The 126,504-nt window shown below is 42.9% G+C and overlaps 1 protein-coding gene across 5 annotated transcripts; it reads right to left on the minus strand.

Annotated features, from left to right (window-relative positions):
- Positions 1-5,156: 5,156 nt before the first annotated feature.
- DENND5A (DENN domain containing 5A) lies at positions 5,157-110,869 on the minus strand. Of its 5 annotated transcripts, none has more exons than XM_055141909.1 (23): positions 110,439-110,869; positions 70,134-70,205; positions 69,277-69,386; positions 66,127-66,781; positions 58,981-59,168; positions 48,514-48,816; positions 43,776-43,991; positions 43,048-43,282; positions 37,325-37,475; positions 36,003-36,096; positions 32,999-33,130; positions 28,549-28,701; positions 22,444-22,528; positions 19,952-20,036; positions 19,036-19,164; positions 13,089-13,210; positions 11,411-11,556; positions 10,510-10,628; positions 9,967-10,148; positions 8,313-8,395; positions 7,719-7,842; positions 6,934-7,102; positions 5,157-5,509 (listed from the first exon to the last, which is right to left on the minus strand). In XM_055141909.1, the coding sequence occupies exons 1-23, from the start codon at positions 110,542-110,544 to the stop codon at positions 5,326-5,328; spliced, it is 3,843 nt and encodes a 1,280-aa protein (XP_054997884.1). In that variant the 5' UTR covers positions 110,545-110,869; the 3' UTR covers positions 5,157-5,325. The 5 variants fall into 5 exon arrangements, with proteins under 5 accessions (XP_054997884.1, XP_054997883.1, XP_054997887.1 ...); XM_055141908.1 differs by having other exon boundaries at positions 48,499-48,816; XM_055141912.1 differs by lacking the exon at positions 110,439-110,869 and adding an exon at positions 110,104-110,169 and having other exon boundaries at positions 48,499-48,816.
- Between the last annotated feature and the right edge of the window lie 15,635 nt (positions 110,870-126,504).

A 126,504-nucleotide genomic window follows, 5' to 3' on the forward strand; every position in this document is an offset into this window, starting at 1 on the left:
TCACCGCGTGGCTGCTGCCGCTGCCGCCATTTTCGCTCAGAAAAATGGGGTGGAGAGGGAAAAAAATCCCTCCCCGGGCTGCACGAGGTTGTAGTTCAGTTCACAGTCAAAATGCATAAGCCAAGGCACTTTAAATTATGAGATGTAAAAGATGTATCAAAGTTCAAAAATTTTTCTAAAAAATCTATAGTATAAAGGGATATCCTCTTGGGGTGACAAAAACAGGAATTCAAGGAAACAATTACTATAAAGGTCAAGAAGTTAAGACAGAGAAAGCTGGGACTGGAATGGGGAGCAGGGGAGCAGGGAGGAGCCTAGGGAGCTGAGAAAGTTCTATTTTTCACTTGGTTGGTGATTGTAAGGCACTTTGCTTTCAAATAATTCATTGAGACTGAGAGGGGCAGGTTGGGAAGGTGGAGAGGGCACTCTGGTAGACAGTGTGGTGTTGGAACACTGTATGCATGAAGCCCTACTATGAATAGCATTGGAAAGGGAAGCATCTTGAAGTTTAAAAAATAATTAAGTGCATAATTTATGGAGTTCTCTTGTTTTCTTCATTTAAAAGTCCCTGAAATCTCAGGGTCTGGAAAGCATTGAAGTAGAGCAAACACAGAAATCAAAGCAAGCGGTGCTGCTGCCCAGCCAACCAAATGCACGGCTCCCTCCAGAGCTGAGTGGTGTGGTGGGTTCTACACAGTAGGCAACTGATTCCGAGATCCGGGAAATACTGTTGTTGTTGTTGTTGTTTTTTAATTGGGCCATTTAATTAATGTATCTGTTCTCTTGTGTAGACTAGAATAATAGCACAGCAGGTAGAGCATTTCCCTTGTACATAGCCGACCCGGGTTCGATTCCTCTGCCCCTCTCAGAGAGCCCGGCAAGCTACTGAGAGTATCCCACCCATAAGGCAGAGCCTGGCAAGCTACCTGTGGTATATTCGATATGCCAGAAACAGTAACAAGTCTCACAATGGAGATGTTACTGGTGCCCGCTCAAGCAAATCGATGAATGGGACAACAGTGCTAACAGTGCTAACAATTCTCTTGTATAATACCATCCCCAAAAGGATTTAGAGATTATAAAACAAAATACAGAAGAAAGTGAGGTATTCAGGGCCAGAAATAGATGGCCCCAAAAGGCACATGAAAAAGTGCTCTGCATCACTAATCATCAGAGAGATGCAGATCAAAACAACTTTGAGATACCACCTCACACCACAGAGACTAGCACACATCCAAAAGAACAAAAGCAACCGCTGTTGGAGAGGATGTGGGGAGAAAGGGACCCTTCTTCACTGCTGGTGGGAATGCCGACTGGTTCAGCCCTTCTGGAAAACAATTTGGACGACTCTCAAAAAATTAGATATTGAATTCCCATTTGACCCAGCAATACCACTGCTGGGAATATATCCCAGAGAGGCAAAAAAGTACAATCGAAACAACATCTGCACATGTATGTTCATCGCAGCACTGTTTACAATAGCCAGAATCTGGAAAAAACCCGAATGCCCCAGAACGGATGACTGGTTGAGGAAACTTTGGTACATCTATACAATGGAATACTATGCAGCTGTTAGAAAAAAGGAGGTCAAGAATTTTGTAGTCAAGTGGATGGGCATGAAAAGTTTCATGCTGAGTGAAATGAGTCAGAAAGAGAGAGACAGACATAGAAAGATTGCACTCATCTATGGTATATAGAATAACAGAGTGGGAGACTAACACTCAAGAACTGTAGAAATAAGTACCAGGAGGTTGACTCCATGGCTTCGAGGCTGGCCTCACGTTCCAGGGAAAGGTCAACTCAGAGAAGCGATCACCAACTACATTGTAGTCGAAGGCCATGTGGGGGAAGGGAGTTGCGGGTTGAATGAGGGCTAGAGACTGAGCACAGCGGCCACTCAACACCTTTATTGCAAACCACAACAGCTAATTAGAGAGAGAAAACAGAAGGGAATGCCTTGCCACAGTGGCAGGGTGGGGTGGGGGGGAGATGGGATTGGGGAGGGTGGGAGGGACACTGGGTTTACGGGTGGTGGAGAATGGGCACTGGTGAAGGGATGGGTTCCAAACTTTGTATGAGGGAAGTATAAGCACAAAAGTGTATAAATCTGTAACTGTACCCTCACGGTGATTCTCTAATTAAAAATAAATAAATTAAAAAAAAAAAAAAGAAATAGATGGCCCCAGTTCAATCCCTGGCACTGCACATAGTCCACCAGCGCTGCCAAGAATGACCCTTGAGCACAAAGCCAGGAAGAGCCCTAAGCACTGCTAGGTGTGGCCTACCTGCCTCCAAAAGTCAAAAGAGGAAGTGAGAATTTCACAGCACAATCTGCTGTTAGGAGGAGCAGATAAGATAGATACATGGTGCCAGGACAACTTGATTTACGTAAAGCATGAATCCATCTCCTCAGCAGTATGTGCTTAGATAGTGTTGTTCCTCCATAATTTTGGCCAAGATCACCAGCATTATCACATAACCCAAGTGCGAGGTACTGCACACTTATCACACAGAACTCTGATCCACGCACAGCTGTGAGTTACAACTATAACCACACAAGAGTAGCCTGTGCCTCAGGCAATCAACTAAAAGCCAGAAGATAGATGGTAAAGGAGGACTGCCAGATTACCTAAAAGATTCCCCTTTGGTTAAAAACTAGCTACTGCCTAGTTGAAAGCCTTTAGAGTTGCCTTTAGAGCTGGCTAGTTTGCCTCCAAGGAACTATGTGTGAGAGATTTGGTAAGGCCACGGCCTGTACTTGATTGAAATATGCAGCTGTCACATTTCAGTCCAGCAATTGTGTTCTGACCACAGGTTTCCACTCTCTTATAGAAAAGGGTAGAGCCAGAACATTCTTCACAGTTGTAAATGTGCACCAGGAGTACCACATACTGCTGACAAGGCACTGATTTTGGGTGTGCAGCATTCTTCACTCAGCCCACATCTACTGTGTACCAGCAATGTGCAAGGCCCTGGGATATTATCAGCCTTTTCCATGTCTCCCACTTTGTGGATGTGACGCCCACAAATATGTTTTGTTGTTGTTGCTGTTTTTGGGTCACACCCAGTGGTGCCCAGAGACTTCTGTTGGCCCTGTGTTCCAGATGATATGAGCTTGAGTTATATGGCAGGTTTGGGAGACCATATGGGATGCTGGGGATCAAACCCGAGTTGGCCCATGCAAGGAAAGCGCCCTACCCAATGCTCCAGCCCTCTTCCCCATTTTAGATTCATTTTATCACTAAATTTACCCAAATTTCTCTACCTGGCAGGCAATTTCAAATACCCATGCTTTGCAGAATTGTAATGAAAAGGAATGTCTGTATAAATCACCTGCTTACAGTCATCTCTGTCCTATGTCCACTACAGATTTACAGCTCAATTCCATGTGTCCCTCTTGACTAGCCATGAATCCCACTTCCTGTTCCAGACATCCCAGTACCCCCCACTTGTAAAAAGTTGGAGAATGACTCTGAAGATCTTCAACTAAACAGTGGCAATGCAGCCCACTCACACCCCCTGCCGGCAGGATGTTGCACTGCATCTATCCTGAAGTCACTAGTGCTTTCTCATTTCTAAAAAGCACTTATACCACCTGCCAGACATCAAGAATAGAGATAAAGATACCCTCTCTGCCTACTCACAATCCAAGTTCAATTTGAAAATATCCAATGACAATTCAAACAGGAGGTGCCAGCATGAAAGAAACTACAGCGGCACAATCAGAGTAAATCACTGTATCCAGGAAGATTAGAAATTGCTTCACAGTGGGTAACTGACTCCTAGCAATGGTAACCTTGATCAATGAACAGGAAGTGGACAGGAATGGAGACACCCCAGGCAGGGCAACAACACAACAGTACATGCAAAACTAGGGACGCTTAAAGAAAACACTGATTCACGTGAGCTATATTTCTAGAGCTTCCTGAGAGAGCAGCTTGATTTAAGAATAAAACCAAAGGCATATGGTTCCCCAGGTTCTCATTCAGCTTTCAATCTGCCATCCTGAGAACAGCAAACCTTCTCTAAGTCCCCTCAACCCCCATCCCCCGAAAATGTAAGGGAACTTGATCATCTAATGTCCCCATACCTGGTCTTGTTTCCACTTAGAACAAGAAAGAAATGAATGGCCCATCCCAACTGTCAAGTGACAATCTTTGCAACCATGGTCAGATCTCTTGCTGTCTTCCCCCTTGTAGCATGGGGAAATCTCCCTTCTGCATTCTTCTTGAGTATCTTCTGAGTGAAGAGGATCTGGAGATACCAGGCCCTCAAGAGTATCCAGACAGTCCACAGCCACGAATCAGCTAGAGGACTGAGGCAATGCTACAGCCGGATCTATTCAACAGAACAAAAGGCACCCCCCTCATAGCCCCCCAGAAATCAGGGACCAGTACAGATTTGTTTCAGGTGTTTATTAAGTGGGCCATACCTTAGCTGGTATCTAGATTGCGGAACAACATAAATTTAACAATAAAAATACAGCCAGTTAAACTGTTGCAAGCTTTTCCTTTCCTTAGAAAAAAGAAAAAGACTAACACACACAATGGAGGGTTAAATAAATAATACATTAAAGGGGGGAAAAAAAGGAGACCTGTTAAAACATGCTTATGTTTACTTCTGTGCAACTGTGTGCCAAGAGAAAACGTGATTTTCTGCATGATGACACATCCTAGCATATCTCCTTTCCAAATAATACTGACAAAAAAAAGAAAGGAAAGAAAAGAAGAGAAAAAAAAGAAAAGAAGAGAAGAGAAAAAAGAAGAGAAAAGAAGAGAAGAGAAAAGAAAAAAGAAAAAAGAAAAGATGTGGGACTGACTCATTAGTGCTTGTGGAGGCACTACTAAAAATCCCTTTGATTGGAGCTTGGGACGTCCCACTCAGCACACCTGTGTGTGGCCCATGAAAGCCATAATAATGTTAATATAGAAAACATTAGTTTAAAAACGACGTGGAATGGCCTTATTAACAGGGCAGTGTGAGGAAGCAAAACTGCCCCGCACACAGCACCACAGGCTCAGTCCAGGGAGGCCGCAGGCTCCCCGCATGCGGTTACGGCGAGGGAGGGCACCAGCTTCAAAATAAGCGGTGCCAACCTCGTCTCCCTCTCCCTATCACTCTTTCACATGAAAGTTTTTAAAAAGCAAATCAGCAAATAAACTCTAAAATAGATTATTTATTCCAAAAATCCTCTCAGTTTCTTTATACAATGAGTTTACATCTCCACTCTGTTTCCTGCATAGCTCATGAAGTCCCTTTTGAGAAGGAAGGTGAGAGCTGCAGGCCGAGTCGCTCTAGGTCCTCCTGCAAGCTGGTGCTGGAAGGTCAGATGTCGATGCCCTTGACAAGGGATGTCTCCAGCGTGATATTAAACTCCTGCAACGTCTGCAGCACTCGGATCAAGGAATTGACAAGTGTGTGGTCTTTGATCAGGGCCACATCCTCGTACATGTGTGCTGTGATGGGACAGTCAGCCAGCAGAGCAATCCAGTGGTGCAGGAGGTGATCTCTGGCAGGGTAGAATTGGTCCACACAGGTTAGAAGAAGGCAGTTAGTGCAATGCCAACAGGGGAATTGGCTGTCTTCCTCTTTGAACAAAGTCTGAAGCTGTTAGCCACCCCCAGTTCCTTTTTCTCCATAACAGACCTTGGCAAGTTCCCATTGGGGCTAGCAACCCTTATACCACCAATCCACTTGATCCAAATTGATTTTATCATCTGTCACAGGCCTGATCCTCCTCCTGTCCCCTGACATTTCCTAGACAATTGTATCACTCACTTCGTCTCATCAGCCAATCTGTCCCCAAGCACTGCTTCTCCTTATAGTTACCACCTCAGGCATACTCAGAGCTAACTTCCACACAGCACTTAGCATGCATGTGTCGGGCATGTTGTAAGAGATAACTTTCCTGATAGCCCCAATGACACAAGAGAGATTATGAGTGTCATAATCAACCCCATCTTATAGATAAAGAAACTGAAGTACATGAATACCAAGAACTTTGTGCAAGAGAAGACAGCTACTAAAAAAGCTAATCTGCGATGTGAACCTAGGAAATCTGACTCTAGAACGTTTTTAGCCACTAGTCCAATTAACTCCCTTCCATTCCTGAACAAACTACTACCTTAAGTTTACTTGGGCATCATACTTTCAGTTCATCTACTGGAAAAGTCCTCAACACTCCTGTCCATTCCTATGTATATTGTCCATTTCAGTTATTATTATATTTCAGCACCCTCATTAAACTCCATCCTGATATAAGCTCTTTCTCTGTCCTAGTTTGTCAAAGCCTTTCTCCCTCCAACAGCTTTCTATTACAGCCCTTTCTACAATTCAACTACTATTTCTTAACTTTGTTCTCTTTAAGGTCATCTTTGCTAGTTCTACACGCATCAAACTCCCTCCTTACTTTTACTCTCCCATTAAGGCTCCCCTCAGGTACCACTCCTTAAACCCTCCTCTGTGCTCTCTTCTACATTCTCAAGAGTACCTTACAAACGTGCACTCCTGCTCTGGAGGTTCACAATACTCTGACCTGGACAGTATTTAACTAGAACAAGTTAACTGTTTTATTCTGGTGAGTTAAAAAAAAAAAATCAGCTCTAATGTTTTATTTAGTTCTATTTCCACCACCTTCCATAAGATCTAAACATCTAGATGTTAAGAGAATGACACTTGGTTTCAAATTTTACCATCGAAGTTGTTACTCCTTCCCATCAAAACATGGCCTTTATTCCCTAGTTACACAGACTCTACCTCCTCCAAAACCCCACACAAAAGGTCCTGATGATTTATGAAGGAAACAAAGGGCCTCTTAGGAAGTCCTCCAAAGTCTCACTGGTCATTAGCCATCCCCACCCTGCACCAATACAGGTCTCTGATAGCACCTCTGACACCGCTTGCTATGTACTCTAGTCTGTGAGGCCATAGTACCTGGCTCCCAAGCACACCAGCATCTGAAACTTGCCGTCCTTGCCAATGTTCCGAGGAGTATTGTTGATTGCAGTGACGAACCGGCAGAAGTTCCGGGCCCTTGTATGCCAATTCTCCTCAGAGACAACTTCATTCTGCTCCAAAGTCTCATAATAGGTTTGTGCTTTTTCTGTGAAGAGGAGAAATACTTTCCAGTAACAAAAACTCTCAAAACTAAGGCCTTAGGCCTACCATACCACAGTGACAGGTGAGAACATAAATGAATTTTCTGCCACTGTCATATTTTAATAATCCTTTCATTCCCTATTCTTGTGTTTTAAGTTCTTTTTGTGGGCCTTGATATAAGGATGGTCCTTTCTTTAGTCTGAGGGGAGGGTGGGGGGTGGGTGTCTAGTTTGAAGATGGCAGGGGTGAGGAATAAAGAGGGAGAGAGATGATGTTTCTTGTATGAAAATCTTCCAAGTAGGTACAACACAGGGCTTGGATTTCAAACTATAAGCTAGCTTTTAGGGTCTATAAGGAGAAAATGTGAAGACTCATGATTATAGTTCATGACAGGGTGCTTAGAAAAAAATCCCTCCTGTCCAAATTTTAGGAGCTAGGGGTAAAGATAAGGACAGGGTTTTATCATTCCCTTCCCCAAAAAGGGGGGGGGGGGTAAACAAACAACATATCTGATTTGAGTCCCGGATTTGAGTTCTACACCCCAGTGATCATCTGTATTATTCTGGTGAATTCCCATTTCTCTACATGCTTTGCCCACCCTCACGCTTCCCCCTACTCACCCAGGAAATCCCAAATGAAGACATTTTTGAAGAGCCGGGGTGATTTGAATCCATGCTGGAAAGCCTGCTCCAGGGCTGAGACAAGGCCACACTCTCCACAAAGCAACAACGTAAGACTGCCTCGCTATATATATATGAAAGCAGAAGAAAAATGCCAGATAAGATGCCCTCCCACCTGTGCATCCCCAAACCCAGAGCCCATGCAGGAAGGGAGGACAGCTATGGACAGTCAGAGACCTTATCTATTCCCCCCAGCACCTGGCACAATGTCTGTCTCACAACAGCTCTCAGTGAATAGCTACTGGGTGAATAAAAAAATAGATCTGGATCACAAACAAAATGCCTCCTGCTCCCTGGTGTACAAAGTCAGTGTGTCCACAGTTGAAGGAGATCCAGCAAATTCAGAAGATAAAAATACATACAGCTGTGAGGGGCCTAGTAACTCTATTGGGTCGTCTGTGTGTAAGAAAAACAAGGACACCCAATGCTGATGTCCAAAGAAAAGGAAATCTGCTCAAGTTCAGCCCTCCTAGGCGGCACATGGGATGAGCCTGGAATAAGATAAGGCCCTGAATGGAGGGTTGGAAGGCTCACCTCTTTCTCAGGCTTATGGAAATGCTTCACAATGCCATTGACTGCCTCCCCGATGGATTCCTGGATCTGCCCGGTGTTCAGTTCTGATAAAGATCAAGCAGACAATCCCTAGTAATCTCAGAGGTTAACAGTGCTTAATGACTGAACAGGACACTAAGGATACAGGGAAATACAGGGAATGCTCACAAGAGAAGCCGGGCATGGCTGCGAATGAGTTCTGGAGGTTTTCGGCTGCTGGGGCTGGGTTCCTTGGGGTGGGGATGGGTCTCACACGCCCCCCTCCGGGGCGCCCCAAGTGAAACAGCCTGGCGCATGGTCCAGTGGCATAGTTGTGTCGAGCATCATGTTATGCTCCCTTTCGGGAGAGAAGGACGTGCAATCTGGATGGTGGCCAGTGACAAGATTATCTGGCACCAGCCAGAAGCGGCTTATAGGTGTGACTGCTGAGTTGCAGGAGACAGGGGGGCACAGGCGAAGGGTCTCCATCCTCAGCCACAAAGCATTCCCAGCCGAGCGATACCTCAAACCACACACCCTACCCATAATCCAATATTACTGCACCACATCTGATAGGGTAGAAAGTAGGAGGCAACCAAACTCAGAAGGAAATATATATATATATATATATATATAGAAAGCACACAAGGCTCAACCTTTAACAGCATGTTAGTGATCTCTTATAGAAGAGCTTAATGGCCCCTGGGTAAAATACAATAATCTCCACACTTTTTCCTCGAAGGATACTTTTTGGTACCATTTTCAGTGATTTTTCATAACAAACAATACAAAATATATTATTTCAGTTCTGCTTTGGGGCAGATATTGGGGTTCGGATGGAAATAGCCAAAATATGGTGGTGGGAAGGTGTAATGGTGGTGGGATTGGTGTTTGAATATTAAATGTAATAAAATATTATGAACTACTTTATAAAATTTTTTTTAATTAAATAATTAAAAAAATAAAGAGAAGCAAGGCATTCTAGACCCTTGGAGGAGTGGCTCTCATTCAACCACTTTTGCCATGCTTATGTTTCCTAAACTCTTGGGAAGAAAGCAAAACCAGACAGCCAAGTGATACTACAGCAGGCAGGGCATTTGCCTTGCATGCAGCTGATTCCAGTTCAATTCTAGCACCCCATCTGGTCTCCTGATCCCCATCAGAGTGATCCCTCAGAAGAGAGTCAGGAGTAAGCCCTGAGCACCGCTGCAGGTGGCCCAAAAACAAAAACAAAAAAGAAAGCAAAATCAGTACCTTAGAGTTCTATCTTTAACAGATACTGATTTTAAAAAAAGAAGAAGAAAAGAAAACAAGTAAAAAAGTTTATTTTTTATATTATCAGGGTAGAACAAATGAGAGCCAAAATTTGCTATGATGCCCAGGAACCAAGAAGGAAAAGGTCACAAAGTAGAACCATCTATTCTTTAGGATCATTCACCGGTAGCACAAAGGACTCAGGCCAAGAGAGTTCTCCCCTTTCTTTCCAGGACACAGAGTATCAAATCCCTGCACTGAATCAATAGAAGTAACAACACATATCCAAGGCTGCTTAGTTAAAAGAAGGTGTCAGATAAAATTTTGCACAGGCAAGTCTGGGTTCCCAGAGGTCTATCCTCCAGTTTGGGTGGCATGAGGGTCAGTCCCTCCTTTCACTTACTAGGTTTATTGTTGGGTGAGATGGTAACAAGCCTCCGGATGACGCTGGGGGATTGCTGCAGGGGTGGGGTCCGGCATGGCCTCTCGTCCACTTCGGGCTGGGATGTAAGCAGCTCCCCAACTAGGACTCGCTCTAGGCTTCCGTCATCCATGCCTTTGCCCAACCACCGGCCACACGGGAACCTAAAGGGTCAGACATAGCCTGTCAGAGCTGCCAGCTCGTGTCCTTCCTATTGATGTTCAGCAAAACCTCCCAACAACACTGTCCCCAGGTACAACCAGATCTGTTTATTCCCCTATGTCAGAGGGAAGCTACAGTGATAGGTGGTCCAAAACCTAAGCAGAGCAAATCTATTTATCTTCACTTGGAAAATTCTATTCTGTTTCTTCCCAGTTTGTGAAGCAGAAACAAATAAGAAGCTGCCTCAGCCTATCTTGACCTAATAAGCATCCTAGAGAATGCCATCTCCCCAAGCATCAAAGAGTCTCTGGTGGTAAATCTTAACCTCTCACTATCTTAGGATGTCACTGGAGGAACACTTACTTGTAAGTATGTCCTGTGATCTCATTCCTGACCATCACATATTCCACCAGCCATTTGGCATACAGACCCGAGTTATCATGGCCTATCTGCACAGTGGTGAGCTTCCCCAAGTTCTGGTACTGTGAGGAAACAGCCAGAAGAGACAGGGTAGGTCAGGTAGGTCAAGAAAACTGGAGAAAAGAGCAATACTGTTTGTAGTGACAGATCTGAAAGGCTGCCTGCAACCGAGCCCCCTGGCATCTGCAAGGACTGAACCTATGGCTCCACCTACTTGCAGGATTAGTAATATGACACAGCAGTGTTTTAGCAGCTGCTGCTGCTACCTGAATGAAGAATAGGGCACAGGAGCAAAAAACTCTAAAAGGATGTAGTTAAGTTTCAGAGACTGTTTGGTCTTGGGAACTGAAAGAACTTTTACTGGCTGAAAGGGGAGTTGGGGAACTAAAGGAAGAAGGAAGAAGGAATCAAACTAAGGGCCTCATGTATGCAAGACAGAACTTTAGGGCTGGAGAGATAGTACAGTGGGTAGGGTGTCTGCCTTGCATGTGGCCGACCTGGGCTGATTCTCAGCATCCCATATCCCATATGGTCTCCCAAGTACTGCCAGGGGTAATTCCTGAGTGCAGAGCAAGGAGTAACCCCTGTGCATCACCCAAAGAGCAAACAAACAAAAAAAAAACTCAATTCACTATAGTCAAGATTATGCAAAGGGAGGTTATGCAAGTCCAGATCCAGACAGGGAAGTATACTCCTACTGGAAGAAGACTCTCCACTCTGAACATTTAGGACTAATAAAGCTACGCTGATACATATAGTAAGGCATTCATAAAAGCCCCCAAACAGCTGTTACAGACTCAGATCCCCATACAGTTGGGACTTTTGGCCCCTGAATTACACGTACCTCGAAGGTCATCTCTAACATGTTCCTGGGAATCTGCAGAATCTGTGTCTCACCCAGTTCTCCTGAGATGCAGATCCATGGGTTGGCAGTGAACATGGATCCCCCCAGCTTCTTGCTTGGTACAATCAGGATGTGGTATGGTATCACTATTTAGAGGAAGCCACAAAGGCATTGAGAGGAATTAGAAATTCTTTCCAAAACTGACTAGCCTAAATGGCCCAGATATGTTGGCATGATTATGATCTCTGTTGTACCAACTCCAGCAGAGTGCAAAGCAGCAGGTCCCCAGGTACCTAATCCCTGGCTGGTTTGGAATACTAGACTAAATCGCCACCTCATCCCCACTCCCATCTCCCTCATTCCAGAGTTACAACCTGGATAGCAAATATGCAAGCTGATCTGCAGGCTGAGAGATAAATAAACCTGTTTCTTATACAATGTCATCACTTCCTAACATTGCACTAAATTAGTTTTCAGAGTATTTCTCAATCTAATATCTCATATATTCCTAACTGTTTTAGGAAAAACCACACAGGTATAACAATTCCTTTCTGTGACTCTAAGGAGGAAATTGTTTACCCTAGCCTCCTAAATTCCAGTCTAGTACTACTTCTACGGAAACCTACAGACCTTACTTCTGAGAAAGAGGATCGGTGATTACATAAACAAGAGGCCTTACACTGAGGCTACTCAGTCACTGGCCCAAATCATCAGCCATGGAGAAAATTTAGATACCGGCCCCCACTGAAAGAACAGCCAGACATCAAATAAAAATGAGGCTCAAAGGGCTTCTTTAGAACTTTCTTCCTCACTCCATAAATAGGGGGACTGAAACCCATAGCAGAGATAAACTACGGTCATAGACACATAAGGAATTAGGGCAGAACAGAGCCTGGTTCCAACCCTCCCATGGAGTTTTCTTGGCTGCTTTAGGAAATGCTTTTTTCCCTATGGGAAAACCTAAAACTCTGTTGAGCTGAATGATCCTCATAAGCCCAGAACAAAAATTAAGATTCTCTACAGGTATGCAAGAGGATAGTACACTTTACCACCCTCTCTGCTCTACCTTCAGTGCTAAGGCTGACAGAACAGTGTCTAAGACAAGAGATAACACAATAGCTAAAACACTGAGCTCTCCAATTTTCTTATTGAAATTTCTTATTCAAGAAGTTTCAACAAAAACAACATTCAGGTGGGCAAGAGCACCTCTTTTCCAACAGGAACCAAAGCAAATAGGCAATACAAGTAAGCGATAATCTTCTTTCGTTAAAAAAATAGTGAGATACAACACCTAATTAGAGAGAGAGAACAAAAGGGAATGCCCTGCCACAGAGGCAGGGTGGGGTGGGGGGAGATGGGACTGGGGGGGTAGGAGGGATGCTGGGTTTATTGGTGGTGGAGAATGGGCACTGGTGAAGGGATAGGTTCTCGAACATTGTATGAGGGAAACATGAACAAGAAAATATATAAATCTGTAACTGTACCCTCACGGTGATTCACTAATTAAAAAATAAATAAATTAAAAGAAAAATACAGGATTCAATATGAAAAAATTAAAAAGAAAATAAAGTACAAGGTTAGTGTAATCAAAAAAAAAAAAAACAATAGTGACGTAACCTCGGGTAGGCTCATGAAGACTGGCAGTGACAAGAGTACAGGGGAATCCAGGGTTACTCACAGACAGTTGTGAAGACATTGGTGAAGCAAAAGTAATCAACGGCATTGAAAGAAAGGAGATGGTAGAGGAACTGTTCCTTCTCATCGTCACAGCGCAGGAAGGCATACCGCTTGTACAGCTTTCTGTAGGATAGGAGGCAACACATCAGCCAAAAGGAGGGAAAGCAACTAAAATTATTTTGTTTTGAAAAGACACATGTAATGGAAGGAAAGATGTCAGGCCTCAGTTCTTTAGGAAAAGCTAACATAAAAACAAAGCAAACTACTTTTAATGAGGATTAGAGGGAAAGCATAAGCTATAATGAGAAGAACAAAAACCAAACTCTACCTATGTCCAGGGGTTTATGTACTTCAATGTCAAATGTTACAGGTCATGGGATCTCTTTTCCAAATTAGAGAACTTGGAATAAAGTTCCATTAAGGCCGTTCAGTGTTCTAGCTAGGTCATTGTCTCAGTGTGTGGTACGGGAGAAGCAACGGTAAAGGGCCTGTGATCACCACTCATCCCCAGAACTATTTTCAGACCTGAGACCCAAATGTCAGAAGTCTGAATGTGAATGTAAGCCCTGGGCAGCTCCAAAGGCAATGAAGAAATCTAAGTCACAGGAAAGGAAGAGTTGTGCAAGTCAATTCCTCACCCTTTTCAGACGGTCTCTGCTTGACCTTTCATCCCAACTGCTTTATTCATCAAAGGCTAGCTTTTTTTTTTTTTAATTGGCTCTCCATGAATTACAAAGTTACAAAGATACTCATGATTGAGTTTCAAGTGTATAATGTCCAAACACCAATTCCTTTAGGAGCATCCATTACCTTCTACCAGTGTCCCCAGTTCCCCTCCCACCATCACCCCCACCCTCACCCCCTGCCCCACCTGCCTCTGTGGGAGTCACTTTTCCCTTCCATCACTGTTATAGAATTTCTTTCTCTTACTTATCCCCCAGATCCCACACCTCCCCCTGTGGCAAGCTTCCTACTGAAGACCAATACTCCTGCTCTTCATTTCTATTGCCTTTGAGCATTGATATCCCTTTACTAAGTTTCTTTATATCCCACATATGAGAGAGATCATTCTGAGTCTGTACCTCTCCCACTGACTGGCTTCACTCAACATGATACTCTCCAGATCCATCCATGACAACGAAAGCCCTATACAATGGGATAACAATAACAACTTCTCCAAGCAAAGGGAATGCAGAGGGTCAAACACACAGGTCCTCAGCAGAGGAAACATAAAAACGGAATTATGTTAGCTGTAAAGATTATGATCATAGTGGTCATAGAGATATGAGATTCAGAGATCTAAAAGGTTCTTCCTAGACAGGTTTATAAAGTAAACAGTTCACCAACTACATCCTACTAGTACAGGTAATTAGAAAGTGATGCACCCATTCTCACAATCAATCTAGGTAAATATATCAAGTAAAAACCACAGTGAAGAACTATTATAAAATGCTCTTAGTACAGTAAAGAAGACACTTGACTTGCATGTAGCCACCCTGGATGCAATCTCCAGTATCGGATATGGTCCTCATGGAGCACCAGGAGTGACTCCTGAGTACAGAGCCAAGAGTAAGCCCTGAGCACAATCAGGTATGCCCCCCCAAAACAAACAAACAAAACTCTCCCTAGGAATTTCAAGAATCAGAGGTTACAGTGATAATAGAAGGCTTTCCAGAATAAGAAGGGCCTAAACATAACAAAGTTAGATAGACAGACATCACAGAGGAAAAAGAAAAATAGGTTGTATAAATCAGTTTGACTACAGTTTGATTCAAACGAAGGTACTAAATATTGAAGTCAAAAAGTTTACAATCGGGCAGGAGTGATAGTACAGCGGGTAGGGTCTTTGCCTTGCATGTGGCAGACCTGGGTTCGATCCCCGGCATCCCATATGGTTCCCCCAGCACTGCCAGGGGTAATTCCTGAGTGCAAAGCCAGGAGGAACCCCTGAGCATCACTGGGTGTGACCCAAAAAGGAAAAAAAAAAAAAAGTTTACAATCTTCCCATATAGTCTTAAGTTTCTACCATAAAAGTAAAAAAAAGCCACAACACCCTCAGGAAATTTAAATGCAGTGCAGCTGAGGAGATCAATAGAGAATTAGGTAGAATAAAACTAAGGCAGTGACAGTAAGTAAGGAAATGTCAGAGAAAAAGCTTTAGATTTGGTAGTCACCTGCTGAGAGGTGAGAGAAGCCATAAAAATGGGTGAGACAACTAAGTGAGAAAGCAAGTGAGAAAGTGAGGAGAATACGTGTGGATGCAGATAACTGAAGACTGTGGAAGAAATAGAAGCGGACAGTTTAGGATCAAAACAGTCATACAAAGTCAATTCCAAGGCAGGGGCAGTTCTACAGAATCCTACATGCTGAGAGATCAAGGGGAAGTGTTCAGGCTCAATGTATAAGAGCCTACTTTTCCCCTTTAGGATCCCTAGTTCAACAGTCCCTTGCATATGTGACCTCCTTATGAAGCCACATCTTATCCTCATCTCCAAGTTGGAAACTATCTTGGGGGCACCTAGGAATCTGAGATTCAAAAACATTTTATCACAACATATTCACAAGGCTCTCTACCTTCTTCTGTTTGCAACCATGCATATTTAAATGTGCACAACTAAGTAAACTAGTTGTTAGGTAACAAGCTCAGTCTGGGAAAGGGCACATTGCTCATTCCTCAATTAAAGCAAATTTAAATGAGCAGCAAGAAAACAGATAATGATGAAACAGATTAATAATATTATAACAAATACAATGGATGCCTGGAGTAGAGACAGACCCAATCTCTGGGGACAGCTAGGCAAACTTTGGCAAAGAAATCTTCTAACTAGATTTGAAGAAATTAACTTGAAGAAATTTGATGAAGTGGAGACAAATCATACAGAAGTACAGAAAAAAAAAGTGTTAAAGATATTCTAGTATATAAGGAATGTGATGTGGCTGAAGCATACAGCAAAGAGAATAGAAAGAGACAGTATAGGCTGGAGGAACAAATAGGTTTTGATGAAGTGCCCCTTTCTTGCTATAGTTTATACAAAATTTGTTCTGTGGCAGCAAAACTCTCATTTTTTCACCCACTGTTAACAGCACCCACTGGAAACTGAGGTGAAGATTTTTGCTATATATTAAATAAATTCTGAGCATATATTCTCTAAAATAAGCTTACAATTAAAAAAAAAAAACTAAACAAGATCTGAGCCCAGTTACCATCACTTTTTTTTTTTGCGTCACACCCAGCAATGGCGGTGCTTGGGGGAACATATGGGATTTCTGGGGATCAAACCCAGGACTGCAGCATGCAAGGCAAACACCGTCCCTGCTGTACTATCGCTCCAGCCCCACCATCACTTCTTTAAGTGCTTTAAATCTAAATATAGTTTTGGACTTCCTAAATTACCACGCTTGACCTCTCTTGAATGCCTTTCTGCTTTCTCCTCTCCTGACAGAAGATGCCCACACACAGGAATCAATCCTGCCTTATCAGTTCCAGCTGCCCACACATTTAGCAAGTCAGATTTTTTCAGACACACAACTGTCCTCTAGAATCTGGTACGCAGTATTTCCCATCCAAATTCCAGGATTATATATTTATCTAGTCTCTTTTGGTTGGTTCCCCCAATATTCATATCTTATTCCTAGACCTTTCTGTCCCTAAAAGGCACTTTAAGAATTGCTCATTCTGGGGGCTGGAGAGATAGCACAGCGGGTAGGGCGTTTGTCTTGCACGCGGCCGACCCGGGTTCAAATCCCAGCATCCCATACGGTCCCCCGAGCACCGCCAGGAGTAATTCCTGAGTGCATGAGCCAGGAGTGACCCCTGTGCATCGCCGGGTGTGACCCAAAAACAAAACAAAACCAACAAAAAAAGAATTGCTCAATCAAGAGTCTAGTGTAACAGTGACAGACCATCTGCCTTGCATGCATGAGACCCTGGGTTCAATCCCCACCACTGTCACTGTGGTACCCACCCCAATGCCCACAAAAAAATTGCTATTTTATAACTCAAAAATGTTACAATATTTTTGTAAAAGTTTCCTAAACTATCAAGAAAGGTTATTTTGGGGGGTGCAGAGTGGGGTGAGGAGTAGGCAGCATGTGCACGTGCACGCGCACACACACACACACACACACACACACACACACACACACACTGTGCCTGATGATACAGTACTGCTCTGCCTGGGCAGGGCTGAGGGTGCAGGGTTTTCAAGCCTATCAAGCTTTTAAAACATGTGATTTATTGTATGTGATTTACACATACAATAACTGTCTGTTAGGGCCGGAGAGATAGTACAGCAGGTAGAGAGTCTGCCTGAATGCAGCCATCCCAGGTTTGATTACCAACATCCCATATGGTCCCCCAAGGATCACCAGGAGTAATTCCTAAGTGTAGAGTCAGCAGTAACCCCTGAGTTTCAAGGTATGGCCCCAAAGCAGAACAAACAAACAAAAATAACCTGCCTGTCAGGGGCAGAGGATATATCTTGTTTTGCATGTGTGAAGGCATTAGTACAAGTTTCAGCATAGAAAAAATATAAACAAAAACTATCTTTACTTTAAATTTTAAGAGATTCTGCAGGTTTCATCAACTGGCTTACATGAAATCTCTAAGCTCCATTACTCTGCTCTATCATCCTCAGCAAAGTCACCTAATGTTAGATACCATGAAAAGAATGCTGTTTTAAAATTTTCCAAAAGGTTTGCAAATGAAGGAAAGAGTCAAATAAATTGTATTCAGAAAAGTACAGAGAGTGGTAGTATAGGAGCAGAGAAAGATGGCATTTTTACCACCTTTTCTAAAAGTTAAGTCAGTAAAAATCAAGAAACGTGTGCAAACAACACAACCAAAGGAGTGCAATTCTTGGTGAGTTCTATGGTCCACATTTAAGCACCATAACCTCTAGTAAGCAACACACATTCACCACAGCCAGGCATGTGATGACCCCTGGTCATCACAACACCAATAATAATAATGATGGAGGGGGTTAAAATTAATGAGTAAAATCAAGAGGTGAAACTAGATTTAATGGTTCCTGAAACGTGTGAGAGCTTTGGAATCTTCCCTCTCTACTTAGGTGAAGAGGAGAGAGAGAAGGCCTAGAGTCAGTTGAAAGCCTTTTCAAGTCCATAGGAAACCCAGGCAAGGTCCAGAAGAGACAATAAAGAAATCAGCTATCCTAGAAGAATCCTTTTAATGCTCCAATTCTTTTCTCCCCTTGGCAATGCACCCTAAGTCACCAGATTGCAAAAACAAAATAAGGAACCCCTGAACTTTGAAGTTCCAATAAGAACCCGATTCTTTTTACTATCTCTTTAAGAAAGCTGCTTTACTGTCTCATTAGCTGGGTGAGAAGGCAGTTGGAATAGAGAAGGGATTGCTAAGACAATGATGGTTAGAGGAATCGTTCGGGATGGGAGATGTGTGCTGAAAGTAGATGAGGGACCAAATGTGATAACCTCTCAGTATCTGTATTCGCAAACCATACTGCCCAAAAGTTGAGAAAGAGTATCGGGGAAACTGTCTGCCATGGTGGCAGGAGAAGAGTCAGAAAGAGGTGGGGATACTGAGGACATTGGTGGTGGAGAATGTGCACTGGTAGAAGGATGGATGTTTGATCATTGTATGACTGAAACTCAAACATGAAGGCTTTGTAACTGTATCCCATGGTGATTCAATTAAAAAAAAAAGAAAAAGAAAGAAAGCTGCTTTGCTTTCCTTGAGAAGTTTGAGAAGTTAGAGAGAACAGGTAATAGCTGAATTACTCTTCTACTATAGGTGAAGAGGGAAAAAGAAAATACTTTAAAACCTTCATATAGAACTTAAAGTTATTAAATACATCTACAATGATATACTGCCTATATCCTCTCCCTCCCCTTCCTACACAAGCATTTCTAATCTTGCCCCAGCAATCCTATGAGCCAGTTCTGTACCAGGTGGAGTGGCCCCTTACTTGGTGAGCTCATGATCTGAGAGAAGCTGCTTCAGGTGTCTGGAAAGTAGCTTTTTTTCCATGGACAGCCGGACCCATGCTCTGGCTTTACCTACATCAGTCTTGATTTCCCCAATGTTCTGAATATGCCTGTGAAAAGAATAAGAAATGAGATGTAGAAGGTGAAGTAGGAGATGCACTACCAATACCTCTCTTATAAATCAAAGGAGAGGAGTCAGGTAGACATCTCAAAGGGTGAGAGCACATGATTTGTATGCAGGGGTTTTGGGTTTGATCCCCAACATTGCAGGTTCCACACACAGAGCTGGGAATGGTCCAAAAAACAGAAAAAGTAGGAATAATAATAAATAAGCCAGGGTCAGAGCAATAATAAAGCAGCTATGGTGTTTACCTTGCATGCAGCTGACCTAAGTTCTATCCTGGCACCCCATAAGGTCATCGGAGCTCACCAAGAGTGAACCCTGAGCCCAGAGCTAGGAGTAAACCCTGAGTACAGCCAGGTATCTCCCACCTACCCACCAAAAAATCATAAGTAAAAGGAGATATTGAGGCAGATCTAATCTGTCCTGAGAGTCCATCTCTCTTGTGCTCTGATTTCTGGATTTTCATGTAGTTTTGCTAAAGAGGGGAAAGGAAGGGAGGGGAGAGGGGAGAGCCAGGGAAGGAATGGGAAGGGAGGGGAGCTAATCTTAAGGGGTCCTTAGGCCTTAAGACCCTGTTTAATTCTTTTTAAATGTCAGGAAAATCAACTGCATGTATAACTACAAATGCATCATGAAGTATGAGGGTTTCCTATTTAACTGAAATGCTAGAAGCCCGAATCACTGAGCCCTTGCTCTTGAAACTGCTATTACACACCTATGCAATAACTGAAAAAAGGATTTTAATGATTTACTATATATGAGTTCAAACTGACCTCATATCCTGAATGAGAGAGATCCTCAGGGGAGACATGACTGAGCTGGCATCAGATTTCCTCCGTTCTGAATCAAGAAGTATTCCTAAAACAAAAAAAAATTGTTCATATCCAAAGAGATTTAAATGACCAAAATGTGACTATTCTTTATCACAAGTCACACATTTCCATAGGAAGAGTTGGTTACTCTGGTAATGCCTTTGTCAACCAACCTTTATAAGTATTTATTAAATATTTACCAGTAACAGATCTTTTACATTTTTTTTTAGATCTTTAACTTTTGCTGATATCATATCACTTTTCTCACAACTGGTAAGACAGTCAGGAAACTAGAGCAACAGAGGAAAGCCCTTGCCTTGCATACTGCCAATCTAGATTCAATGCCCGGTGCCCCATACAGCCTCTCAGGTCTGCCAGGAGTGATCTGGCCTGAGTGCAGAGCCAGAAGTAAGCCCTGAGCACTGCCAGGTGTGGCGCAAAAGCCAAAAACAAACAAACAAAAAAGATAGCCAAGGAAAGAGTGGCAATATACCCACTTAACAGAGAATGAAACTTAAAAGTTCAAAGAGCTTTTCAACTTTTTAGCTACTTCAACCTGGTCCCAAGTGACAGGAGTCAGAACTATAAAACTGATCTCGTGGCTCCTAATCTATCACATTTTTAACATAATCTAAGGAACCAGTTCTGCTCAGGACTTTTAACTGAGCTCCAAGAGAGCCAAGAAAATGTATAAAGTATATGTATTCCAGAATACTTAAAACTTCTAGATACAATACCTTTATATCCTTAATGTGTAGTCCAACATTTGAAACTTAGTATATGTAACCTCACCTTAGAACTTTCTAATATTTTAATCCTTATTACAATTTCCATAGCCTAAGAATATCCTTTGTTCGGGTCAGAGAGATGGTATAGCAGATAAGGTGCTTGCTTTGCACATGGCTGAACTGTGACCCCGGCATCCCATATGGTCTTCTGAGTACCACCAGGAGTGATTCCTGAGTGCAGAGCCAGAAGTAACCCCTGGCCACTGCCAGGTGTGGCAAAAGCAAAAGAATATTCTTTACTCTCATAGATTGAAAAAAAAAAAGGAGTCCCAAAACTCCTTATAACGCAATTTAGGAAGCTGGGTTTTCAACCAACTATACTCCCACCAAGGTCAGTGTCAGTTAAAGTAAACAGAAAATGACAACAATAATTTTTTTTTTACTTCACTTAAAACCATCCATTAGGATAAGAACATTAAAAAGAAAAACTGGTAAATAAACTGGAGAGATAGCTTGAAGGAATCAGTGCATGTTTTACATGCTGAAGAGTACATGGTCCCCTGAGCACTGATGAGAGCAATACCCAAATCAGCACTGAATCAGGAGCAGTCTCTCAGCACTGCTGGGCATGGCCCCAAAACAAAAACAAAACAAAAAGGTAAACGATCTCCCCAGCGAGGAGGAAAATAAAATATTTTATTAGGGAGGAGATACTGCCAACTAGAGAACTGTCAAGGAAGGGACACTGTAGAATGGAACAAACACTAGACCCACTAGGGATGACAATGTGGCTTGCATATATGAGGTGCTAGGTTCAATCACCAGCACCATGCCAACAAAAAAACTATACTGATTTAAAATGTTTTTTTTTTTTTAATTTTAAAATACAACCAACTGGGACTGGAGCAATAGCACAGCAGGGAGGGCGTTTGCCTTGCACACAGCCAACCCAGGTTTGATTCCCAGCATCCCATATGGTCCCTCCAGCACCGCCAGGAGTAATTCCTGAGTGCGTGAGTCAGGAGTAACCCCTGAGCATCGCTGGGTGTGACCTAAAAAGAAAAAAAAAAAAAAAGCACCAACCAGCTCCAGGAGACAAGAGGCTCCTTTTATTAATTCACTGTTCGGTCTTAAATAAATTCAGTTCCTCTCTGGATCCCAGTTTTATCCTCTTATAAAACAATCGTGCTAGACTAGATCTCTCAGGTCCCTGAAAACTCTGACAATTTTAGAAATGAACAACAACAAAAAAAGTGTAACATCATTTCACCAGGTCTTGAACTTTGACATGCTGGAAGGCAGAACATTGTCAGAATCTCTTAAGTGACAGAGTAGATACTCTCAATATTCAATTCAGAGAAGAAAACACTGAAACCAGGTTGCTCCAAACACAGGACATCAATACCACCCAAAGTAATTTAAAATTTAAATTCATTCTAAGACTGACTTCTGATATAAATCTTCTCTCACTGACCAAAATCTTGGCATAAACTATATAATGAAAATTGATATCATCCTTTTGACATTTTATATCAATTTGGAATAAATTATAAAATGAAAGCTAATATCAACATTGACATGTTGATCAGAGAGCCAGTGGCTTAACATTTAAAAACAGAACCATTCCAGAGAAAGTCCATGCCACAATCTGAAGCAAATGATTGCACAGGTGTGTCAATGGTAACATGTATACTGTTTTCTAGAATAGTGTAGAGGATATCTTACCTGATGAACCAAGGCTTCCTGATGTGAGATTTCTTTGACGGTTTTCTTGATAATGTAACAGGTGAGACCACAAGGCTGATTTCCCCTGAGACCGATGCAAAAGAGAAATAGCTATCAGTTTAGATTTCAGAGGTCAGGAAATCCTGTGAGTCAGAGGTGTTTGAACATATACAAACAGGTTTTGGCTAAAAGAGTATCTATACTATTTCTTATCTTGATGTACATCCAGATGCAATATATACACTTATATCCCCTTACTAAAATTCAGGAGAAATATAAAAATGGAAGGCAACATAAAGGGAAACAGCCCCAACAAATGACCCCAAAGAAGACCTGGGTGGAATCAGTGAATAAGAAAAAAATAAACTCCATGTCAACTTCTAACCAGCTGAATGTGGCTTGAGAAAGGCATAATGACATATGCAGAGAAATTAATGTTCACGCTACCAGTTTTATGAGAGCTCCTGAATTTCCTAAAACATTTCAAGGCATGAGCTGGAGCAATAGCACAGCGGGTAGGGCGTTTGCCTTGCACTCGGCTGACCTGGGTTCGATTCCCAGCATCCCATATGGTCCCCCGAGCACCGCCAGGGGTGATTCCTGAGTGCAGAGCCAGGAGTAACCCCTGTGCATTGCCGGGTGTGACCCAAAAAAGCAAAAAAAAAAAAAAAAAAAAAAAAAATTCAAAGCATTCCTGTCCCTAGTGAAGGCTTGGGAGTATAAGTCATCATTATAATGATCACTACTGAAGAAACCTGCAGAAATGTGGGCCAGTACTTAACTGTTTGGTATTTGAAAAAGCAAGCATTTTAATTAAGATATCTGAGATATGGAGTACTTTGTCATTCTGCCAAAGATAGAAATCCAAATAGCAATCAGCCAGTATAGCAAGCCCAATAGTCACCCAGCAACTGCTTAATCTCTCTATAGTCTTCTTTCAGTACAGTGCCCCTTGTGTGACAGAAACCTTATTTAAGAGCTGGAGCAGGTAGGGCATTTATTTGCCTTTCACACAGCTGACCCAGGTTCAATCTCCAGTATCCCGTATGGACCCCCAAGCACCACTAGGAGTAATTCCTGAGTGCAGAGCCAGGAGTAACCCTTGAGCATCGCTAGGTGTGAGCCAAAAAGAAAAAAACAAAAAACAAAAAACCTTATTTCAGATTCAATTTAAATATACTAAGAGCCTAGCAAGCTACCAAGAGTATCTTGCCTAAATGGCAGAGGCTGGCAAGCTACCCATGGCGTATTCGATATGCCAAAAACTAGTCTCACAATTGAGACATTACTGGTGCCCGCTCGAGCAAATCCATGAGCAATGGGATGACAGTGATACAGTGAAATAGTTGATAATTATAAATATAGCATAAGTTTGATTTAGTAACAGGACTTATTATAATTATTTAATAGTTATAGTTGTGTTTTATAAAGGTAATAATGATGATGGTAGAAGTTACTATGTCTTGAATCTTGCTATGAACAAAATGTGTTAAATGCTTAATGTGTTAATATATTAAATGCTTAAAATGCATTTTTTTTTTTTTTTTGCTTCTTGGGTCACACCCGGCAATGCACAGGCGTTATTTCCTGGCTCTGCGCTCAGGAATTACTCCTGGCAGTGCTCAGGGAACCATATGGGATGCTGGGATTCGAACCCGGGTCAGCCGCGTGCAAGGCAAACACCCTACCTGCTGTGCTATCACTCTAGCCCCCTAAAATGCATTTAAAAAAAAAATACTCCTAACAATCCTAAAGAGCAAACTATGGCGAAGGTACATAACTTTACACATCAAAGAATAAATGTTACTGTAAAAAAAGTTAATAAATACAAACTTTTATTTTATATATTTTTATTTTATTTATTTATTTATTTTTTACTTTTTGGGTCATACCCAGCAATGCTCAGGGGTTATTCCTGGCTCTGCACTCAGGAATTACCCCTGGCAGTGCTCAGGGGACCATATGGGATGCTGGGAATCGAACCCGGGTCAGCCGCATACAAGGCAAAGACCCTACCCACTGTGCTATTGCTACAGCTCCACAAACAATCTTTAATGGGGCCAGGAAGATGATCAAAGGAATGGAGTGCACACTTTGCATGCAGGAGGCCCAACACTAGATGGTTCCTCCAAACATTACCATTAAAACTCAAAAAACAAAATTAAAAAAAAAAAAAAGCAAACTAAGTATCAGAGAAGCCAAGTAACTTATAAAAGATCACACAATAAGTAAGCCAAGTGTTGGAATTCAAGTTTAAGTCTACCTAATATAAGAACCATCCTCTTAATCCTGCTTTTAGATAGTTTCTGGTAGAGTTTAGTTTGCAGTTATATTTTCTGGAGAAATTCCATGCACTGGGATGAATATGACAAGTCATTTGTGGACATGACAATACAACATATAACAGAAGATTCCTAAAAAATATCATATGCATGAAAGAATCCCTTTTCACCTATCTATCCTTAAAAGTTAGAAGCTAGAAGTTATGAGTAAGCAATATGTTAAACATTTAAAATACATTTTTTAAATGAAAAGCTAAACTTTATCTCTAATAGAAAAATATCCAAAAAAATACCCCACCTTCTTGAAAATGTCACCAAAAGACAAAAACAACCAACAAAAAGGTAAGAATTTCAGTGTCGGGGCTGGAGTGACAGCAGAACAGATAGGGTGTTTGCCTTGCATGCGGCCTACCCGAGTTCGATTCCCAGCATCCCATATGGTCCCCCGAGCACTGCCAGGAGTAATTAATGAGTGCAAAGCCAAGAGTAACCCCTGAGCATTGCCGGTTGTGACCCAGAAAGAAAAAAATAAAAGAATTTCGGTGTCTTTATGGGGGGCTTGCTATCAATCGTCTGACAAAACAAAATATGAGGCCAGCCAACCAAAAAACTTTTATTTGGGTTCTACATTCTAAGCAGATAACATGAATCAGTTAAGATGACAAAAACATCATTTTCTAATAGTGATTTTATTCATATTCTAAAAAGCATAACAGTGAATACCAGGTAATCAGGTTATGGCCTATGTTCTGCAACAAAGTTACAGAATATCTCAGGAGAAGAAAAGTGCCCTAAGAACAGGCTAGCAAAGTGAAGACCTAATGAGAACACACTCTGGGGAGGAGAAAGGTGGAAAACGACATAACACATGGGGACATTGGTGATGGATGGTGGGACATGTACACTTGTGAAGGGATGGATGTTGGGACTTTATATAACTTAAACCCAATCATGAACAACCTCATAATCACAGTAAGATACTATGACTTCATTAAAAATAAATACATGAGAACATGCTATAGGAATCCATTTAAACAGGAACAATCCTGAACCAAACATGTGTCTCTGAAAGCTTAACTACCATGTCATAAGACACAGATCTTCAATTTCCCTTTGTGACTTTCAATGCTTTACTTAGAAGCACCAAAAGCAGAACTGAGAACAAAATGGAACCTCAATGAAAAAGTCTTAATTATTTTGCACTGGTTTCTCACTAAACAAAATACCCTATCCAAAGAGAGAGATCAAATTGACTCTGAAATTCCCCAGGCTGGGGCTAGAAGATAGTACAGTGGTTAGGGCACTTGCTGTGCATACTGCTGACCAGTATTAATTCCCCAGAATTCTATATGGTTCCCTGAGCATTGCCAGGAATAACCACTGAGCTTCACTGGGTGTGGCCCAAAGACAAAAATTCTTTTTAAAAGAAAAAAATAAACCCATTTTTCTGATTTTATCTATTTTGGGTTTTATAGCCATACCAGCATGTGTTCAGGACTTACTCCTGGTTCTGTAAACAGAGATCATTCCTGAGGGCCTAGGGTATCATAAAGGGTGCCAGGAATCAAATCCATTATTAAGGCAAGGTAGGTGTCTTACCAGCTTAGATATCTCTTCGACCTAAGTCTCTGGTTAGGAATTAGTCCTGACAATGCTCGGGCGACCTTATGGGATGCTGAAGATCAAACCTGTGTCGGCAGTAAGCAAGGCAAGCGCCCTCCCCATTGTATGACTGCTCTGCCCCGGTTTCTTGGATTTTTCTAAATGCTGTTATATGTATGATGATTTTCCTATATCTGTAGAGGCCTTATAAGGATTTGATAAGATAATTTATGAAATCAAAATACCACCAGAGAGTCTCTTGCCCGCACACCTGGCTGTCTTCCCCAGGGCCCCTCCAGCTTCCCTCCCCACCCCGAGCAAAGCTCCCAGCGGCCGAAGACCACCGGAACCTAGCTACAGCCATGCTCAAGGCCCCTCTCCACACATTCGGACGGGCCTCACGCATGAAGGTACCAGCAGAGGAACCCAGGTGTGTGTAATCCCGTCAATGGCCAACATCCAGAGACAAAAGCAAGCTCCCAGAAGCGGTATCTTGTAGCCTACTTCTCCCTCTAGGAGAAAGTGGCAAGCTTCTGAGAGTTTCCTGCCCACACAGAATAGCCTTGCAAGCTTCCCATGGTGTATTCATATGCTAAATCCAGTAACAAGGTGGATCCCATTCCCCTGACCCTGAAAGAGCCTCCAGTGCAACATCATTGGGAGGGCCTAGTCGAGAGAGACTTCTAAGATCTCAGGGAAAGAAAGGACGAATGGAGAGGTTACTGAGCCCGCTCGAGAAATCGATGATTAATGGGATTTCGTGATCGTTCGTGAATTTACGAAATACACTTGTTGGATTACAGTTCCAAGCATTTTAGGCTTAACACTGGGTTATCTTTTCTCCTCCAGCAGGGGGCTTTGGTTAATTGAATTATACTCACCACAGTGCTCCTTAGCACACCCAATTCCTTGATCTGCTTTGCTGCTTGTGGGGGAGAGAGGGGTTTGGTGGGAGGCTTGAGTTTTCTTGTTTTGGATTTCGTGGTGTGAGAAACAGAAGGCAGCGTTTCACACAGGGAAGGCTTGCACACTGCCACTGAACCGCAGCCTAGCCTGTACTAGACTGCTTTCTTCACTAAGGGAGCTCAGGTGCCTAGTGAACAGCACCTGCCCGGAATACTGGAGGCATTCAGTGTGCTGGATACTTACACATATTTCCCAATTTTTCCATAACTGCCTTTGAAAACATCTTAAGTTCTCCTCAAATTAAAAAAGGCATAATAACAGAAACTATCCATTTTTTCAAAGTAGTCCATCTGTTCCATTCAAAGCCCCATTCAATTTTATCACTTTGAAATAAGAAAATTCTATGAATAGAATAGTAGTAAAAATCAAACTGACTAAAATTTCTAAAGTCTTTTCTCAAAAAAAGAACTAACTAAACTCTGCATATAAGTGAAATGTGATAAAAGACCTCTTCACTGGAATGCAAAATTATTGAATGACCCTTAAAGTACCTGTTACAGCCTGAATACAAGCTCTCTTTTTTCTTCTATCTCTAAACTGGGCCAGCTGCCAACCAGGATATAGCAGGCTGCCTACGGTTCTATTTACATGAAGGAAGATTCTATTTTTAAAATATCTGATAAATTGATTTATCAAAGTATAGTGGGAAGGGCACTTGCCTTGCATGTTAAATCCCCAACACCTCATATAGTACCCCATGCAGGGGGTATCACTGTCATCAGGAGTGATCCTTGAGCCCAGCCAGGTGTGGCCCAAAAGCAAGCATAAAAGAAATTTATCAAGCTTATTTTCAAAAGTTTGTGATCCAAATCAGAGAAATGACTCAAAGAAATAACACTAGAGGATGTGTGAGACCTAAGTACAATAATCCCTGGGAAAACATAGGCCCTAAGCACCATCAGGTATGGCCCCCCTCCAAAAAAGGAGGGCTAGAGAGACAGTACAGGTATTAAGGTGTAATCTCCCCTTGCAGATGGCCAACCCAGATGGTTCAATCACCAGCACTGCATACGGTCCCCCAAGTACCTCCAATAGTGATCACTGAGCACAGAGTCAGAAATAAGCCCTGAACACAACCAGATGTGGCTCTCAAAGACGAATACAAGCTTGAACCATTTTTTTTTTGTTAAGCTGTTTCAAGTTTCAAATCCACAAGCGTCAAACATATTTTTCAAGTCAATAGCTGGAAGAGTATGAGAAAAGTTTTAATGAAAACACAGAGTTTGCTGCTGAAGAGAGGTTAAACATTCATTACCTGCTTCACCTGGAGCCCATGACTCCAAATCCTTTCCAGGAGATCACAAAGGCTGGCAATCAAAGTGTTTTCTTCCACACCTGTAATGTTCACTTCCCCATGCCCGAGCTCCACGGCTTCTCGACCCATCTTCTCCACCAGCATCCTCTTGGTCTGTAAGGAATCAGTAGGACTGCATGACCACAGGGCGTAGGATCACATGCACGTGGATGACCTGGGTTAAATCCCCTGCACCCCCATATGGTCCTCCGAGTCCTGCCAGGAGTGAGCCCTGAGCTCAGAGCCTGGAGTAAGCCCCAGGCACTACCAGTGTGGCCAAAAAAAAAAAATGATGACAAAGAAAGAAATATGATTTTCTTTTCCACTTAACTTTCTGAAATTCATTCATTTTGAAGGATATAACTACTGCTCATCTCCACAGTATTATTTCAACATATGAATAACAACTAATTCTACTGATTAGCATTTTGGAACTGTACCAAAGAATATTGCTGTGAACTCATTCTATACATCTTCTGGGTCATGCTACAAAGGTTTCACTATTTATCCAGAAGAATACTAGATATGATGTATTATTTTCCTTAGTGGACATACAATCTATATTTCCAAGAGATTGAGAGTTCCTTTTACTCCACATGATAGCCAAAACTTGGCAGTGTTCAAATTATTATTATATTTAATTATAAGATATGTACTTCCCCACATATTTATTATATCTCTAAAATCAGAATACATTTCATAGACATTGTCGACTATAAAAAAACTTGTCATTTTTTGGGGGGGTATATATATTTTGCTTGGGTATATATGTCAATACATGAGGATAGAATTTTCTTGGGGACAAAGTAGAAAACAAACTTTTCTTGGGATACAAAGTGGTTTTAAAAGTTCCCAAACATAATAGAAGATTCCTCTTTTAAGAAAGACACCATTAGGCCCAGGGAACAATTCAGAGGATTACAACACCCGCAGAGCAAACTTAAGATGTTGAGTTCAAATACTGGTGCTACCACATGAACCAAACATGATCCTGACAGCTCGGGTGTTTAAGCCTGGAGCTCTGCTATCTGAGATTCCCAGAATAACAAACACAAGCTCTGGTCAAATCACAGCCAGAATTTATGAGCAGTCTATGAGCACACTAAGGGGGTGTGACATCTAGCAAGCACCACAACTTAAAATATGTGTGAGCACTATGGTCAGGATGCATAAACTTTGGTGAGCATCACAACTAAATGAATGCCACCCTCAGAAAACATACTTAAAGGAGCATGACCTTCAAAGAATGCTGTGACTCACTGTGGAAGTACTGCAATCTAATGTGTGACCTCCTGCAAGTACCACAGTCAGGTATAACATGTGATCACTGGCCATTAAAAAAAATTTTTTTAATTAAAGGAAGGGACAGGAAGGAGGGAGAAAAGGAAAGACAGCATCATTAATGTGCAGGGAAAAAAATGCAGATATCAATGACTCAGAATGAGCTGACAAGTTTGTTATCTTTAAAAAACAGGGGTCATCCAGGGTGATCTCTGGAGGAGAGCAGCCAAGTTCCCGCCCTACCAACGCCCCGGCTGCAGCCATGCCTCTGGCCAAACTGCCCACTTAAATAATCTGGATTTTCTGGAGCAACATCTCCAAACTCTACAATACTAACTTCCCAAAACACACCAGACTAGATGGAATGTAATATAGATGCTAACTAATCTCACTAATAAAAACATTAACACAGACGGCTTAAATTGCAACAACAGCTCAAACAAACTCTCAAAGACTTAATGTCCATGGTGAGATGCAACAATTTTCACAGAGGTCTTTCTTTCACAGAGGTCTTTTTTTTTTAACATTCCATTAGCTAATTAGTGGTAATAAGTAATATAAAATCAATTACTATGGGCCTGCTACTGGGCAGGCTTGAAAGATGGTTGGGAAAATGGAGACAATGGTGGAAGGAAGATGACAGTGGTGGTGCAATTGGTGTTGAAATGCTGAATGCCTGTAACAAATCATCATGAACAACTTTGTAAACCACAGTTTAAATGCAGTGGGAGGGTATAAATAAACAAACAAATAAATAAGCAGGTCAGCTGGAGTGATAGTACAGCAGGTAGAGCATCTGCCCTGCACACGGCTGTCCCAGGTTCGATCCCCAGGACCCTGTATGGTCCCACAGACTCTGTCAGGTTTAATCACTGAGTGCAGAGCCTAAAGTAAGCCCTAAGCACCACTAGGTGTGGTCCCAAAACCAAAATTAATTAACTAATTAATTTTAAAACAGGGGTCAGAGAAATAGTATAGTACATGCCTTGCAAACAGCCATCCCTTGTTAGATAATTAGTACCCGTGATCTTATGAGTATGCAGAATATAGCGCTGCAGATACCCTGAGCACCATGCAGGTAGCCCAGAGAATCCTTGACACAGCAGGGTCTTAGCAACAGCACATCCCCAAGCCTTTGCATCTAAGTAACAACTCAATGGCTGAGATGCCAGGAAGGGCCCTGGGCTTCCTGAGCACCAATGAGCATCCCTCAAATAATAAATATAATTGGGAGGATGGTGCTGGGCCACACCCAATAATGCTTAGGGTTTACTCCTGGCTTCGTGCTCACCAATCATTCCTGACAGGGCTAGGGGACCATCTAGGAGATCAAACCTGAGTTGGCCTATGCAAGACAGAGCTGCTGTACCATCTATCCAGCTCCATAAACTTTTTTAAGAACACCAAAATTCAAAATATCAGGAGTGACATACCAGTCTAACTTAGAACAGTAATAATATCACCTGCATGCAAGTAAATTTTGTTTCATCTATAAATGAGCATCACTTCAAAAATACAGGAAATTTTTTTCCACTGATGAACAAGAAACCAGACAAGCTGAATTGTCTTGGAAAGTACAATATACTAAAAACTATGGTATCCTGACTTAGACTAATTGAAAGTTTTTATTACAAAATAAATTTAAGTTTATAATTAAAACAGTAAAAATATATATTTTGATGCAGCAATTCCACTCTGAGTATATACCGAAAGAACTAAAATCTGGATTTCAAAGCAATATCTACATCCTGTGTTCACTGTAGCACCATTCATAACAACCAAAATATAAACAACCTGAGAGTCCACTGACAGATGAATGGCTAAACAAAATAAGACATATACATATAATACATACTTATTATTCAGTCTTCTATAAAAAAATTAAATCCTAGATCAGAAAGATGCGCAAAAAGCTAGGACACATGCTTCACATGTGGGAGTCCCACGTTTGGTACTTGTCACCACATGGTTCCCTGAGGACTGTGCTAAAAATAACACCAAAGCACTGTCAGGCATGACCCCCCCAAACCACCTCTTATGAAAAATACCCCTGACATTTTTGTCAACAGAAATGACCCCAGAAGACATAATGCTATGCATAATAAGTTAGTCACAGGACAATTACATGCTTCCACTAATATGAGGTATCTAAAATAAACTCAGAGAAACTGAATTCAGTGATGCTGCCAGGGGCTGAAAAATGGGTTGCTCAACGCAAATAACATTTCAGAATGTAAGGTTAAGTTCTAGAGATCTGCTATACAACATAGTACTTAAAACTTACTATACTATTGGGCTTTTTTTTTTTTTTTTGCTTTTTGGGTCACACCTGGCGATGCATAGGGGCTACTCCTGGCTTTGCACTCAGGAATTACTCCTGGCAGTGCTCAAGGGACCATATGGGATGCTGGGTATCAAACCCGGGTCGGTTGCGTGCAAGGCAAATGCCCTACCTGCTGTGCTATTTGGGCATTTTAAAATATGCTAAGAGGGTTCCTTCTAAGGGAAGGCACAGTGGCCAAAAATGGCTGCTCTGAATGCATGAGACCATGCACTTGATCTCTGGCACAACTTAAGTATACCGAGTGTGCAGCCAGTAACACTTCAACACAGCAGAATGTGCAATCTCTGACACAGCAGAGTGTATAGTACCAACTGAACTGCAACTAAAGATGTGCAAATACCACCACCAGAAGTCCAGTCCTGGCCAGCACTGTGCAATCCCCCAGCAAGCACTCTAACTAAAGTGTATAACCCCTGGTCATCACAGTAATAGCAGCAACAAAGGGAAGAATACAATTTAAAATAAAAATAAAAGAGAACCAATATGTACTTCACTAGTAACGTATATGCTTTGTATGCATGAGGGCATAGCTTCAATCCCAAGGATGCACCTTAACTTATAGTGTCTCTTCAGCCTCTCAATTAAATTTTTGTATTAACATAACATTGCATTATAAGTTTCAAAGTGTACATCATTGAAAATTGCTTCATTTTAAAAACAAAGTCGCTTAATTAAAAATTAGCAGAACTTTAAATTTTCAGTCTATTAGTTAAAGAGATGAAAAAACATAAAGATAAAGAGATAGTCCAAGTTGATCTCACCTTGGCTAAAGTACCCATAGCTCACCTTATTTCGACATTCTTTCAGCAGGCCCTCTACAAACTTCCAGTTGGTTTGGGCAATCACTGATGGCGAGAGATTGGATAGTTTGGGTTGGCGTATGGTGCTGCCCATGCTCCTGGCTTCCTGGATGTACTTCTACAGCAAACAGAAAAATCAATGACTTCTACACATGAAGCATAGGACCAATTCTGATGAGTGACTGAAGAGGGCACTATCACTCCAAACTTTCCAGGCTCAAATAAAGTTGGAGGCAACCAGTAATTGACTATACTTTTATAATACAACAGGTAAAAATGCATGGCTAAAGAATGTAGTCACCGGGAAAATTCACTTAAATCTTAAAAGTACTTTTTAAGTACTTTTAAATCTTAAAAGTACTATTGAGAAAATTTTGTACCTAACCTGGGAGGAATGTACCATAACAGACGTCTAATCTTGTTATTGATAAAGCATAACTTTGCTAAATTAAGGCCTGGAAAATAATACTCAAACAAAACATACCTGAAACATCTGCAATTTCTGCTTTTTTTAATAGTGTGCTGCTTTGCCTCCCCTATGCTATTTTACACAGAACTCACATCAAATCAGTTTACTAATATCCAAAGAATTCACATTCTCCCATGTTTAAAACTAAAAGTTTTACTTTGGACTTCTTTCTCCCCTATATTTATTTCACTAGCACAACTATGATCATTTTATTTTTGGGAAGAGCAGCTCAATTTGCCCCCATTACCAACTCCTAAAGTTAGTCTTCAGTCTGGATCATCAGTAATATACCTCCAAGACAGACAGAAGTTGGCTCCTCTAAAACAATCTTAAATGATGATTAATGAACCTCTACTCTCTAATCTGTGAACAAACACTGGCATACCTTTCATAGAGCCCTTTCAAAAGACTACTCTACTAAAATTATTTATGTATCTGACTTTTCTTGTTTAATTAAATGGTATTCCTTTAGGACAAGAATATCTCTTGTCATCTTCATATATTTGTCTTCTAAGTGGTGTTCAGAAGGACCAAGGAGGACCCCTCCCAGCAATTCCTGACCAACCAGGCTGGGCAAGACTGCACCCTTCATGTTTGGGGGACTATGTAGTACCAGTAATCAAATAGAATTGACTGCATGCAAAGCATGTGCCTTAACTCCTATACTATCTCTCTTGTCCTGTCATGGTTTTATTTTTAAGTGCTTTATTACTAATTATAGCCATAAAATCATGCTCAGTAAACACAGCTGAAATACATGACAAGTGAGGAAAATGCATGGGAAACTTTTAAGCCACCCTCAGAAAAACGCTATATACAACTGTATCCTATAAATCAGTAAATCCTATAAAACAAAGCTCCCGGAAGCATTTGTGGCCGCACGACCTCTTATTGTCTAGTTCTCCCTCTTGGAGAGCCCGGCAAGCTACCGAGAGTATCCTGCCTGCACAGCAAAGCCTGGCAAGTTCGCCATGGCGTATTCAATATGCCAAAACAGTAACAATGATGGGTCTCATTCCCCTGACCCTGAAAGGCCTCCAATGTGGCACTGTTGGGAAGGACAAGTGAAGAGAGACTGCTAAAATCTCAGGGCTAGGATGAATGAAGAAGTTACTGGCGCCCGCTTGAGCAAATCAATGAACAGGATGACAGTGATACAATTGTATCCTATAAATCAGTAGTCAAAACTTTATTATCAGGGCTAGTTTTTCAACTGGCTAAGCATATTCTTTTCATGCAAGCCCAGGTTTGATCACTGGTATTGTGTGGTCCCCTCAACCATGTTGGGAATGACTCCAAGTACAGAACCAGGGGCAATGTAGGGAGTGGCAAAAATAATCATAGCTTGTAATTTCAATTCCTTAAATAGTAATACCAAATATGTTATTTATCATTTACTAAGGTATTAGGCATATACAGAAACAGTATGCTTTTATGCGTGTGGGCGTCTGGAGACACACACACACACACACACACACACACACACACACACTGTAAGCTGCAGAGTCTGTTCTCAAAGAAAAGAGACACACACACACACACACACACACACACACACACACACACACACACACACACACACACACACACACACACACACACACTGTAAGCTGCAGAGTCTGTTCTCAAAGAAAAGTTCCTGAAGTCAATTATGAAGATCAAATTCTATCTTCACACCTTCTTTGCAACTAAAGTAAGGAAGGATCTTTAAGCAGAGATTTATCACTAGAAACATTACTGGGAACAGACTACAGCAGAAATGAAATTTCAGCTTAAAAGCAGTGAAACCTCAGGAGGTAAATTCAAGACTCCTCAATTCCTGGCCACCTGTTAACATTCTTTCCTTTATTACTCTAAAGGGAGTGGGGATGCGGGAAGCCAAGATAAACTACTTTAAATTGAGATACCAGAGAAAATAAGTAAAAAGTGCCCTTTCCCAGTGACTGGAGCGACAGTACAGCAGGTAGGGTGTTTGCCTTGCTGGGTTTGATTCCCAGCATCCCATATGGTCCCCTGAGCACTGCCAGGGGTAATTCCTGAGTGCAGAGTCAGGAGTGACCCCTGTGTGTTGCCAGGTGTAACCCAAAAAGAAAAAAAAAAGCGCCCTTTCCACAGATTCAGAGATTCAGAACAGTAACCCAAATTCAGCTATTACTCCTCACTAAGACACATACACATGCACCTATATGCACAGTCTCGCAAATTGTAAAAGTATTACTCCCATAGTGTTAATCTTTAATTTATAAGGTTCCTGACACATCCCCCAATGAGTATTATGCATGAGAGAACAGAGATGGATCCCTTATAATCCCTGACACCACTCCTAAATGGGGTTGCAAATAGGGTCTGGCTCAAGGAAAAGAACTATATGGTAAGTGGTTAGCAGCTACATTCAGAACACTGTACCTTCTAGAGTTATCATAACCAAGACCCAGAACGAATTATTCTTACTCTTAAGAGATCAATCAGACAAGAAGCTAAAGAAATGGTTAAGAGGAAAGTGTATTCTTAAATGTCTTACCTCCCTCTGGTCATTGTCTAAACGCAAGTGCTCTGTGTGCTGCTTCTGCCGATCTTTCCGTCTCCACTGGGCAGGGGCATTCCTTTTAGTCCACCTATAGGAATCCAAGCAGGCAACTAAGAACATCCCACTAAGAAAGTAAGGTCAACTGACACAAGAAAACTTAGCTAGAGGCCAGTGTTGGACACAGAAACCAATAGTAGTCAGAATGCAGAGATCTTGAGTCAAAGGATTTTAAGAATCAAAGACTGAGAAAGAAAGAGAAAACTTCACAGGAAACAAAGCCAGAACTCTCATGCGTAGATTTACCTACAAAAACTTCATGTGCAGGGGCTGGAGTGATAGCACAGCGGGTAGGGCGTTTGCCTTGCACGCGGCCGACCCGGGTTCAAATCCCAGCATCCCATATAGTCCCCTAAGCACCGCCAGGGGTGATGATCCAGGAGTGACCCCTGTGCATTGCTAGGTGTGACCCAAAAAGCAAAAAAAAAAACTTCATGTGCAGAGAAGGGAAATGGTTCAAAGGGCTGAAGAAGCAGCTTTGAATGCAGGAGCACCGGGTTTTATGCCCAACACCACAAGGTTCCCGAAACCATTAAAAAGCAGTTCCTGAGTCCTGTTGGGTTTTTTTTTTTAATCATAAATTAAACTTTAAATGTAGATCCAAAACTATACTCATTTGACTCGTGCTGGTCCCTGATACACTTACCTCCAAAGAGAAGCATCCTGCTAAGTTATCTACTTTCAGTTCAAACTCTAGTTTCAAACATCACTTCACAAAGACACATACAAGCTATGTTCTCTTTGGGATTCAGTCAAGAAATCATTTTAACCCATTTAGAGCCTGGCTTTTTGCAAATTTTGGGTATGGAAAGCTAAACCAAATTGCACACAGTGAAGAAAGGGGCTGGAGGCCAGGAAGATAATTCAGGGGTCAAACATGCATGACTGCTATGTGAGTTTGTTCACTAACCACTGTTCATCTACACCACCAGATACAGCCCTGGAGGCCTCCATGGAGTCACTGGTGACCCCATACTACTGATCCCAAAGAGCATTATATCACCAGACAGGCCTCATATGCTAGAATTATTAGAAGTTGACCCAGGCCCATAGTACTACTTGGGAGCACCTCCTTCCAAACAAAAGAGGTGCTGACAATACTCTGCACAGCTTTCTTTCGTAAACTAGTGAACAACCTGATAATTTGGATCTCCTCAATATCTACTTTAAAAAATTCAGAGTTCTTTCTTGGATATCTGTTTAAGCCCTCACTACTGTGGCTATGAAATTGGATAAGGTAAAATCTGGGATTTACTTACTTGTTGCTGGCTGGACCAGTGGAAAGCACATCAGATTGAAGCTTAGGGAAGAAGCCTGGCTCATACTTCCCTTGTCCAATCTTCATGTCTAGTAAATGGGGATGAACTGCAGTATGGTCAATTTTTGCCAGACGCAGCTCAATTGCTTTCTCTGAGTAAGAACAAAAAAAGTTAGTGAAAAAAAACTTTAATACCTCATATTCTGGGGGGAAATGTTTTTATCTGGGCCTCTGGGGAACCCTTCGGGAATGCGGGGTGTGGATGGAGGAATATCTGGCCTCAGATGGTGATGGACAGCCTAGGTCTGTTCCTTAGAGAGCAGATCAAAAATAGAGAGGGCCAAGTGGCGCAGGAGACATCAAGGGCTGGGAAAGAGGTGCAGGTCAGACAAGCAAGGTGAGTGAGGAGAGTCAGGAGAAGAAAGGGGAGGGGGAGATAAAGCCAGAGCAAACAAACAAACAATTAAGGGCAATAAAATGAGGAGCCAGCAGAAGAGGGGACAAGACTGTGACTAGAAGAGGGGTGATTGGGATGAATGCCTAGTTACCACTATTAATGCCTCCATGAAAGAGGGGTCAGAGTGAAGACTGGAGCCCCCAGTTCCCTCCTTCCAGGAAGATGATCTCCTGGAGGCAATATGAAGCCTTTTCTCTGCATGCCTCAGTGCTCACCCAAGCAAAGTATAACTTTGGGGTGTTGGAAAAGGTGAGATGGGGGTTCCTGTCTCCAGAGGCCAGTAATGTTCCCTCAAGAGAAGTGTTCAGGGGCTGGAGTGATAGAACAGCAGGTAGGGCATCTGCCTTGCACACGGACCTAGATTTGTCCGTGACAATATAGCCAGTGTGTGGACCTCGCACACAGAGGAACACTTGAGCTGACTTGGCAGAACATTTCTCTTGGCCTCTGTGAGTTTCCGTCAGCCTGTTTTAATGATAGGCAGGCAGAGTCAACAATTTGGGGCAGGGGACACTGCCATGTATCCCTTGTCCAGATGAAAACTGCCTATTTTAGTGACTCTACTGTCAGTCACCGGCTCCTCAGCCCCTCAGCTAGCCAAGAGAGTAGAGCAGACTCACCAGGAGGCAAGATGTAGACCCCATCCTCACCACCACCAAAAAATATATATCTCTTTTTATTTGAACATTTTCCACTTTGTCATTCAAGTATCAGGAAAGACTCTGTCCAAGAGGAGCGAAGGATATAATAGTTTATTGATACTGTGCATACCTCACTCAAATGTATGGGGCCAATTTCCAGATATGGGAGTGGGAGGGGGAGAGAGAAAGAGAGAGAGAGAGAAAGAGAGAAAGAGAGAGAGAGAGAAACACTTTAAACACTTTATATCTTATCAATAATAAAATATTTAGCCAACAGGTGGGACGGGGGTATATAGCCCAAGTGATGGTGCGACAGCACAGCGGGTAGGGTGTTTGCCTTGCACATGGCCGACCTGGGTTCGATTCCTCCATCCCTCTCAGAGAGCCCAGCAAGCTACTAAGCGTATCCCGCCCACACAGCAGAGCCTGGCAAGCTCCCCTGTAGCATATTCAATATGCCAAAACAGTAACAATAAGTCTCACAATGGAAATGTTACTGGTGCCTGCTCGAACAAATCGATGAACAATGGGACGATAGTGCTACCTCATATTCTGAGGCATAGGATAGGTTTTATAAATGCGAAACAATCTGAATCATACAAAATATTTCCTATGACAACAGTATGAATAAGAAGCCCATAAGAACACATGTCCTAGACACAACTGAGACCAGAGTAATTCAAATCAGTGTGTGGCAGTGTCTGGTGTTCAATATATGGGTATAAAAATCAATTGCTTTGGGGCTTGAGTGACAGTAGAGAGAAGAGGGCATTTGCCTTGTATGTGACAAATCCAGGTTTAATCCCTGACCCCCAATATAGTCCCCAAGCACTGCCAGGAATAATTCCTAAGTGCAGACTGGGACTGTGAACTGGGCTTCAGCTCTGTGCTGCCCGGGGGTGGATTTTTTTTTTCCTCCCCACCCTGTCTTCCTGAACGGAAAACGGCGGCAGTGGCAAAACGGTGGCAGCAGCAACCGCATGGCAGGCGCCATCTTAAGAATCCTAACCCAGAGGTACTCGATTTCTACATTTGGGGCTCCCAGGGACTCATGGGAAGGGGGTGTAACCGGCACGCCCTCGGCCCAGATAAATTCGGAGCTGCTGAGCGGGAAGCGGATCCTCTGCGCCTAAAGACTTTGATTCCAGAGACCTAACACTTTCGGGCATCCAGCGCAGCTTCTAATAACAATGCACTGGGACTGCGAACTGGGCTTCAGCTCTGTGCTGCCCGGGGGTGGATTTTTTTTCCTCCCCACCCTATCTTCCTGCACGGAAAACGGCGGTGGCGGCAAAACGGCGGCGGCAGCAACCGCATGGCAGGCACCATCTTAAGAATCCTTAACTTAACATCTATAATCTATAGACTTAACATCTATAATTGTCAGCTATGTGAAACGGTTCCTTTTGAACAGGTCTGACTTGGGGGGGAAACTCCAAATAATAACAGTAAGTTTTTGTTGAAATATTGAAGGTTATTAATGTAGCAGCCACCTCTCTGGACTGTGAACTAAGCAAAAGCCCCACGCCGGCCGTTATGGCGTGGCGTACACCATACTATGAGGCGCGGGAATGGGGATGAGGGTGAAAAAAAAAAAAAGGGAAAAGGAAAAAGGAAAAAGAAAAAGAAAAAAAAGAAGAGTTATGTACTTGTAGCAGTGGGGCTCCATACCTCTTCATTCCCAGCAATGGAAAACTAATTATCAAATGTTTTCTTGGTAGTAGGTCTGTCTCTCTTGGGTAGAAACTCCAACAACTATAGTGAGTTGTGTGTTGAAATATGGAATGTAATCAAGGTAAAGAAAAAATGAAGTGAAATTCATTAGTTATACTGTAGGGGGTAGGAGGTGGGGGAGGGGGGTATACTGGGGTTTTTGGTGGTGGAATATGGGCACTGGTGAAGGGATGGGTGTTTGAATATTGTATAACTGAGACATAAACCTGAGAACTTTGTAACTTTCCACATGGTGATTTAATAAAAAGTTAAAAAAAAAAAATTCCTAAGTGCAGAGCCAGCAGTAACCCCTGAGCATCACTTAGTGTGACCAAAAAGACAAATAAATAAATAAATAAAGTAGTTGCTTAAACCTTTGTGACAGATCCACAAGGCCTTCAGTGAATAAGAATCTCTTGCTTTTCAGCCTCTAGCTATAAAAAAAAAAAATCCTCTCCTTTATTACAGTGAGCAATCTATATAGAGTTACCTTTGAGAATAGTTTAGCATAAAAAGAAAGTCCTGATTTAAACTGAAAGCTTGGAAGATGTTTCTCTAAACCTCATTTTGGGGGAGAGGAGTATTTTGGAGGGTAATTTTTGCCATATCTGGTGGGGCTCAGGGCTTACTTCTGGCACTATGCTCAAGGATCATCCCTGGAAGGGCTCAGGGAACCAAATGTAATGCCAGGAATCAAACCTGGTTCTGGCATGTAAAAGTCAAACACCCTACACACTGTTCTATCACTCTAGCCCTATCTAAACTTCATCTTGTAAAAATATCCATCAAGTTCTTCAGGACCACATTTGCACAAAATTCAGGAATCTACAACTGACATGTTCCCAGAAACAAGGATGACTGAACTAAGAGTACTGCCCTTTCATAGGCATGTCATTATGCCTCAGTCAAGGAGACTGATACCTTGGCCAGATAGCAGAGGGGTTTAGATGCTTGCCTCATACACAGCAGATTCCAGTTTGGTTCCCTTCACATATATGCAAGGCAATCACTGTATCTACTGCACTACCTCTCCAGCCCTGAGTTTCTGTTTTTGAATTTTCTTGATGATAATTCACAAAGAATAGTCTTATTGTTTCCATGATGGTTCTCCCAAATGGTGCTCAGAAGACCTGGGAGGTCCCTTCCATAGATGCTCAGTCACCTGGAACAGTAGTACAATGAAAGGGCCTAAAGAAGCAATACAACTATAACCATTTCAGTGCAGGAACCCAAGTAACCTGGTAATATTCCAGGGTCTACGGAACAGTACCCAGTGATGCTTGGTGCTGGGGAGTAAACCTGGGTTGACCACATGCAAAGTATGTGCCTTAGTCCCTGTACTATCTCTCCAGTCCAAAATAATAAGGGTTTATTGAGGGGAAACAGAAGAAAGAACTATAGAAGTACAAAGAACAAATCAACCAACTCAGGCTGAGGGAATCACATAGTCTTTAGAGAAAGAAACATATCAGCTAGTTTTTTGGGATGAGCACCATCAATTGCTTACTCAGGAATCATATGACCTCTCTTGCTATTTGGACCCTGATATTGTTCAGAGTAACATTACATTCCATTCAATACTCAATTTCACAGTCTCACTTTTATTTACATCATATAAAGTGATTCTAGCCTGTGAGACAGTCAAAGTTGAGAATTTCTGGGAAAGCTTTTGCTTTCCAATACAAGAGGAAAAACAGTTGGGGCTGGAGCGATAGCACAGTGGGTAGGGCGTTTGCCTTGCACGCGGCCGACCCGGGTTCGATCCCCGGCATCCCATATGGTCCCCCAAGCACTGCCAGGAGTAATTCCTGAGTGCAAAGCCAGGAGTAACCCCTGAGCATCGCTGGGTGTGACCCAAAAAGCAAAAAAAAAAAAAAAAAAAAAAAAAAGAGGAAAAACAGTGAAATTAGCATTATTCTCTTCTTGTCCTAATTGTGAATCTTAAAAACCTCCTCTAACCTGAAGCAACAACCATAAATATAAGTATGAATCTGCTTAGGATAACTCAAAAAAAGAAGAATCTCAGTTCCTGGTTACATTACCAAGCAGGTGAGTCAATACAGCAGCCACCAATCCTGCATTTCTTGTTAATTTGAGAAAAATAGAGAGTCTCTTGCCCGCACGCCTGGCTGTCTTCCCCAGGGCCCCTCGGAGGGGATGGGCTCCGGCTTCCCTGCCCGCCCCGAGCAGAGCTCCCGGGGGCCAAAGACCACCGGAACCTAGCCACAGCCATGCTCAAGGCCCCTCTCCACATGTTCAGACAAGCCTCACGCATGAAGGTACCAGCAGAGGAACCCAGGTGTGTGTAATCCCATCAACGGCCAACATCCAGAGACTTATAAGCAAGTTCCTAGAAGCATGCGGCCACTTTGCAGCCGCACAATATCTTATAACCTACTTCTCCCTCTGGGAGAAATAGTAAGCTACTGAGAGTTTCCTGCCCACATTGGACAGCCTAGCAAGCTTCCCATGGTGTATTCATATGCTAAAGCCAGTAACAAGTTGGATCTCATTCCCCTGACCCTGAAAGAGCCTCCAATGTGGCATTGTTGGGAAGGCCAAGTGGAGAGAGGCTTCTAAAATCTCAGGGGTAGGATGAATGGAGAGGTTACTGAGCCCACTCGAGAAATCTATGATCAACGGGATTTCGTAATTCATGTGATTGAGAAAAATAATCTCAATTTCTCTAATCTATTACTTATTATATTTCCTATTACTTATAGTAGGATCCATCCCTAAATGAACAATGTTAAAAGAATGAAACTTATCAGGCAGAAAAGACAAGGAAAAGCATTTCAGCAAGGGAACAGCTTATGCAAAAGCATAAACATAGGAATAAACTGTTGTGTTGAGGAAGGAATAACAGAAATATAAGCCAAGAGGCTATTAGGAAATACAAATAGGAGATCTCACCTGCTTCATCCACAGTGGTGCACTTCTGGTACATGGATGTTCGAAGAGTAGGTGTCCGAACATTCAACAATCTGATCTTGTCTACTCGAGAATCAAATACCCGGAGCACAGGGTCTTTATCATCCTCATCATGACACATGATTTTGTTGTCAATAAAAGAAGCAAACATCTGGGTCTCCAAAAATCTTGAGAGGAAGGGCAAGTATGGCTCAGGTTGATCTGACAAAAAAGATGCCTGGTGGGAACAAAAAGAAACAAGGAAGAAAGAGTATGTTAGCTTTCACCAGAAAATACAAGTTCAAACATGTAGTATTTTGTTTTCTGAGGCTTATTGGATATTTACAAAAATCAAACTGCAAAGTTTCTTCATTGTATTTTTTCCAAATATTGTCACATAATTTCACCATGCCGCCCTGAATGCACCCAATCTCATCTAAAGTTGACAGACTAACCCGTTATTGCCCATTGTAGCAACCAATCTTCCAAATGTTCAATCTGCATGTGTATTTTTCCTAAGATAGCACTATTGACTGATGGAAAATCATTTAATAATAATTAACACCTTGTTCAAAAGCAATAAAACCATGTATTTTATAAATATTAAAAGGATTATGAATTTATTTCTAGCCTACAATAAAAGTAAAAGTCATCTTCAGTTGTATCTTCAAACAGTTCTAGTATTTTCATTTTCTCATTCCTCACCACTTCCCAAGCAAAATTATACTCACTTTATCAAAGTTTTGCATCTGTTCCCTATTAGTAAACCAGGACTCCTTATCCTGACTGGGCTGAATCACAAACACCTCATAATCTGCAAACATTTGAGTAAAACGATTTGCGAAAACTTCCCGGATCTGAATATTCAGCTGATAAATCCTGAGTTCTTCTTCGTCACACTGAACTTTGAGATCCTTATTGCTACTAGGGTCTTCTCGGACTTCCAGCTACAAAACAGAAACAGTTGAAAACATAAATTTCCTTTCATCCCAAATAATTAAACTTGTTTGTTTCTCCTACTACCTGTCCATTCCACAGAGGTAGTTTACTTTCCAGCAAATGAGGTGGGGGGTGGAGAATAAAATGGGGAAGTGCTTTGGGGAAAATGGGAAGAAATATAAAGGGGCTTTGACATGAGATAAACTTGAGTGCTCTTATTGTGGGTACAAGCAACTCCAAGAAAATAGTTAAGATCAGGATGGGGCACATTACACCAATGCCACCATATAATCTCATCTATCAGTCTTATTCCAAAGAGTCATAAATAAATCTTAAAAGAGATCAACTAGTCGCAAAAATATCTTAGATATTTCTAAGCCTTTCCCAGCTTTGACCTCCTTGGTGATTTTGGGAGTGGAGCAGGCCAAGTTCCCATCCTACCAAAGCCCAGGCAGCTCCACTCACACCCAACAACTGCTGCCATGCCTCCAGTCAGAATATCCAATTAAATATTCTAGATTTTCTGGAGTACACAGCCACAAATTAGTAATATCCCAGTAGGAGCACACCAGATTGAATGGAAATGTAACACAGAAATCAACCAATGTCAACTAACAAAAACATTAACAAGGAAGACAAACCTGCAACAGCAGCTTCGTAAATCTTCAGACAAGGACTTAATGTTCACATGGTAAGATACAACAATTTTCACAAGTTTTCTTTAACTAAAGTAATTTTGATCATTCCCTTAGCCAATTATTGTGGGCCTGCTATGGGAGCAAGCTTGAAGGGTGGCTGGGAAAATGGAGACAATGGCTGAGGGAAGGTGATAGAGGTTGTGGGATTGATGTTGGAATACTGAATACCTGTAACAAATCATCATAACTTTGTAAACCAGTGTTTAAATAAAGTGGAGCGGGAAAAAAAGGAAAGGAAAATTTTTTAAATAAAACAGATCAGAATGGGCAGGAAGACATGCAGCATTAAAGGGAAAGGTGATCTTATTCTCAAAGACCAGGGGGAAAGAGTGAATCTGGAAAATCAAAGAAAATGACCAGGGGTGGGGCCAAAGACAGGACAGTTGACCCAGATTTGATCCCCAGTACCACATATGGTTCCCCAATCCTGCCAGCAGTGATCTCTCAGCAGAGAGCAAAAAGTAAGCCCTGAGCACCTCCATATGTGGTCCAAATACCAAAAAAAGGGAGGAAAAATGACCATGGCCGTGAATTAACCATAACTCTTTAAATTTATATAATTCCACAAAAAAAATTACTTTTAAAAGATTTTATTTAGAATTGTGTGGAATTTCAGATTATCTCTATTCATGGATATGTGTATAGGTGTCAAAACCCCCATAATAAAAGGGGGGGGAAAGGGTGAGAGGGGGGGAGAGAGAGAGAGAGAAAGAGAGAGAGAGAGAGAGAGAGAGAGAGAGAGAGAGAGAGAGAGAGAGAGATCTATATTTGAGGAGGGTAAAGAAACATAGTAAAAAATAAATGGTCAGTCATCAGAACTAAAAATTCTGTTTACAGAACTGAGCTTACATATAATCTATTAATGCCATCCAACATGTCTGACTGTTGGAGGAAAACCTTCAAATAATGATAGTGAGACTCCTGTTGAAAAGTGAATCTAATCCAAGTAAGGAAAGAGTAAAGTGAAAATTGTCTGCCATACAGGCAGAGGGGGAGTGGAGGGGGGTATGCGGGAGTTTTTGGTGATGGATCAAATATGGAAACTTTGTAACTGTATCTCACAGTGATTCAACAAAAAAGAATTAAAAAAAAAAAAAAAGGGAATGCCCTGTCACAGAGGTGGGGTGGGGTGTGGGGAGGACAGGGTTGGGGTGGTGGGAGGGATGCTGGGAACATTAGTGGTAGAAAATGGGCACTGGTGGAGGGATGGGCACTCGACCATTGTATGACTGAAAATGCAAGCAAAAAAGTTTGTAAGTCTGTAACTTTACCTCACGGTGATTCACTAATAAAAAATTTTTTTTTAATTTCAAAAAATAAAAAGAAAGAAAGAGAGGGAGGGAGGGAGAGAAGGAAGGAAGGAAGGAAGGAAGGAAGGAAGGAAGGAAGGAAGGAAGGAAGGGAGGGAGGGAGGGAGGGAGGGAGGGAGGGAGGGAGGGAGGGAGGGAGGGAGGAAGGAAGGAAGGAAGGAAGGAAGGAAGGAAGGAAGGAAGGAAGGAAGGAAGGAAGGAAGGGAGGGAGAAAGGGAGGGAGGGAGGGAAGGAGGGAGGGAGAGAGGGAAGGAGGGAGAGGAGGAATGGAAAAAGAGGAAAAGATGGAGGGAGAGGAAGGAAGGAAGGAAGGAAGGAAGGAAGGAAGGAAGGAAGGAAGGAAGGAAGGAAGGAAGGAAGGAAGGGAGGGAGGGAAGGAGGGAGGGAGAGAGGGAAGGAGGGAGAGGAGGAATGGAAAAAGAGGAAAAGATGGAGGGAGAGGAAGGAAGGAAGGAAGGAAGGAAGGAAGGAAGGAAGGAAGGAAGGAAGGAAGGAAGGAAGGAAGGAAGGGAGGGAGGGAGGGAAGGAGGGAGGGAGAGAGGGAAGGAGGGAGAGGAGGAATGGAAAAAGAGGAAAAGATGGAGGGAGAGGAAGGAAGGAAGGAAGGAAGGAAGGAAGGAAGGAAGGAAGGAAGGAAGGAAGGAAGGAAGGAAGGAAGGAAGGAAGGAAGGAAGGGAGGGAGGGAGGGAAAGAAGGAAGGAGGGGAAAGAAGGAGGAATGGAAAAGGGGAGGAAAAGATGGAGGGAGGGAGGGAGGAAGGAAGGGAGGAAGGAAGGAAGGAAGGAAGGAAGGAAGGAAGGAAGGAAGGAAGGAAGGAAGGAAGGAAGGAAGGAAGGAAGGAAGGAAGGAAGGAAGGAAACACTGGGTAGGAGAGATAGTGCAAGAAGTAAGGCACTTACACCAGAGCACCACATATGGTCCCAAGGCCTGTCAGAGCCAGGAATAGTCTCTGAGCACCACCAGGTGTGATGCTTTTCTCCCTTCTCCATGTCCCCCCCAACCAAAGCAGGAAAATGAATGTTCACATTTTATGAAAGAAATAGTCCCACAAACAAATTTCATTAGCCCATTCTGTTTATCTGTGATTTATAAAAAAGAATTCGTAACAGGGAGAATGGGAGAAATGGCAAATAACTATAGAAAACAGATATTCTCATCAAACTCAGGAAATAGCTACATAGATGGATGGTCATGAAAAGAGCAGAGGACTAGAATTCAAGAGAGATCATGTTCTAGCCAGAATTTAATCAACAGGCATTTAATCTTAAGCAAAACACTCAGGCTGTGTTTTTTTTTTTTGCTTTTTGGGTCACACCCGGCGATGCACAGGAGTTACTCCTGGCTTTGCACTCAGGAATTACTCCTGGCGGTGCTCAGGGGACCATATGGGATGCCGGGATTCGAACCCGGATCAGCCTCGTGAAAGGCAAACGTTGTGCTATCACTCCAGCCCCACTCAGTTTTTTGGTTTGTTTTTTTTTTTTTTTTGCCTTTTTGGGTTACACCTGACGATGCACAGGTGTTACTCCTGGCTCTGCACTCAGGAATCACTCCTGGCGGTGCTCAGGGGACCATATGGGATGCTGGGAATCGAACCCGGGTCGGCCGCGTGCAAGGCAAATGCCCTACCCGCTCTGCTATTGCTCCAGCCCCAACACTCAGTTTTTTAAGCCTCAGTTTTTGAGTTATTAAACAGAAGTTAGTGGAGGAGTGTGGGGGTGGGTTGATATACAGTTGGTAAGGCATTTGCCTTGCAAATGACCAACCCAGGTTCAATCTTTGACACCCCACATAGACCCCCAAGCCCTCCAGGAATGATCCCTGAGTGCAGAGCCAGGTGTATGCACTAAGCACTGCCAGGTGTGGTCCCAAAAATAGGGTGAGGAGGTCAAGGAGGAGGAGGGGGACAAGCTGGAGGAGGGGAAGTAGTAATACTTAATGCCTATATGCTGTACATACTTAAGGTGAAATTCACAGACAAACAGATCTGAGAGTTCTGAATACCTGTCATAATGATAGGTAACTTCTGGTAACCCTGCCATCACCAGGTGTGATGCCTTTCTCCCTTCTCCATGTCCCCCCCAACCAAAGCAGGTTATTCACATGAAGGACAACAGGATCTCCTTGATGTCCAAATGAGAAGTGAGAATTAGATTCAAGTATAATTTACTAGGATAAGGTTTGACAGAGAGAAACTTTTAAATTCCCCAGTAAGAACTCATAAATATGCATTGTTCTGCCCCAGATGCTTTCTCATCCCATACTTTATATTTTACCAGAACAGCTCCTGAGATCAAACCTGTCAAAGACTCATATATACTGGGGCAAAACATTGAACAGCTGGTAGGGCACTGGCCTTGCACTCAGCTAACTGAGGTTCAATCCCTGGCATTTCAGGCTCTGTGAAGAATGTTCCCTGAACTCAGAACTAGGAGTAAGCCCTGAGTACCACTGAGTGTGGCCAAAACAATTTTTTTACTTAAAAAGACTCACATACAACATCTTACCTTTTCCAAACTCACCCCAGTCCTCTTCACCAAGGCTTGTAGTCGAGCAATAGTTTCATTCTCTTTGAGGAGCTCATAAGTATGCAAAGGAGAACTAGCAATATTTCCATTCCTCTTGTCAGAAACAAGCTCAGAAGCCCGAAGTCTCTTCAGCTTGGAAGCACTCTCACTGCAATGAAGGTTTCCTTCAGGGGGAATGCCAAATGCCATGAGAATCTCAGAAACTTCCTGAACAAACTCCAATTTGTTGGGAAACTGAGGCAAGTCCTCTGGTAGCTCAATGAAATGGTTGTCAATATCTACAAAGCAGAGGTTAGCCTAGAAGTAAAAAAACATAATGAAGAATGTAAACTCCAGAACCAAGAAGCTTTATATATAAAGAATATGAAGAAGAAGCCGAACTGAGAATACAGAAGGTAGGGCACTTGCCTTAGATGTGGCCAACCAGAGTTCGATCACCAGCACCACATGTTACCCTGAGTTCTGCAAGGAGCAATCCCTGAGTGCAGAACCAGGAGTAAGCCCTGAGTACCACCTGGTATGACCCACAAAAACAAGCTAAAAATTAAAAAAAAAAATATTTCAGACGGAAGTGATAGTTAGCTAGTAGGGCAACTGCCTTGCATATGGCAGTCCCAAGGTCAGTCCCCAGCATTCCAGCATCTCATACGGTCCCCCAAGCCAGCCAGGAGTGATTGTTTAGTACAGAGCCAGGAGTAACCCCCAAAAAAGAAAAGTCTAGGTTCCAGATTTAACTCCATCACTATTTCCCTCTTTAAATGGCAGACTATTATCCCTTTCGGGGCTGCAGTCATGTTTCATAAGATTTGATGACTGTCCTTGAGAATTTCTGTGCTTCCTTATGTTTTAAGATTGCTTCTAAGAGCCAGAGAGATAGCTCAAAAGGCTAGAGCATATGCTTTGCATGCATGAGGTCAGGGTTCAATTTGTGGTACTCATGGTCTCCTGAATACTTCCAGAAGGACCCCCAAGCAGAAAACTGGGAGAATCTCCTGAGTTACGTTGGATATGGTCCAAAAGAAGCAAACAAAAAAAGAGACAGCTCCAAGAGCTGAGATCATGTTTTGCATACGAGAGACCTAGGTTCAATGCCCAACACCAGCATCACATGCCCCCTGAGCACAAGGAACAGCTCCCCACACAGGTGGATAGAGCCCAAATTCCACTCCCCCCCACACTCCCCATTATTGTGCCCCCTCCAGAGAAAGACTGTTTATGAGAGAATGTAGAGGCAGCATTCTCATACACCTCTGGTGAGATGCGTAATCTACATTAACAAAAAATATGACCAGGAAATATTTATCCCTACTTTATACACAAAGTTAATGTGGAGAGTTATACAGCCAACATGAGGCAGAACTGGAGTACGAGCTCTGCTGGTCTGATTTTAGTCATATCTTTAAGTTCTTAAACATCCACACTTCTTTTTTGTTATTGTTCTTGGGGGCAAGGATCACACCTGGGGGATCTCAGGGGAATTTATGCAGTGCTGGCAATCAAACCCAGTTTGACTGTATGCAAGGCAAGTGCCTTACCCACTGTAATATCTCTCTGATGCCACATATTAAAGTATTTCAAAATTCTTATCTGTGTTGAAATTTTCTTGCAACTACAAATAAAAAAGGGTTTTTTGCATACCTATTTATTATATATATATAAACATTTCATATTTTATATATAATTTTTGTTTGGGGACCAGACATCTCAGTGTTCTAAAGTACTACCAGCTTGGTGTATGAGGATTGCTCCTGGCAGTTCTCAGGGTACCATGCTGGAAACAAGCCCATCCTCCTGCATGTCAAGTACACCCATTCTTTGAGTCCCTTAAACTATTTCCCTGACCCCACATATTTATAATCATAAATCTGTTATAGACATGACAATTGTCATTTTTCATGCTATTTTTAAATGCTTAAGAGTGTGTCTGGATCCAGGGAGATGGCTCAAAGGGCAGAACACATGCTTTGCATGTGGGAGCTCTGGGCACTGCCACATAGGACCCCCCCCCCAAAAAAAAAAACAGACACATACACAACAATTATGTTTCTTTCATTTATATCACATAACAGGGATAATAGCTGTGTCTTTTTGTGGGGGGGGTCACACCTGGCGATGCACAGGGGTTACTCCTGGCTTTGCACTCAGGAATTATTCCTGGCGGTGCTCAGGAAACCATATGGGATGCTGAGAACCGAACCCGGGTCGGCCATGTGCAAGGCAAATGCCTTACCTGCTGTAATAGCTGTGTTTTAAGATTCAACACAGTGACAGGCCCACAGTACATGACAAGTATTATTTGCACTATTATCACTTTGATATATATATAAATGTATATCAAAGACTGATGCATGTGCATACATATGTGTATGTACAATTGTGGATAGGAAAATTCCATAATAAAAAGGTAATCGTAATTTTCATATTTGCAAGACTAATGTAATTTCAGTCATATTTATTTGCAAGACTAATTTAAATAAATTAACTGATTCTGAATCGTGCCTAAGAGAGTAAAACAAAAAAAAAAATCAAGAAATTTTAAGGGGAGAACTGCCTTACTGGGCCAATGAACAAATACATGTATTACTCATGGATTATCCTACCAATATTTGGAAGATAAATAACTATTTAGAGTTACTGAAAGCTATTATTTTATCAGACTCAAAAATGAATGAGGGGTTGAAGTGATAGTACAGTGGGTAGGGCATTTTCCTTGCACTCGGCCAAGCCGGGTTCGATTCCCAGTATCCCATATGGTCCCCTGAGCACAGCCAAGAGTAATTCCTGAGTACAGAGCCAGGAGTAACCCCTGACCATTGCCAGGTGTGACCCAAAAAGTAAAAGAAAAAAAAAATGAATGAGATACATTAAAAGTTAAATACAGAAAATAAAACCACTCCTTTTTTTAAATTTTGGTCACATCCAGCTCAGGGATTACTCCTGGCTCTATACTCAGGGATCATTCCTAGAAGGATATAATTTTCTTTTTTTTTTTTTCTTTTTGGGTCACACCCAGCGATGCTCAGGGGTTACTCCTGGCTTTGCACTCAGGAATTACTCCTGGCGGTGCTTGGGGGACCATATGGGATGCCGGGGATCGAACCCGGGTTGGCCGAGTGCAAGGAAAACGCCCTACCCGCTGTGCTATCACTCCGGCCCCCAAGGATATAATTTTCTTTTTAGTAGGGGCCACACCCAGCAATATTCAGGCAATACAGTCTCAGCAGCCACCAGGTCTATCCCCAGCAGAGGTCATGGGATCATGCAGTGCAGAGGATTAACTAGGGTCTTAATTACATTATGCATGTGCTCCACCTCCTCCCTTATTTGTCTTTTGAAAAACTCAGCCAGCTAGGAGGACAGATTAAGTGGTAGGGCACATGTGAAGCCCTAAATTCAATCTCTGGTAACACATGACCTCTCAGCACTTCCAGGTCTGGCCCCACACTAACAACTACAGAAGTCTTTATCTCCTAGAGAGGCATACTAAACATATTTGTCTGACATAATAATGCTGTATGAGATTTACTTCAAAAAGAAATTTATGGGTCAGAGTGAGAGTAGAGGGAGTGGTTAAGTCCTTATACTTGGCCATGCAGTGCCAAGGATCAAACTCAGAGCTCTGCACATGTGTTCTATCATGTTCTATCACTTGAGCAGTCTCTCTGGCCTGTTTTTTGCTTGTTTTAATTTTACTGGGATTACCTTTCTAAAGCAGTCTTTTTATACCATTTTTCTCAAGATTAGGAAGCTTTGAGATTCTACCATTTTGAAGTAGGTGTTCATTTATTTTAACTATGGTGTAAGATTCTACTGTTTGGATATACCAATATTAATCAACTTTTTCATTCAGGGGCATTTGTACTGTTTCTTATTTAATTTACAAGAAATATGTAGAAGGCATTCTCTTGGGTATATCCTAGGAGTACAACTGTTGTTACAAGGTGTGCAAATGCTCCATGTTATCAGGGCAATGGGCAGCTATATTTAAAAATTGTTATAACCACTTACATTTAAAGAAATCTAAACTTATCCTAACGATCCCTTCCAAAATTTGATTTTATTATCAGATTTCATAATATTCCCACCAAAATGGAAGCATTTGATTTACACTTTTATGGTAATAAAAGGTTTTTTTAGGCACTTTTTTTTGAGTGAAATGCCTGTTCAATTTTTTTCCAGCCCATTTTTCTATTGAGTTGTTCATCACTGACTTACTGCTTTATTTGGGTTACTTTTAATATCCTGAAGTTAATTCTCTGTAAATGTAATATGTGTTATACAAATCTTCTCCTAGTTTTAAATTTTATCTTTTAATTTGAAAATGTCTTTTTCTAGACCAGAAAGACAGTAGGGGGGTAAGGTACATTCCTTACATACAGCTGACCTGATCCCCATTCTCCCCATCTCTCCCCACCAAGTCCCCAGGAGTGATCCCTGAGTGCAGAGCCAGGAGTTAAGTCCCAAAAACCACTAGGTCTGGCCAGATGAAAATCATCTAATCATGAAGTTATCGCTCCATAACCACTGTCCATATAGATAATGTAACAAAGCACTGTGATCCACCAGAAACATACAATGCAACCATTTATCCCCTCAGTTCTTTTTTTTTTTTTTTTTTTTTTGCTTTTTGGGTCATACCCAGCTATACTCAGGAACTACTCCTGGCGGTGCTTGGGGGACCATATGGGATGCCGGGGATCGAACCCGGGTCGGCCGCGTGCAAGGCAAACACCCTACCCGCTGTGCTATCGCTCCGGCCCCTATCCCCTCAGTTCTTAAAAGAAAAATAAGCGATTTATCTAATACGAAGCAGAAGCAGTAAAAATAATGCTGTCTACTAACAATGCTTTAACTTTCCTCCCATTGCTAAGAGTCAAATATAGAATGCCTAAAAAATTTGCATGACTCTCTAGACGTCGTGTCCACATATTAGAGTCCTGGTCAGAGAGGTGGCTAAAGAAGAAAAAGTAGCTCATTCATTCTTCAGAGATGGACTAGATTAAGATAGGAGTCTCTGAGTGGACCTTGGTAGCCATTCATTAAAAAATTGAACTGAATACCATAGGAATAATAAGAGGGGAAAATAGAAAGGGAAGTCATTCCATTCTAGGTTCCTATAATCGTCTCACCCTACTTCCTCCCACACTGAAGTTTCTAACATACTGAAGCAAACTGCAAACCTATCTCAAACTCCTTATCTACTTTTTTTTCAGCTGAGAAGAAACTAACTCCTGCAAAAACAGCCTAGAGGACAAGTAGCCTGGAAGAGACATAATCCAAGAGATCAATTTACTTCCTACCTCCTATCTTTTTTGGGAAAGACCATGGAAAGACTCAACCATTCTGGGTAGTGACTTTAGGGATTCTCCAAATCACAAAAAATGTCCTAAGTCTCTTCCTGCAGGAGGTGACAATACATTTTCCTCGCCATGAGTTCCTAATACCAATATAGTCAGTCAGGTTCATACCCTAATTTATATCTCTTTTTATTCAACAAAGAGGAGTTCAACATTCAAATGACTGGGAAAGAATTGTTAAAAGACTATACTGAAAAAGGAGGAGGAATGTAGGGCCTAAGACAGAAAGAATAATACTGTCTTCTTTTATTCTAATATCCTGTTTACTTCTCTTGACATAGCTGTGGATAAGCTGCCCCGTTCCTACACACATAACAAAACCTAAAAGAGAATCATAGGACAAAGAATGCCTTACCAAAGCAGCTCAGCGCTCTCACTTGCTAAGGGCAAGCTGAGCTCATGTGTTGGCACAAAAAGGAACAAAGAGTTTTTTCACAGACTTCTGGTGACACAAAATGGGACAGCAACAAATGAAATCTAATTTGGGGGGTAGTGAATATATTATACTCTCTATTCTTTTGAAGAATGTTCTCTCTCTATATATATATCTATCTCTATCTCTCTCTCTCCCCCCCCTCTCTCTCCTCTCCTTCTCTTCTCTCTCTTAATTGAAGGCTAAAAAGCTTTCAGTTAGAAAGGATGCAGCTACTGCAGGCCAATTAAAAAAGCTAAGCTGCGGCTTCAAAATTCCTCGATGTCCTTAAGAGTTGGATTATTTTTTAGGCTCCTTGTACTCTTCAAAACTCTAACTTCATCCAGAGCTGAGTGGAAATATGGTCTCTAGTTTGCCCTGGAATCACTCTCGCCTTCCAAACAAGGTGTTGTACTGAGTAAACAAGCAAATTACCGGTCAACGAGACCTTCTAACTCCAGAGGCCATTCAGTGGTCTATGCCTAGAAACTGCTCCCAAATGGGAAGCTTGGTATCTTGAAATAAATGAACACATTATCATCTAGACCACCTGTGAGACTGTCCCTTTTATAAATCAAGTTAGCCCCCACCACACTACACAAGTGATGCCTCTCATACAGGCCCAGGTGAATCCCCCAGCCCTGACTCAGAGTCAGCCATTGATTAAGTGCATTGAATTGGGCATGAATCCCACATTACTTTTTTTAATTCATTCAGAATGTTATTTTTTTTTTAAAGCACCATGAGCTACAGTTAGAAAGCTTTCATGTTTGAGTTTCAGTCATAAAGTGATTGAACACCAATCCCTCCACCAGTGTACATTTTCCACCACCAATGTCCCCAGTATCCCTCCCCCCTCACCCCTTCCCCTGCCTCTATGGCAGACAATTTTCCTCTTACTCTCTCTCTACTTAAGCTGTAACAAATCTTACTTCTAACAAGATACCCAGAATGCCTACCAAACGCTGAAAATTATTCTCTGATAAATTTAAGAAAATTCTTACTTTATTCTTTATATTTTGTATATTCTTAGAAAATATACATATATGTATATAGTTCATGAGATATTCCAAAATTTTCTTACAGAAATAATCTCCATGCATTTTAAAGATATTTCAGCTCTTAACAAAATCAGTTCTTTTCTCCCTAGTCTAAATTTTCTCATAGACAAGAATTGAATGTCAAAGTAGGTAAAGGGATTTACCTCATAACCTTTCAGTATCTGTACTGCAAACTACAATGCCCAAGAGAGGGGGAGGAGAGGAAGAGAGAGAGAGAGAGAGAGAGAGAGAGGAGGGGGAAAGAGAGAAGAAAAGCGCCCACCGTAAAGGCATAAAGGCCAGCTGGGGATGGGGTGGGGGGTTATGGGAGGGAAACTGGAGACACTGGTGATGGGAAATGTACACTGGTGGAGGGATGGGTGTTGGAACACTGTAAGACTGAAGCCTAATCATGAACAGCTTTGTAAGGGTCTATTTCACAGCTCAAAAAAACAATTTTCCCATGGGGACTACACAAACTCTGATATTCCAGAGTCATCTGCTATAAATCAAGGTAAAAAAATACTTCACTATATAACTGCCACAAATATGTGACCTTCAAAGAACATCTAAATGAAGAGGAACTCTGAAATCCAAGATAAGCTTATGAAGTAACACAAGTATTCTAAAATTTCTTTGTCATTATTCCTTCCGAGGTACACAATAGAAAAGATCCATAGCAAAAGTGGATGTTCCCATACCTCGTTAAGAGTGAACCTCTAGGGGTATTTTTAATAATATATGGTTTTTTAAATAATATATGGTGTTATTAAAATAAAAAATTATGGGCTGGAGCAATAGCACAGCGGGTAGGGCGTTTGCCTTGCACGCGGCCGACCCAGGTTCTATTACCAGCATCCCATATGGTCCTTTGAGTACTGCCAGGAGTGACTCCTGAGTGCAGAGCCAGAAGTAACCCCTGTGCAGAGCCAGGTGTGACCCAAAAAGCAAAATAAATAAATAAATAAATAAATAGTTGTTTGGGTTTTTTTTGGGGGGTGCCACACCCATGGGTGTTCAGGTCTTGCTTCTAGCTCTGCATTCAGTGACCATGATCACTGCTGGTGTTCTCTGAGGGCTATATAAAAGGTGTCAGGGATTGAACCAGAATCGGCCATGTGTAAGACAAGTGCCTTACCCACTGTACTATCGCTACAGTCCCTAAAAATTTTTTAATTGCAGGGATCCCAACAGTCTCTTCATATACTTACATACATAAGTCACACAAAGATTGATACTGAGAAAATCCTACAGAGAAGAGAATTTTCCCTAAGCACACATCAAGTTGATGCCAAAGACAAAAATAAAACTGACAAATCTAGTTTCTTGTTTAGTGACCTATTTATTGGATATGCAGGGAGCACACCTGCTTTGGCTTTCTACCTTCAACCACTTTTTGTTGTCATTCTCACTTTGTCTTTACAAAATTATAATTAGGCTTACTAGGAAGAGGTGTCAATATGACAGATATTTAAAGCAAATGAGAGAAAGCTCTTCAATCTTTATAGCTACTCTTTATGTATATAAATAACTACACATAAAAACCCAAAACTCCAACTCACTGGTTTGATCACATTTGATCCTTCTTCCTTACTCCTTACCCACCCCAAATAGCAGAGAGCTCTACAGAATCAAAGGAGAAAAGGAATGAATATAGAAGCTAAAAAGAAAAGCATAATTGTTTGGGGGCTGGAGTGATAGCACAGCGGGTAGGGCGTTTGCCTTGCACGCGGCCGACCCGGATTCAAATCCCAGCATCCCATATGGTCCCCTGAGCACCGCCAGGGGTGATTCCTGAGTGCATGAACCAGGAGTGACCCCTGTGCATTGCTATAGACGAGATGTAGCCACCATAGAAAGAATGCTACTACCCTCTCATTTGGCCAGGTTTGGCCCACCACAGCTTGCCATGCACTTGATCAAGTGCCAGGGAGATAGCACTGTAGCACTGTCATCCCGTTGTTTATCAACTTGCTCCAGTAATATCTCCACTGTGAGACTTCTTGTTACTGTTTTTGGCATATTGAATATGCCAGGGGTAGCTTACCAGGCTCTGCTGTATGGGCGGGATACTCTAGGTAGCTTGCCGGGCTCTGAGAGGGATGGAGGAATCAAACCTGGGTTGGTCGTGTGCAAGGCAAATGCCCTACCCGCTGTGCTATCGCTCCAGGCCAGGGAGATAGAGACTCATAATAATCTATGTGAGTTTCCATACTGTGTGGACAACCCCAGACCATCAGGCTGTATCTGAAGCCCATTTGATTTGTACAGCATGGGAGAAGGTTCCTTCCACTCAAATGTTTGGGGAGCAGTAGATCTCAGGCTGAGAAAAGATTATGCTCTTCACAGGAAAAAAAGTCAGTCCTGACCTCCGCCAGGTTTCCCAAGTTTATTTCCTAATGCACAGAAACTTCAGAGAAGGCAAACAGTGAAACAAAGGAATTTTATTAAAAAGAAGCAAGAAAAGGGGCTGGAGAGATAGTTCAGCAGGTAGGGCACTTGCAATGCACGTGGCCAACCCAGGCTAAGTCCCCAGCATCCCATTTCGTTCCTACGCCTGCCAGGAGTAATCCTTGAGCACAGAGCTAAGAATAGCCCTAAGCACCACTGGGTATGGCCCCAAAACAAAACAAAACCAAAAATGTGAGGAAAAAGAAATACGTCCAAAAGAAAATAGACTTCTCCAAAGAGAAGACAGAGTCAAGGAAGACATTATGATTCTGATACCAAAAGAGAGAAAAGGAGTTAAGATGCATTTTAACTATTACAGATGTGATCTAATTATCAGGCATATTTATCAAGTATGCTTCCCCAAAAAAAGCACAAGGGTGTGAGTGTTGCTCAGATCTAATTTCAAGAATGCGCTCTCTTCTTTGAATACCTTACTCAGTTACATTAAAAAATCTCCACCAAAAATTTTTTTGATGGAGGGAGAAAAGAATTCTGGTGGTACCAGCTAATGTAAAGTCTCTTCTCAAGTCTTTCTAACAAGTAAGAAATTCAGAGTAGGAAAGTTCTTCCCATAGCTAGTTTCATAAGCTAGAGACAAAATAAAAAATGTCGTAAGACAGGAAAATCTAAAAGGAGTGATCCTTGAGTACAGAGCCAGAAGTAAACCCTGAGCACCAGCAAGTGCAAGCAAAAAAAAAAAAAATTAAAGTATGTAATTTTTAAAATAAGTATAAAATTTTTAAATAAACATAAAACTTAGAAAAATATACATTAAGAAAGCAATTTATAAGAATGTAAACACAGAGATTACAATGTACAACAATCAGATAGTAGGACAAATGTTTCTGGGATGATACAAAAATTGATTTTAAGAGGCATGAGAGAAAGTACGGGAGTTAGTGCACTTGCTTTACAGGTGGCCAACCCCAGTTTTAATCCCTGGCATCACATGATCCCCAAGCACTACTAGGAGTGACCTCGAGCATGGAGCTGGAAGGAGATCCTGAGCACCATTGAATATAGCCCAAAATTGAGTTTCATATTTATTACTTTTATTTTTTTGTGGAAACTTGATCTATGTTATACAAAATAAAAGAAACTAAACTTGGTTTCACTATGAATGAAGCTGATGCCAGTCCTCTCTATTCCCAATCCTGGACTGAACCAAAGGTACCAGTCTCCAACTCCACATTTCCCTCACCTCTTGAGGAAGCTCCAGCTTGGACCGGTCATCCAGGCCATTAGAATGTAAGCCCATCAGGTATGGAACAGGAGCATCTAAGAAATGTAGGAGAGAAGCTGGGAGAATAGGGACATAAACATGCTGCCACTGGAAAGGAAACATGAGAGCTGTAATTGTCTCTGCCACGGTCATCAGTCTCTGGTAATCTGTAAAATACAAAACAAACAGGAAAAAAATCTGTTAAAAACAAGTGACTAGTTTCCTAAACAATCCAGAGACACACAAACGAATCTGGGACCCAAGTAACTTGGGGCAGCGATTTCTTCAGACCCTAATTATTAAAATCTTAGAATTCCTAGAGCATGTGACCGCTCTTGAGGCTGCACAACATTATATCTGTAACAAGCAATACAAAACACATTGTCTAGCGTTGCATTTGGGGCAGGTATGAGGGGTGGTAGGACTGGTCTTGTAATATCAAAGGTAACTAAAGTAGAGAAAGAATATTTTGCAAATTGTCTGCCATACAGGCAGGGGGAAGTGTGGGATGGAGGAGGGGTGGGGATTTTGGTGATGGAAAAGGTACACTGGTAAAGGGATGGGTGTTTGATGACTGTATGATCGAAGTTCAAACATGAAATTTTTGTTACTATACCTCAGAGTGAATTAATTAAAAAAAAAGAAAGAAAGAAAAGAAAGATGGGAGACAGACTTGACTAGTGAAGAAATTCAACTGTTGAATGATTGGTAGTTCTTTAGGTTGATCTTGAAGGCTAGAGGTCACATAGTCTTCATGTAGTTGTATAACACATAATGCAAATGTATTTTGTCTTATCAATGTCTGTATCACTGTCATCCCATTGTTCATCAAGTTGCTCGAGCAACTGGCCAGTAACGTCTCCATTTGTCCCTGTCATGTTCTAGTGTAGCTTGATGGTGTATTGGGGGCTCTTTCGGGATCAGAGGAATGAGGACCACCGTCATTACTGTTTTTGGCATATCAAGTATGCCATGGGTAGCTTGCCGAGCTCTGCCACACATTTTGTCTTATAATTTCATATACTCATCATCATCATATCATCATCATCATATCATCATAATTTCATATACTACATTTGCAAATTAATAGAGATAATGAAGCTGTATCTGAGTAGAAAATTGATCTGTTTTGATTTACATGCTGTCCATGCTGAATGGAACCCTAAAGTCAGAGTTCCTCAATCAGGGACTATGTAGCTTCCAGGATATTCCAAGGAATATTCTAAGGGATATTCCAGAATATTCCAAGAGAGCCACAGATGAAAAAAATATCATGCAAATGGAGGGCTGGGGGGCCATGGCACGAGATGAAAGAATCAAGTGGTAATATAGTTGGGGGCACAAGAAAGAAGTATGGCCGGAATGGGTCCGTGGCTGGAAAATTCAATTTTCGTAACTCAAAACTCTTGTTCTAGCTCAGACATTTTACCTTGGAATGAAACTGTTGTGCTTTTCTTCAGAGTGTAATCCCTTTTGTTTGTTTTAGTTTTTGTCTTGGGACACACCTGGCAGTGTTCAGGCCTTACTCTTGGCTTTGCACACAGAAATCATTCCTGGCAAGCTCAGGGAACCTTATGAGATGCCAGGGAACAAATCTGGGTTAGCTGCATGCTAAGTGCCCTATCTGCTATACTACTGCTCCAGCCCACAACCCTTTTCATTTTTAAAATGACGAGCTGTGGAGAACAAAGGCTTAAATCAGACTGAAGAGAAGAGCTGTACAAGTGGTTTATGGGACCTTGAAAATCCTGAAAAGCTTGGTAAGTTACTTGGAAAGCTATTTCTCAGTGGAGGGCCTATACCCACTTTATCTCTGCTACTTCTACCAGAAAAATTCCCTTGAGATAAACCCATTTTAGAGACTTCTGCCCCATGAGTTGCTTTTGACAAGTAAAAGTTTAGCCCAGTCAGACTGCCATAGATAGACAAATATCTGTAAATGTTTGCCCTTGTTCTTCTGAGGATTGTTGGTCTAAAGCAATAAATATGGAATGTGCTGGAGAGTCAAGTCTTTCGGTCCATGAGGCTATTAGTCCCCTAACCTCCTACTTTTCTCTCATTTCTGTCTTTTCTTAATCCTCATGATCAGATCTGTTCACCCAGGGCCAATCCCCAACAATAACAAGGGTGAGAGAGAGAGAGTACAGAGAATAAGATGCTTGCCTTGTATACAGCTGATCCTGGCTCCATCCCCATCACTACATAAGGTCCCTCAACACTGTCAGGAGTGTTCCCTGAGCACAGAGCCAGGATTAAGCCCTGAGAACTACCAGGTGTGGCAAAAAACTAAATAAATTTAACAAGCTATTATTCACAAACAGTATGATAGCTTTAGAAATTTACAAAGCAATAATGTATTTTTAAAACATGTAATACAGCTCAGGTATAGCACCTTGTAAGCATCAGGTCGTGAGTCTGGGTTCCATCCTGCTATCATCCTGCATCACTGAATGCAATCTCCAGTGCTGCAACCAAAATAATGTGAGCACTACAACTAACTGTGCACAAGACTGAACACAATGCAATGAAGTGTGCCCATATTCATCAGTGCCTAGGGACTACTCCTACCTCAGTGCTCAGAGGACCATACCGATGGTGGGGATTAAACCTGAGGTAATGCATTCAATGAATGCACTCCCTTCCTTTGAAGCACCAGTAATTTTATTTTATTTTATTATTTTATTTTTTAAATATTATTATATCTGTGGAATGGTTAATTTCAAATCAAATTTTACTGAGGTCAATATGGTCTTATATACTGTTTGAACAAAGGTTCAAAGCTCAGGTTCTCCCATAAACATATGTCTTTGCTTTCTTGCTTTCCCACTTAGAAGAAACCCATGTTTTCTCTTAAATACATATTCTTCTCAGAAAAAAAAAGAAAAAGAAATACATATTCTTCTCTTTTTCTCCCCTCAAGTTTAAGTAAATTTTGTTCAATAAAAACTATTCTGTGGGGCATGAGCAGGTAGGGTGCTTGCTTTGCACGCAACCGACCTAGATTCAATACGAGGCATCTCATATGGTCCCTGCGTGCAGAGCCAGCAGTAACCCCTGAGCATTGCATAGTGTGGCCAGGAAATTAAAAACAAGTATCTCCCTTCATTAAAAAAATAAAGAAATAATAAAAGGTTTTGTACACTAAAAACTTACCCCATCATTATACAAATCATAGCTTATAATAAGGGAGTTATTATAAATAATAACAACAATGGAAAAAAACTATTCCAGAAAATTAGTTAGAAAGTAAGAATCAAGTATAAGCTGCTCAGTATCAGTAAGTAGAAGTTCAGCCAAACATCCTTCCTTCATGGCTTAATAGTAAGTTACTAATAAACTAAAGTTTTGAAACTTGACTATCTAACCTTGCTCCTGGTTAAGCATAATCTTATCAAGAAAAAAAAAAATGCTAACCAGAGGAAAACAACTTGATTGCTCAACAGAAAATACCTCATACACTTCTTTGGGGAAATGAAGTCACTTTGACAGATAATTGAACAACCAGTTGGTAAAACTGAGCTCAGTGATTTAATCAACAAGTGAAAAGACTAGATTAATTAGGCGAAGCATACTCCCATACTCTCCCTCCCCCACAATGTTCCCATCCCCCACAGCTACACCATGCATTCATCACCATGTTCCAGAAAGCTCAGAGGGGGTAGAGCAGGAACAGGACATATGAATCAGGCATGCCAAACAGGAAGCCAACGACCAAATTGCCTCTAGTTCTGAACACAGAACCTTCTGCTAATGAGAACTACAGAAATTGTCAGTGGGAACCGGAAGGGACACAAGCAAAGAAAAGTCAACATTCAGATAATCCTGTCAGAGAAAGAGACATAGAGACCAGATGTGAATGCATATCAAACTGGACCCGAAGCTAGCAGAGAGGTCAAACCCCTTTTAACAACCAGCATCCAGAGGCCAGCAATAGCACAGCAGGTAAGGCCTTGCACATGGCCAATGGGGTACATCCCAGGCACCCCATATGCTCCCCAGAGCCCCACCAGAAGTGAACATGAGGGCAGAGCTAAGAGTAAACCCTAAGCATCACCAGGATTCAGAGGGGGAGAGGGTGGAGGACACAAAACAGCAGGTAGGGTCAGAGAGATAGCTCAATAAGCTGAAGTAGGGGCTGGAGCGATAGCACAGCGGGTAGGGCGTTTGCCTTGCACGCGGCCGACCCGGGTTCAATTCCCAGCATCCCATATGGTCCCCTGAGCACGCCAGGGGTAATTCCTGAATGAAGAGCCAGGAGTAACCCCAGTGCATCGCCAGGTGTGACCCAAAAACCAAAAAAAAAAAAAAAAAAAGCTGAAGTATATGCTTTCATTGCAGAAGGCTCTGAGTTTGAGCCACAGCATCACATGGTTCCCTAAGCACTACCAGGAGTAACCTCTGAACACCAAGCTGGAAGTAACCCAAGAACCACTTGTGACCAAAAAAACAAAACAAGCAAGAGTGTGATGTTGGAGCTGGAGAGTTAGTACAGCAGGTAAGGTGCTTGCTTTGCACACGCCCAACCTGGTTTCCCCTTCCAAATTAAATCCACTACAAAAACACTTCCCAAATTACAAAAATAAAATAAAAACCATTTTGTCAGGGGCTGGAGCAACAGCACAGCAGGCAGGGTGTTTGCCTTGCACGAGGCCGACCTGGATTCGATTCCCAGCATCCCATATGGTCCTCTGAGCACCACCAGGAGTAATTCCTGCGTGCATGAGCCAGGAGTAACCCCTGTGCATCATCAGGTGTGACCCAGAAAAAAAAAAAATTCTGTCAAGGATTAAATCAGAACAACTATAGATATAAATTAAATTGGAAACATCTGGGGGCTGGAGCAATAGTACAGCGGGTAGGGCGTTTGTCCTGCACTCGGCCAACCTGGGTTCGAATCCCAGCATCCCATATGGTCCCCTGAGCACCGCCAGGAGTAATTCCTGAGTGTAGAACCAGGAGTAACCCCTGTGCATTACCGGGTGTGACCCAAAAAGCAAAAAAAGTAAATAAATTAGAAACATCTGTATCATGTATCATAAAAAGTTGATTTAGTACTGGAGATACACTACAGTAGATAGATCCCTTCCCTTGCACCAGGCCAACTGGATTCAATCCCAGCACCCTTGATGGTCCCTTGAGTCCCACTAGGCATGATCCCTGAGTCCAGACCCAAGAGTAAGCCCTGCACACTTACCAGGTGGGGTAAAAAAAATGGATTACTTTGGGGGCTGGAGAGATAGCACAGCGGGTAGGGCGTTTGCCTTGCACGCGGCCGACCCGGGTTCAAATCCCAGCATCCCATATGGTCCCCTGAGCACGGCCAGGGGTAGTTCCTGAGTGCAGAGCCAGGAGTAACCCCTGTGCATCGCCAGGTGTGACCCAAAAAGCAAATAAATAAATAAATAAATAAATAAAGTCGTCAATAATATTTAAAAAAAAAAAAATGGATTACTAAAAAAAAATTTTTTTTTAATTAAATAAATGGATTACTAGCTAAGGAAAGGATAAAGCAATATACCTTAGAAGGGATCTCACCCTTCAGTGGATCTCCTAGTAATCTAAAGTGCTAAACCCTCAGAGGAGACTTTGTCCTTGAGTTAATCTCCTAGAAGAACTTCCCCTGAAGGAGGGGCTTTACATCTGTTTCTTGTTATGATAATGTTCAACCCCACCTGTGTACCCCCACCCTTCATGATTTCTATATAGCTACTCTATGAGAGAAAAGGTGGAGGGGGGAGGGGAGGTTGGAAGAAAATAACTTCGCCGTGGAGGAAATAACTACGCTATGAGTTATAACTACGCTATGAGAAGTAGGAGAGAGAAGTAGGAGAGAAGGAGCTGGAAGAAACAACTATGCTGCAGGAGAATGAAGCTATAAGAATGAGGAGAAAAATAAACGGTCCAGGACTGCCAAGCAGTGTAGGACCCTGTTCCTCCTTAATTCTCTGTCCCCTCATTCACCTGTTGCCGTCTGCTGGCCTGGGGAGTCTGTTCTCAGCCACTAAACACATGCTTTTTGAATTTACAGGCTGGAGTACAGGGGGTTTGCCTTGTACACGGCTGATCCGAATTCAATCCCCAGCATCTCATAAAGTCGGTCCCCCCAAGCACTGTCAACAATAATTCCTGAGTGCAGAGCCAGGAGTAATCCCTGAGTATTGTTGGATGTGACCCAAAAAGCAATAAAACATGTAACATATAGATAGACAGATATATCACTCCTAAAGAAAATAAAGGGAAGCTCATAAAAAGCTAAATTACAAATTAACCTTGCATATTCATTTTGGTAAAAACTATAGGAATATTTCTCATATACTTTTTTAGGAAACAATTTTAATTTCTATGATCTGTTATCGCCAAGATAGATTAATAAAAGAGGATGAAAAGCAATGATCCCTATATTCCCATTTGTGCTGATTTAAAAGAAACCAGAACCGGGTTGGAGCAATAGTACAGCAGGTAGGTCAATTGCCTTGTATATGGCCAACCTGGGTTCAATCCCCAGAGCCGCACTAGAAGTGATCACTGAGAGCAAAACTAGGAGGAAACCCTGAGCAGCACTGGGTTTCCAAATTAAAAAAAAAAAGAAAAGAAAAAGCAGCTAGGGCCAGAGGGGTAGCTCAACAGGATAAAAGTTCTTAGCATTACTGAGTGTAAACACCCAAAAAATAAAATATAAACATACAGGTAGGGTGCTTGCCTTGCATATGGCCAACCTGGATTGGATCCCTAGCACTCCACATGGTTCCCAAGCACCATAAGGAAAGATTCCTTAGCACAGAGTCAGGAGTAAGTCCTGGCTTGAGGGGAAAAGATGGTGTTGAAGGGACAGTGTATAGGGTTTACTGGGGGTCTGTGCTCAGGAGACCATGTAGTACCCAGGATTGAACCTTGGTTGCCTCAAGCAAGGTAACTGCTTTACCGGCTATATTATTTTTCTCACTACCTCGCCACCCCACAAATTACATCTTCTCCATAGACTGTACTGCCACCCAACATAATATTCATTTTTACTTAATCAGCTCTTTCACGACCTACGTGACACAATAGTTTGACCCACTGTATCTGATATGAAAAGAGAGAAGGCTCTCTGCAGAGAAGGAACACTGGTAAGCATTGACTTACGTTGTGAGTATAGCAGAATTTGAAATTCCAGAAGGGCACAGGTAAAAAGCTGAAACACATTTTCCACCCCAAGCAATTCAAAGACTTCTTTGACAGGAAAGTCGAATAGGGGAAGCTCATTAGTACTTGGTCTCTGGCAGATTACTGGCCCATAGACCCCAGAAAATTTCAAGGATCGGCCAGGAGGTGGGAGTGGCACCTCATACAGTACATTGTATATGTAGCTCTCAAGAGGCAGTGGAGGCGGCTGAGGTGAAGTGACTGCCTGGTGAAGTTGTTCCAGCACACTCCGACATGCTTTCATGAAGGACATGGGCGTGATGAGACAGATACACTTAGACACGTAGAGTGTGTCCCGGCTAATGTCGTAGGAGTTGAAACGCTGAAGCTTGGTCCCAGGAGTGCCTTCACCATCCTCCATGCCACAGCTGTCTCTGCCATCAGCAGAAGCATGTAGAACATCATATTCAGCATTATGCATGTGGTAGAGGGTCTGCATTGCACTGCAAATCTGCTTGCTAGTCACTTCTTCAAAAAATGTGAGGGCAAACCCAAATGTCCGAGAGCCATCCTCCCTTGTGATGATAAAGGCATGGAACTGGGGGTCCCTAGCATCGGCTTGGGTCTTGAATGCCAGCCCTTTGGGCATGCATAACTGCAAAAGACAAAAAAAAAAAACAAAAAAACAAATGCTAAGAATACTCACTACAGATCATTTTTCAGAATGCTTTTATTTTTATTGTATAGCACCCACTCTGCTATTTGAGATAACAAAATCAACATAGAAAAATACCTACCTTTAAAATCTCCCATTCTAATGCAAATAAACAAAATTACATAAGTAAATAAAATTATATTTCAGGTACCAGGATTGTACAGAGTATATGTTAAATGCTAGATTAATACAGATCAGACTAAGCAGGGAAAATGAAAAAAGGTTTCATAAACAAGTTGATGCTAAAACACATCAGGTAAACAAAGGCCGTAAGTTTATTTTGGATTCTAGAAGAAAATACACAAAGAAGATAAAAAAAAAATCTTAGCAAATTTAGACTGGTGAGTAAGCATGAGACGTATTACGAGATGGTATTATAATTACATCTAGAAGTCAATTAGATGCAATTTTGTACCAAAAATAACAAAATTTACTAGCTCACACTATTCCTTTATCAATAAAATCTTCATTTTTCATATCAAATAGAGTATTCATTTCACATAAAATGAGAATAAGATACACTTTTTTTCACTATAACTCACATGAATTGTAACTTGAGTAGTGACTTGAATTGTCACTACTTGACAATTCAAATTGCTTTGAATCAGTTTCCACTCCCTAGTTTTACATTTTACATAAACTTAGCTATATAATTTTTGGTTTGTTTTGTTTATGGGTGGGGGGGTTTGAGGCCACACTGGCAGTGCCCAGGGGTTACATTACTCCTGGCTCTGCCCTCAGAAACTGCTCCTAGTAGTGCGGGGGGAGACCATATGGGATGCTGGGGATCAAACCCAGGTAGACCACATGCAAGGTAAGTATGCACTACCCACTATAATATAACTCCAGCCCTAAGCACTTTTTTGTTTTTGTTTGTTTGCTTGGGGGGAGGTCACACCCAGTGCTGTTCAGGGCTTACTCCTGGCTCTGTGCTGAGGTTCACTCCTGGTAGGACTCAGGGGACCACATGAGTAGTGCTCAGGGGACCAACCGGGTAAACAAACCCGGTTTGTTCATGTACAAGGCAAGCACCCTAACCACTGTACTATCACTCTGTTCCCCATTAGCTATACAGTTGACTGCCATTACCTGAATTAACTAATAAAAGAAGCTACAGTATGCTTTTAACCATATTGGTCCAGAACTTAACTCCCCAATGCTTCAGATTTAACATATAGTATGTTAAAATGAAATAAACATTGATAACAAGTAAAAAAGTAATTAAGCTCAAGACTCAAACTTCTTGTCTGTGAAATGAAAATATAGTTTACTTTGCTCTCACTTCACAGTTGAGGATTGCAATGCAAACAAGATCATCAGATAAAAATTATTTTTAAAAAAAACTATTAAAATAGAGGAAGCCAGGTTCAAAAGGCATAGGATTTGCACATGGGAGTCCAACGTTTGATCTTTGCTAGCACTGGGTCCCCCAAACACTGCCATTAGTATTCCCCATCACCAAAAAAAATGCAATAGAGGCAGTACAAAAATGTGGTAAAGAGTAGAACCAGTTTAGGTGTTCAAATCCCAGTGGTCTCTTAGCCATGTGTCTTAGCACATATTACTTAACTTCTTCAGACCTTATTTTCTTCATTTCTAAAGTATTCATGTGTGTGTGCGTGTGTATAGCATCTACCTGATGAATAGTCTCAAGATTAATTTCTGTGAAATGCTTATCACAAGATAAAATTTTTGAAGGGCTAGCTCATTCATAATACTATTCTTCTATATAAGATTTTAAATACTGTTCTATCTAGTATGATAAATGAAAGTACCCATTTCTGGTGTATATAAAACAGATTAAAAGAAAACTGCTGGGAACTGGAGAGATAGCACAGCGGGTAGGGTGTTTGCCTTGCACTCGGCCAACCCAGGTTCGATTCCCAGCATCCCATATGGTCCACTGAGCACCGCCAGGAGTAATTCCTGAGCGCAAAGCCAGGAATAACCCCTATGCATCGCCGGGTGTGACCCAAAAAGCGAAATAAATAAATAAATAAATAAATAGAAAGAAAACTGCTTTAGGGGCTGGAGTGATAGCACAGCGGGTAGGGTGTTTGCCTTGCACTCGGCCAACCCAGGTTTGAGTCCCAGCATCCTATATGGTCCCCTGAGCACTGCCAGGAGTAATTTCTGAGTGCAGAGCCAGGAGTAACCCCTGAGTATCGCCAGGTGTGACCAAAAAGGGAAAAAAAAAATCAACATTATAAGTAACTCAGTTCCACAAAAAAGTCCCAGTATATGCATTAGTATAATATAATAGAAACAAATTGTGACTTTTAGTATTCTGGATACAGTAATCAAAATACAGAAACATGAACAGTAAGTGTAGAGCACCTTTTTCAAATGTCATTGGTATTTGGAACCACTGCTACATGTCTGAACTCACAATACCGCCACAAATTATTTCATAAGTACAGCTAACAAATACTAACCATTCCGACTGCATCTTGATCAAAAGGATTCCATTCTACATTTTCAGGATATCTTGCAAGGACCTTAGATTTGAAAGTTCGTCTCAATGGTGTCTGCTCAAAATTTTCCCCTACAAGAAAAAAAAATTTTTTTTCTACAAAGTCCCTTTAAATCATGGGGCTATGCAAAGTCTGAGTTTGGTAGTCCAGCAAGGTACAGAACGAAGGCAAAGGGGTTAGTATGCCAACCATCTAAGAACAGGAAAAGCATTGCAGTTATTAAATCAGTAAAAAAAGCTAAGAAAGTTTTAGCACGATAAATAATGAACACTTCTAGCTATTTGTTTTCTTCAAAATGAAATTAAATGTAATGGTTAATTTTCCTAGGACAGAGGGCAGAAAGGACAAAAAATAATAAACAATTTATTCATTTTTTTCCCTGAAAGTCACATTTAGTTAGCTCGAAGTCTACTAACAACATTATAGAAGCACAATTTATTTTAAATGTAGAATGAAGTATGCACTTCTATGATCTCATCAGAAATACAGACATTCGAGACATGTAGAAAGGAGATTATAAATAAAACAAATGAGCTATTCTGTGAAGTCAGAATCACTTCAAAGTTTTTTAATCACTTGAAATTTTTTTTATTCTGCTCTTTTCCCCTTCCCTCTCCAAAAAGTACTAGAACATACAAAAGAACATTAAAGTGAAAAAGAAAACGAAAGAACCCACCACCTAGAGGGATACAAATGTGAAAAATCTGGTTTTAAATAAAAGGCACAGAAAAGTTAAAAGGCTAAAGAGTACAAAATGCCACTGGAAAGACATATAAGAACCACCAGAAAGCTTTAAGTGTGCTCAGTTTTAGTTTTACCTTCAGTTGTACTCGAAATGAAAGGGCTGCCACCATCCCTGGCTTTAGAAGCCTGTATGTACTGGCATAACGCTATATGATAAATGAAATAACAGAGTATTACAATAAAGCAGTATTATTCAAAGTTCCTGACCATGACACCAGTATGAAACATATATCATGAAGCAATAAATAAAATGTGTTTATATACACTTACCTAAAACAAAAAATTCACATTTACCTTCACTATATGTGGTACTTTTCAGTACTTCTCATAATTTCTGCTCTATCATTTAAATAAAACTGTGCTAACTGCAGAGCTACTAATGATTAAAATTCATTAAGCTTGAAAACATTACAATATAGTATAAAGAGCTCAATAGCTATTAACTAACTATAAAACCACTTTTATCTGAAAGTATAATGGCCAGATATTACTTTTTTGTGTGTTTGTAGGGGGAGAGCACATCTAGCAATGTTAGATTTGTAGGGGCCACTCTTGCAGGTACTCTCGGGACCATATATATAATGCTGGGAACTGGCATTATCCCTTGTACTATCTATCGAAACCAAAATATTACTTTGCTTTGCTTTTTGTTTGTTTGGTGGGGTTGGGGAGGTGTACATCCAGTGATGCTCAAGGTTATTCCTAGCTCTGCACTCAGGAATTACACCTGGTGGTTCTCAAAAAATCATATGAAACGCCAGGAATCTAACTCTGATCAGCCTCATGCAAAGCAAAACCTCTACCCACTGTACTAATGCTCTGACCCAATATTGCTTCTCTTAAGATACTAAAGGGTAGGGGAAAAATTCAATGTACATATTTCAAATAAATACAGTAGCTATCATAGAAAAATATGTGATTTTTTTGCCATTATTATAAAATATGAAATTTTTCTATGATAGCTGCATAAGGAAACATAATCAAGAACAATTTCATTGAATACTATTCCAATTTACTGAGTAACCCATATTATATAAGGACTAAGTTTGGAAGGACAGAGATAAACCAATTGAAGTAGCTATCCTCAAGCACCTTACTGTAAAAAACATTTTAAAAAAAGAAAAAAAAACACAAATAACCATTTCCCCCCCCCCCACAAATAACCATTTCTGAGGGACATTATTAGCTAGGAGTTTCCAGATCTTCAGTTTATGTATGCCTTCAGACTTCCTGATATCTCAAAATTGTCCAGCCTTTGGCTGGACCCCAACAACTTAGGATCAAGTTTACCAAGAAATTAAACAGCCAAAAGTTAGGTATGTGGGAGCCACACTCACAAACAACCTCTGGCTCAGCTATACAACCTCATTTATTAGCCTTATTTCAGAGACCCATAAATCTTGAAAGAGATCAAAAACCACAGTTAGAGCCAGCAGCACAGCGCACTGCAGGCGAGAGGGCATGCCCTGCAGGGCATACGCCAATAGTTTATTTCTCTGGAAAAGAGAAAAAACAAGGGCCATGATCCAGAGATACACAAAAAAAATCTCTGAACTGAGCAGCTCGCTGCACAGATGCCTCTGGACTTTAATTCACTGGGGTGCCTCAGACTGGGGGTGGGGTGGGGATGGTGGTGGGGTAGGTGTCATCCCTCCACCAGGCCCCTAAAGGCCCCAGCGGCCACTAACTTCCAAAACTCAATGAGAAGTTCAGGTATGCAGGCTCAGTGACCGCAAACTCCAGGCCTCAAGGGATAGGGGATGGGCCGGTCCTTCTCATTCCCCTGTCTCCATGGGACTCTAGAGGTTATGCCCACAAACTGCCTCTGGCTGCTACTTAAGCTTCTTGGAGGCCATGATCCAGAGACACACAAAAGAATCTCCGAACAGAGCAGCTCACTGCAAAGATTTCTCCAGACCCTAATCATCTGGAATTTTGGAGTTCCAGGAGCACGTGGCTGCTCTTGTGGCTGCGCAACATCTTATGCTATTCATAACAAGCAATACAAAAGAGAGTATGGGGGAGATTGTCTGCCATAGAGGCAGGGGGAGGGGTGAAATGGGGGGTGATACTAGGGTTCTTGGTGGTGGAAGATGTGCACTGGTGGAGGGTTGGGTGATTGATCATTGTATGACTGAAACTCAAACAGGAAAGCTTTAAAACACAGTGAATAATAATAATAATAATAATAATAATAATAATAATAATGAAGAAGAAGAAGGAAGAAGAAGGAAGAAGAAAGAAGGAAGAAGAAAGAAGGAAGAAGGAAGAAAGAAGAAGGAGGAGGAGAAGGAGGAGAAGGAGAAGAAGAAGAAGAAGAAGAAGAAGAAGAAGAAGAAGAAGAAGAAGAAGAAGAAGAAGAAGAAGAAGAAGAAGAGGAGGAGGAGGAGGAGGAGGAGGAGGAGGAGGAGGAGGAGGAGGAGGAGGAGGAGGAGGAGAAGGAGGAGGAGGAGGAGGAGGAGGAGGAGCAGCAGCAGCAGCAGCAAGAACAAGAAGAACAAGAACAAGAACATTCTAAATAAAAAAAGAAGATGCATATTTGGGGCTATATATATAGCAGAGTGGGTAAGGCACTTGCCTGGCACATGGCCAACCCAGATTCAATCCCCAGCATCTTATAGTTCCCCAAATACTGCCAGGAGTAATTCCAGAACGCAGAGCAGGAGTAACTCCTAAGCATCATCAGGTGAGGTCCACAAACCAAAAAGAAAAGAAAAAAGAAGAAGAAAACGCATTCTCCACCAACACAGGATGGGGATAAATCTACTCTAAGTCAGTGTTTCCAAAAGAATTAATACCAGCACTGGAACTATTAGTGGGGGAGATGGTTGATAGTAGTCTAGAAAGTAATTAGGAAATGTTTTCTGTTTATTCACTTAAACAAGGTAGATATCCATAGGGAGCCCTGAATAATTTATTTTTCTGAAAAGGAGACAACAGAACAAATAAGTTTAGGAACCTCTATTCTAAATTATCCCAGAGGTATCTCAACTATATAAAATTCATTACTACAAAACCAGCCTTTGCAAGACATATTAAAGGGTCTCATAAAATGTGCCCTCAGCCCAGATAAATCCAGAACTGCTGAGCGCGAAACGGACCATCTGCTCCTAAAGACTTTGATTCCAGAGGTCTTCTAACCCATTGTGGCACCCAGAGCGGCTTCTTTCAGCAATGCACTGGGACTGTGAGCTGGGCTATGCAATTTCTGGCAGAATTTTCCCTGGACTTTATACAGAATTCCGAAACCAAAACTTAACATCTCTTAATTGTCAGCAATGTGCAACGGTTCCTTTTTAGCAGGTCTGACTTTGGGGGGAAACTCCAAACAGTAAGTGAGTTTTTTGTTGAAATATTGAAGGTAACCAAAGTAGCAGCCATTTCTCTAGACTGTGAACTAAGCCATAGCCCCACGTCGGCCAAGAAGAGGAAATATCCCTCTTTCCCGGTTGTTTCCCATTTTCGGGGAGAAATGTGGCGTGGTGTCCACCATATTATGAGGCGCAGGAAGGGGGATGAGAAGAAAAAAAAAGGAAAAGGAAAAAAAAGAGTTATGTACTTGGAGCAGTGGGACTACATATCTCTTCATTCTAAGCAATGGAAAACTAATTATCAAATGCTTCCTTGGTAGTAGGGCTGTCTTTCTTGGGGGAAACTCCAACAACAATAGTGAGTTTTGTGTAGAAAAATGGAATATAATCAAGGTAAAGAGAAAATGAAGCGAAATTCATCAGTTACGTAGTTGGGGGTGAGGGTGGGGGCGGGAAGTATACTGGGGTTTTTGGTGGTGGAATATGGGCACTGGTGAAGGGATAGGTGTTTGAATATTGTATAACTGAGACATAAGCCTGAGAACTTTGTAACCTTCCACATGGTGATTCAATAAAATAAAAAATTTAAAAAAAGGTCTCATAAAATGAAAAGCAATTTAAAGCAATTTCACCTAGAAGTAAAAGAAACCAAATATACACAATTCAGAGAAAGGAGAAGGTGAGTAGAACTGCAGCCAACTAAAATGAATGTAAACTCAATTTACCCAATAATAGGTTACAAGATAGAACTTGATGTATAAACCTAAGAACAATCTTAAAAGAAAATTATGGGGAAAAAATTAGAAACTAGAGATGATAAAGGTGCAAAAATGTGTGCCACCATCATAAATGGTTTTGGAGTATTTGGTTTTGGTTTTGGGGCCACACACAGCAATGCTCAGGGGTTACTACTTCTGGCTCTGTGCTCAGAAATTACTCCTGGTGAGATAAATTCGGAGCTGCTGAGCGTGAAATGGACCCTCTGCGCCTAAAGACTTTGATTCCAGAGACCTAACACATTCGGGCATCCAGCGCAGCTTCTAATAGCAATGCACTGGGACTGTGAACTGGGCTACAACTCCGTACTGCCCGGGGTGGATCTTTCCTCCCCGTCCTGTCTTCCTGCACGGAAAATGGCGGCGGCAGCAGCATCCACATGGCAGGAGCCATCTTCTAAGACTCCTAACCCAGAGGTATACGATTTTTACACTTGGGGCTCTTAGGGAATCATGGGAAGTGGGTGTAACCAGCACGCCCTCGGCCCAGATAAATTCGGAGCTGCTGAGAGTGAAACGGACCCTCTGCGCCTAAAGACTTTGATTCCAGAGTCTTCTAACCCATTGTGGCACCCAGAGCGGCTTCTTTCAGCAATGCACTGGGACTGTGAGCTGGGCTATGCAATTTCTGGCAGAATTTTCCCTGGACTTTATACAGAAATCCAAAACCGCGCGGCCGCGACTTAACATCTCCTAATTGTCAGCAATGTGAAACGATTCCTTCTTAATAGGTCTTACTTGGGGGGGAATCTCCAAATAATAACAATGAGTTTTTGTTGAAATATTGAAGGTTATTAAAGTAGCAGCCATTTCTCTGGACTGTGAACTAAGCAACAGCCTCACGCCAGCCGAGAAGGAGAAATATCCCTCTTTCCCGGTTGTTTCCCATTTTCAGGGAGAAACACGGAGTGGTGTCTACCATACTATGAGGCGCGGGAATGAGGATGAGGGGGGGGGGGAAGGAAAAGGAAAAAGGAAAAAAAAAAGAGTTATGTACTTGGAGAGGTGGGGCTACATATCTCTTCATTCTCAGCAATGGAAAACTAATTATCAAATGCTTCCTTGGTAGTAGGGCTGTCTTTCTTGGGGGAAACTCCAACAACAATAGTGAGTTTTGTGTAGAAATATGGAACGTAATCAAGGTAAAGAGAAAATGAAGTGAAATTCATCAGTTATACAGTTGGGGATGGGGGGGACGGGGGCGGGGGGGTATACTGGGGTTTTTGGTGGTGGAATATGGGCACTGGTGAAGGGATGGGTGTTTGAATATTGTATAACTGAGACATAAACCTGAGAACTTTGTAACTTTCCACATGGTGATTCAATAAAAATATTTTTTAAAAAAATTACTCCTGGTGAGCTCAGGGAACTATATGGGATGCTGGACATCAAACCAAGGTTGATTGTGTGCAAGGCAAACACATTACCCTCTGAACTACTGCTTTGGCCCCCATCATCATAAAAGTTAACACTATTATAACCATATTACCTAAACTATAATACTTTTTAATAATTTTTCTTTTGGTTTTTGGGCCATACCTAGAAGTGCTCAGGGCTTACACCTGGCTCTATGCTCAGGAATCACTTCTAGTGGACTCAGTGACCATACGGGATGCTAGGCATAGAATCTAGATTGTCCACATGCAAGGTAAGCACCCTACCTGCTGTACTATCATTCTGGCCCCTACTTTTTAAATAATTATTTTTATTTAACTTTAAAATTTAGGAAAAAAAAAACAATAAAATTTAGGAAAGGTGGGGACAGAGCGATAGTACACCAGGCAGGGCATTTGCCTTGCAGGCGGACTACCTAGGTTCAATCCCCAGCACCATACATGGTCCCCCAAGTGCACCAGGTATGATCCATTAGTGCAGAGCTAGTAGTAAGCTCTGAGTATTACCAGATGTGCCCCCCCCCAAAAAAAATAGTAATTTAAATCAAGGACCAAGGAGACAGCTTAAAGGGCTGAAGCATGTGACTTGTGTGCCCAGGGCCCTGGTTAAATCTCAGTACAACAAAGCCACTGAACATTGCCAGATAAAGCCCTGGCTGCTCCCAGTATTCCCCCAAAGACCTCCACCAAGAATGAAACTTTCTGCTGCCAACATGAACCACATTTTAGCTTTCAAGATAAACACAGGCTTCAAATTAAAGGCTGAAAAATAACCCTTCGGGCAAATGGTAATTTATAAGATAAGTAGAAGTATATTTACATCAGATAACACATACTTCCAAGCTTAATAAGGTAATTAAAACAGGGCTGGGGCAACAACTCAAAGGGTTAGAGCACATGCTTTGCATGCAAAAGGTCCAGGTTCAATCTCCAGTCCTTACAGGTATCTCTGAGCACCTAAGGAATAACCCGCAAGCAACAACCTGAAAGTAAGTCCCTCAGCACTGCCTAGTGTGCTGCAAAAACATAAGGAACAACAACAACAACAACAAAAAAGATAATGATTAAAGACTTAGTACAACAAAGAGATCCAAGGGACCAAAGAGAATACAAGGATTAAGGGCCTTGCCTATGCAACTAACCCCAAATCAATCCCCAGCACCAAACACAGTTCCCAAGCACTTCCAAGAATAACCCCTGAGGGGCTGGAGAGATAGCACAGCGGGTAGGGCGTTTGCCTTGCACGCGGCCGACCCGGGTTCAAATCCCAGCATCCCATATGGTCCCCTGAGCACGGCCAGGGGTAATTCCTGAGTGCAGAGCCAGGATTAACCCCTGTGCATCGCCAGGTGTGACCCAAAAAAAAAAAAAAAAAGCAAAAAAAAAAAAAAAAAAAAAGAATAACCCCTGAGCAGGACTGGGTGTAAGGGTTTTTAACACGCCACTTAAACTAGGAGCAGATTAACCAAACAGAATAAGAAAGTAACAGTGATGGAGAGATAGTACAGGAGTTAAGGTACTTACTTTGATTGTAACCTTAAGCACAGAGCAGGGAGTAGCCCCTGAGCATTAACAAGTATGGCCCAAAACTGACCCTCTCAAATAAATATCACTGATCTAGAACAATGACCTAGGACAAAAAGGTTTAATGAACATTTATAGACATTTCACTCCAAAAACAGTAGCATCTACTTTTTTTTAAGGTTAACACAGAATTATTTCAAATATAGGATTATATGCTACTGGGCTGGACTGATAGCACAGCAGGTAGGGCATTTGCTTTGCACGTGGCTGACCCAGGTTCAATCCTCAGCATCCCATATGGTCCCCCTAGCGCCACCAGGAGTAATTCCTGAGTGCAGAGCCAGAAGTAACCCCTGTGCATTGCCGGGTGTGACCCAAAAAGCCCCCCCCCATAACAAAAAAGATTATATGCTGGAATGCAAAAACAATTACTAATAAATATTCAAATACAAAAATAATATCAAATATTTTACTAGTTATACTATAAAACTATATTCAACTACAAAAAAGAAAAACAAACTTCAAGCACATGGAGAGTAAATATGCCTCTCAGTAACCACTGGGTTAATGAGAAAATTAAGGCAGAGGTTAAAAAATGCCTCTAGCCCTTTGAGCCATTTCCTGTCCCTGATTTTTTGGTTTGTTTTATTTATTTTAGACCACATCTGATGGTGGCAGGGGCTACTCCCAGCTCAGAATTCCAGGGATCATGTACTGCTAAAGAACAAACCCTGGCTTCCTACATGCAAGCATGCACTCTGAGCCCAGTGAGTAATTTCTCCAGTCTCTTGGGTGTTTGTTTGTTTTTAAGAATATGAGAACAGGGGCTGGAGTAATAGTACAGCAGGTAGAGTATTTGCCCTGCACACGGCCTACCTGGGTTTGATCCCGGCATCCCACATCCCGGAGCCCACCGGAGGTGACCCTGAACACTGCCGAGTATGGTCCAAATCCACCCTCCCCACACAACAAAATAAGAATATGAGAACAGACTAAAGTTTTAGTAAAGTTCATAGACAAAGAGGTAGTACAGCAGGTAAGGTAACTGCCTTCCAATTTCCATGTAGCCAAAACAGGTTTGATACCTGGCACTACAAATGGCCCTAGAGGCTTGCAAGGAATCATCTAAGTCTTTTCCAAATTTCTTTAAAAAGTATACTCAGACTTAAAAAAATAATAATAATAAAATGTGTGTGTATTGCAGGGGGCGGAGGGGGGAGGAGGGAGGCAGGGCAGAAATCAAAGCATTTTAATCACGGGTTTGAGGATAGGATCTTCAGGGAAGGATCAAAAGCTGAAGTCTACAGCTGGCAAGAATCTCTGCAGCAGAGCAGTAGCAGAAAGAAAGAAATAAAAATAATTATGAGTTCAATCCTGGTCACCAAAGCGGCATACTGACAATGGAAGCATGGAAGGAGATTTGGAAAAACAGAGAAAGAGAAAGATAGAAAGAGAAGTCCATTGAAGGGTTCTATTGTTCATTTGGTACCCATTGGTCTTCAGCCTGCCCTTTCTTCCTCTATAAACATCCCTTCTGGGGCCAGAGAGACATAGTAACCCGGAGAGGGCCCTTGCCTTGAATGAGTTTGGTCCCAGCATCCCATAAAGTTCCTCCAAACACCGCCAGGAGTAATTCTTGAGGGCAGAGCCAGGAATAAGCCCCTGAGCTCCCCCCTCCCAAAAGGGGGTGGGGACTGATAAATATTGAATGGGATGTAAAGTAGAAGGCAACCAATCTCGGTTAAGAAGATACAAATACATCACATGTCCTTCTCTCGAGGAAGGGAGCAACATGACCCCTTGCCATTACCATGCTGCCAGACTTCAAGACAGGCTGTTTTACTCAGAGTGCCCCAGAGGGGAGGCAAGTGAGACTCCCTTCCCTGCTCCAAGAGACCAGCCCTGGAAGCTGAAAACCTTCAGAATTGAACCTTGCCAATACTCACGGCCACTCTCCACACACTCGAGCCGAGCCTCACCCACTCGTAAATTTTATCTTGGATAAAAGTGCAGCCGCACAACACTTTGCAGCTGCACAGCACTTCATAGGACACACCCTACCCATAGTCCAAGAGTACCACACCATACTTGATAGGATTCAAAGTAGGAGGCAACCAACCTTGGAGGGAAATATTATATTATTTTGGTTTTGGGGCAGAGATTGTGGTTTGGGATAGAAACACCCGAATTATGGTGGTAGGAAGGTATAAAGGTGGTGGGATTGGTGTTTGAATATTAAATGTAAACAAATATTGTGACCTACTTTATAAAATTAAATTTTTTTTAATTTAAAAAAAATTTTAAAAAAAGAAAATATAAATACACATAAGGCCTAACCTGTAACAACATGTTAGTAATCTCGTCTACAAGAGTTTAATGGCTCTATAGTGAGCTGCAACAATATTCACACACTTTCTTCAAAGGAAATATTTTTTGATCATTTTAGTGAGTTATTTAGAACAAACAATATAAAATAAATTATTCAGGGCCTGTTATAGGGACAGGCTTGAAGGGTGGCTGGGAAATTTGGAAATAATGGTGATAGGAAGGGGCAATGGTGATGGGACTGGTGTTGGAATACTTAATGTAATAAATCATCATGAACAGAACAACTTCTTAACATACATATATACATATATAAATAAATTGGGGGGTGGGGGTGGGGGGAATGATAGTACAGCAGGTAGGGGCCTTGCTTTACATGCAACAGACCCAGGTTCAATCAGCATGCTATATGGTCCCCCATGCCTTTCAAAGCAATCCCTGAGTACTAAGCCAGGCATAAGCCCTGAGCACCACCAGGTGTGGGCCAAATACCAAACAAAACAAACAAACAAAAAACTCTTCTGGTGATTATTTAAACAAGATAGTCCCAATAGCCTGCTTGCTGCCAATAAGGGAGAAGGAAGAAAAGAGAAATAAAAGGAAGAGGAAGAGGGAGGAAAAGGGAAGGAGGAGGTGGTGGGGGAGGGGAGGAGAAAGAGAAAGGCCAAAAATTGCATGCTGAGGCTGCAATTTACAACAGGTAAAGTTCCTGCCTTACACACAGCTGACCCAGGTTCAATACCAGGTACCACATATGGTCCTTCTATGCAACACTAGGAGTGATCCCTAAGCATAGAGAGCAAGGAGTAAGACCTGAGTGAGCACAGCTGGGTTTGGGGTATAGTCCAAACAAACAAAAAGAAAACTGAATGCTGGGGAAGCTGTAATACCAACTCTATGTTAGATTCTTAGTCAAGTTCCCTTCCTAACTCAGTAACTTTCAGTGAATTAGAACAACAAGAACGACACAAATCAAAACTATGATCAATTTTTAATTCAAAGGCACCTGCCTCAAAAACTAATAATGGTAACAGAAAAGTTATTAAATATGGGGGCTGGAGTGATAACACAACACATAGGGCCTCGCCTTGCATGTGGCCAACCCAGGTTTGAACCCCAGCACCTCATATGGCCCCCCAAGCCAGCCAGGAGTAAACCCTGAGCATAGAACCAGGAGTAAGCCCTGAGTACCACCAGGTATGACCCAAAAACAAACCCCCCCAAAAAAGTTATTAAATTTTGGGAGTGAGGGAGAAGAGTTAGGGCCACAATAGTGACTGTCAGGGACTACCCCTGGATCCGTGCTCCACAATGTCTGGGGACCATGCAATTTCAGATCAACCTGGGGCTCCAGCATGCAGAGCATGCACTCCAGCCCTTTGAGCTCATTTTCTTAGATATCTCCCTAATACCAGGTTACTGCATTTATAATGAATTCTCACAAATTTTCAGGTTTTGTTCACCAGAAGATGATATTAAGAATTTTCACCTTCTGGGGCTGGAGTGATAGTAGTGACAGGTAGGATGTCTGCCTTGTATGCAGTCAACCCAGGTTCGATTTCCAGCATCCCATAAGGTCTCCTAAGCACCACCATGAGTAATTCCCAAGTACAGAGCCAGAAGTAACCCTAGAGCATCCCCCACTCCCTGCAAAAATAATAATTTTCAACCTTCTTTTAGTAAATAAGTACCACTTCAAATCATCTCATTTTTTGATTGCTTCTTTCAACTTATTTTTCTGAAACTCTTTTCCAGCAAATTTCATCTCTCAAAATACATTTAGCAATCTATACTAAAGAAGACTGGCAAAATCAGCAAGCAGCTGGTTATAGCAGCAACAGAGCACTACAGCTATGGAAAGCTAGATTCAGAGCTTTCAGTAACACCTGCAAAGAGCCCACCCTTGGCAACCCTGCATTTACTGTACACAAAGTAATTAAACAGCAAGCAGCTGACAAAATGATCTGTCTACATTCTAAAATTCTCAGAATGTATTTTTAAACTGCATTCAATTCTAAGAGAAGATAACTATTTCTTCCTCCCAAGCTCTTCATTTTCAGTTGTCATTTGCTTGTGTCTTCCTTACTACACTAAAAAAGCCACACACACACACACACACACACACACACACATCATGGCAGGGTAGTTACCACTGTTCTATATAAAAGCCTGTAGAGAAACATGTTTTCCTATGATAGCTATAAGGTATCCCTAAGACATGACAAATTTGGGCTGTTGAAATAGACATGTGCTTACCTTGCATGAAGCCAACCCCAGTTGAATCCCTGGTATCACATATGGTCCCTGAAGCACCCCCAGGAGTGATTCCTAAGCAGAGACCCATGCCTTAATTCTAAACACTGCCAGATGTAGTTAAAAAATAATAATAAAGCAGACAGGAGACTTGCAAATAAATCTTAGAAGAGAGCAGCATGCTGCAGAGATGTCTCCTCACCCAGAACCAGGTTGACTTCATCCAGGTACCCCTGAGGGGGGCAGGTGTGTCCCTCCACCTGCCCCAACAGAACCCCAGCAGCTGCAAACCTCTAGAACCCAATCATCGCCATGCTCAAGGCCGATCTTCACAGGTTCAGGATGAGCCCCTCACGCACGAGAATGAATCCTTTAAAAAACCCAGGTAGGGGGATTTTGATTTTTTTTTCTTTTTGGGTCACACCCAGCGATGCTCAGGGGTACTCCTGGCTTTTCACTCAGGAATTACTCCTGGCAGTGCTTGGGGGACCATATGGGATGCCGGGGATTAAACTAGGTCAGCCGCGTGCAAGGCAAACGACCTACCCACTGTGCTATCGCTCCGGCTCCTAGGGGGATTTTGAGACTTAACTCCCCAGGCTTTCCCAGAGTCAGGAATGGGCCTCCTTCTCCCATCTCCCTGTGCTCCCGGGTCCCTCGTAGTCATGCCCATGACCTACCTCAAGCCATTAATGTCATGCCCGTGACCTACCACAGAAGCTCATTAATAGCTCACAAATAAGTCTCGGAAGAGAGAAACACTCCACAGAGATGCCTCCAGACCCCAAAATCACCATCCAGTTAAAAATTTAACTCCAGCTCTAGCATTCTATTTAAAATTTTAGAATTCGTGGAGCACATGGCCACGACATCTAATACTTTATGCAACTGATACACCAAGAACAGCATACCACATTTGTAGGGTATAAAGTAGAAGGCAACCAATCTTGATCAAAAAAGGCTCAACCTGTAACAACACATTAGTGATCTCTTTTACAGGAGCTTAATGGCTCCAAGATGAGATACAATTTTCATATACTTTCGTCTAAGGAAAACTTTTGGATCAATTTTAGTTGATTACTCACACTAGCAATACAAAATAAATAATTTAGCATCTGTCTTTAGGGAAGGCTTGGGTTGTGGTGATAAATTTGAAGTAACAGTGGTGGGAAAATGTAATGGTGGTGGGATTGGAGTTGAATTGGAATGTAATAAATCATTGTGAACAACTTTATAAAAAATAAAATTTAAAAACTTAAAAAGTAGAACAAAGTTCAAAAAATTAAACAGCCGATTTTTAAAAAGAGAATTTTAATCAATGAAATTAAAAATGAAGTCAGAGGGGTTGGAGTGATAGCACAGCGGGTAGGGTGTTTGCCTTGCATGCGGCTGACCCAGGTTTGATTCCCAGCATCCCATATGGTCCCCCAAGGACTGCCAGGAGTGATTCCTGAGTGAAAAGCCAGGAGTAACCCCTGAGCATCACTGGGTCTGACCCAAAAAGCAAAAAAAAAAAAGAAGAAGAAGAAGTCAGAGGTGAATATAATCATTTGAGCTAGAGTGAGTGTAAACAAAGAGGAGGATTAGGGGGCCAACAACACTGGGGATCCAGACGGAGGAGGTACAGCCAGCACACCTTCTCCAGATGGAGCCCTGGCGACACTGAGCAGCAACTAACATGGCTCCGGCTTGTGGGACTGGGAGACATCCAAACTGCGCGGCCGCATTAGCAGCCATGCGATCTTTTCTAAAAACTGAAAACATACAAACTTTTAATGGAAAACTAATTATCAAATGCTTCCTTAGTAGGGCTGTCTTTCTTGGGGGGAAACTCCAACAACAATAGTGAGTTTTGTTTTGCAATATGGAATGTAATAAAGGTAAAGAGAAAATGAAGTGAAATTCATCAGTTATACAGTTGGGAGTGGGGGGCGGGGGCGGGGGGTATACTGGGGATTTTGGTGGTGGAATATGGGCACTGGTGAAGGGATGGTGTTTGAATATTGTATAACTGAGACATAAACCTGAAAATTTTGTAACTTTCCACATGGTGATAAAATAAAAATTAAAAAAAAAGAGGAGGATTAGGATTGATTTCTAAGAAGTGGTCTTTTCTTTTGTTTTGGGGCCAACTTCAAGAAGAATTTACCCTGGCTTTGAACTTAGGGATCACTCCTGAAGGGCTCAGGGAACCATATGGGGTGCCAGGGATCAAACCCAGGCTAACTATGTACAAAAGGCACCTTATCTACTGTACTATTACTCCACCCCTAAGAAGTGATCTTTAGACAATCTGTCCCCATAATCCACATATTCAAATTCTGACCCTTCTTCAAACAAAGTGAATAAATAAGTCATGTTAAGGAATCAGGTAATTTTAGTAAAAGATATGATAATCTTTCTGGTTTGGTTTGGGGACCACATCTGCTGGTCAACTCAAGGACTACCCCAGCCCACTCAACTAACTCTCCAGCCCATGTTTTAACCTTAACCCAGTAAACACAGGTACATAGTCGTTTCACTATGTTGAGAAAGGAAGTGTATAAAGAAGAGAGATGAGAACTCTAAGAACAAACCACATTCATTTCAGATATCCTACATCAGAAAAGGTGATAGTGTAATAGTTTAGAATATAATGCAAGCATTAAGGCCACATGTTTAATACCTGGTCAGCTGCCCTATGTCCTGAGATTCTAACAGTTATGCCACCTGGGACTAGCACTCTGCTATCTATAATCACAAGTAATTTCCAGCCACATTACAGCCAGGTGCATGCAAGCATTACAATTAAAAGGGTATGACTCCAGAAAGCACCAGAGTCCAAAAGTGCAGCAAAGTCTGAGCAACATAGTGATCCTCTGTTAGCACTACAATCAGAATGTGCGTGAACACAACCAAACAATGCAATTCCCCGCAAGCACTATGCAAGCACTACAACTAAAGCATAACCAGTAACAAAGCCATGTTTGAGAGCACCACAACCTGTTATGCAACCCTAGCAAGCACAATTAAAAATGTACAAACACCACAACAAGATCTCACAAGAAATCAAGAAGGGAAAAGAAGGGGTTCGGGGAGGCCAGAGTGATTAGGGAATTTGCCTTGCATGCAGTATACGCCTACTCAAGATGGAATCCTGGTAACCAAAAGCTTCCACAAGCAAGGCCCAGGTATGTGGGTTCCAGGACTAAATCTCCATGCTGCATGGTGGCAGAGGTGCAGGGCTGTCCCTCCCCAACTACCCACCCGCTTGTTGGCCTGGCTGTCACGTCCACAATGTGCCTCCAGGCGTCATCTTAGCACACCAACAGCCCTGTTCCAGAGACACCCAACTGAATCCCAAAATGGATTAATGTCCTACAGAAATGTCTCTGGAACCCAACCATCTACAATCTAGGATTCCAGAAGCGCATCACCATGGCACCCATGATATTCAAAATGAGCAAGGGACAATAAATGATTTAGCATCTGCCCCTGGAGGGCAAGCTTGAATGGTGGTTGGAAAATTCAAGCAAAATATAATGTCCAAAATTAGAGAGAGCGCACTGGGGAAATTGTCTGCCATGGAGGCAGGGTGAGGACTGGGATGTGGAGAGGGGAGGATATACTGGGGACAATGGTGGTAGAAAGTGTGCACTGGTGGAGGGATGGGTGTTCGATCATTGTATGGCTCGAACATGAAAGCTTTGTAACTGTATCTCATGCCGATTCAATTAAAAAAAAAGTAATGTGGAGTTCATGCCCAATTCAATCAGCTTAATCAATGGCTAAATAAACAGCAGTACTCCTATACTTAAAAAAAATAATAATAACAAGGCAGTACAGCTCAGGTAAGTCATAACAGATTTTTTTTTGGAGGGGGAGGGTCTTTGGACCACACCTAGCAGTGCTGGGGGCTTCTCCTGGCAGTACTAGGGGGAAAGCTGATGCCAAGGATAGAGTGGGGTCAGGCACATACAAGGCAGGGAACTTTATAACCCATATAGTATATCTCTAGACCCATAAAAGATGCTTTTAAGCTTGCATGCTTTGAAAAGATTTCTGGGGATGGAGTGATAGCACAGTGGGTAGGGCGTTTGTCTTGCACTAGGCCGACCTGGGTTTGATTCCCAGCATCCCATATGGTCCCCCAGCACCTCCAGGAGTAATTCCTGAGTGCAGAGCCAGGAGTAACCCCTGAGTATTGCCGGGTGTGACCCAAAAAGCCAAAAAAAAAGATTTCTAACAGGTTCTTTGTTTACTTGTTCTATTCAGACCACATCAAAAACAATCTGACATTTGTATTGCCTTAAGTGAGAAATGGTTATGCTCAAAACTTCAAAGAAATGCCTAGACTCTCTGAAATAAATTACAAACATTAAATTTTTAAAAATATTCATTTTTTTTCCAAGGAAGGAACACCATTCTCAAATTCTCAAATGGTCACATAACCCTTAAAACTTATAAACCACGGCTCCAAATTTTTTTGTTTTGCTTTGTTTTAAATCACATCCAGCAGTGCTCAGGCCTTACTCCCCTTTCTGCACTCAGAGATCACTCCTGGCAGGCTCAGGTCAGGACCATATGGAAGGCCAAGATTGAACCTGGTTTGGCCTCATGAAAGAAAAATGTCCTAAAGGGTGTATTACCTCTTCAGGTCCTCCAAATGTTTCTCCTAATGTGGACAAGAAACATTTACAAAGTAACCTTAAGAGGTTCATTTTTAGAGTTAAAAGGGGGATGGAGGACTAGGGGAAACAGTTCAAGGGTGGGTGTTAATGCTTCACTTGCAGATGTCACACATTGAGGGGTCAAAGCAACATTATAGCAGGAAAGATAATTACATTGCACACAGCACCCTTAGCCCACCAGGAGTGATCCTAAATGCAAAGCCAGGAGTAAGCCCTGAGCACCACCTGAGTGCAAAAACAAAAACAAAAACAAAAACAAAAAACAAACAAATATTTAAAAAGAAGTCGTGGGTTGGATCCCTAGTATCAAAAAAAGGAAAATGAGGGGGAAAATACATGCTACTAAATAACTGCTTTCTAGTTTCATATTGATCAAAATTTGTCCAACTGTATTTTCTCCTTTCCTATCATAAGAAGTCAATGTTGACTGGAATAAAACACATCAAAATGATCTCCCTTTAAATACACACAACTGACGAGTTTTTAAAAGAATAAGAGTAAAGGTCAGAGTGTTAGCTCAACATTCAATGTTTTGAATGCAGGAGGACGGATTCAACACTAGGTCCCCTATTGCCACTGGGAGTGACTCCCAAGAACAGAGCCAAGAACAACCTCTGAGCACTGCTGAGTGTGGCCCAACTCCCACCCACAAATAAAAATTTTTTTAAACTGATTTTTTTAAATAAAAGAAAAATAGTAATATTATATCCCTCAAATCTTTCCAGCCTTTTTTTTTTGCGGGGGGGGGGGCACACCCAGCAATGCTCAGAGGTTACTCCTGGCTCTGGACTCAGGAATCACTCCTGGCAGTGCTCAGGGACCATATGGGATTCCCGGAACTGAACCCAGGTCAGTCACGTGCATGGTAAACGTGCCTGCTGTACTATCGCTCCAGCCACCTCAAATCTTTCTGAAATAATCTGAAAGGTCAGAAATATTCAGTAACATGTCTCTGCGTGTTCATTTTTTGTTGTTCGGTTTTTGGTTTGGTTTGTGGGCCACACTCCTGACTTCTGTGCTCAAGAATCACTGTAGGTAGTGCTTGGGGGATCCATATGTGGTGCCAGGGATACATAGCAGGATCAGCTGTGTGCAGGATAAGCACCTTTAATTATGGGTTACTCATAGAAAAAGTAATTCGTTGAGGGTGAGAGGGGTTCCAAAGTGGAGATCAGAAGGTCCAAGAGCCCCTCCAGTGATTCTCAACCAAGGAGGTTAAATGTGAGGGCCCTGGAGTTGTAAGGATAACCTGATTCATCCAGTCAGTGCTTGGGGCCTCCAGGGCTGCAAGGGTGATGCTCAAGGGACCATAAGGCGTTGAGAATCGAACAAGAGTTGGCCACATGCAAGACATGTACCTTAAACCCTGGTACTATCTCTCTAGATCCAAGAGTAACTTTAATTTTAGAAAAATCGGTCAAATACTACGAAGAAAATGGTTCAAAAGGCTAGAGTACTGTTTTGCATGTGGAAGCCACATGGTCCTCTGAGAACCACCAGGAATAATCCTTTGACACCAAGCTGGGAGTAATCCCTAAACACTACTGGGTATAACCCAAACTCAAACCCCAAAAAAGTGATAGATAGCATAGTGATAGCATGTATATATCTTAGATATAATAACAAGACAATTTACATCTGTACCCTAAAAAAAAAAATCACAACCCTTAGCCAGAGAGGATACAGTGGGTAGGGTGTTTGGCCTGCACACATACAATCCAAGGTCAATCCTTGGCACGCTATATGGTCCCCCAAGCATGATCCCTGATTATAGAGCCAGGAATAAGCCTGACTACCTGGAGAGGTAGGGGAAAAAAAAGAAAAAAAGCAAAACAAAAAATCACAACCCCATTCTAATCATGAGAAAAACACACATCCCAACTGAAGGAGAGTTTACAAAACAAGTGATCAATATTCCTTAAAACTGCCAAAAACAGGGGCTGGAGTGATAGCACAGCGGGTAGGGCATTTGCCTTGCACACGACAGACCCGGGTTCGAATCCCAGCATCCCATATGGTCCCCTGACCACCGCCAGGGGTGATTCCTGAGTGCAGAGCCAGGAATGACCCCTGTGCATCGCTGGGTGTGACCCAAAAAGCAAAAAAAAAAAAAAACTGCCAAAAACAGGTCAGAGAAGATAGTACATAGGTAAGGCATTTGCCATGCAAGTAGCTGATCCCCAATTCAATCCCTAGTACCATATGGTTCCCCAAACACCACAGAAAGTGGTTCTTGTGCTAAGAACTGGTAGTACCTCCCAAGCACCATTAGTGTGGCTCGAAAATAAAAACAAACAACAAAAATGCGAAAAATCAATGAAAAGTGTTAGCAATGCCTGCCTTGCAAACATTAAGATCTCAAGTTCAATCTCACATTCTAACATATGCACCAGCAGAATCCTAACAACTCTGTCATTTTAGCCAGGCAGTTTTGTTGTCTGTGATTCCCAACACTGCAAGCAATTTCAACTCAGGTTTAATCACTGACACTGCATATGGTCCACCGAGCAACTCCAAGAACACCGAGCCAGGATTAAAACCTGATGAACACTACTAGAGTGCCCCTAATTATATCTTTATAATCAGATAAACAGTGGTACATATCCACAATGAAATATTACTCACAGCACTGTAGCACTGTCGTCCCGTTGTTCGTCGATTTGCTCAAGCATGCACTAGTAATGTCTCCATTGTGAGACTTTTTGTTACTGTTTTTGGCATTTCGAATACGCCACAGGTAGCTTGCCAGGCTCTGCCGTGCAGGAGGAATACTCTCAGTAGCTTGCCGGGCTCTCCAAGAAGGACAGATGATTCGAACCCAGGTTGGCCATGTGCAAGGCAAACACCCTACCCGCTGTGCTATTGCTCCAGCCCGGTTTTGGTTTTGATGTGAGTAACACAAAAACATTGGGGGAGGGCCCAGGGCATTTTCTAGCAGTGCTCAGGAGGCCCCAGGAACCTCATGGCAATTCTTGGTTCACAGGTTCAATGTGACAGCCAGAAAATATGGTGCTGCTCTGGCTCTTTGGTGCTGAGAATTACCTGGATCACCCAAGTTGTACTCAGGAACCCTTAAGGTAGTATTTGTGAGCCTCCAAGCCTATTCAGAGGGGATTTGAGAAACCATGTAGTGTTTTGGGTTGAACCAGGGTCTGTTCCTTAACTCCCTGTATTATCTTTCCAGTCCCTGTTTTGAATAAGTTCTTTTATAATATATTAAGATGCCGGTCTGAACAAGCACTGCATTTTTTTTTTTTTTTTAGCTTTTTGGGTCACACCTGGCGATGCACAGGGATTACTCCTAGCTGTGCACTCAGGAATTACTCCTGGCGGTGCTCAGGGGACCATATGGGATGCTGGGATTTGAACCAGGGTCGGCCGCGCGCAACGCAAACGCCCTACCCGCTGTGCTATCGCTCCAGCCCCAAGCACTGCATATTATGTATGCTGACTCAACTACAAATTCTATGATCTTATCAGTCTTTATACTTCAGAATCTAGAAAAATTTCTGAGAGTTGTAGATTCTCCAGAAATGACTTCTGTCTCATTCCACACAAGTTGGCCTGAAAATCATGCCACCATTTTGGTACATAAGAAAAAATGAAGTCATACCATTTGCTGCTATGTGGATGGATCTAGAAATTATCATTCTAAGTGACACGTTAGAGGGAAAGGAACAGACACGGAATGACCTCTGCCTTGCACACAGTCAATGTCAGTTCGATCCCCAGCACCCCATATGGTCCCCTGAGCACCACCAAGAGAGATTTCTAAGTACACATTCCGGAGTAACCCCTGAGCATGACCAGGTGTGGCCCAAAAAAACAAGCAGAATGATCTCTCTTACAGGGGGAATATAAAGAAGCATAGTTGGGGGGTGGGGGAAACAAAGAGCATGAGAACTCGTTTCCAGTAGGAAGCCTGCCACTGGGGGTAAGGGAGGGAGGGGTGGGAAACAGATCAGAGAAGGGTATCATACAACATTGTTGGAGGGAAGTGAGAATGGAGTAGGTCTGCAACTAATCATCAATTACCTTGTAACTCTGTAATTCATGGTGTTAAATTAAAAAAGGAAAACATACACACACACACAAAAAAAAAACTCAGTAGCTGAAAGCTGTATTTTTCTTCTGCTTTGTCCCCCTACCCTTCCTTTTTACAACTTATGCCTTTAGATTTCACTCAGGTCATTATTAAATAAAGCAATGAACCTGTGGGAGAAAATCTAATTAAAATTAAATAAATGCAAAATAAAATGACATATTATTAGAAAAATCGCAGAAATTTTAAAGTGGTAAAGCATATGCCTTATATGTGCCTTACAAGGCCCTGGGGTTCAACTCCTGGCACCACCTGGCTTCCCACACACTACCAAGAGTGGTCCTTACAAACAAAATTTAAAAAAAAAAATTAATGCACAACAAAGAACAGTAAATGCAAATAAAGATATGGTCCTCAGAATGCACAGCATAATCTTATTATAAACTGCAAAAATCTAAATTTTATTATAAGCAATTTTAATTCAACACAAAAAATGTGGGAACAGGTCAAAATATCCAATATACTTATGTTATTTCTGAAAGGTAGAATATTGATTGCTTGTATGTATATATATTTACTTTCTGTATTTTCTAAATTTCCTATTATGAACATGCAGGACCTCTCATATCTCTAACTCTACAGAAACACTAAAAAATGAATAAAGTGCATTTATCTCAAGGTGGTATGATAAATAATTCTTTAAAGCTAAGAATTATGGGTCAGGTATGCAGCTCAGTGGCAGAGTGCTGTAAAACCAAGAGTTTGACCCCTAGTACCCACCACCCTTTGATTAGTGCAATCCCAGCAGCACTGCCACGGAGATCACCAGCACCAAAAGTATGCAATCTCTGGGGGCTGGACCGATAGCATAGCAGGTAGGGCATTTGCCTTACACGTGGCCAACCCGGGTTCGAATCCCAGCATCCCATATGGTCCCCTGAGCATCAGGAGTAATTCCGGAGTGCAGAGCCAGGAGTAACTCTTGTGCATCACCGGGTGTGACTCAAAAATTAAAAAAAAAAAAAGTATGCAATCTCTGATACCCTCACCTAGTATACAACACCTACCCCAGACACACAAGAACAAAGGGTGGGGACAAGGAAAAAGATTTTTTTGTTTGTTTGTTTTTGGCATTTTGGGTCACACCCATCGATGCTCAGGGGTTTCTCCTGGCTCTGCACTCAGGAATCACTCCTGGTGGTGCTGGGGGCTGCGGGGGAACCATATGGGAAGCCAGGGACCAACACAGGTCAGCCGCGTGCAAGGCAAATAAATGTCCTCCCTGCTGTACTATGGCTCTGGCCCCAAGAATTTTTTTCCCCCCAAGAATTTTTAAAGTGTGAAAAATGCTAAAACTTATTAACTTGGGCTGGAGTGATAGCACAGCGGGTAGGGCATTTTGCCTTGCATGCAGCCGACCAGAGTTCGATTCCCAGCATCCCATATGGTCCCTCGAGCACTGCCAGGAGTAATTCCTGAGTGCATGAGCCAGGAGTAACTTCTATGCATAGCCAGGTATGACCCACAAAGCAAAAAAAAAAAGAAAGAAAAAGAATATTAACTTAATTTCTAATTTCTAAATTGGAACAATTTAGGTGATTTAACACTATTAAAGTGCAAGGATATTGAGTCCAGAGAGATAATACAGCAGGCAGGGCAATTGTCTTAAATATGGCTAAGACAGGTTTAATCCCCAGAACCCTATCTGGTTCCCTGAGCTCCTACAGGAGTGATATCAGAGCACAGAGCCAGAAATAAGCCCACCCTGAGCACTGTCAACGTGTGGCACAAAAACTAGTAATAAAATACAAGGATATAAACAAAAGAAAACATTTCCTATAATAATTTGCACCTAATTTAAAGGGTTAGACTAGAAAGACTAATGTGTCACATACTCCTATTTGGGGGGATGAGGCCGGGACTTGGGGTCACACCTGGTGGTGCTTGGGGTTACTGTCACCAATCTGTTTGGGGTTTACTCTTGGCAGAGTTCAGGGGCTCTTTCTCATCACCCAATGTACCCTGTGTTCCCACCAAGATTTACCAAAAGGAAAATATGGATCTTTTCTCAAAGTCCTCACTGTCTGAGATTCCTACTTATCCTGTTCCTCTGGTGTACAAAAATTAGAAGTACTCCTCTTCAAAAATTCAGCATATTTCATAAACCCAAATTTTTTATAATTGTAATGCCACATTCATACTCTGTGCATTTTCTTCTCTCTTTATACTATATAAAATAAGAAATCTGTGCCACAGCAATAGTACAGCAGGTAGCACACTTGCCTTGCACGCAGCCAAGCTGGGTTCAATCCCAGAATCCCATATGGTTCGCCAAGCCCACCAGCAGTGATCCCTGAATGCAAAGTCAGGAGGAAGCCCTGAACATCACTGGGTGTAGTCCAAAAGCAAGCAAACAAACAAAAAAATACCTAAGGGCAGCCAGAGATAGTGCAGTGGATAGGGCACTTAACTTGAATGTGGCCTACCCAGATTCAATCTCCAGCACCACATATGGTCCCTCAAGTCCCACCAGGACCAGTAGTAATCCCTCAGCATAGAGTCAGGAGTAGAGCCAGGAGTAAAGCCTGAACACTGCCAGGTATGGCACAAAAACAAAAAACAAAGGGAAAAAAAAAAACACCACTGTTGACAAAGTTTCACATGAAAAGTTACAACCTCCTCAGACAGAGCCCAATAAGTAAATGCTATGTCGATTCAATAATCCAATCTCCCACTTTCTCCATCTTTTCAGGTCTTCTAATCTAACAACACTCTGAAAATGAATGAGTTCCACTTAGATCATCAACCATACTAATGCCAATCTTCTTTTTCCTAGAGTATCATCAGGTCTGCTAAATGCTAAGCAGGGGACACTAGTTAAATGACTAACAAGGTAGCAATTTTAGAGCAATTGAGTTATTTATAGAGGTGGCAGTTGACTGTATTCAAGTTATTTTAGTCAAATACCTTCATTTCTCCCTCACTTTTTTTTAAAAGTCTATCCAATAAAATCTTTGCTTTATTTGTTCCCCCAATTAATTCATTGTAACCATACTTCCATTACTATCCTCTGAATATCCTATGCTCTGCCAAACAGACTGATTCAGTATTAGCTAAACATTCTCCACATTTCATCCACATTTTGCCCATCCACATCTACCATGTCTAGGTAGTTCTTTCCATTTCTCAAAGATCTTTTTCAAGTAAGGGAATAAATAACCCCCAACGGAAACAACTCTGAGAATGGTCGACAGAAGATGTACTGGTACTATTGTATATACAAATAAGAAAACAAAAAATAGAACAAATCAAATTGTAGTGAATACACTGCATGTAAATTACTTTCCCCATCAAGCAAGACTTCTGTTGTTAGGCTACACCTGCCTGAACTCAGAGATTACTGAGTAAATCTCTACTACTACTACAACTCAGTAAACTATATGTGGTGCCGAGATACAAATCAAGCACCTTAACCCCTATACCATCTCTATGATCCCTATGCCAAGGCTTTATTTTAATACTACAAACTTCATGCATGGAAGCTACCATTGTCAATGAAAAAGAAAAATTATTCTCAATTGATGCAGCAAAGTATATTGGAAGAAAATTAAAGTATATTGGAAGAAAATTAAATATTTAAGTTTATATTTAATAAAAAAAGAATATGTTCAAATACTTTTTTTTTTTGTCCTTTTGGCATTACACCCAGTAATGTGCAGGTGTTACTCCTGGTTCTGCACTCAGGAATCACTCTTGGAATGTTGGGGATCAAACTCTGGTCGGGCATGTGCAAGCATCATACCATCATCTCTCCAGCCCCTGTTCAAATACTTTTACTAACTATTGACAACACATGACCACTCTCCCTCTTGTATCAAGAACTCTAACAAAGTTAAACAGCACATTTGTATTAAAATATGATTTCAGGAGCTGGAGCAATAATACAGTGAGTAGGGCATTTGTCTTGCACGCGGCTGACCCAGGTTCGATTCCCAGCATCCCATATGGTCCCCCAAGCACCGCCAGGAGTAATTCCTGAGTGCAGAGCCAGGAGTAACCCCTGTGCATCGCCAGGTGTGACCCAAAAAGCAAAAAAAACCCAAAAAACAAATAAAATATGATTTCACTTAAAACAACAGTTAGGGCCAGACCAACAGTTCAGTGGGTAGGACGCTTGTCTTGCATGCAGCCAAACTGGGTTTTATCCTCAGCATCTGTTATGGTCCCCTGAGCACCATCAGGAGCGATTCCTGAGTTCAGAGCCAGCAGTAACCTTGGAGCATTGCTGGGTATGGCCCCAAAACAATTTTTACAGTTAAATCATTTCTGATCCCCACCTCAATTTTTTGATTAAGATAAAATTAGCATTTTTCACAGACCAGTAATATATCTAACCAATCTGGTACAGGAGGTGAAGAATTAACCAGGGACCAGAGAGATTAGTACAATAGGTAAGGCATTTTTCTGGCACAAAGCCAACCAAGGACTGATCCCTAGAACTTCATAAGGTCCTCCAAGCATCAGCAGGAGTGATTCCTGAACAAAGAACCAGGTGTAAGTCCTGAGCACCACTGGGTGTGGACCAAAAACAAACAAAAATAAATAAAAATGTTCAGCAAACAAAGTAACACTTTTTTTTTTGGAGGGGGGTTGTGCTGGTTTTTGGGCCAACCCAAGAAATGCTCAGGAGTTACTCCTGACTCTTCACTCAGGAATCACGCCTGGTGGTGCTCCAGGGATTACCTGGAGCATGCCAGGAATCTAACAGTCAGTTGAGAGCAAGGAAAGCTCCTTACTTGCTATATTCTTGCTGGCCATAGTAACACCCATTTTTTTTTTTTTTGGTTTGCTTTTTGTTTGTTCTTTAATTCTCCTTGAAGGTAAAATATCCAACAATTCAGGACCAGAGAGTTAAGGGACTTGCTTTGCACGTGGCCAACCCAATGCAATCTCCAATACTACACTGGTCCTCAGAGCATCACAAAAAGTGATCCCTGAGCATAAAACCAAGAGTAAGCCCTGAGCACAGTAGGGTACAGGCAAAAAAATATATATATATATGTATATATATATATAATATCCCACAATTCATCAACTTATCATCCCACAAATATTTACTGAATGTGAAAGGCACTTAATCAAAACAATTCATCTAAAACCTCACATCATATTCACACCCTTCTCAACAAATTCAAGCTATAAATATAACACCGAGTAATGTTTTCTCCATTCAGTCACTACGGAATTAAGACCTACTTCATACACACCATTCTCATATATTACATTACTCTACTCAAGCAATTTATCCATCAATCTTGACAGAGTTCATTTCTATGAACTATAAGAACACACACATTTCTATGCTCAATGACATAGAAACAATATTATCACTCAAAATTACTCCTAGAATTCATGAACACATTTGATTAACCTGCTCTGGACAGACAAATATAACAAAACTAAAGGGCCTTTCATCCGCATGAAGCTAGAAAAGAATTGCAATATATCTTATAATATACGCACTATAGTAGACAAAGGAGATTTTTAACATTAGGTTTATGTTGCTAAAAATACTACAAATTTTCATGTCTTGTTAAATTTTAAATAACATGCTCAAGGTTTCTCTGCTATGAAATGTTTCTTCATTTGTAATGTGGGGATAATGCTTATGGGAGCAAAGGGAAGGAGCTATAGACAGCGGTGGAGGAATGCAAGTACTCAGATGGCAGATATGGCACAGCAACACTGTACTGATGAAACAATACTAGCACAACTGCAAACCATGGTGCCAAAATTTAAAAATAATAAAAACACAGCTACCAATTCGTGCTAAGTCCAAGTACAAAACCTAGCATTTATTTTACCAAATGTACATTAAAAGCTTTGTACTGATCATCTCAAAGCCTTGTTGTATTTTCAGCCCAGCTGTGAAAGCAACAGAAATGTTTCTTTCGCTTTATAGAATGCTGAAAAGTAAAGCTTATGTTCTCCCAACCTCATTCCCCAGACATACAAAAGCAGGAGAGATTTTCTATGACACACAGAGTAGTATTATAATATAGTGTTATAGCTCTGGCCCTTTTTTCCTCAGCACCAGATGCCTACCATCTGCTCTTCTGTTTTCCTCCACAGTTAACTAGACAATGCCAAGGGTTTTGGAGGCCTAAAACCTTTCAGGCCCCCAAGTATAAAAGCTATATGGAAGGGTATGTGCCATAAGCAAATGCGGCAGTTTCGACAGTTTCAACACCAACAGCCAACTTGATTCATGCCCTATGATAGTAGAATGACAAGTCCTTCAAAAGAGAAAAATTAGTATGTCAGGAGTGTAGGAAGCTTTGGGCTAACAAGGCCCTGCCAATGTGGTACATACCACGGGAAGTGGTAAAAATAATGATGCTACTATCTCTTTAGATATGATGACGAAGAAAGTGAAGAAGTAAAGAGGCTAAGAAAAGGGCATCTTGCACAGCATGACACTATGACTGAGAAAGGGGGGAAAGGGAACCTGCACTCACTACCAATTCTTCCATCATATTACATGTAAAACCTTAGGATGAAAAAAAAAAAAACTTAGGATGATGAGACAAATGGCAAGATTAGAGAAATGTGTCAAAAGCTTCCACACAAATGCCTTGACTCAGAGCTCTTCTAAATTTCAAATACAATGTGTGTTTGATGATCACGTTATTCAGATATTGCAAATGGCTCCTGAGTGAAATGCAACAATCTTCACAGACTTTTCTCTAAGAAACCTTTTTTGCATCATTTTTAGCGAATTATTCATAACAAACAATACAAAATAAATTATTTCGGTTCGGCTATGGGGGCAGGGGTTGGGGTTAAGAATGAAAACATCTGAAATATGATGGTGGGAAGGTGTAATGGTGGGATTGGTGTTAGAATATTAAATGTAATCAAATATTGTGAACTACTTTATAAAAATAATTTTTTTTAATTTTAAAATTTTAAAAAGTGAAAGCTTAAAAAAACAAGAGATATTCTAAAGAAGCAGGTCACACTTTATGGGCTTTGTTTGGACCAAACCCATCTGTGCTCATCCTGGCTCTGTGTTCAATGTTCAATGATCAATACTGGTGTGCTCAGGGGACTGTATGCTGTGCTGAGGATTGAACCTGAGTCTTTTACATGCAAGGCAATTGCCTCAATCCCTGCCCACTTGCTCGCTTGCTCTTGAGCTTTCTTGCTCTCTCGCTCTCTCTCTTTCTCCCCCCTCTCTCTTCCCTCCTCTCTCACAGTTCTAGAGTGCAATCTATGAATGTGGCTGCTTTAGTAAGATATAAAGTCCACTGTGGATCATAGGTCTTAAATAAAAGCTTGAAGCTTTGTTTGTTTTGTTTTGTTTTGTTTTTTTTTGCTTTTTGGGTCACACTCAGCCATACTTAGGGGTTCCCATTGGCTCTGCGCTCAGGAATTACTCCTGGCGGTGCTCAGGGGACCATATGGGATGCCAGAGATTGAACCCGGGTCGACCACAAGCAAGGCAAACACCCTACCCGCTGTACTATCATCGCTCCAGCCCCAAGAAGCATTTATTTTTTAAGTGGTGGGTAGGGGCTGGAGAGAGAGTACAGCAGGTAGAATGCTTGCTTTGCACAGGGCCAACCAGATTCAATCCCCTAAGTCCCATATAATTCTCAAGCACCATTAAAAGTAATTTCTGAATATAGAGCCAGGAGTAACCCCTGAGCATAGCTGGGTCTTGCCCAAGAGCCAAATAAAAGAATTTTTAATTAAAAAAAAAAACTTGTGGACAAAAACAGTATTTAATTAAAAAAAAAAAAAACAGAACACAAAATGCACAGAACATAAAAAAGAAAAGTTAAGGGAAGCAACAATACAGCAGGTGCTTGCCTTGTAACATAGCAGATCCAGGTTCAATCCCTGGTACCACATATGGTACCCACAAGTCCTACCAGAAATGATCCCTGAGTATAGAGCCAAGCGTAAGCCCTGAGCACTGACAGGTATGCAAGCCTCCCCAATAACAAACAAAAAAGTTAATCATCATACCATAAAATGCTTCAGTTCTAGACCAAACAGTACAGTGGTTAAGGTGCTTGCTTGGCACACAACAAAACACATTTTCAATCCTCAGTCCCCGACCATCACCAGAAGTGATCCCTGAGTACAGAACCAGATGATCCCTGGACACCACCAAGTATGCCCCAATCCCACCCTGCATATATACATACACAGTCGGCCCCCTCCTCCCCAAAAAAGTTTCATTGCTAAAGTCACCATTGAAATAATTTTTATAAAAATACAGGGACAGGAGTAATATAGTACAGTAGAGAAGGTGCTTGCCTTACACATGGGCCAATGCAAATTCTATCCCATTTAGTCCCCAAAGCCCCACCAGAAGTGATCTCTGAACACAGTGCCAAAAGTAGGCCCTGAGCTCTCCGGGTGTAGCCCAAAAACCCAAAAACAAAAAGACCACAGATCAACAGTAAGCTATGGTTCAATATATATAAATGATAAAAGGTTCATATCTAGCACATATAAAGCTTATTAGAAAAATACATATAAATTAATTACTATAAATTGGATACTATAAATTGGATTTCATATGCTTATCTTATTTATTTCTAAATTATTTCCTCTGATCTTCCTGTCTTTTAAAACCTGAAGTTTCTTTCCATATCCGATCATCATAAAAATTATGGTAAGTTAGAAGTAGTCAACTCCCAAGCAACAACCACAAAAAAAAGTAAAGTGCAGACTATACTGAGGGACTTGAGGTTATCACATTCATACCACTTCTTTTTTCATCAAAAACATGCCTTTGACAAAAAGCATGAAACATCCTCAAAGTCATACAAAAAAGGGAGCTTCTTAGAAACAAAACCCCCTCAAACTACTTAGTCGAAGAAAAACATTTTCAGAACTGTTAAGAGTGGTGAGACAGAAGGCCTACGATGTGGCTGCGTGGTAGGATGCATGCTTTGCATGTGTTAGACCTTGTGGTTCACCCCCACACCACAAAAAAGACTGGGGGGTTGGGATTAGAAAAATAGTACAAGGATTAAAAGCATTTGTTTTGCATGCAGCTGACCACCATCCAATCCCTGAGTACCACCAGTAGAAAACCCTGAACACTGACAGATGGATTCCAAAAAAAAGGTAGACGAGGCAGGAAAAATACATAAAACAATAAACAGCCTTAACTATAACTCAGAAAACAAGTCCCTTGCATCCTCTCTGATAGAGCTTCTCAAATGCAATATAATATGGAAATTTTATTCAAGGTCACAACATACCTTTGCTAAAAGTCATTCCTTCAATTTTAGTAAGTCTATACTTTAAAAGGGGGGGCTAGAAAGCAAAGGGCTGAGTACATGCAGAGACCTAAGTTCCCTTCTCAGTACCTCATCATCCCCAGGACCCTTGGAACCACAACAGATCTCTGGCACATAGCTAGTGTACAAGCATGCAACATTAGTGTCACCCTGGTGAGCACCATAAAACTAAAAGCTGTGCAAGGACTCTGGCCAGGAGAGTGATTCCCAGTAAGCATGTCCATGAGCACTACAGAAACCGCTGCCAAAATTACAACCAGGGGGACTGAGCGGTAACACAGTGGGTAGGGCATTTGCCTTGCATGCAGCCGACCCAGGTTTAATTCTTAGCATCCTATATGGTCCCCCGAGCACCACCAGAAGTAATTCCTGAGTGTATGAGTCAAGAGTAACCCCTGTGCATCGCCGGGTGTGACCCCCGTCAAAAAAAGCAAATATATATATCAACCAGAATACCTGAGATCGCTATAACTAAATTAGTGCAACCCTAGGCAAGCAAGCATTGATACCTGTGTACAACAAGTACTGTAAACCTGGTAGTGCTCAGGGGATCATATTTGGCACTGGAGATAGAACCTAGTGGGCCACCCACAAGATAAGTGCCCTGCCTGCTCCAGTCCCCTGTACTGCAAACTTTATGTTTGACCTCCTAGCAAGCACAAATAAATGTACAAGCACCACAAACAAGTGTGTATTAGAGCTCTGATCATCACATTATTATCAACAGGAAGAAGGTGAGAGAAGCAAAATTACTATCATCAATGATGATAGAATAGATAAAAATATGTATGCTTGGGGCTGGAGCAATAGCACAGTGGGTAGGGCGTTTGCCTTGCACGCGGCCAACCCAGGTTCGATTCCCAGTATCCCATATGGTCCTCTGGGAATCGCCAGAAGTAATTCCTGAGTGGTGCAAAGCCAGGAATAACCCCTGTGCATTGCCAGGTGTGACCCAAAAAGCAAAAAAAAAAAAAAAGTATGCTTATAGTTCTTTGTAACTGACTGGGTGACACAAAATAAGGAATTACTTAAGTGGTGCTGAAAATGTTTTATTATTGGTTTAAGGACCAAGAATGTAGCTCAAAGTACTGGAGCACATGCCTGGCATAAATGAGTCCCCTAAGTTCAATTCCCAGTGCCCCTGACAATAGCACTTTTATATTGTCACTGCTTAGAAGGCCCAAAAATAAAAGTAACAGTTGTGCTTTCTCTGATCTCTTGCTAATATTTTTTTATTCTATGACCAATATAAATGTATTCATATTCATAGTATGTTTTGCCAACTGGGAATACTTTAGAAATTACTCACACATTCAGCACGGTTCTTACTGAGGTTTGCACTCTTAGTTGTGATTTTTGCACACATGCTCACTTGGTAAGCATTCTTAGTTGAAGCATATAAGCTATGGTGCTGAACAGGGATTGCTGTGATGTTCACACACATACTCCACAGAGACTATACTCCTTGATCATGACACTCACACATTATTTTTTTGTTTTAGTTTTTGGGCAACACCAAACAATGCTCAAGGGTTACTTGTAGCCCTACACTCAGGAATCACTACTGGTAGTGCTCAGGGGACCTAGCATATGGAATGCTGGGGACTGAACTCCAATCAGCTGCATGTAAAGCAAGTGCCTTACCTGCCGTACTATAGCTCCGGCTCCTGTCTAGGAAACCTGTGACCTGACTTATCCATCAGACTAATGAACAATAGCAACAAAATACTAACCTGACTCTCTTTAACAAGGACTATGACAAATTCCATGAATAACAAGCAAATTTAAAAAGAAATCAAGCAAATTATCAGGAGTATGATGTTTGGGAAACTGTATTGTCTAAATTGTACTTGTTTCCACCATACATCGATGAAGTTATATATGGTCCTTTGGAAACATAATAAAAATAGTCTGAAAGCTGTTACTTGTTCTCACTTTCCACCACAACAGGACCCACACTCTGTTCTATAGACCAGTTCTTAGATTCCATCGTTTTTGGTCATTTTTTATGTAACATGAACATCTCACAATATCAATCTCAATACTTTGAAGACATAATCTAAACATCTGTCAATTAAGAAGAAAGAAAAAAAGGAAGAAGTCCGGCAACTGGGGCCCAGAGGAAGAGTGCAGTGGTTTCAAACACTTCTTCGAAGTATATGATCACAAATTCAATCCAGTGCCTCACATGCGTCAAGTGAAATCTTAGCAGTTCAGCTTTTGAGTCTGGCAGCTCTGTTGTCTGTGATCCCTTCTAGAACATATGATTTCTGGCTGTTTCAAAGCCTAGTGCATGTAACTACCACACTAAGTGGTATGTATGACCTTTGGTGAGCACTGCGACTGAAAAGTTGTGCAAGCACTACAGCCAGAAGGTGTGACCCCTGGGTAAAACACATGTTAAACCACGATAAGTACTATAAACAGCACATGCTGAGCACAACTAAAGAATAAAACCCCAGGCAAAAAAACATAATTAAAGGCATGCAACTGTCAGCAGATGCACCATTACCTGATGTGCAACTACCAGCAAGCAAAACTGAAAAATATGTAAGCAACAGAGCCAGACACATGTATGACCTCCAATTATCACAAGGAAGACCAAAGAAATGGTCTTTGATGAAGACTAAAGAAATAGGACAGGAGTTACAGGAGCATTCCTGGCATGCAGCTGACAACAGTTCAATCTCCATCATCACATGTCCCACAAGCATCACCAGATGTGGCCCTGGAGATCCCCCAAGCACACCATGGTGGCCAAGGTAATCTCCAGCACCTACATCTTTGAACCCTTGGACTAAACCACTGGGCACAGTTAGCCACAAATCACTGAGAGGGACTCCCATGAGCACCACCTGGGAGCATACCCCCTTAAAAAAAAAAAAAAGAGGTTTTTTAGGGGCTGGAGCGATAGCATAGCGGGTAGGGCATTTGCCTTGCACGCGGCCAACCCGGGTTCGAATCCCAGCATCCCATATGGTCCCCTGAGCACCGCCAGGAGTAATTCCTGAGTGCAAAGCCAGGAGTAACCCCTGTGCATCGCCAGGTGTGACCCAAAGAGCAAAAAAAAAAAAGAGGTTTTTTATTTTTCAATTTCATTGCCAGTCAAGGGAGACAGTTCAAAAGGCTGAGGGTATATAAATGTTGGGTTCAATTCCTAGCATGACAAGGGTCCTCACATATTACTGCGTGTTACCTCAAGAAAAGTAGAGGTGGAGGAGTGACAGTGTGAGGGTAGAGGTATGAAGCAACAATACAGTGGGTAAGACGTTTTCCTTGCATGTGGCCAACCCGAATTTGATCCCAGCATCCCATATGGTCCCCCTGGGCCTGTCAGGAGTTATTCCTGAGAGCAGAACCAGGAGTAACCCCTGAGCATCGCCAGGTGTGACCCCCAAAAAAATAAAATCTAAGAAGCACATCCTCCAGGCATTAACCACCTGCCTGGTTGACTGAGAATTGCCAAGAGTGGCCCCAGAGCCCCTGAGCACTGTTAGAAGGCCCCTTTTCTTAATAAAAATTAAAATTGGGGGAAGGGCATGGAGATCCACACCAGGCAATGTTCAAGGGTTACTCCTGACTCTGCACTCAGGAATTATTCCTAGAGGTGCTTGGGATACCAATATGGGATGCCAGGGATCGAACCCAGGTCAGCCACATGCAAGGCAAGCCTTACCACTGTTATTATCCTTCTGGTCCTAATAAAAATAAATATTAAAACCCTAAGATACATACTCTAGGTAGAAATTAAGTTGACAAAGAGAAAGAAAACCCATACATAAATAAGTGAAAAAGCAAATGGAGCAAAATATTAATCAATGAATGTTGTTGGGGATAGAGGAGAATAGATTCAAGTTTTATAGATTTAAACTGTTACTATTCATGTTAATGTTGAGTACGAAAATATATCAAGAGAAAGAACAAGAGCTGGGCCAGAGAGATAGTATAGGGGTAGGGAGCTTGCCTTGCTCATGGAAACCCAAGTTCAACCCTCAACACCACGTATGTATGGGTCTCTGAGTCCCACAAGGAGTGATCCCTGAGTGCAAAGCTAGCACTAAGTCCTAAGCACCACAGGCTATGGTCAAAAATACATATATATATACACATATGTATGTATATACATATATGTATACATATACATACACAGCGGTCAGGCATTCCCCTTTTACGCGGCTCACCCAAGTTCGATTCCTCCGCCCCTCTCGGAGAGCCCGGCAAGCTACCAAGAGTATCACGCCCCCATGGCAGAGCCTGGCAAGCTACCCGTGGCGTATCTGATATGCCAAAAACAGTAATAATAAGTCTCACAATGTGAGACGTTACTGGTGCCCGCTCAAACAAATCCATGAGCAATGGGATGACAGTGACAGTAATATATATATCCAACCACACATATATATATGGGGCTGGAGCAATAGTACAGCAGGTAGGGTGCTTGCCTTGCACGTGGTTCAATCCCCAGCATTCCATAGCACAACCAGGATTCCTGAGTGCATAGTGAGGAGTGACTCCTAAGCATCATCAGGTGTGGCCAGAAAAGAAAAAAAAGAAAAGAAAAGAAGGAGAAGGAGGGAGGGAGGAAGGAAGGGAAACAATTCCTTGCAATGTAGCAAGGAAGACAAACCTCAGGGCATGAGTTTTCTCATCTGTAAAAACCAGAAGGCTATATAATCTGTGAAAGTAGCTCCAATGTTTGACATTCCATGATTCTGAAGTTCTGACTTCATCACTCAATACCCTTAAGTACTATCTGATCAATACCCTGATTTTCATGAACAGTGAGAACTTTTTTCCTCTTCTAAGAGTGACTTTAAGAGATAATGTGAGGAACTGGGGAAATAATATAGTGCATAGGGCACTTGCCTTGCATTTAGCCAACCTAGGTTAGATCTCTGGCACCACATACGATCCCAAGCACTGCCAAAGATTACTCCAGAGCACAGAGCCAGGAATAGTCCCTGTGCAGCACCGAGTGTGGCACAACCCCCCCCCCCACAAAAAAAGAAAGAGATGATCTCATTCTACTCTACCTAGATTCACACAAAGCACTCTGGACAGTCTCTCATCTATCCATGCCATAAATACCTTCTCTTCAATTCTTAGACTCTCTGTTCGAAGCCTGGAAAACTGTAGTAGTAGATACATGAAGTTAAGATAGTTATATCTCCATTCAAATACAAGTCAGTTAAAAGGAATTGAAAGATTACAATGAAAGAAATAGGTCATAAGCATTCTGGAATTCAACTCTCTGGCAGAGATAGGGAAAACAAACTCAGGAAGTCCACATCAAAACAAATATTTGGTCACAAGCACTCCATATATTCCCTGTGCATGAACAGGTGTGGCAAGAAAAAAAAATGGTAGAATGAACTGGACCCAGGCACCATTTACAGCCCCATTTAGAATGAGCTAACAATGACAGAAAACATAAATCAGAAGCAACTTTTTTCACATTCCCATCTATGACAAGCTTAAGAAGCTAACAAAAGCAGTTACCATTCCCTAAAGTTGGTCAGACTTGTGCTTCACCCAGAAAAGTGGACACCTTCCTCTCCTTCTATAACAAAATACCTCAAGTAACCACAAAAAGTTTTTTTTTTAAAAAGAAGCCCCTCCCGCCGCCAAGATGTGATCCCGGGGGCCGCCCACCCAGGAGGGGAAAGGTATTTCTCTCTCTCACCTCTTCCTTGCCGGGGGTGAAGGGCGTGGTGACCGCCATATTATGACGACCACAGATGGGGTTTACAAGCTTGCAATGATCCAATATCTGGAAAAAATCTCCCTGGACTTAGTTGCTAAAGTACAGTAGCGGCCGCGAGACCTCATATCTCTTCACAACAGGTCTGACTAGTGGGGTACTCCTAACAATAATAGTGATATTTGTGTTGAAATATTGAATGTAACCATAGTAAATAGAAAATAAAGTGAAATTTATCAGTTACATGGCGAGAGGGGGGGTGGGATGGGAGGTGTGCTTTTTTTTTTTTTTTGGTGGTGGGATATAGGCACTGGTGAAGGGATGGTTGTTCCAGCATTGTATAACTAAGACTTAAGCTTGAAAGCATTGTAATTTTCCACATGGTGATTCAATAAAATAAAATTCTTGGGGCTGGAGTGATAGCACAGTGGGTAGGGCGTTTGCCTTGCACGCAGCCGACCCAGGTTCGAATCCCAGCATCCCCTATGGTCCCCTGAGCACCACTAGGGGTGATTCCTGAGTGCATGAGCCAGGAGTGAGCCCTGTGCATCGCCGGGTGTGACCCAAAAAGCAAAAATAAATAAATAAATAAAATTCTTAAAAAATAAATAAATAAATATACAAAATAAAGAAAAAAAAAAGAAGCCAAACATGGTATAACAGGTAGGGTGTTTGCCTTGCATGGGGCCAATCCAGGCTTGATCCCCTGGTATCTTAAACCATGTGATCATATAACTTTTTAAAAACTGTTTTAAGCAGAGAAATAACTCAATGGAAAAACGCAACAGGAGAACATGCAGTGCATGCAAAGCATGGTCCCCCAAGCATAACAGGGAATTACTATTACATCTACCCCCAACCCAGCACAGTGCTGGGATTAATACTGGAGTAGCACCAGGTATGACCCAAAAACAAAATTAATTTTTCTTTTAAAATAGGAGTCTGGAGAAGCCAAAGAAATACTACAGAGGATATGTATGCTTTGCATGCAGCCAACCTGGATTCAATCTTTGGCTTTCTCTATGATCCCCTGAGCACCACCAGAAGTGACTCTTGAGTGCAGAGCCAGGAGTAGCCCTTGAACAATGTTGGGTGTGGGCCAAACAAACAAACAAACAAACAAAAAGTAGGAGACTGGAAAGATAGTACAGGAGGTAGGCCCAAGCTCAATCCCCCATATTCCATACAGTTCCCTAGCACCACAAACAATTCCTGAGCATAGAGCCAGGAGTTAAGTCCCAAGTACCACTGGGTATGGCCCCAAAAACTAAAATTAATTAATGTATTGGGTATACTGGGGCATTTGCCCACATCTCCTCTTGAGATACATATTTTCTGACTTTAGTACACCTTTAGTACATCCCCAGTTGGGATATGTAATTTGCTTTTTCCAGTCTTGAGAAGCCCATAATTTGCTTTTTCCAATCTTGACAAGCCCATGATCTCATCTCTTCTCTTCTCTTCTCTTCTCTTCTCTTCTCTTCTCTTCTCTTCTCTTCTCTTCTCTTCTCCTCTCTCTCTCTCTCCTCCCCCCTCCCTCCCTTTCTTTAGCAATAAAGGTGCATGCAGGCGCTCATCTTGGGCTCAAACCCTAGCACCACATGGTCCCCTCAAGTATCTCCATATACAGCCTTGGAGACCACCAAGCACTTTCTGGGTGCAGCAGTGGGGAGGTTCTAGCGCTGCCAGGGTGACCCAGGTAATAACCCCCAATACTACAGGGCCCAAGCAGCATCCCATCCCTAAGCACTTGCATTGAACCACAGGCCATGGCTGAGAATCACAGACTGAGCAGCTTCTAAGAGCCACAAAAAAAATAAATTTATTATTTTGTGTGTTTTCAGGGCAAACCCAGCAGTGCTCAGAGCTCACTCTGGCTCTGCACTCAGGGATCACACCTGGTGGGGCTCAGGGGATCATGTGGAGTGTCAGAAAACACACTCACCTTGGTCATGTGCAAGGCAAATGCCACACCAGCCCCGGCCCTAATTTTATAATTTATTATCAATAAATGTTTGATTTGTAAACCCATTTTATATATCCATATATACTGAGCTGCAAAAAACTGTCTTGGGCAGGGGCCAGAACAATAGTACAAAGGGTAGGGCTCTTGTCTTGCATGTGGCCAACCAGGGTTCAATACCAGCATCCTGAACCCATGAGCATTGATCCCCGAGTGCTGAGCCAGAAGGCCTGAACACCATCCGGTGTTCATGCAAAACAAACAAAAAATGTCTTGGGCAGGGGCCAGAACAATAGTACAAAGGGTAGGGCTCTTGTCTTGCACGTGGCCAACCAGGGTTCAATACCCAGCATCCTGAACCCATGACATGCATTGATCCCCAAGTGCTGAGCCAGAAGGCCTGAACACCAATCGGTGTTCATGCAAAAACAAACAAAAAATGTCTTGGGCAAAAGGGGTCACAAGTGAAAAGAGTTTAAGGAGTATTGAAATACATATCTTGTTCAGTATTATCTTGTCTAAATGTTTAAATCTACATGAGAGAAGTGACAGGGAGAGAATTAGACAAAATCTAATGATCTGAGTCTATATTCAACATAAGCTAATTGTTGCAAACAGAAAAGAAATGAACTTTAATCCTTCTCCACAAAAACCAAAAGCAGGTTTGATCTCTTTGGATTTTTTTTTTTTTGTACAGAAGCTACCTGAGGTTTAATAACTTAATTTGCTTAGACAGAATTTAGACAGTACCTCCCTAGAGAACCTGAGTGCAATTCACAATTTCCTGTAGCTTGACTTACTGTGACATCATCGGTTTTAGAGCTATAAGATGGGCTGAGGAGAGAAAATGCACCAAGAGTCTCAAAAACTGACCTCATATAGCATATTCCTATGTTGTGTTATTCTAAGATTCTCTCCGAGTAGTTCAAATTCCCCTACCAACCCACCAGAAATAAAATGAAGGAAAAAAGGATCCTTCAATCAGAGCCTATTCTAACAAAGGCCACCTACTGAATAAATGATCTTGGCATTCCATTACTGCAATCACATTTTAAAAGACAGAAAAATACCCCTTTTTATACATTTTCTACAACTCATCCCCCTTTCCTTACTTTCCCAATAAGCCTTTACAGGGATATAATTTTAGCTTGCTGAAAAGGCAGCTAATTAACAGTCACTAAAAGAAAACAGTTTTGAGGGCCACTTTTTACTTTTTACTTAGCATTCTTTTTTCTAGATAGGACCCCACCAAGAGTAATCAAATTTGCCCCCAGTTAAGAAATAATCAATAGCAGAACTATTTAACACCAAAACTTCCCAGTTTCATTCCCAAGCTTTCATTTGCAAACTGTTTTGTATATTTTCTAAAATTAAATGTCTATATAATTTAACAGGTACTCAGAAACGCTGAGTAAAAATAATGCTGGTTTATTTCACCATCTTAAATGTTTCATTTTCAAGGAAATATTTCTTTTTAGTCTTTTTCGTCTTTGTCAACATGTTACTTTTTACTAAAGGCCCCACCATGCAATGAAATCGCTTTGTATCACAAGCACTAGACCAAAAGTCAGGGAATTAACAGTGGAATTAGGCCCTACTGTATTTCTGGGCCTCATTTTTCTCTGTAAGGTCCCTGACCCATTCTGGGAATTGAATTCCAATAAATACATCATAAGGGCACAACTTTAGTAAGTGCAACAGACATAAATTACTATTATAATTTAATAAAAAAATAGAAAATTTATGCCCATATTATTAAAAACCTAAAGACTTAAAAAGTGAACTTCAAACAAGAAAGCTAACCCTCCAAAATGTATTACTGCTTCGTGATCAGCCTGTGATTAGTTTGAGAAACTAGAATTATCCTTATGACCTTGTTAAAGGTCATCAATTTGCTACGTTCTTTAAAAGAAAATCATTTTTTATCACTTCAACTCCAGACCTAAACTGTTTTCACAGTATTGGAATTTTTTTCTAGTGACATTTAAAAAAAAAGGGAAAAAAGCTGACCTATCATCTCTGAAGAAAAGTAAAATGACTCAACAGGATAATCACTTTCAGGAGGGAAACTTTACAATGAACAAATCAAGACAGAAAACTGGAAGCGTGTTTATCCTCCACCGAATCAGGATGACACAACAAACCTCCGCCCACAGGAAACCTGCAACTGGACCCTCTAGACAAAAACTTTTCTGAAAACTGTAGCAATGCAAAGGTTTCGATGACGCTGCAGCGGAATTCACAGGGACTTTACACCTTATAGCACCAAGGGTCAAATCCGATCCGGGATCCCCCACTTTTTTTTGTTAACCTTCCCACCACTTCCCCTCTTCAGTAACTAGAAAACCATCACTCCCTCAAGCGACCCCCTCCCCGCCCCCCGCACCGGGCCCGGACACCTCTGCCCCAGCCCCGCCACCTCGTTCTCCAACGCCGCTGGCTTCTCAAAGGGCACGCGTGACTTTCCATCACGCGAGGCACCGCCACGGGGCAGGAGCCTTTATTAGAGCCCAGGGAGTTCTCAGCCTCCGAGGGCGCCCCAAGTTCACCGATTACTTCACGTCCCGTTACCCTAGGGGGCCCTGCCCACCTCGGGCTTAACAGGGCTTTGAGGAACTGTGATCACCCGCTTCTGACCTAGAGGCCCGGAAAAAAATCCTCACCCAAGTTTTCTGTTTGTTTTTGTTTTTGTCATGCTTTCCCCCCCCCAACAAAAAAAAAAATTTTTTTTTCTTCTTTCTCAAAATCTGGTTGGAACTTACTTTCACTAGGACGGGAGCCGACTCCGTCCCTCCCTGGCGGGTGGCCGGGGGCGGCGAGCCTTTTATTTTAGAAACTATTTTCGAAACCGCCGTCAGCACTCGGGGTTCCGGACCACCCTCGGCGCTCCCCGGGCCTCTCCGTCCAGGGCAGCGCGGCCGCTCGGACCCGTCACGCCCCAGCCCCTCGGCCCGCGCGCGGCCCCCGCCTCCCGGGACAAAGCGCGCCGGCACCCGGCTTCCTCCGGGGCTGAGGGGGGTGGGGGTGGGGGTGGGGGTGGGGGTGGGGTGGGGGACGGGGAGGAGCCCCCCCACCCCCCAGCTCGGCGCACACTCACCCGACAGCTCGTCCGGCTCCAGCCCGGTCTCGGTGTCCAGCCCGCAGATGACAAAGTAGTCGGCGAAGCGACTGGGCGCCGAGCCCCCGCCGCCGCCGCCGCTCATGGCGCCGGGGCCGAGCCGGGCCGTGCGGAGCGCCGAGCCCCCGCACCGGGCGCCCGCCCGCCCTCAGGCCGCCCCTCCCGCCGCTGCCGCCGCCGCCGCCGCCGCCGCCGCCGCCGCCGCTACCGCGGCTCGGGTCGCCGCCCCCGGCCCGGTCCCCGCTGCCGCCGCGGCTGCCGTGACGGAGCAGGGGGGCACCGGGCCGCCCCGCGCCGCATCCTGAACGCCGTCCCCTCCGCGCCGCCGCCGCTGCCGCCTGCCCAGAGCGCCGCTGCCCGAGCGAGCCCAGAAGGGCGGAAAGCGCCGAGCGGAGCCCCCGCCGCGGCCCCTCCCGCCCGCCTGCGCAGGCGCCGTCGGGGAAGGGGCGGGCGCCCGGCCGAAAGGATGACGTGATGCTCTTCGGGCCCGGCGGGCTCCGCAGCGCGGCCCCCGGCTGCCTCTCGCCCATCCCATCCCACCCCACCCCCGGGGGCTGCGACTTTTTTATTTTTTCAAGGTTAAGAAGGTGCACAATAAGTGAGCGCATTCTGCACCTGCAGACTGAGACCTGGCCCAGGCTAACACACAACACACACACACACACACACACACACACACACACACACACACACACACACACACACACACACACTCACACCTCCCCTCTTCTCCGACTAGGGTCACGGTGTGGATCTATTGGCCCCAGATTTACCCTTGTTTTACTAAAAGGGAAACAAAGGCTCAAAAGCAACTACTTTCCCTAAAGTACGAGTCTAAGAGACAAATCCAGGATCCATGGTCAGTTCTCTGAGCCCTACACCCCAGCCCCAACACGCGGTTTCCCACGCGCCGGATTGACCCTCTTTATTTCTTGGCTCTCAGCCTCTTGGGAACTCCTTTTATTGCTGAGTATTCTCACCCCTACTCCTGAACCCATCCCTGAAGTGGGGGGTGAGATGGGAATTTTCTCCTGGTCCTTGTCCTGCCCTTCCGAATAGGTTTTCTACCAAAGCTTAGACCCGAAATCTGAAGATCAGAAGTCAAGACGGCAATACCTATAGTGGTCATCAGCATGAGCTGTACATAGTCTGAATCCTATCTTTGTCATTTAGTGTGTGACCTTGGGCAATCTTTATGACTGCTGTTAGAGTTTTGGTGAAGATTATATAACATAAATGCACATGCAGAGTAACCTGAAGCATAAAGACGCTCATCTTTAGTACTGTTGTTATTATTTTAGCAAGAGGTTTGCTCAAGATTTGCTCTGGCAAGCTGCTACTAAGGGCCCCAAAAGGCAACTTGCTTCCCCAAGGGCTGACCCTGGACTTGCTCCTGAGCTCTCACCTGAGTATTTCTCTCAAGCATCAGTTCCCTTAGGGAGGGGAGTAGAAAGGTCACAGTTAACATGCCATGTGCAACCATAGCACCTGCCCGTCTTGGCATCTAACCTGCCTGAGTTACTAGGAGGAATGTGGAGAGAAGCAAGCTTCACAAAAGCCTTTGAGGGAGATGCTCACACTACTCTGTATACTAGGAATACAGTGTGAGGGGTTCAGGGAGCTCAAGGGTAAGTTACAAAGCATACAAAGGTATCTCTCGGGGGCTGGAGCGATAGCACAGCGGGGAGGGCGTTTGCCTTGCATGCAGCCGACCCGGGTTCGAATCCCAGCATCCCATACGGTCCCCTGAGCACCGCCAGGAGTAATTCCTGAGTGAAGAGCCAGGAGTAACCCCTGTGCATCGCCAGGTGTGACCCAAAAAGCAAAAAAAAAAAAAAAAAAGTATCTCTCCAAGGCAGTGGGAATGGCCGTGGGGGTGGGGGCTGGGGGGTGTGGGGCAAGGTTCCAGAAGTAGGTATCCTCTGACCTGAGTTCTGAAAGATCAGAAAATGGGATGATAGTTCAAGTAGCTGGAGTGTTTGCTGACCTGCAGCCTCACATTCAATTCCAGCACCACAGGGTTCCCCAAGCACTACCAGGGAGTATTCTCTGGGTAGCCAGGAGTAGTCCCTGAGCACCCCAGAATATGATCCAAAAGGAAACAAAGATCAGAAAGCTTCAAATGCCAGGCTAAAGAATTTCTCCTGTGGTGGTGGAGGGGGGCTAGGGTAGAAGTTGATGATAAGAAATTTAAGCTGAAGAGTGTCAAGATTTGGGGCTGGAGTGATATACAATTGCACAGGGGCTGACCTGAATTTGATCCTTTAGCATCTCACATGGTCCCCTGAGCACCACCAGGAATAATTCCTGAATGCAGAGCCAAAAGTAACCTCTGAGCATTTCCAGGTGTGGGGGAAAAAAAGTGACAGGATCTAAAGATCTAAACCACATCTTAGAATAATTACAGTGCAGGAGATATGATGGAAGTGACTTGAGGGCCAGAGAGAGGACCCAATGGGACTTCACAGGCAGAAGGCCCAGGTTCAATCCCTGGGACCAAACAGTCCCCTAACCACCACCAGGAGAAACACCTGAGCACCACAGATTATAGAGAAGAGAAAAAATAATAGAAGAAGAAAAAGATTCAAATGCTTAAATGTCCTCATTTAAGTTTTAAGGCCCAGAAACTTCTTATTCTGTGTCCTAGTGATCAGGTGCTTAGAGACCTCTCCTACTAATGCAACTTATGAAACACAAGTTAGAAACAAAAGCCTGGCAACATTAATTTGCCTTGGGATATATAACTGCACAGAGGCTCAGAATACTCAACTGTAAAATGACCTCCTTCCCAGTAGGAAATATGTTTGGCAGTGATTGCTTCTTTGAGAGTCAGAGAAAACAGCGGAGGAAGCACTGAAGAGTTAGTGTTTAGCTTTCTATGTATGAGCTGGTTTACATCGAGGTGGCTAAACACACCAAGAGGGTAGAGATTGTAGGTAAATATGGGATGAGTCTCCTTCCAGAAGATGGCAAAGAACATTGAAATTAACCAGCTCGATAAGTACACGTGTTCCTTCTACACAAAACCACGATAAAGAGATGTGTTGTGGGCGTCTAACACTGTGGTTCCAGCATAAAACCTCTCATGGGTGGCACTTGGACCTAAAATGCCAAATCTGCCATGTGAAGACTAAAGGAACTGAAAGACCACTTAGAAGATCTACCATTTGAAACATTGCTAGCCTATAATAAATGAATGTATAAACTCCCACTCCTGTTCATTTTGTTTATTTGTTTTTGTTTGTTTGGGGGCCACACCCTGAGGTTCTCGGGGCTTACTCCTGGCTCTGCACTCAGGGATCACTCCTGGCAAGCTCAGGGAACCATATAATTTGCCAGGAATCAAACCAGGGTCAGCTACATGCAAGATAAATGCCCTACCCACTGTACTATCACTCTAGCCACTATAAGTGTTCTTCTTTACCAGGGAAACAAGGGCTAGATGCATCCAATATTTGAGATTTGAGCTTTACCACTGAGCCACGTTCAAGACTCCAGGTTATTGTCTTGATAAGTGGCATCCTGGGACACTCATTTCAGTATAAAGGACATTAGACTGAGTAAGTGGACATCTGAAGGAAGATAATTCCAGGAAATGGCATGAAACAGAAGTGTGTCTGAAGTATTCAAGGAGCAGTAAGAATGGAAGAAGTCTCATTGATTATAAAGATGATGATTAAACAGAAGTATAAAATGTCTAATGTCACTAAATTACACACTTAAAAATAGCTGGGATAGAAGTAGCTCAATGAGCTGACTGCATATTTTGCACGCAGGAGACTGGGGTCTATCACTGGCATATATGACTCCAGAATCTCTGCAGGAATCAACCTCAAGCACCAAACCTGGAGTAGCACCCAAGTACCACTTGAATGTGGCCCATTATCCAAAAAATATATTTTTTAATTTGTTTTATTTTGGTTTTTGGTCAACACCCAGCTGGCCACATGTTAAACCCTTTTTTAAAAAAAAATTGGGGGTGGGGTTGCCAGAGAGAGATACTACAGTAAGGCACTTACCTTGCACATGACCAGCCCGGGTTTGATTGCCAGCACCCCATATGGTCTCCCAAGTCCTGCCAGGAATGATCCCTGAGCACAGAGCCAGGAGACAACCCTAAGCACTGCTGGGTGTGGCTCCCCCTCAAAAAGTTTTACCATGCTGGCTAGGTAACTTAGTGTTACAGTGTAATCTCACATGTAATCTCACATGTAAGGCCCAGGTTCAATCCTCAGCACTACACACACACACACACACACACACACACACACACACACACCCAGGATACAATGATTGAAATTTGTTTTTTGTTTTTTTCGTCAGTGGCAGGACTCAGGGAAACATAGGCTATGTGCAAGTCAGGTGTCTTACCTATTGTATTATCGCTCCAATCCAAAATTTATGATATGTATATATTTTTTGTTTTGTTTTGTTTTTAGGCCATACCCAGCAATGCTCAGGGGTTACTCCTGGCTCTGTATTCAGGAATCACTCGTGGCTGCTTAAGGGCATCATACAAGATGCTGGGATTGAGTCCAGGTCGGCCGGGTGCAGGGCAAGTGCCCTGCTGGCTCTACTGTCTCTCTGACCCTGTTATATTTATTAGGAAGGAAGGAAGGAAGGAAGGAAGGAAGGAAGGAAGGAAGGAAGGAAGGAAGGAAGGAAGGAAGGAAGGAAGGAAGGAAGGAAGGAAGGAAGGAAGGAAGGGAGGGAGGGAAGGAGGGAGGGAGGGAGGGATGGAGGGAGGGAGGGATGGATGGAGGGAGGGAGGGAGGGAGGGAGAGGGAAGGAGGGGAGGAAGGAGGGAGGGAGGGATGAAGGGAGGAAGGAAGGAAGGAAGGAAGGAAGGAAGGAAGGAAGGAAGGAAGGAAGGAAGGAAGGGAGGGAGGAAGGAAGGAGGGAAGGAGGGAGGGAAGGAAGGAAGGAGGGAAGGAGGGAGGGAAGGAAGGAAGGAAGGAAGGAAGGAAGGAAGGAAGGAAGGAAGGAAGGAAGGAAGGGAGGAAGGAAGGAGGGAAGGAGGGAAGGAAGGAAGGAAGGAAGGAAGGAAGGAAGGAAGGAAGGAAGGAAGGAAGGAAGGAAGGAAGGAGGGAAGGAAGGAAGGAGGGAAGGAGGGAAGGAGGGAAGGAAGGAAGGAAGGAAGGAAGGAAGGAAGGAAGGAAGGAAGGAAGGAAGGAAGGGAGGGGAGGAAGGAAGGAAGGAAGGAAGGAAGGAAGGAAGGAGGGAAGGAAGGAGGGAAGGAAGGAAGGAAGGAAGGAAGGAAGGAAGGAAGGAAGGAAGGAAGGAAGGAAGGAAGGAAGGAGGGAAGGAGGGAGGGAAGGAAGGAAGGAAGGAAGGAAGGAGGGAGGGAGGGAGGGAGGGAGGGAGGGAGGGAGGTAAGGGGGGAAGGAAGGAAGGAGAGAGGAAGGGAGGGAGGGAGGAAGGAGGGAAGGAGGGACGGAAGGAGGGAGGGAGGTAAGGAGGGAGGGAGGGAGGAAGGAGGGAAGGAGGGATGGAAGGAGGGATGGAAGGAGGGAGGGAGGGAGGGAGGAAGGAGGGAAGGAGGGACGGAAAGAGGGAGGGAAGGAAGGAAGGAGAGAAGGAGAGAAGAAGGGAGGGAAGGAGGGAGGGAGGGAGGGAGGAGGGAAGGAGGGACGGAAGGAGGGAGGGAAGGAAGGAAGGAAGGAGGGAGGGAGGGAGGGAGGGAGGAAGGGAGGGAGGTAAGGGGGAAGGAAGGAAGGAAGGAAGGAAGAAAGGAAGTAGGGAGGGTGGAGGAAGGAGGGAAGGAGGGATGGAAGGAGGGAGGGAGGGAGGGAGGGAGGGAGGGAGGGAGGAAGGAGGGAAGGAGGGACGGAAAGAGGGAGGGAAGGAAGGAAGGAGGGAAGGAAGAGAAGAAGGGGAGGGAAGGAGGGTGGGAGGGAGGGAGGGAGGGAGGGAGGGTGGAAGTAGGGAAGGAGGGACGGAAGGAGGGAGGGAAGGAAGGAAGGAAGGAGGGAGGGAGGGAGGGAGGAAGGGAGGGAGGGAGGGAGGAAGGAGGGAAGGAGGACGGAAAGAGGGACGGAAGGAAGGAAGGAGGGAAGGAGAGAAGAAGGGAGGGAAGGAGGGAGGGAGGGATGGAGGGAGGGAGGGAGGGAGGGAGGGAGGGAGGAAGGAGGGAAGGAGGGACGGAAGGAGGGAGGGAAGAAGGAAGGAAGGAGGGTGGGAGGGAGGGAGGAAGGGAGGGTGGTAAGGGGGAAGGAAGGAGGAAGGAAGGAAGGAAGGAAGGAAGGAAGGAAGGAAGGAAGGAAGGAAGGAAGGAAGGAAGTAGGGAGGGAGGGAGGGAGGAAGGAAGGAGGGAAGGAGGGAGGAAAGTGGGGGGTGGAAGGAAGGTGGGAATGAGGGAGGGGAGGGAGGGAGGAGGGTGGGGAGGGAGGAAGGAGGTGGGGGAGGGACGGAAGGAAGGAGGAAGGAGGGAAGGAGGGAAGGAGGGAGGGAAGGAGGGAAGGAGGGAGGAAGGAAGGAAGGATGGAAGGAAGGAAGGAAGGAAGGAAGGAAGGAAGGAAGGAAGGAAGGAAGGAAGGAAGGAAGGAAGGAAGGAAGGAAGGAGGGAGGGAGGGAGGGTGGGAGGAAGGGAGGGTGGTAAGGGGGGAAGGAAGGAAGGAAGGAGGATGGAAGGAAGGAGGAAGGAAGGAAGGAAGGAAGGAAGAAGGAAGGAAGGAAGGAAGGAAGTAGGGAGGGAGGGAGGGAGGAAGGAAGGAGGGAAGGACAGAGGGAGGGAGGGAGGAGGGAGGGAGGGAGGAAGGAAGAAGCAAGGAATGAAGGAAGGAGGGAGGCAGGGAGGGAGGGAGGAAGGGAGGAGGAGGTAGGAAGGAAGGAAGGAAGGAAGGAAGGAAGGAAGGAAGGAAGGAAGGAAGGAAGGAAGGGAGGGGAGGGGAGGGAGGGAGGGAGGGGAGGGAGGGAGGGAGGGAGGAGAGGGAGGGAGGGAGGAGGAAGGGCCTAAGAATAGGACAGTGGTGGGCTGGTGCTTGCCTTCCACACAACAGAACTGGGTATAAATTCCTGGTACCCCACATCTTCCCCAGAGCGCAGAACCAGGTATAAGCCCTCAGCATTGCCAGGTGTGGGCCAAAACCCAAAAATAAATAAATAAAGTAAGAAAAGGAACCAAAGAGATAGTACAGTGCATAAGGATACACTTTGCCTTGCTGACCTGTGTTTGACCCCCAGCACCATATATGGTACCCTGAGCCCACCAAGAATGATTCCTGAGTTCAGAGCCTGGAGTAAGCCCAGAGCAACGCTGGGGGTGTGCCCCTACCTGCTCCTCCCCAAAATTTCAAGATGTTGGGACTGGTAAAATAGCTTAATAAACTGGATCACATGATTTGTGTGAAGGAGGCCTAGATTCAATCACCAACATAGCATGGCCCATTGAGCAGAGTCCGGACTGATCCCCGAGCACACATTTGGATGTAACTCGTTGGCACCACTGAGTGTGGCACCAAAACAAAAACGAATGGAAGGTACTTAATCTCCAGCCTCTCTAAAACAAACAAGGTATAAAACTGTATATAATTAGGGACCAGAGCAATAGTACAGCAGATAGGTAGGGCTCTTACCTTGCAAGCAACTGACTGGGGTTGGATCCTCAGCATCCTATCTGGTCCCTGAGCATCGCCAGGGGTCACTCCTGAGCATTACTGGCTATGGCCTAAAATTTTTTTTAAGTGTTTAATTAGCTAAATTAGGATGAACTCTAGTAACCCCAGATCAATAAAATAGATAAGAAAATGCAGCATGTATATAGATTTATTATTTACCGTTAAAAAGAAGACAACTTTTGTGGCCAGAGTGAGAATACAAGGGGTAGGGCATTTGCCTTTGATGGGGCTGACCGGGTTCAATCCCTGGCATCCCTATGTTCCCCAACAGCACAAGGAGTTATTCCTGAGGCAGCGCCAAGAGTAACCCTTGAGTGAAATTCATGCCCAATTCAATCAGCTTAATCAATGGCTGAATAAATACAGTACTCCTACATTATAAAAAAATTAAAATTAAAAAAAAGTAATCCTTGAGCATTGCCAGGTTCGACCCTTTGGACCAGATTAATAGGATAGCAGGTAGAGGGCTTATCTTGCACGGGGCCAACCAGTATTTAGTCCCCAGCATCCCATATGGTCCACTGAGCCCTGCCAGGAGTGATCCCTGAGCACAGAGCCAGGAGTAAGTCCTGAATACTGCCACTACTCAGTAGCTCCCCAAAATAGATAAAAAGAAAGCAATTTTGACAAATGCTACAACATGGATGAACCAGCACTGCCCAGGTCTTACTTCTGACCCTGTGCCTGGGGGGGCTCACTCCTGGTAGTGCTAGGGACTGAACCAGTGTCAGCCACATGCAATCCTAATTTTTGTACTATCTCTCTGATGCTTGCCTTCCACACAACAGAACTGGGTATAATTCCTGGTACCCCACATCTTCCCCAGAGCCCAGAACCAGATATAAGCCCTAACTCAAAATTTTAGAGGGTTAGGTCACATTCAACTGTACTCAGTCCTTGCTCTGTGTTCATGTATCACTTCTGATGAGACTCAAGAGATCATATGTGGTGCTGAGAACTGAACTTAGGTCAGCCACATACAAGGGAGTAGTCTTACCTGCTCTCTGCTCTCTCTGGCCACATCTCAGAATTTATTTTAAATTGCTGCTGTTGTTGGGCTACATCTGGCAGTGCTCAGGGCTAACTCCTGGCTCTGTGCTCAGGAATCACTCCTGGAGATGTAGAAGGAACCATGCAGTGTCAGGAATTGAACCCAGGCTGGACACATACAAGAAAAACTCTTTACTTGCTATACCATCTCTTTGGCCCCTGCCTTAGAATTTGGAAAGCCGAAAGTGAAGCAGTTATATTTGTGAAAACTGCATTATGTCTTCCTTCACACCCCATTTTCTCTTGTTTATATCAGCAAACATATACAAAACCATGTTTTTAAGATCTTGTTTAATTGTCCCTTCACAGATAATTTATTTCTATACTAGTCCTGCCTCATGCTTCCTCAAGCAAAACTGGGACTGACTTGACTTCTTCCTGGCAGAGAATGAACACTCCCCTCTCACATTTCAGCATTCAAGAAAGATCATCTGGCCAGAGAGATTTCTCAAATGACTGGAGCACATGTTCTGTGACGAGTATTGTATAGCAAAACACTTCCATTCTGACGCTACCTGCTACATTCTGATGCTCTACCTGCTGTACTATTGCCCCAGACCCCCTCCATGAATTCTTTCATGGTCCTGCACATGTGCTTGCCATTTCAACACTTTGCTAGCAGTAGAGCCAGGTTGGATCCCTGGCACAAGGTTCCCTGAACACCAAATGGAGTGACCCTGAGCACTATTGGGTGTATATCAGAGTATGTGTGTGTGTGTGTGTGTGTGTGTGTGTGTGTGCGTGTGTGTGTGTGAGAGAGAGAGACAGAGAGAGAGAGACAGAGAGAGAGGAGAGAGATTAGCTGATCAAACTATAGGTGCTCAAAACTCAACAAAGCATTTACTACATGCAAACAAAAAATATCTCCGATGATACAGAAAAATCTAAGTTTCTCACTTCTTTTTCTGCTTTTATATTATTGTTTCTGCTATTATTATTATTATTATTATTTTGCTTGGGCTGGAGCGATAGCACAGTGGTAGGGCATTTGCCTTGCACGCAGCCAGCCCAGGTTCGGTTCCTCCACCCCTCTCGGAGAGCCCAGCAAACTACCAAGAGTATCTCGCCCACACGGCAGAGCCTGGCAAGCTATCCATGGAGTATTCAATATGCCAAAGACAGTAACAAGTCTCACAAATGAGACGTTACTGGTGCCCACTCAAGCAAATCGATGAGCAACAGGATGACAGTGATATAGTGACAGTGATTATTTTGCTTTTTGGGTCACACCTGGTGATGCTCAAGGGGTTACTCCTGGCTCTGCAATCAGGAATTACTCCTGGTGGTGTTCAGGGTACCATATGGCATGCCAGGGATCAGACCCAGGTCAGTCACATGCAAGGCAAACATCCACCCATTATATTACCACTCCGTATCTGATTGCTTTTAATAAGGAGAAATCCCAGGGCCACACCTGGCAGTGTTCAGGAGTCAGGTGGTGGGCTGAACCCAGGGTCCATCATATGCAAGGCATGTGTTCTCCCAGGAACCTCATTCCCAACCTACAGTAAGAGTTTTATCAAAACTAAGGAGCTGGGGGACATCTCTCCAAAATGCGTGGGGGCACTGGAACAGGGCAGCGCTAGCCCAGTCTCCAGCCCACCCTGCTGCTGGAAGTCATGCCCTCAATCTCAGCGTCATTTTGCCACAACAGTCAGCAGTAAGAAGCCGGGCCGGCGGCACCGCAAGCCAGAGAGTGCTCCGGACCTCAGATCGGGCCAACAATACCGGGGCACCAGACGGAGAAGGTGCAGAGTTCCCGCCTTCTCCAGATGGAGTCCCAGAGACACTGAGCTTCTACTAACATGGCTCCGGTTTGTGGGACTGGTATATCTCTCCAAACCAGATATCCCATATCAGACCTTTCCTGATATCCAAAGAAAACGCTCAGGAACGGCTCTGCCACCTGGAGTGGCCATTATACCAGAGGCACAGAAACCCAGAGGCTGCTAGCAGCTCCACTCGTGGACTTTGAACTAAACTATGGTCCCGTGCAGCCCTGGGAGGGAAAGGGTTTTTGTCCTCATCCTTTTTCCCTCTCGGCAGCACGGCGACCACCACCATTTAGTGCCAATTGGACAGAGAAGTAGGAGCTTGCAATAATGGGACGCATGGGGAATCTCACAGTGGGGGGGGGGGTGTGGGCAGAACCGGCCCTGCTTCCTGCCCTAATGAGACCCCAGCGGCCTCCCATGCACAGCTCCCCTGCTCCTGAACAGCCATGATCCCAGAGGCACACAAACCAATCTCGGAATACAGCGGCTGCCGGCAGAAATACCTCTGGTCTTAATATCAGAATCCCAAAACTGGGCGGCCAATTTCACAACTGTGCAACATCATATGCTCATTGTTATCAACAATAGAAAACATATGATCTAATGATGCCATTCTGACAGGTCTGACTGTTGGGGGGAAAACTCTAAATAATGATAGTGAGTTTTCGGTCAAAAATTGAATGTTATCATAGCAATGAGTTAATTGAAAATCATCTGCCACACAGGCAGAGAGGGAGAGGGAGGGAGGGTGTCTGGGGTTCTTGGTGGTGGATCATGTGCACTGGTGAAGGGATGGGTGTCTGATCATTGTATGACTGAGACTTGATCCTGAAAGCCCTGTAACTGTTTTCATGGTGTCTCAATTAAAAAACATAAAATTAAAAAAATTAAAAATAAAAAAAACACTAGGGAGCTGGGGCAATGGCTCAAAGGGATGGAGAGCATGCTTTGCTTGAGGGTGGGGTGTCCAGGGTTCAATTCCCAAGCTGAACTTTGGAACGGGATGGGGTAGCCCTGGAGCACTACCAGGTGTAAGCCAAGTTAACAAAGGACCAAAAACGCAAATATCTGAGTATGGAGGGATGTAGCCCAGAGCTCTGTGGTAGCCTGGTTTTTGTACAGACAGCCTCTCTACAGGTCTCACACAGCATCCACCTGTGCATGAGTCTCAGGCTGTCTCTTGATGAACCAAGTCCCTAAACAAGTTGAAAAATCATACCTCACCTTCCAGTCACCATTGCCACAAGGAAGCTTTAAAGAAAAGTTTCAGGAGCCCAAGAATGAGGTCAATGGTCATGATTCCCTGACCACTGCTGCAGGCCACCCCCAGTACAGGTATGCATGTGAACCCCCTCCCCTCCCAAAGAAAAAGAAGAAGAGGTAGTATCTAATGCCTCATGGCATGAGGAAGTATGAAGTTGAGCAACAGGAGCAAATTGCAGATAATGTCCACAAGTAATGCAACTCTCCCAAAAGTTGTACATGAGAATTTTTTTTTTTATTTTTGGGTCACACCTGGCGATGCACAGGGGTTACTCCTGGCTCTGCACTCAGGAATTACCCCTGGCCGTGCTCAGGGGACCATATGGGATGCTGGGATTTGAACCCGGGTCGGCCGCATGCAAGGCAAACGCCCTACCCGCTGTGCTATCTCTCCAGCCCCTGTACATGAGAATTTGTACAGAGTTGATCATTTATAAACATGTGCTTTTGGGAAGGAGGCCACTCTCTGCAGTCAGTGCTTGGGGGATATTCCTGGCTAGTTTGGCTAGTTGCTGAGTTGGGGAGTTGTTCCCGGAAGATCATGTAGTACTTGTGACTGGGTGCTAGTGTCAGGGATCTGTCACTGTCACTGTCACTGTCATCCCGTTGCTCATCGATTTGTTCGAACGGGCACCAGTATCATCTCTCATTGAGAGACTTATTGTTGCTGTTTTTGGCATATCCAATACGCACAGGTAGCTTGCCAGGCTCTGCCGCGTGGGCTCAATACTCTCGGTAGTTGCCGGGCTCTCCGAGTGGGGCGGAGGAATCGAACTTGGGTGGGCCGCATGAAAGGCGAAGGCCCAACTGCTGTGCTATCACTCCAGCCCATCAGGGATCTGATCCAGATTAAATCAGGATCAGATTCAAAATTTGTACTCCACCCCTTACACAAGCTCTTTGAAGTAGGCAAACAGATAGGAAGGAGGCCTCTTGGCAATTAATTTCAAGCAGTCACAGAATCAGTAAGTGAGAGGCTGGAGAGATAGCATAGGGCTAGGGTGCTTGCCTTGCTGCGGCTGACCTGGGTTTGATCCCGGGCAGCCCTTATGGTCTCTTAAGCATGTGGTTCTTGAGTGCAGACCCAGGAGTAAGCCCTGCAAGCCAGGGTGTAGCTGGAAGATGCCTCAGTGGAGCTGTGGGACTTTACTGTCTAACTCATGGTTTCCTGTGCCGTTCACCAGTTCATACCGATTCACCAGTGACGTGAATTTGTGGTGGGCAAAGAGGAAGGTAGTAGCACTCACTCTGTGTGGCTGCCTTCTTTCTGTGGCTCCACACACACCCCACCAGCAACATCTAATTTTCTTAAATGCATGTTTGTGTATTTTGCATGTATGGATAAATTTATGTGTGCTTCTTGTGTGTGTGTGTGTGTGTGTGTGTGTGTGTGTGTCTGTTTCTGTGTCTGTATTGATTATCTGAGAACACTGAATGGGAAATGCCTAGGCCAGAGGGACTTTTGGCTCTTAATAAAACTAGGAGTGACTCACTGGTGGTCCCCTCGGTCCCCCCTTGGTTGAGAGATTTTTGAGGATCTGGATAGATGACCTTATATGTGCAGCACCGTTCCCCAGTCCTTAGACTGTGAACACAGTGGCCTCACGATTCCCATCAACTCAAGGGCTAAGAGCTTCCTGGGAAAGTCCAGAGTCTAGGGACGAGAAGGGAAAGGTCCTTGGACCAGTCCCAAAGGGAGATGTATTTAACCACGACTGAGCTCTTGGAGATTTAATGGAGGGGGGGGGTGATAACACATTGTTTGGGAATTTTTGTTGTTTTGCTAATGTTTTTGTCAAAACTCACAGAAGTAGGAGTTGAAGAGATAGTACAGCGAGTAGGGTACTTGCCTGGCATGGGCTCTTTCAGGCTTGATCCCCAGAATCCCATATGGTCCCCACCTTATGGACCACACCCAGCTGTACTCAAGGTTTCCTCCTGGCTCTGCACTTAAGATATCACTCCTGCTGGACTTGGGGGACCACAAGGGGTGCTGGGGATAGAATCTGGGTTGTCCACATGCAAGACAAGTGTTTTACCCACTTTACTATCACTCCAGCCCCTCTTGTGCTATTTAAATTCTGTCAAATCCATTATTAAAAATGTCACTGTCGCTGTCACCCTGTTGTTCATCGATTTGCTCAAGCAGGCACCAGTAATGTCTCCACTGTGAGACTCCTCGTTACTGTAAATGTAGTCATTTCAATAATTGAAGCTTTTTCTGTGTAACAATTTTGTATGCTGTTTCTCTCTCATACCAAAGGCAGAGTGATATCTCAAGAAAATTGATAAACTTTTCGCTAACAGCGGGGAAAAAAACAAAACTATCCGATCACCATTGTACAGTGTTTTTCCATTTTTTTAAGGTATAATTTACATAGAGTAAAACTTTTTTTTTTTTTTTTGGTGTATAGGCTGTGAGTTTTTTGTATTTGTTGTTTGTCTTTGGGCTATTCCTGGCAATGCTCAGGCATTTAACTCATGGCTCTGCACTCAAGAATCACTCCTGGCAGTGCTCAGATTGAACCAACCCTGGTTGACCATGAGCAAGACAAACACCCTACCCGCTGTATTATGTCTCCAGACCCACCCCCCACCCTGCTTTTATTTTAATTTGGAGAGGGAAAAAAGGGCTTGAGAGATACTATGGGACTTAAGAAACATTCTTTGCACATTCCAATGACAGTGGATTGAACCTACACACCACAAATGGTTCCTCAAGAACCTCCAGGGATCACTCCTGAGCACAGAGCCAGGAATAGCCCTTGAGTGTTTGGGGGAGGATGAAAGAAAGAGGCAAAGTATAGTAATCTTTTTTGTTTTGTTTTAGGGCCACACCTGGCTATGTTCAGGGCTTATTCCTGGCTCTGTTGTTAGGTCACTCCTGGAAGTCTCAGGGGGACCATATGGGGTGTCCAGGATTGAAGCTGGGTCAGCTGTGTGCAAGGGGAAGTGCCTTAGCCTTAGCTGCCATACTACATTTCCAGCCCTCAAGTACAGTAATCTTGAAGCCACGAACCCAGTAGTCATATTAGCTTCTGACATTCCAGAAAGTGACACAATAGAAGACAGCTTGGATGGCTTCATCTCCTTGTCTACAGGACAGTCTCCTCACTGGGACCACAAACCCCTAAAACCTCTGTTCAATTGTTCTGGAGAAAAATTAGCTATGGAGAAAAAAAAGTTATTATTGGGCCACTAGTAGGAATTAGTGGCAGTGGCTATTACTTACAATGTCCAAATATCTTTTGTTGGGACTGGAGAAATAGTACAACAGCTAGGGTACTTGCCTTGCACATGGCTGACACAGGTTTGATCCCTGGCATTTTATATGATCCCCAAGCACTGCTAGGCATAACTTCTGAGTGCAGAGCCAGGAGTAACCCTGGAACATCGCCAGATGTACCCCACAAACAAACAAACAAACAAACAAACAAACAAACAGAAAAAACTTAACAAAAATCTTTTTTTGTTTTTTCTGAGGGGGTCTCATCTGGCAGTGCTCAGGGCTTATTCATCTGTACTCGGGTATCACTCCTGACAGGTTTGGGAGACCAAACGGGGATCAAGGGGTTGAATCTGGGTCAACCGCATGCAAGCCCAGCTCCCTACAGGCTATCCTATCTCTCTAGACTCAAGAACAAAATTTTTGTTTGTTTTGTGGTGTGAGGTTGGCTCAAAAATCAAACCATGATTAACTGTGTGCAAACTGAACACCTTACCATCTGTGATGGCTCTCTAGACCCAAACAACAATTTTTAAGATAACATCTTTTCCAGTGCTGGGTGGAATTAAATTGTTTTTCCATCAACATTATAATGTAAAGAAGTTGAATGGAGCATCATTTGGAGATATGCTGCACTTAGATGATACTGTAGGTGGGAGATGTGGCTCCTTAAAAGAAGTAGGAGGGCTGGAGTAGAGTACAGCGGGTAGGGTGTTTGCCTTGCACACGGCCGACTTGGGTTTGATTCCCAACATCCCATACAGTCCTCGAGCACTGCCAGGAGTAATTCCTGAGTGCAGAGCCAGGACTAATCCCTGTACGTCGCTGGGTCTGACCCCCCCTCCAAAAAAAAAGGGGAGGATTTTGGTCGGAGCTTGATACAGCAATTAGGGCACTTGCTTTATACATAGCCAACCCAGGTTCAATCCCTGGCATTTCATATGGTCTCGTGAACACCACTAGAGCCAGGAGTAACCCCCGAACATTGTTGGGTGTGGCCCCCAAACAAAATGAAGAGGGTCTCTTGAGTAGCTCACCAAATAATGCAAGTTCACTTGACTTCTGGCCATCTTGCCTAAGGCTATTGGTGACTTAGGTGAAATGGGGCCAGAGGC

Source organism: Sorex araneus, chromosome 6 (assembly GCF_027595985.1).
Source record: "Sorex araneus isolate mSorAra2 chromosome 6, mSorAra2.pri, whole genome shotgun sequence".
NCBI classification, from domain to species: Eukaryota; Metazoa; Chordata; class Mammalia; order Eulipotyphla; family Soricidae; genus Sorex; species Sorex araneus.

Bases quoted from the DNA above. Each gene is read 5' to 3' on its own strand.
- DENND5A (XM_055141908.1), bottom strand. From the start codon at position 110,544: ATGAGCGGCGGCGGCGGCGGGGGCTCGGCGCCCAGTCGCTTCGCCGAC. The intron at 48,817-58,980 runs GTGAGGGAAATG...TTTTACTTCTAG, and splicing joins AGCTGGAGCTTCCTCAAGAG to GCTAACCTCTGCTTTGTAGA. The intron at 19,165-19,951 runs GTCAGTTTGAAC...TTCTTTTCACAG, and splicing joins TCTCTCATTCAGGATATGAG to GCATATTCAGAACATTGGGG.